Source organism: Haliotis cracherodii, unplaced genomic scaffold (genome assembly GCF_022045235.1).
Source record: "Haliotis cracherodii isolate W230 unplaced genomic scaffold, xgHalCrac1.p SCAF_10, whole genome shotgun sequence".
Lineage (NCBI taxonomy): Eukaryota > Metazoa > Mollusca > Gastropoda > Lepetellida > Haliotidae > Haliotis > Haliotis cracherodii.
In genome coordinates, this window is record NW_027266265.1 from 51416854 (window position 1) to 51561032 (window position 144179).

The 144179-nt window shown below is 40.5% G+C and overlaps 7 protein-coding genes across 8 annotated transcripts; 3 read left to right on the forward strand and 4 right to left on the reverse strand.

The window, feature by feature from the left end:
* Positions 1-4098: 4098 nt before the first annotated feature.
* LOC139454506 (tubulin beta-4B chain-like) lies at positions 4099-16251 on the reverse strand. The gene is made up of 4 exons (XM_071236258.1): positions 16079-16251; positions 13797-13905; positions 5727-6082; positions 4099-5446 (listed from the first exon to the last, which is right to left on the reverse strand). The coding sequence occupies exons 1-4, from the start codon at positions 16133-16135 to the stop codon at positions 4628-4630; spliced, it is 1341 nt and encodes a 446-aa protein (XP_071092359.1). The 5' UTR covers positions 16136-16251; the 3' UTR covers positions 4099-4627.
* A 14109-nt stretch (positions 16252-30360) lies between these two features.
* LOC139454507 (tubulin beta-4B chain-like) lies at positions 30361-36455 on the reverse strand. The gene is made up of 4 exons (XM_071236259.1): positions 36336-36455; positions 33259-33367; positions 32456-32811; positions 30361-31443 (listed from the first exon to the last, which is right to left on the reverse strand). The coding sequence occupies exons 1-4, from the start codon at positions 36390-36392 to the stop codon at positions 30628-30630; spliced, it is 1338 nt and encodes a 445-aa protein (XP_071092360.1). The 5' UTR covers positions 36393-36455; the 3' UTR covers positions 30361-30627.
* Positions 36456-37222: 767 nt separating this feature from the next.
* On the forward strand, positions 37223-51632 carry LOC139452223 (proteasome assembly chaperone 4-like). Its single transcript, XM_071233619.1, has 4 exons — positions 37223-37473; positions 40870-40945; positions 50023-50175; positions 51358-51632. Exons 1-3 carry the CDS (start codon positions 37297-37299, stop codon positions 50139-50141), a joined length of 372 nt encoding a protein of 123 aa, XP_071089720.1. The 5' UTR covers positions 37223-37296; the 3' UTR covers positions 50142-50175; positions 51358-51632.
* A 1726-nt stretch (positions 51633-53358) lies between these two features.
* Positions 53359-63135, reverse strand: LOC139452230 (FAST kinase domain-containing protein 1, mitochondrial-like). The gene is made up of 7 exons (XM_071233632.1): positions 63077-63135; positions 58989-61311; positions 57314-57430; positions 56687-56791; positions 55872-55953; positions 55288-55402; positions 53359-54114 (listed from the first exon to the last, which is right to left on the reverse strand). The coding sequence occupies exons 2-7, from the start codon at positions 61171-61173 to the stop codon at positions 54046-54048; spliced, it is 2673 nt and encodes an 890-aa protein (XP_071089733.1). The 5' UTR covers positions 61174-61311; positions 63077-63135; the 3' UTR covers positions 53359-54045.
* Positions 63136-63550: 415 nt separating this feature from the next.
* LOC139452240 (large ribosomal subunit protein mL38-like) lies at positions 63551-72838 on the forward strand. Its single transcript, XM_071233643.1, has 8 exons — positions 63551-63710; positions 65333-65476; positions 66569-66777; positions 67239-67357; positions 68078-68236; positions 69972-70108; positions 70834-70921; positions 72580-72838. Exons 1-8 carry the CDS (start codon positions 63554-63556, stop codon positions 72788-72790), a joined length of 1224 nt encoding a protein of 407 aa, XP_071089744.1. The 5' UTR covers positions 63551-63553; the 3' UTR covers positions 72791-72838.
* Positions 72839-85440: 12602 nt separating this feature from the next.
* LOC139454508 (CCAAT/enhancer-binding protein gamma-like) lies at positions 85441-89002 on the reverse strand. Of its 2 annotated transcripts, none has more exons than XM_071236261.1 (2): positions 88907-89002; positions 85441-86150 (listed from the first exon to the last, which is right to left on the reverse strand). In XM_071236261.1, the coding sequence occupies exon 2, from the start codon at positions 86073-86075 to the stop codon at positions 85695-85697; it is 381 nt and encodes a 126-aa protein (XP_071092362.1). In that variant the 5' UTR covers positions 86076-86150; positions 88907-89002; the 3' UTR covers positions 85441-85694. The 2 variants fall into 2 exon arrangements, with proteins under 2 accessions (XP_071092362.1, XP_071092361.1); XM_071236260.1 differs by having other exon boundaries at positions 88868-89000.
* Positions 89003-89596: 594 nt separating this feature from the next.
* LOC139454510 (CCAAT/enhancer-binding protein beta-like) lies at positions 89597-90902 on the forward strand. The gene is made up of 2 exons (XM_071236262.1): positions 89597-89837; positions 89979-90902. The coding sequence occupies exons 1-2, from the start codon at positions 89789-89791 to the stop codon at positions 90569-90571; spliced, it is 642 nt and encodes a 213-aa protein (XP_071092363.1). The 5' UTR covers positions 89597-89788; the 3' UTR covers positions 90572-90902.
* The last annotated feature ends 53277 nt before the right edge of the window (positions 90903-144179 follow it).

Consider the following 144179-nt stretch of genomic DNA (forward strand, 5'->3'; position numbering starts at 1 on the left):
ATATGACCAGCAGAGGTTGTTTGAGACCAATCCTAACCCGGATTCACCATGGAGAGCCGAAGTTTCTGAGAAAGGCGCACCATTACAATGGCTACCATTGTGTCATCCTGATTTGTATGCTATTCTGATCTGAACCAAAGAGCTTCCTTCCACAGGAACTCGTTATTGGTCAGTAAATAAAAATATTTATCATTTAACTAAAGCATTTATCCATGACATAAGCTTATGACATAAAAACATGTATGTCATACCCCAATGACATAAGTATGCAAATTCGATATGCAAATTAGATAACCGGAAGTGGGACTCTTTTCGCCGGTGCACGTGAGTAGGTGTTTACTAACAACATGGATACCTTCGATGTTGGAGACAATGTTTTTATAGATCAAAGGGGAAGTGCTACAGTGGTATCCGTGTTGACAAATGGATGTTACACGTTACAGGTTGATGGTACCGAATATGAATTTGACTGTGATGAAGGCAGATTATCAAAACTTCCCTGTGGCCAAAGTTTCAGGTGTGTGTGTCGAAGGTTTTAGTCTGAAGTTTATGTACATGCGAGTTGAAACGTGGCATTCTGCGACCAATCCAAGCACCAGACAGGGCAACAACAAGTACCATCTTTAAGGTATTTTGGTATGACGCGGCCGGGGATCGAACCACCATTCTTCAGTTCCATCCACTAGACAACGGAGACGGTCCCAGTTTATAACAGACAACAGGAGAGATAAATGGATCGATAATAAACCTTTACTGTCCAGAAATACAAGTTTTACCTATATTATGACTAGGAATAGCATACTTGCTTAAAAATAGTTGTTAAATGTGAAACGTTTTGCAAAAAATGTATGAGCACCTCTTATCAATTAGTGAATCTGACAAATATCATATAAAACATTTATATCAAAATAACACATATAACATGAATACGGGTTCGTATCATATAACATGATTTGTATTTGTTTGGTCACCCTTTACACAACTTGACATGATCTCGAAATTATCTCCTTAATTATCATTTAAAATTCCACACACAACCACAACAATTAATTCATCGAAAACCCACGTAAACACAAGGCTTTTGGCATTACGAGGAAATTTCAACAAGAGGTACAGTTACTTCCCTTTAACATTGATTGACACAGCGATCCGCGTGTCTGCAAACAATTAAATCAACTCTAAACAATTTCAGTTTCTAAACAAAACACTATGTGATGTTCGTGAAACATAGCTAGGCTTATTTACAATGCAATTAACAGTAATAATCTGTTGGAATAATGCATGGCATATATGGGTATTTATAAAGGATAGGTATTCTTTTGACACATATGTTTCTTGTCCGATATTTTTGACTTCGTAACCGATAACCGCACTGAAGGTTTATAGAACATATAGTATCAATCGACACAATATTTCTTGATATATCTGTCTGTGGTGGGGTTAACTAGTGGTTAAAGTGTTTGCTCGTAACGCCGAAGACCCGGGTTCGATTTCCGACATGGGTGCAATGTGTGAAGCCCATTTCTGGTGGCCCCGCCGTGATATCGCTGGAATATTGCTAAAAGCGGCGTAAAACAATACTCACTCTTGATAGTCATCAGACTTGTCATATATCTCAGTCTTCTCGATTATCTAGGGCATTGTGTATACATTTTGTGATGACATATACCCTGGACCCTTTCGCCACAGCTTTACTATCAGCCCGTTTCGTAAGCCACGACGCAAAATGGGACGTCCAATAAAATTACTAACCTGATGGAGACGAATTCTGTGCTCTAGGAGCGATAAAGATGGGTACGTCACATCCGAAACGAAACCATGGTGACGACTGGACCCAGGATAATTATCATAATATAATGGATATTAAAGGCCTGGATAGTCGAGGATGTGTCTTCGTAAGCGATTACAATAGTTTCTATTTAAAGGGCAAAAGGATGTTGGGTGTCTGACCCTTCATCAACAGTACTGGGTGTAAAACAACCAAACAATCCAAAACCGTATCACCTGGGGAACAAACATCTAAACAATACTACACTGAACAACAAAATGTTTAACAACAGGTCTCAACAACTGTATGTTCACTATCTTCCCGACGCAAGAGAGTCAACTGACTTTAAAAGTCCAGTTTCCACCCTTGCCGAAATAGGCTAGTGGCTATTACGAGTGATGTCCCCTCTAAGCCTCTCCTATGGACCAATGAGATTCCACCACTTGTATCACGTGCATTTGCTTCAAACAAAATGGCGCTGTCAAGTCAAGAAGATCTGATCGATAATCAAGATCCATATTGTGATAAAATTGATCTTACATCGCGAAGTGCATCAAATTACATGAGCACATTGACTAAAAACATGAAAAGATTTGGAAAATATCGGTTGACTAAGAGTTGGCGATTCACATGCTTTGCAAATCCTGAAATCGACCAAAATCTGCATGACAGTTTACGAGCCGGATTTCGATTTCGTTGCGCGATTTTGATTGGACTATGCATAAATTCGTCAGTCCAGCCAAAATTAACTCCATAATACCAGCCTAGTTCGGCAAGGGTGGAAACTGGACTTTGATAGTCAGTTAACTCCCTTGCCTCGGGAAGATGTCTGTTCACATGTACTAAACAAAACATTAATACTTCCCAGGCTTAACAATACATTACAGTTTTGTTCCAACAACGAAAACAAATCATAGAAAAATGTGATGTTGAGCAATATACTGACTCATCATTAAATAGAAACATGTTTCATGGTAACAACATTAATGTTAAAATTAACACACCTCAACCTTACGTATTCATGAGATAGTACACATGCGACTGGACCGCCTCCGTGGTCTAGTGGTAGAGCGTCCGCCCGGAGAGCGGAAGGTCCGAGGTTCGACCCCCTGCCGCGTATTACCAAAAGACGTTAAAAGATGGAACTTGTTGTTACCCTGTCTGGCGCTCGGCATTTAGGGGCTAAAACAAGGACTGGTCGGCTCGGTGTCAGCATACTGTGTCTGAGTGGGGTATTCATGTTAAACTGAGGCATGGTATCTCAGTGGGCTAGCACTATAAATCGGCATCAGTCCGTACTAGTACAAGCAGCCACACACGTGCATGCACGTCACTATATAAGTGCAATAATCTTGGACGCGACGTTAAACCCCATTTTACATCGCCTCACCTAAACCTCACCTAAAGCAATAAAAATTGTATCTATTCGTGTTTGAGTTGAAACAAAACTGGAACCTGTAAACAACAATCAACCATTTAACAGTGTAAGTTGTACGTGATGTGATCTAAATGAATTGCCAATATAGCATAAATTGTATACATTCTTGCTTTTAGTTGAAACTAAACGGTTAGGTTTTTACAAGCTAAATGTGTGGTGTTAAGATTTATACGAGAGTAAGCTTAGTCAGTTAGATACAGTGCAACCTCGTTAATCTGGACACCACGCCTCATGGACGATCACTGGTAGGAACGTCTTATTATTATCGAATTACATTGCTCTGTAACAGTGATTCATTATTCCGGGCGTCTGTCTGGATAAATGAGATTTCACTGTACAATGATGGAAAAAGTAAGGAACGGCTCTTACGGGAAGCATCGAAGTGTTTCGATTAATATTCCGGAAGTACCCGAACATTAGATGGCAATGGAGAAGAATCATCACTTCTATTTCTCACAGACACAAATTTACATTTGAAACATTTGAGAATAAGTTTAGAATAATTATTCGCCATAATTATGTGTTCCCATATTTGGGTCCTTGAGTATATATCGCAAGAGCGTCGTATATAGATTCCTTAAAACGTGCAGTGTACATATCGGAGCATGCGTCATGGATGTATAGGAGCATGGGTCAAGGATGTGAATACACAACTATTGTATGCCCACGTGTAGTCATATGAACGTGTATTCATGTCCAAACCACCTACAGGGGCGGTGGGTTAGTCTAGTGGTTAAAGCGTTCGCTCGTTACGCCGAAGACCTAGGTTCGATTCCCCACAAGGGTACAATGTGTGAAGCCCATTTCTGGTGTCCCCCGCCATGATATTGCTGGAATATTGCTTAAAGCGACGGTAAAACCATACCCACTCACTCACATATATTACCCGCTGCGATCACTCTGTTGGTTGACCGCAGGGCTCGTTCCACAAAGCGATCTTAACGCTAAGTCGGTCGTAACTCCCATACTTTAACAAAGACTTACGACAATCGTAGCGCTAAGATCGCTTTATGGAAGGGGGCCCTAGACTTAGGGAAAGATGGACAAGTATACAGTAAGAACAAGCGTCTAAAGTGAACGACCGTATGCTCGAAGAATTAAGGGATTAACATTTTAGTTTCTCTAAGTCTTAATGCAACAACAGTACGCCCTTACATTTAAATAATTCACAAATCACATCATGAAACGTGTACAAATAGGATTGCACGTAGTTCATGTACACTTGAATTGTCTCTCCATTAATACCAGAATGTGAAGAAGAATGAGTGTTGTACAGTCAAGTCCCGTTAATCCGACATGTTTGGTTGCATATGATTATGTCGGATTAACGAGAATGTCGGATAAACGAAGTTAAGTTGTATCAACGTTCGTGATCGAAAATGGGACATTTGTACTTAGAATTATCGTGGAAGTCTTGTAGATCAAGCATATTCTTGGGTCTCCCCCTCTTCCTCGAGGTATAGTTCTTCTTCAACAGAAGCATCCTGGTACTGCTGGTACTCGGACACCAAGTCGTTCATGTTGGACTCGGCCTCAGTGAACTCCATCTCGTCCATGCCCTCGCCAGTGTACCAATGGAGGAAAGCCTTTCTCCTGAACATGGCTGTGAACTGCTCGGAGATGCGCTTGAACAGCTCCTGGATGGCGGTGCTGTTTCCCACAAAGGTTCCCGACATCTTCAGTCCTCTTGGTGGAATGTCACAAACGGAAGTCTTGACATTATTGGGGATCCATTCAACGAAGTAGCTGCTGTTCTTGTTCTGGATGTTGAGCATCTGCTCATCAACCTCCTTCATGGACATGCGGCCACGGAACATGGCAGCCACTGTCAGGTAGCGACCGTGACGGGGATCACAGGCAGCCATCATGTTCTTGGCATCGAACATCTGCTGGGTGAGCTCGGGCACTGAAACGGCGCGGTAACTTTGGCTTCCTCTGGAGGTGAGGGGGGCGAACCCTGGCATGAAGAAGTGAAGGCGGGGGAAGGGCACCATGTTGACTGCAAGTTTACGGAGATCAGCGTTCAGTTGACCGGGGAACCGTAGGGATGTGGTCACTCCGGACATGGTGGCGGAAACCAGATGGTTGAGGTCACCGTAGGTAGGTGTGGTCAGTTTTAGGGTCCTGAAGCAGATGTCGTACAGAGCCTCGTTGTCGATGCAGAAAGTCTCGTCGGTGTTCTCAACCAACTGATGGACTGACAGGGTGGCGTTGTATGGCTCCACAACTGTGTCGGACACCTGTAGGAGTAGGCATGATACATGATTTATCCAAGTCAGGACATGGCTTCTTTGGTTTTACAAATCTATCATATACGACTGTTTAACATCCAAGTATGGTCAAAACATACATCTGGCAACAGAAACTAAATTTACCGGTATTCAATGTTCATATTCAGATTAATGTGACGAATATTATCTTTTGCATAGCCGAGATGAAAATCCCATTATTGCTGTCACCATCGTTATATGACTGGAATATAGAAACGGATAAGTTGCACTCAATGTGTCTGTCCCTTACCTTTGGGGATGGCACGACCGAGAATGTTGACATGATTCTGTCCGGGTACTCCTCCCTAATCTTGTTGATGAGGAGGGTGCCCATCCCAGACCCAGTGCCCCCTCCCAAGGAATGTGCCAATTGGAATCCCTGAAGACAGTCACAGCTCTCCGCCTCCTTGCGGACAACATCTAGAACAGCGTCCACGAGTTCAGCGCCCTCTGTGTAGTGTCCCTTGGCCCAGTTGTTGCCGGCTCCCGTCTGTCCAAACACATAGTTGTCTGGTCGGAAAAGCTGGCCGAACGCGCCGGACCGGACTGCGTCCATGGTGCCGGGCTCAAGGTCAACAAGAACTGCTCTGGGGACATATTTCGCACCTGTGGAAAGTAGACAGAACATATATACGGGTGGTTTAATTCAAGTTAACGGCGTGGCCCGATGCTCATGCTATCAATCACTGGTCTGCCTGGCACTTATTCGTAAACATATACAAGTTGGGACCCCGTTTGTCCGGAAACGATTCGTTATGCCGAACATTTGTGAATGAGGACGAGTTTCCTGGGAACACTAATGTCCAAATTATCCGGGTTCAATATGTACGGCTGAAAGGGGAGATAACCTAGAACTATATACCGCAAACTCTATAGAAGCTAGTTCCTAAAGTAAGCTCGAGGCTGATGCGTGGGTATGCTATACTGAACATAATCGAAACAATCTTATCCTCTTTGCACTGACACACAGACACGCACGCACGCACGCACGCACGCACGCACACACATGCACGTCACTGTATTAGTGCAACAATCTTGAAGGCAACGTTAAACACTTTTTCACCTCACCTCATAGTCTGTCTTACAACCCTGATACAAATATATCAACTACAGCCCATGCAAGTCTATAATGTTTGGCAAGTCTAGATTACTGCAGTATCTGAAAATGAAGAGAATCACTGGGCTCCCTTTTTATTATATTTTTATTAAGATAACTGAGCAACTGTTTTTTCTGTACGATATGTTCATTTCAGAGACTATATGTTAGTCTACTCACCTCACAATAATAGAACTACAGTGAGTGAGTCTGGTTTTACGAAGCTTTGAGCAATGTTCCAGCAATATTATGGCTGGGGACACCATGATTCGTTAATCCTGAAGATTTCACTGGAAAAGCGACCCGTGAAGATCCGGGGTAGAATAGGTCTTCAGCAACCCATGCTTGCCAGAAAGGGTATACTTGTCGTTAGGGGATCGGGTGGTCAGGTTCGCTGACTTGGTTGATGCATGTCATCGTACCCAAATTGCGTGGATCGACGCTCAAGATGTCAATCACTGAATTGTCTGGTCCAGACTCGATTATTTACAGACCGCCGTCACATAGCCAGAATATTGCTGAGTGCGGCGTAAAACAACAAACCAACAAACACTGGAAACGCTATCGCTATCGATATCAAAATAATTTCACAGTACAGGTCATGTCGTATTGGGTAATACACATTTTTCACACACTGTTTCATTGATAAATATGCCTCGTCAGCATGTTTCATTTACTGGCGTCCCTCATCGCTTGATATCGCCTTTGGGTTTATAATTAAACATTCTTGTTTCACGACAGTCGACCTGTCAAACGAGTTTCACCCCCTTACAAGTGAGCGCTGCCACTCTCGACAACCATGAGTGACAAATATGCCCGATTCCCACGGATAAACCACAAAAACAGGGGAATGTAGCGTGGGATGACATGATGCGATCCAGGGACGTGTAGCGTTCGCCTTGGAATGCGATAAAACTCCCCGAACTGACCTTACGTGTTCCGCTTCATGCTCTACTGTATACGTGAATGCTAGATTACTGTATCACTATAATCAAGATAATGACGCCCATCTTGTCAGTCGGCGTACAATGTTGCTGTACTCGAATATAAGTTCACAAGGAGATATAGTTAACAGGGCGTGAATGATTGACGAACACTGTTGGGTTGTGAGTACCGTAAATCCTCGAATAATCGTCATTTGTTATTTCTTCATGATTGCCCCAATTGTGACTACAGTTGGGGCAATTGTACGTATTTATTTCAGAGAATCGATTGTGCATATTTCTTTGTAATTTTGTTCTATGTCACAAGTTTTGGGGCACGCATTTTCAAAATATTCAGTTTATTCTAGCCAAGCGGTACGGCAGCTTGGAGAAATGAACGAGTCTAGAGCTAGGGCATAGATTTCCCATGTAATATAACAATTTAACCAGGGAATATGATACAAGTCTTGGTTTAGATATTAAATTCATCTAACAGATGTCTTAGTGTAGAATTTATTTACGAGGATCAGACTATCGTTGTCGGTATTCAGCATACATGTAAAAATCTCGTTGTCTCGAACCCTGTTAACTCGATAATGTATATCGTTTGTGTAGGCTGGTCCCCTGCTCCTGCTGCGCACGTTACACAATAATTTGTGCAGCCAGCTACCTCAGGCTTAGCACTGGGCAGCCGACAAGCAATAGTTCATGACCACGTAACTGTATGTTCCCTGCACAATTAATAATGGCATTGAACCAGTGATCTAATGTCGACGCTACAGTTAAAATAAGGGGAACGCGATACAGTTCCGCTGGTCGAAAGGACTGAAGTCTTCAAATTAACAATATTTAACTGCAGGATATATAGATCTACGACACAGTACTTCCAATGTATGACAGCAAAGTTGACGATGTGGCATGGTCACTAATCTAACAATACATGTTTTTATCCAAAGGATCAACACGGCGCAAAGAAATTTTGTAGCATACCTACCCATTGATGCAAGTACCTGTACTGCCACTAAGCGTACACGTGTATCCCAGAAGATAAAACAAATCGTAATTTGCATGTGGTACCTTCAGAATCAGGAATGAGAATAGGGCACATTTCAGATTAAATGTGTATATAATATAAAATATAATATAAAATTACCAGCATTATGTTTTCACAACAATGACTCTCTGAAACATTTGTTATTGTTTTCAAAGAACAAGAGGTATGAAGTTGACACATTCATAGTGGTGTACATTATACTGTTGACATTGATCTACAGTGGTAAAGTTATTAATATTTTTTTCATAATGAATCTTTCCAAAGTAATAGCTACATCGTTGTAATATTATTCTATATTGAAGTATATCTGTGGAGAAATGCAGATATTATCAAAATTGAAACTCACAACGATGTGACTGCGTTTGTTATTTTTAACCAAGAACCATACTTCTCTATGAGAGTTACCTCCCTGATGGTAATATGTTTACTCCTGTAGCCTGACACGTCAGTTATTCACAGTGTCCAAAAGTGCTAATATCTCGCTACACGGAAATTAGGTCAACGTGTCCCACATAGCGATATGCTGTAGGCCTGTCCCCACCCCTCTCGACAGACAGACCCGCTCCACGGAAATGGGTCAACGTTTAACAGCAGCGCAATGCTGTATGGGGAAATAGGTCGGATAGAGCGAAAAGGGAACCCTGCCCTTCGCCGTCTAGTAGCTGCAGGCGAGGAGCGCATGCACTCTAGGGCAGATAAACCAGTCTAGGACAGGTCGTGTTTCCCTCTTATGATTGTTTCCAAATAACAAAAATGTTTAGTGTAATAATTTACAGTAAGGAATTTTTTAACAATATTTTCATTATTATTTATGTATTTCATATGTACGCATATCATTATACAAATGTGAGAGAAAAATGAAGTTTCTTTCAAAGGTTTGGTCACATTCGTCCTCACCATGTGTCTTTCTCAAAACGAAAACAAATAAGGCACCTCACCCCAACATATGTTCTAAATAGGCAACGTTAACACCGAAAACGGGTGTTGGATCGTAAAGACGTGTACGTTTCCCTAAGACCGAAAAACGGGTGTTGGATCGTAAAGACGTGTAAGTTTCCCTAAGACCGAGAACGGGTGTTTGATCGTAAAGATGTGTAGGTTTCCCTAAGACCGAGAATGGGTGTTTGATTGTAAGGATGTGTAAGTTTCCCTAAGACCGAAAACGGGTGTTGGATCGTGAAGCGAGAGTCACCAGAGCGTGAGGCACGGTAACGGTATAACGAGACAGCGGTAGCGCTGTAATTGAGCGGATGGTAAAGCTCGGGCTGCGCCCGGTAAACTGCATTGTTGCCAAAAAATCGCCTTGGATACCAATAACGAGTTCCTGTGGTCGGTCGGTATTATTCAGTGTGTGAATATTGCTTATATTACCCATTACCGATTTTTTTATTATACGCTTATTGACATTTAGAAACTGTAAACCATTTCTACACATGTACAAGTCATCGACATTCGATTAATGCCCCTTACTTACCGAAATATCGACAGTTTATTTCGCGAGCTGGGAAAATGTTACCAACCCCGAGCGGAAGTAGATTTCAAACGCGGGTAGAATCGAGCGAGCCACCTGATTGGCTGAAAATACGCAGCGCTCTAATTAAAGAAATTAGCGCGATATTTGAAGACAGTTATCTGGAGTGACAGCAGCATCTAAAAAATGACATCAGATAATTTCTTCAAATGGTAAATATTTATTATGAATATGTTTTTCATTTTATAATATACTTGTCATCTAAAGCTAATCTATTATGAGCTGGTGAATTTTATACAATACATCACTATATTAATATAATAGGCACATTTTCATGTATATTGCCTGTGCCTGATCACATTATGAATACTGGTCATGCTAAATGAAAATGAATAAAGTGAACATTTCAAGCTAATATTTATCATTAATGCAAAAGTAATAAATCTATTTGAGATTAATAAGCAAATTACAACATTACATGATCATATGAATATCACAAACACACCCAAATCTCATGATGTGCCATTATTATAACAATATGAAATTCTGAATTTTTACCAATGGCAGCTATATTGCAATGTTACAATAATTCAATTTTCAGTTATGTAAAGTTCTTGAAACATTCTTACAGGTTACATGAAAAGTATGTTGAAGATAGCAAAAGCACTATACCAGTTGAAGAGATTTTCCAGAAATTTTGTAACAACTTTGGTCACAGATCAAAAGTGTTTGTCGGAAAATATATAAAAAATGTTTTTCCAAATATCACCACAACCAGGCACCGAAAACCTTGTGATTGGACAAAAAATAAATCATGATTTACCGTGGCATCAATGTGAGATCTGAACAGACACAAAACATTGAATTTGCTGCAATATCTGATAACATTCCCAAAGACTATTTTGTACTGCAGCAAACTAAAGACTCTATAACTGTTGGAAGGCAGACAGGATTATCCTGTAATGGGAACATGATATATTTACAAGTGAGATTTTCTACTGATGGGTATGCATGTACATCTTGGTACAAGTCATTGGCTTATTGGGGAACTTGAAAGAAATCCCCAACACACACAACCTGCAATCCTCCAAAATTCAAACTTGGGTCCCTTTTACTCCTGCATATGAATTCAAGCTGAAATTAAACAGTATAAATTGTGTACATGGAGCATATGTTAACAAGAAAAAAAAAGGAAATGTGGGAATAGGCATGTATTAAATATTCCAAAAGAATATAACTCTTTGGGCATGGGTCTTGAGGAGATAAGTAAAAATAAGTAACAGTATTTAAAGTGTAATGACACATTTGAATAAAACATTGTCTTAGCTACTATAATAATTATATTAATATTGTGACTTGCCATATTCATGAGAATATTTCTTCATTTTAACATGTTAAAAAATACCCTTCTTATGGTATGTTGAGGATTACATGTCTAGTTTTAAACTCAATTAATATTATGATTTGTTGTGGAACTGTGAAGATGGTTAAGTTTGGAGTATATACATATAATACATGTCATATTTACCTGCTCAAATATTTTTCTACTGATCATGCTTATCTCATCAATGATCAGCACATGAGTCTGCTTAATCCTCCTCTTCTTTTCATCACTAAGAAGTATCTTATATAAGTCAGGATTTCTGTGTCTTCTCTTCAACCACTCAGCCCAACCTAATCATTAAGAGGTCTCCCCTCAAGCTGTTTAGAAGCCATACCAGTGCTAGCAGTAACAGGCACCAATTTTCCATTTCTCCTCAATCTCTCCGTAATTTCCTTGATAAGAACCGTTTTTTTTCCTTTGCCAGCCTGGCCAATGATTAGAGTGTTGTGTCCATCTTTAATCAAATTCCATGCAAACACTTGTTCTTCAGTCAAAGCTATCATTTTGAACCCACGTGGGTTGCACATGTGTTGTTGCTTTCACGCTGACTTGACATGAGGGTCAGCCAATCAGGTGGCTCGCTCGATTCAGCCCGCGTTTGAAATCTACTTCCGCTCGGGGTTGGTAACATTTTCCCAGCTCGCGAAATAAACTGTAGAAACTGAAACTAATAAAAAAAATCGCCTTGGATATCGAATGTAAACAAACCGGCAAAATGGCAAATGATGCTCCTTTTCTCTACTTACATATAGGGGGTATATATTTTTATTTACCGACTAATAACGAGTTTAACTAATGTTATATTTGGGATAACACTTTCTTAGTAAAGTACAGATTCTAGTACTTTTATGGGTTGAGTCCCGTCCGGGATTCGAACCCACATCTGCCAGGGTGAGGCACCTAATCGCCAGCACTCAAAGTCAGCGATCTAACCCACTCAGCCACCGAGGCTTCCACAAAAATAAAAGTCCGACAACTGGTAGTCTAGATCACGTACTTTGAGTACCCCCCTGACAAGTGTAAATTGGCACGGCTCCCATGGCCGAAAGCTATGAAAACACAATGCCATTTAGAAAGTGGTCAAATGTAACTAATGTTTTATTTAGGATAACACTTTCTTAGTAAAGTACAGATTCTAGTACTTTTATGGGTTGAGTCCCGTCCGGGATTCGAACCCACACCTGCCAGGGTGAGGCACCTAATCGCCAGCACACAAAGTCAGCGATCTACATTTGACCACTTTCTAAATGGCATTGTGAATTCATAATAACGACTTCCTGAGCGACCGACCCCAACAGATGGCAGGCAGAAACACGTGACCGGCATTGTTTCCGTCAGAGGTGGAACAGTGGGACTTTATTTCAGACATTTGAGGTTTGTATATTTGTCTTGATATAGAGAAATACACCTCAAAAAGTAACTTGTTGACTCTGGTATAAACGTTTGAACTTTTACATTATATGCTTACGATTATCCCCTCAAAACGCTCTAAACATGCTTTAAACGTCTGCGAATGCCATCACGTAGTCAAAGCCAGACAATGCCCCATTCATCAACTAAGGGTCATGTCAAAGGTCTGTGGTAGAAACTCAAAATTGTTCACTAACAGAACAATCCATCAGCACCTTAGCCTTGCTCCAAGGCTGTACTGAAAGAATACTCCATGGATGTGTAGTGATTCTTTCCTCCTAATAGGCAAGTCTAGATATGTGGACAGTCAATGGACTCCAGTCTCTTATAGGGACAACTTGTTCTTATTATTTACATAATCTAATACTTATTATTAAAACTAATAAGTATTGCCTTAGAGACTTGTGCAAGTCTATCAGCTCCTGTACGAGGATGAATACATGCATGTCAGCATTTTTAAAAGAATACACAATGACATAAATAATACATACGGAACTTGATAATTGTAACTACGCAAAATCATTACACACATTTTTGCGTTCTCTGGGGCCACAACGAAAATAAATATTGTTTAATTAACTCTGAAAAGCATGTATGCACAGACGCCAACAACTGCGTGGATGTGTGGCTACTGAAACGCACCATCTCCCAACATCTGCATGCCGGGAATTACAGTCAGCGGTTTGTGACAATACCTCAAAGAGAGGAGCGGCTCCGGAGAGAGAGCCAACATTTTGGTTATACTTGACGGTTGCCCCAGGCTTAAAGTCCTGCACCATGGCTGTGGATTTATAAATAACAAACCCATTCTAGATTTATGTAAAAGCAAGACTATTCAGCTCCAGCTTCCACATGAAATCAGCATCAGGAAAATAAATTGTTTTAATCTTAGAATCAGCATTAATTGTTTTAACTTTAGAGGAGAGATATGTTATGTGTAATAAGAGATTTCCTAGACTTTGTGTTTGTCTTCAGGCTTTACCTTGAGCCTCTGTGAAGTAGACGCTGATCCTCTCCAACTGGTTGTCGGCATCGCCGTGGTAGGAGCCAGTCGGGTCGATACCATGCTCGTCAGCGATCACTTCCCAGAACTATAATAATAATAATGATAATGATAATGAGCAATCACTTCCCAGAACTATAATAATAATAATGATAATGATAATGAGCAATCACTTCCCAGAACTATAATAATAATAATAATGATAATGAGCAATCACTTCCCAGAACTATAATAATAATGATAATGATAATGAGCAATCACTTCCCAGAACTATAATAATAATGATAATGATAATGATAATGAGCAATCACTTCCCAGAACTATAATAATAATAATAATAATGATAATGAGCAATCACTTCCCAGAACTATAATAATAATAATAATGATAATGAGCAATCACTTCCCAGAACTATAATAATAATAATGATAATGAGCAATCACTTCCCAGAACTATAATAATAATAATGATAATGAGCAATCACTTCCCAGAACTATAATAATAATAATAATAATAATAATAATGATGGTGATGGTGATGATGATAATAACTAAAAGACTGCAGCTCCACATGACGCAATGGGTATAATTAAGACATTATTTATGCCTAGGGAATGTCCGCTGGGAGATGTGCCGATAATAATGATATACGTTATCATAATAAACAATGACAACCATCCTCCTCCTCCTCATTATCATCATAAACTTCGTCACTTCCATCACTCAAAGTGTAGACTACACCTGGAAACTAATAATCTAATCACTGCATAAACTGTAGTAGTCCATTATCAAACTATGGACATGTACCTTTCCAAGTCCATACGTCTACTTGGCTAATTCTGTTCTGGCTTAAACGAAGTAAGATGACCACAGTAAGTGCTTTTTACTTATCCTTATCCGGTAGCTGTACAGGTGCATGATTCAGTGGTATAAAATATACGCATATACGCATAAACCACGATTTCTTGTGGTTGGTAATTTGGTTGTTGTTTAATGCCGCACTCAGCAATATTCCAGCTATATGACGTCGGTCTGTAAATAATCGAGCCTGGACCAGACAATCCAGTGATTGATATCATGAGCATCGATCTACGCAATTGGGATACGATGACATGCATCAACAATGTCAGCGAGCCTGACCACCCGATCCCGTTAGTCGCCTCTTACAACAAGCATAGTCGCCTTTTACAGCAAGCATGGGTTGCTGAAGACCCCACTCTACCCCGGGTCTTCACGGGAATGATAGACTCATGAGATGTAATTTTTTCTCTATCATAAAAATACATCAAGCGCGAGTATTTAAGTGAGAGAGTTGGAGTGACAGATGGGACGCCTACTGGTCAAAGCATTCGCTGTTCACGGCTCGGGTTTGATTCTGCACATTGGTACGATGTGTGAAATCTATTCTCGGTGTCCCTGATCGCCGTACAATTGCCAGACTATTGCTAAATGCGGCGTAAACCACTTGTCACTCACAGATGCTCCATATCAGACAGGGCTAGCCATGTATTCGTGTTCCAGCAATGCATATCACGTTATCATATTCAGGACAGTATGTATGGGTAGTGCTGAAATACGTTTGCCAGTTAAAAAAATACAATGGCCCTTTCCAACAAAAGCAATCTGCGTCGCTGACAGGAAACACCAGCCCACCACGAATGTGTGAGGTTGTATATATGTAGGTCAACGGTATATATATTAGATACATATTCCAAGCACTTTGTTATAAAACAGGGTTTGTCCTGTATCACTGACATGCGCTATGTCAATATACCGAGTAATGCATATGCATTAAATATGACACCAATGTATGCTATAAATCCACGTGCCACAATTCGACCAGGATATCATATATCTTATATTAGAATTGATGTCCACGTGCATACGTGTAATCATATTTTCGGCTGACGCATCATGTTTTATGAACGAGAAACGTGCATGGTTTCAGTGTTAATACTAAATTTTGACTTTTTGAAGTAATAAGAAAATGCAAAATGCTGGCAAGTTATAGTGATATAGGTCCTTAATACTCAGATGGGTATTTAATTAGAGGATGTGATTAAAACAGATGAAATACGATGATGCACTGGTCGTTCGGAAACATCTGATGCGACACAGTGGCAGTAAGAGTTTAGCATTCCTGAATGACGCCCCCTTATCAGCCATCATGACGTCGTAGGAATGGGGTAACATAAGATAGCATATCCCTATCCATAAAACAGTCAGAAAACATTAAACGTACGACAAAAGAACATGTTTTACCTTTGATCCGATCTGGTTCCCACACTGGCCCGCTTGTAAGTGCACTATTTCTCGCATATTGTGGGGTGCTGTATTTTCCTAGGTAAGCCACACTAACTTTCCCCCATCAACTTTGACAAATGCGTTTCTGCTGTAGACAGCAACCTCATCCCCGTGACGTCAGAAGTAGGGACCGAGGGCTGTACGCGATTGGTTGAAAGCTGAGTGCGTGCGATGATGACTGACAGAGTTGTTTCCCCTCCACTACACGGGGCACCTGGCGCAGCGACTGACAATCCTGCATTTCCACGTGCCGGCAGGCTAGTGATAAGATCTAGAGGGAAACGGCGCACAACAGCCAGGAACTGTGAAAGAGGGTTATAATTAGATGTCTCACCCTTCAGCAAGTTGTGAAGTCAGTTACAAGACGTCTATTCCACTCCAGCTGCTGTTGTAGTTTCCTCTGCAACTGCTGCTACTACTACTACTACTACTACTACTCGACACTACTACTACTACAACAACAACTACTACTACTACTACTCGACACTACTACTACAACTACTACTACTAAATGTTATTACTACTCATCGATACTACTACTCGACACCTCTGCTACTACTCCTACTACAACTACTACTCGACACAACTACTACTCGACAACTCTGCTACTACTACTACTACTACAACTACTACTCGACACAACTACTACTCGACAACTCTGCTACTACTACTACTACTACTACTATTATTACTACTACTCGACACCTCTTCTTCTACTACTACTACTCGACACCTCTGCTGCTGCTACTACTACTACTATAACTACTACTCGACACCTCTGCTACTACTACTACTACTATTACTACTCGACACCTCTGCTACTATTGCTACTACTCGACACTACTACTTCTCGACACCTCTGCTACTACTACTACTACTACTACTCGACACCTCTTCTACTTCTACTATTACTACTACTCGACACTACTACTTCTCGACACCTCTGCTACTACTACTACTACTACTACTACTACTACTACTCGACACTACTACTTCTCGCCACCTCTGCTACTACTACTACTACTACTACTACTACTACAACTCGACACTACTACTACTCGACACCTCTGCTACTACTACTACTACTACTCGACACTACTACTTCTCGACACCTCTGCTACTACTACTATTACTACTCGACACCTCTGCTACTACTACTTCTATTACTACTACTCGACACTACTACTTCTCGACACCTCTGCTACTACTACTATTACTACTCGACACCTCTGCTACTACTACTTCTATAACTACTACTCGACACTACTACTTCTCGACACCTCTGCTACTACTACTACGACTACTATTACTACTCGACACTACTACTACTACTACTCGACACTAATACAACTACTGCTGCTACTACTAACCTTCTACTGCTGCCGGGTTCGATTCCCGACATTTCTGGTGTCCCCCGCCGTGATATTGCTGGAATATTGCTAAAAGCGGCGTAAATCCATACTCACTCACTCACATATATAACTACTACTACAACATATACATGTATATTACTACTGTTACTACTACAGTCTCTCACAACCATCAGAACCAAGATGGCCGATCTGTCTCTGCCACTTGTCACATCGCACAACAAATGTCACCTGGCACTTCCTCCACCAATATTACTCTGCCAATATTGTGACAGCCATGATTCATTCACAAAGCTGCTTTGGTCTCCATTCACGAGTCGCAACATTAATCAGCGCCCCATTTGGCCCAGCCCGTCACGACCACAGCCACATCAAAGTCGGGGCTGTCAGACAGGCAGAACATGTCAGGGTCTCTCGCACAATCACTAAATAACACAGACAGAGACACGGCTGTCGCAGCTGGGTCACACATCATTATCACAGCATATAAACTGCCTGGCAAATGAAGGTATACACCTATGTTTGATGGCGGTTCAAAATGAAACTAAAAAGAGTGAGTGAGTTTGGTTTAACGGCGCTTTTAACAGTATTCCAGTCATATCACGGCGTGTCAGCTTAATGCCCGAAGTGATACAGGTCTCAGACGTTTACCACTTCGGTGACACCCACGAGCACGGGTATGGTGCTGACAAACCTAGAAACATAATCGGGGCGAACCGGGATTCGAACCCACAATCATAGGTTTCTGGCGTGCCCAAGGGACGCAACGCTGCACATCGAATCGCGGCGCCTTAGACGACTTGGCCACCCGTGCCCCCGAAAATAAAAAGAAATGATTATTCGATGGTGATATATTTGATAGGGGGAATCATAGTTGTGTTTTGGACCTTATGTTCGAAGTCTTTCGGCGACTGGTTTTGGATAATGTTTGTAATTTTGTTGTTGTGAAATCCAATTTTCAAGTGTTTACTTTCTTTTTCCGGTAGTTTATATAAACGGGGTCAGCAATTACAGTGAATTGTTTCTCGATATCTTACAATCAGATTTTGTACTCCGCCCCTTCTGAAGGCGAGAGGTATCGAGTAATTAATCCGATAAGTATGCAAGTGATTTATATAATTGTTTTGTTGACACTTCGCCATCTAGTTGCATCTTGAATGAATTTTAAATAGGTTTCGTGTTTGAAAACAAATATAATCAAAGGAAGATTAAGTTCTAGAATTAATCCAAATACCTTCAAACTAAGGGAGAGCATTTATGGATGTCAACTTCTTTATTATGAGGAACACAACGTGTCGGAGTATATACGTACTAGTTGTTTGAAGGCTATGTTAAACTGTCTTCACATTTTATATCGTCAAAACATTCCAAATATTTCAGAAAATATGTATGTCATTTAAGGACGTATAAGCACTGGTAATTGTATCACTGTAATGAACTAGAAATGGGAGTGTGTTGTTAACCTGTACGCAGAGTAAAGGGTTGTTTTGTTTGTTTGTTGTTAAACGCCGCACTCAGCAATATTTCAGCTATATGACGGCGGTCTGTAAATAATCGAGTCTCAACCAGACAATCGAGTGATTGACATCATGAACATCGATCCACGCAATTGGAATACATTCATCAACTATCAGCATGACCAACCGATCTCGTTGGTCGTCTCTTACAACAAGCATAGTAGCCTTCTCGACAAGTATGGGTTGATGAAGACCTGTTCTACCCGGGATCGTCACGGGCCCGGCGTGAACGTAGATATACCGTGATAATAATTGTTTAATCTTTGTAAGTTTTGCAATCCTTATGCACACAGTCAAGCATGATATTGATGAAACACGTGAGTGGGATAATGATTATAGGGACGTGTCGGCGACTAATAAACATACCGTGGAATGTGATACCATTCGGAGACAACACCTGTAGCGGCTATAAATAACCTAATCAATGTCCTGTTTAAGCATCGCGCACGGGGAATATTTCATATTAGACCAACGCGTATATGTATCTGAAATGCGAAAAATTAAGAAGATTATTATGTTAAACGTTTAACATAAATAGAAAAAGAATACTGAGATTCTCTTCATGAAATCTATGTACAGACTTAGTAAAATATTGTAGACTTGCTTGGGAATTTCCGACGTTTATATGTCAGGATCTGCTCGAGGGTCAGTTGCAGTAGTATGAGTGAGTGAGTGAGTGATGTCAGTTAGTGAGTGAGTGAGTGAGTGAGCGAGCGAGTGATGTCAGTGAGTGAATAGTGAGTGAGCGAGCGAGTAGTGATGTCAGTGAGTAGTGAGTGAGTGAGTGAGTGAGTGAGCGAGCGAGTGGTGATGTCAGTGAGTGAGTTGTGATGTCAGTGAGTGAGTGTTGTCAGTGAGTGAGTGAGTTTTTGAATGAGTGAGTGGGTGTGAATTGGGTTTAACGCCGCTTTTGACAGTGTTCAAGTTATATCACGGCGCGGCTGCTCAGTGTAGCAGGGGAAACTCGAAGTGATGCAGGTCTCAGACGTTTACCACTTTAGCGAAACCCACGAACACGGGTATGGTGCTGACAAACCGAGAAATATAATTGGGGCAAACCGGGATTCGAACCCACAATCATCGATTATCAGGTGTGTCCAAAGGACGAAACTCTGCAGAGCGAAATGGGGGGGGCCCTTGACAATTGGGTCACCAGCTCCCCTGGTGTTCTGAAGAGATTAAATGTTTGCTTGTTTGTGTCATCAACGCGTGCTATGTGACTAATGTCTGATCGGCAGATGTCGGCATCGGGTGAATGTACCTGTCGAGTGACACGTGGGCCCGGATAGCATCATGCGGCTGACGCGTGTATACCGTATTCCCTCTTGTAAAGTCAGTGTTTCTTTGTCAGCAGTTTGGTCTGGGAACATACGAGAAAAGAACATATACTATCATATAGTAGAATAGGTGGTGGTAGTGGAACTTATATAGTAGCCGTATTTCTGTTAATAGTAGTTATATGAACAGACTCTTTAGTAGCAGTATATCAGACCAGCTTTAATAGTAGTATCAGAGGCAAAAAAAGTATAAAGTGTTCTAATAGCAGTAAACGTAATTACGTAGTTATAAGTGGCAGTAGTATTAGTCGTAGTTGTGGCAGTAGTAGTGGCCGTAGTAGTAGTAGTACTAGTGGTAGTTGTAGTAGTAGTACTAGTTGTAGTGGCAGTAGTAGTAGTCGTAGTTGTAATAGTAGTAGTGGTCGTAGTTGTGGCAATAGTAGTGGTCGTAGTAGTAGTACTAGTGGTAGTTGTAGTGGCAGTAGTAGTAGTGGTGGTCGTAGTAGTAGTAGTGGTCGTAGTAGTAGTAGTGGTAGTTGTAGTGGCAGTAGTAGTAGTAGTAGTAGTAGTGGTCGTAGTAGCGGCAGAAGTAGTAGTAGTAGTGGTAGTGGTAGTAGTAGTAGTAGTGGTCGTAGTAGTTGTAGTGATATCCCTATTGGTAGTAGTGGCAGTAGTTGTAGTAGTGGTCGTAGTAGTTGTAGGTTGTAGTGATATCACTATTGGTAGTAGTGGCAGTAGTAGTGGTAGTGATATTAGTATAGGTAGTAGCAGTAGTCGTCGTAGTGTTCGTAGTATATTAGTAGTTGTAGTGGCGATGGTGGTGGTGGTCGTAGAATATATGTCTCAATTCCGCGTTGAACAACATTCACTCGCTCATAAAACAATAAGCGTTGAATGTCTGTTCCTGGCTTGTACGTGGATTATGTTCTTATACAGGCGCTTCATAAGCTTGCTCACCTGTGTATTCTATCAAAACGCTACCACATACGATTGACAACACCTGCTTGTCTTCACATATACTTAGTGCAATTCAGAAAACAAACAGTGGGTTTCCTTTCCATCTTTCTTTATGTAGGTTACATATTGTCAAAGATGACATGTCTTCAACTTCAGATGTCCAATAGTCAACTTTCCCTTTATGTCAAGCAATATTCCTACAGCTCCAGCCTTTGTGTCTACATTTCACATAGTCTTTCTACCGAGATTTCAAAGATTTCATTCGACTTTTGCTCAGGAGTATTTTGATCAAGGTTGCAATGTTACAAAAGTTTTATACGTGGACCAGATTTTACACATCAGTGACAAAAATGACGCCTATGCCTATGCCAAACGGAAACAATCCAATTACACGCGCAGCAGGAGAATACCGCTGACAGTTCCGCCATATTGAAATATATAAATGTCTTGTTTCTCATTCCCATAAAATTGTCCCTACTCCTAATATGTTCTTGCACAGTCGAGAAACGACTTTTCCGGTACCATTTTCGTTTTTGCACCTGATTCCACCTTTTTGTACATGCCCTTAATAAAGTGCGTGTCGGATTCGCAGGGGAACCAACTCGTGGCCACAACGTCTCTTCATACTTCAAGTCGCAGTGCCCCCTAATGTCTTCATACATCAAGTCGCAGTGCCCCCTAATGTCTTCATACATCAAGTCGCAGTGCCCCCTAATGTCTTCATACTTCAAGTTGCAGTGCCCCATAATGTCTTCATACTTCAAGTCGCAGTGCCCCCATAATATCTTCGTACTTCAAGTCGCAGTGCCCATTATAATATCTTCATACTTCAAGTCGCAGTGCCCCCATAATATCTTCATATTTCAAGTTGCAGTGCCCCATAATGTCTTCATACTTCAAGTTGCAGTGCCCCATAATGTCTTCATACTTCAAGTCGCAGTGCCCCCATAATATCTTCGTACTTCAAGTCGCAGTGCCCCATAATATCTTCATACTTCAAGTCGCAGTGCCCCCTAATGTCTTCATACATCAAGTCGCAGTGCCCCCTATAATATCTTCATACATCAAGTCGCAGTGCCCCCTAATGTTTCATACTTCAAGTCGCAGTGCCCCCCATAAAATCTTTATACTTCCAAGTCGTAGTGCCTCCTTATGTCTTCATACTTGAAGTCGCAGTGCCCCCTATAATGTCTTCATATCTCAAGTCACAGTGTCACCTAATGTCTTCATACTTCAAGTCGCAGTGCCCCTTTTAATGTCGTCATACTTCAAGTCGCAGTGCCCCCTAATGTCTTCATACTTCAAGTCGCAGTGCCCTCTAATGTCTTCATACTTCAAGTCGCAGTGTCACCTAATGTCTTCATACTTCAAGTCGCAGTTCCCCATAATATCTTCATACTTCGAGTCGTAGTGCCCCCTAATGTCTTCATACTTCAAGTCGCAGTGCCCCCTAATGTCTTCATACTTCAAGTCGCAGTGCCCTTTTATGTCTTCATACTTCAAGTCGCAGTGCTCCTTTTAATGGCTTCATACTTCAAGTCGCAGTGCCCTATAATGTCTTCATACTTCAAGTCGCAGTGTCACCTAATGTCTTCATACTTCAAGTCGCAGTGCCCCCATAATATCTTCATACTTCAAGTCGCAGTGCCCCCTATGATATCTTCATACTTCAAGTCGCAGTGCCCCCATAATGTCTTCATACTTCAAGTCGCAGTGCCCCTAATGTCTTCATACTTCAAGTCGCAGTACCCTCTAATGTCTTCATACTTCAAGTCGCAGTGTCACCTAATGTCTTCATACTTCAAGTCGCAGTTCCCCATAATATCTTCATACTTCAAGTCGTAGTGCCCACTAATGTCTTCATACTTCAAGTCGCAGTGTCCCCTAATGTCTTCATACTTCAAGCCGCAGTGCCCCTTTATGTCTTCATACTTCAAGTCGCAGTTCTCCTTTTAATGGCTTCATACTTCAAGTCGCAGTGCCCTCTAATGCCTTCATACTTCAAGTCGCAGTGTCACCTAATGTCTTCATACTTCAAGTTGCAGTGCCCCCCATAATATCTTCATACTTCAAGTCGCAGTGCCCCCTATAATATCTTCATACTTCAAGTCGCAGTGCCCCCATAATATCTTCATACTTCAAGTTACAGTGCCCCATAATATCTTCATACTTCAAGTCGCAGTGCCCCCTATAATATCTTCATACTTCAAGTCGCAGTGCCCCCATAATATCTTCATACTTCAAGTCGCAGTGCCCCATAATATCTTCATACTTCAAGTTGCAGTGCCCCATAATGTCTTCATACTTCAAGTCGCAGTGCCCCCCATGATATCATCATACTTCAAGTCGCAGTGCCCCCTAATGTCTTCATATTTCAAGTCGCAGTGCCCCCTAACTTTTACGGTGTATATTTGAGTCCATTTTACTTTCACAGATTTGTAACCTACCAGCTAAATACAATGCAAAATTATCAGGTCAGTGATTTGTCAGTCGGACGGTGACAACAGTCAATATAGTTCCAAATGAAGCCTGTTTCTTAGACAGTGGCGTAAATATGTACATCAATCTCACTAAAATCAGATTAGGATCTGAGGACATCCCATTAGGGGTCACGTCAGAACGACCTTTCATCCGACCAATCAGAGCATCGTTTACCAGATTATGAAAGTGACAGTCGGAATGTGATTTCTAACCATGCAACCTCGACAACTTCAACTCCGAACGATAGTTACGGGTTTAATATTACAAACACAAACAGACAGACATTATACCAACTTCTAAATGCCACTTAAAGAAGGTTGTTATATTAACTTTGTGTCCACCTTTGTGCCGACCTTGTGACGTGAAGTTAACGCACTAATCAACGGCTCCCTGAGAATGACAAAATGTTATATATAATTATATTGCTAGAAGCGGCGTAGAACCCACGACTTCGTATTTTTTTGCCATGACAGCAGAGGGCGAGTGCCCTGAAGTTTCAACCTAAAATAATAATAGCTACAGAGTTAAGCACAGGGTACGGCTGTACAAGAGCGAGCTTCCGAAGATCCACGTGTAATAATAGACGGGGGAGCATGAGTCATGGCCGGTAAGAATGTTCACAGCTCGCTTCGACATGCAGTCTGGGACCAGCAACAGCGTTCTTCCCGAAATATGTTAAAATAACCACAAGGATTAAAAACTTTCATAGGGAGAGAAACATTTACCTGATATATACGAGTACATAGCGAGTTGAACTGATAAAACCCAGTCACATACATTCACCAGCCTATGCTCGTCGTAAGCAACGACTGAATGGATTTGGAGGTCAGGTGCCGTGACTTGATTGATGGTGTGTCATCGTACCCCGTCACTGGATTGTCTGGTCCAGACTCAGGCTGCGGTCATACAGCTGGAATATTGCCGATTGCCACATTAAACAAACAAACAAACAAGCAAACAAACAAACAAGCTTCATGATAGGGGATAGTGCTGAGTTGTGTTCAGGGGAGTAGTTGTCAGCCCCACTACAGGAACGCTCCTGGCTTCTGATTGGTCGGTGGGGTCACGTGACCTCGGATGACGTCACTTCCGGTTTGGTTTGCGCAGGGCACATCCGTTTCCGGTGGTGCGCGCATCCAAGATGGCGGCACATCCGTTTCCGGTGGCGTGCGCACCTCCAGGAGGGCGGCACATCCGTTTCCGGGAAGGAGGGGAAAAACTCAGAGAAGCGCTCGTAAAAGATGAAAAAGATCGACATTGAAAGAAGCGTATAAAATCCTGCATGTGTACCGTTTTTTGTTTGTTTTTTCTTTCTAAAAATAGAAGTGGCGGTGGTGGTGGTGGCGGCGGCGGTGGAGGGGGAGGAGGAAGTGGATGTGAGTTCTTTGTTTGGGTTTGAGGGTCGTCAAAGCATGAGGATGAAAAGCGTTCTTTCGGGAGACATGGGTGGCCCTGAAAAGGGCTGTTGGAAAACAAACTGGAAACAAGCTGGACAAGAGTTGTCTCCTTGATTACATTACTTTCCATACCCACGACGTCCCCACCAACCAGAAGACTTCAGCTTGATACCTCATCCATTCTACCCTAACTCACGTCATCATGGCTGCCACCTTTTTTTCGAAACAAGACTTTTACATGACCCTGCCCAGTGATGCCTCCATGGACATCTATCCAAACAACACTGTCAATGCGTATGAAATCAGTTCATGGTACAACGTCGCCCCACCCTTTGACTGTTTTGCGCTGAACCTTTCACTGAAAAAAGACACCCATGTGTATGAAAGTGCATTGCCCACTGTACCCCAGACACAGCATGGTGTCATCCATTACGAAAGCAAGAAGATTCCTATCGAGAAAGGAGTCTATTCATCTGAAGATTTGGTGAAAACCCTCAACCGTTTGATTCAGGAGCATATTACGGGTGTCTTGAAAGAACAGTCCTCAGACAAAATCCAAAGTGATGGCAGACGATTTGACATTGATGTCAAGTATCCCCAAGATAGTCTTTGATTTGACATGCTTGAAGATGGAAAGGTGCGATTCCAAACCCCTCTAGTCTATGCCACAGTACTCTATGCAACGGAAGTGATCTTACCAAGTCCACTCTCGAGAACTATCGATCCACGATGATGAGGAATACAAAAGCTACACAGAGACTGCTGTTCCCTTGAGTGTATTATCCCAGCGCCAAGTGGGGGCTCAACCCATGACAGTGGGGGGAGGTAGATTTAAACAAATCACAGGTGATACAAAAGCGAAATCGCCTGTCAGGATTTGATACCGTGTACATTTACACCAACCTGGTCGAAGATCAAATTGTGGGCAATACGATGGCCCCATTGCTGATCCATGTGCCTGTGTCAAAGAAGATGATGCAAGACAGTGTGGTGATTAAAAGCCCTCAGCACATTCGCTACCTCGGACTGCGTCATAGATCCTTTGACGGTATTAAACTCTATATCATGGACGACACGGGGCGACCCGTGCCATTTCAAATGGGGAAAGCCATCGTGACACTTCACTTCAGACGCCGCTGCTAACGCAGAAAGCAACATGTTGGGACACGCATTGGCACACCAGATGAATCGAGGACAGTTCGGCCAGCGTGGGAGTGGCATCAAAGTATACAAAGGTCGATATCATCAACGTGGCAGTGGTCTCGGAGGTATCTTGAAGATGGCGTTGCCTTTCCTTAAATCTGCCGGAACATCAAGATGGGTGAAAAGATCCTGCCTGGATTGGTGAGTGATGTGGTTGCAGGCAAACGCAAATGGTCAGAGAGAGAAACATCATGGCACAGCAGCCCTGATGGATATTTGGAGGAACGTGAGGAACCGAGACCCCCTAAAAGACGTAAAGTCGTCCCAACCACCATCACCCACCAGAAACAGCGTTAAAGGAAAAGAAAAATGGTTTAAAGGCCAGTCCTCATCAGACTTTCAACCTGACCAGACGTCCTTCAAGGCAGGGACATCCATCATCATGATGCGCCGAGATGCTTGCGAATGTTCACAGGCCCAGTTGGATCTCTTTACTGTACCTCCTGTGTCCACCTCTGTGCAAGAGGGTCAGTGGATTCGCTATAGTCCCTTGGCACCACCCTATGTGGCAGGACCACTCCAGTTTAACATTTCCAATCCCGTGAACGCTTACATTAATTTGAAACAGTGCTACCTGAGAGTATGTCTACGTGTGACGAAAGATGATGGCACGGATACCGTTCTAGCGGATAACCCCGTATCGACAGTCAACAACGTGATGCATTCCCTGTTTCGCGAAGTGCGGCTGCAAGTGGGACACAATCAGATCACGCCCTCCATGGGCACTTACCCTTACAGAGCCTACTTGGAAACCCTTCTGAGTTATGGGACAAGAGCCAAAACATCTCACCTTCAATGTCCTGGATGGTTCACCGATAGTGCTGGTAAAATGGACGCCTTCAATCCTGATGCAGAGGCGAACGCAAGAAACACATGTGTTAGAAAGCGACGCAATCTTATCGTGCCCACCAAAGAAGTGGAACAGACAGGACGTCTACACTGTGACCTGTTTCTTCAAGAACGCTATCTGCTGGATGGTGTCCCTATGAAACTGGAATTGCTACGAAGTCCCGATGAGTTCTTCTTCATGTGTGCTGCTGATGGTGTCTACAAACTAGCCCTGACCAAAGCCGAATATTATGTCCGTCAACTCAACATCAATCCTGCTGTCCGAGAAACACACGTGTCCAGTCTGAACGCTGGGGTGACTGCCAAGTATCCCCTTTCCCGTGTGCATGTGACTGCCCATGACATCCTGAGAGGCGGTAGAGACTTTCACAAGGATCACCTCATCGGTGGCCAATTACCAAAACGTGTGGTCCTGGGACTGGTGGACAATAGTGCCTATGTAGGAAGCAAAGAGAAGAATCCATACAACTTCAACAACAATCATGTCACCATGATGAAGCTCAAAGTCAACGGCCAGGAAGTCCATGGCACGGAAATGAAAAGCGACTTCTGCAACAACAGTGCCAATTTGAAACAAGTCTACATGAATCTGTTCCAAAACACGGGGCAGCTATGGCGACCTGAGACCTGCGAACTGACTCCCAATGCCTTTACTCAAGGTTACACCTTGTGGGTGGTGGATCTCACCCCAGACCTTGGCGCTGATGAAGCATCAACTACCCTCGACACACTGGCAAGTTGGGTTTGGAAATCCAGTTTGGACAAGCTCTCGATAACCCAGTCACCCTCATCTGCTATGAGGAATACGAAAATGTTCTGGAAATAGATCGTTTCCGGAATGCGATGATGGTATAAAAAGAGCGTCACAGACGGTCATGGCACACTTTTCCCCCTCCTACAAGGACCATGGATGAACCACTCGAATTGAGCACCTTGGATTTAGAAGCCCTCGTGGCTGATGACGAACCACTTCATGCCATCTACCGGGGCACCCTGGCCAGAGATGACTTTGCCAGACTGGGATGGCAACAGGATGACCCCTTTTACCCCAAAGCCTACGTGGTCAACACAGATTTAAGTGATCAACCTGGCACACACTGGATGAGCATCTATCGTCCAGCTCCTGGATCCGTGGAGATGATGGATAGCTATGGACTGTATTCATTACCCCTGTCTAAAGAGACTTTGAATCGCATGGGTCAGATTCAACAACGATGGAATACACACCCCTTACAACATGGATACAGCACGTTGTGTGGTGTGTACTGTCTCTACATGCTGACCTATCGCGTGCGTGGGTAGACTTTTAATCAAGTGTTAGATACGTTGGACTGGAAGGACACCGCCAAGAAGGATGCCACGGTATTAGCGTGGTTTCATACCAAAGTGTCTTCCTCCGTTCCTGTGGATGAGATGCCTGCCTTTCGACTGAGTGCCCAGACGCGTACCCTACATCAAAAGAACCAACCTTTCTGCCCTTATTGACCTGACACTTGTTCACTTAACCTACGATCACCTGACTGTCAACGTTCCTGTTTGAGGAGTGTACATACGTTCACTGCGTTTTAGGAATGTACATACGTTCAGTATCAAAGTGGCAAAAGTTCCTGTTCACTGCATTTTAGGAGTGTACATACGTTCACATACATGTAGATACGTTCATGTTCACAAAAGTCACAGGGACCTCCCACCACCACCACCACCACCGCCACTTCTATTTTCAGAAAGTAAAAACAAACAAAAAAAGCAGTACACATGCAGGATTTTATACGCTCTTTTATGTCGATCTTTTTCACCTTTTACGAGCGCTTCTCTGGGTTTCCCCCCCTCCTCCCCGAGAAACGGATGTGCCGCCCTCTTGGAGGTGCGCACGCCACCGGAAACGGATGTACTGCCATCTTGGATGCGCGCACCACCGGAAACGGATGTGCCGCCATCTTGGATGCGCACGCATGACAATGCCCTGCGCAAACCAAACCGGAAGTGACGTCATCAGAGGTCACGTGACCCCACCAACCAATCAGAAGCCAGGAGCGGTCCTGTAGTGGGGCTGACAACTACTCAGCGGATAAACCTCACTGTTACAACCATTGTGGACAATAGAATCACATCGAACACGCTATCCACTGGGCTATTACAGCTTCCTTACGGTCACGCGGTAATGTTAGTAGGCTAGTGAGTGAATTATGTTTTACGCCGCTTTCAACAGTTTCCATTGATGTAAATGTGTCAGTAGAATTAGGAAGGAAGGGGATGGCGGTCTGTTAAAAATCGAGTCTGGACCACATAGCCCAGTGATTGACATCATGAGCAACGACCTACGCAATTGGGATACAATGACATGCATCAACCAAGTCAGCAAGCCTGACCACCCATTCACCTCTTACCCGTTAGTAGCCTCTTACCACAAGCATGGGTTCCTGAACGGATCTTCACGGGTGGATCCAGTAGTTGTTGACGTTGACTTCGTAACCCACAGAAACAGGCATGGTGCTGACATATCAAAGATCAATATGTGTGCGGATATGGGATTCGAACCCATGGGAAGCGGATTCTTGTAATAACTGTAACCGCTTTATCACAGGCTGAAACAAGTGTGGTTTTCATTACTTGCCTTCTCAATCACATGGTCTGTGGTAAGCAATTAAAATCTCAAAGAGACCACAGGTGACCCAGTGGTCAGCTGAATTGCCTCCCTTAACCGAGTCAGGTCCGTTCATGAACCTGTGTGACCATTCACCTGAAATGATTAATTTTCAGCTCTAGAAAGTATGAAACCCCAAACTGCATCCCAGTAATAGATATAGCATTCTCATCCTATACCATATCCATTATATGCTTGGTTAACGAATCGAATGTATTTCATGTGCCCTATGAGTGAGTTGGTACACCACCACTAAAAACAGTATTTCAGTTATATCATGATGTGTCAGCTTGATGTCGTAGGAAGCCGACGTTATTTAGGCATTGAACTTTGGTGAAACTTGGGTATGGCACTGAAAAACCTGGAAACAAAATCGGGTGGACCAGAATTCGTACACACTATTTTAGATTTCTGGCATGTCAAAGAGAAGCAACTCTGCACAGCGAACTGCAGCGCCTTAAGCGACTTGGCCCAAAAGGAACACCCTGGATCTGACTTATTACACCAGGACGCAAGTCGTATGCAAATACAACAGATAGAATAACTTGCAATACTGACAGCTTTATTCAAATTAGTTTCAACTTAACATTTCACGGAGACGGAAGACAAAAGATCTTCAAAGACTGTGTTCTTTACACAAAAAATGTAAACTGACACACACATATAGTAAAATGTGACCAAGGGGTACAGGAAGAATAATAGAACAAGAAATGTCAAGAAGAAAGCAAGTGGTTCTTAATACTGTCACATGAAGCTTGGATAGCCTTGTAAGTTTGGTCGTGGAACTGGAGGACTGAAAGCAAGAGCTTTGTTTATTCAGCTTCTTCTTCTCCCTCCTCCTCAAATTCTGCATCTTCCTCAGCAGTAGCCTCCTGGTACTGCTGGTACTCCGACACCAAGTCGTTCATGTTGGACTCGGCCTCGGTGAACTCCATCTCGTCCATGCCCTCGCCAGTGTACCAATGGAGGAAAGCCTTTCTTCTGAACATGGCTGTGAACTGCTCGGAGATGCGCTTGAACAGCTCCTGGATGGCGGTGCTGTTGCCGATGAAGGTAGCCGACATCTTGAGGCCTCTTGGTGGAATGTCACAGACAGCGGTCTTCACGTTATTGGGGATCCATTCAACGAAGTAGCTGCTGTTCTTGTTCTGGACGTTGAGCATCTGCTCATCAACCTCCTTCATGGACATACGTCCACGGAACATGGCAGCCACAGTCAGGTAGCGACCGTGACGGGGATCACAGGCAGCCATCATGTTCTTGGCATCGAACATCTGCTGGGTGAGCTCGGGCACGGTGAGTGCACGGTACTGTAGGCTTCCTCTGGAAGTAAGGGGAGCGAACCCTGGCATGAAGAAGTGAAGGCGGGGGAAGGGCACCATGTTGACTGCAAGTTTACGGAGATCAGCGTTCAGTTGACCGGGGAATCTGAGGCAGGTTGTCACCCCTGACATTGTTGCGGAGACAAGATGGTTGAGATCTCCGTATGTAGGCGTAGTGAGCTTTAATGTTCGGAAGCAGATGTCATAGAGGGCCTCATTGTCAATGCAGTATGTTTCGTCAGTATTCTCAACCAGCTGATGTACAGAGAGGGTGGCGTTGTAAGGCTCCACCACTGTATCGGAAACCTGCAGTGAAAAACAAACAAATTATAACACGTTTTACTATGCTTCGAGAAACTAGTCTGTCACCGATATATTCCTCAAAGGTTAATGCTTTTATTGGTGATCTTAAAGCGGACCCTACAATGCTACACTGTCTGGGGTCATTTCAAACTTAACATTGTAATAAGCGTCACATGTGTTACCTAGACACTGTCTGTGTAACATTGGGTACATCATAAAATGCTGATAGGTAATTTCGAAAAACTTGAATTATGCTCTGACTGCCAGCAGGCCAAGCTTCTCTTCAACAATTGAACCATTGTCACCACAAAGGGCTGATAGGCACTCCGGATCTAGCGTTTTTAGACTGCACATAATGTGTTTTATTATGTGAAATTATCAACCACTCTGTAGTCAATAGGTGGGTAACTTTGTTGATATGAATTTGTTTATAACTGAACGTTTTTGATACTATTGATGAAAAACATTGGGTAATGTGTCTTGTGATCTACAGATAGAGCAAGGTACCTTGATGATGTTTTAATATATACTACTCAAAATCGCGCAATGAAATCAAAATCCGGTTTGTGAACTGTCGTGCAGATTTCGTTCGATTGCAAAATTTGCAAAACATGTGCTTCGCAAAACTTGTTGTCAACAGATATGTTCCAAATCTTTTCATGTTTTTAATCAAGATGCTTACATGATTTGATGCACTTCACGATGTAAGACCCATTTTATAACAATATAGATCTTGATTATCGATCATATGGTCTTGACTGGGCGCCTCCATTTTGTTTGAAGCAAATGCAAGTGAAACGAGAGGTGGAATCTGATTAGTCCATAGGTGAACCTTAGTTGGGACATAACTCATAATAGCCACTGGTAGCACGACGATCGAGCCCAAGAATTCCAGCATAGTTCAGCAAGGGTGGAAACTGGACTTTTAAAAGTCAGTTAACTCTCTTGCCTCGGGAAGATGAATACTAACATGCACAATCAGCCTTTCAGTATATGACTTTTAGAGGACACTTGCCTTTGGTGATGGTACAACAGAGAATGTGTTCATGATTCTGTCAGGGTACTCCTCCCTGATTTTACTGATGAGGAGGGTGCCCATGCCAGACCCAGTGCCACCACCCAGAGAATGGGTCAGTTGGAAGCCCTGTAAACAGTCACAGCTCTCTGCCTCTTTGCGGACCACGTCCAGCACGGAGTCTACCAGCTCAGCACCTTCTGTGTAGTGACCCTTGGCCCAGTTGTTGCCAGCACCGCTCTGACCGAAGACGAAGTTGTCTGGACGGAAGATCTGTCCGAAGGGACCAGATCGGACAGAGTCCATGGTGCCTGGCTCCAGGTCGACCAGCACGGCACGGGGCACATACTTGCCTCCTGCAAAAACATATGTTTAACAAATAACTTATCCCCAATATAACATACATTCGTATTCACCTAGTGTTAACACTGTTTATAGTATAATGACCATAACCCCTTTCATATGTAAATGATTAACTGTTTGGACAAAGGTAAATCAATCTGAGCAATAAAAGCAACATTAAGACTTAACCAGTCTTTATTGAAATTAAAACATAACTAGAATTTATCAAAATCAAAATTAAGACTTTACAATATTAAGACTGACAATATATTGAGTTACCTGTAGCTGGAGACCATAACATTACTACATGGTCTTCCAAGGATATACAAGTGTAAAAGGAGTTACCATTTGCACTGACAATTATTTCTGAATATGTCATAAAGAAAACTTTTCATATTTATCTCAACAATTCCACATTGGTGACACATTAACCATATGTATTTCTTGCCCTGTGTACAGACCTGTGGCTTCATTGTAGTACACGTTGATTCTCTCTAGCTGAAGATCAGAGTCCCCATGGTAGGTGCCGGTGGGGTCAATGCCATGCTCATCAGATATCACTTCCCAGAACTGGAAAATAGCAGTAATAACTTAGTGAAAAAAATCAAAATGAAAATCATTCCGAGGACATTAGTGTATCCCAACTGACTAATAATCGTTTTATACTTTCTATATGACAATGTTGTTTTAAAATTTGTTTGTTTTCATGTATTGTGCCATGTATTATTACACTATGCCAAAAAAGTAGTGCCAGGTCCAGTTTTAAAAGTAACCAGGAATTGCTGATCATCTATTAAATTGCCATATGAAGATAAACCGGAAGTAATTTAAAAAATAATAATATAACAATAAATGAATCTTCTTCATATCGTTGACATTTTCTGTGCGTTTATATTCTTATTTGTTGGAATTTACATATACATGTATTTTTCTCATGTTAGGCAGTTTTATATTAATCTTATTCCTCGTAATGTTGTTTTAAGAGCATTCCAGACATCTGCTTGTTTACGTTACATTTTTTTCTAGATAATTCCTTTAATCTTATTCGTTGGCTTTTTCTTGCATTTAATTAAGAAGCTTGCGTTAATTTTTGGTTATTCTCTGCAGCTTGGTGCCGATAAAAAACAAATTGTTTTCAGTTTGGTAGTATCCAAATACAACTTTTTACTGTGTAGTGTTTAATTTGGCATGGATCTACAATCAAAAACAACGCAAGCGGTGTGTTTCGGTTGTATGGCTACCTGTGAGATCCATTGTATCATTGACTCCGAAATGTAAGCCGTTCGTCGTCAGTGAGCAGGTCACACTCCGGTGCACTGGTGACAGCATTACACCGCTACCACAGGCTAATTTACATATCACGTGGCCGGACTTTTCTCTTTATAAACAAACACGCTTATTCCGAAATCAGAACCAACTGGGCTTATGCAAGCCTTTCTGTGCACTTCACATAGTGTTTTGCATAGTTACATAGATATGCTACTACAACTGCGACAGTGAGGTGCATGACAATATATCATTATACATCAAAGTGCCCGCATCGCTAGCTCTCAGTGTGGCTTCGATGAAGGCCGTACAACCATTGTAAAGCGCTGATAACTACGCATGTAGAAATAGTTTTTCACGTTTTAGGACATTTTCTCAGTGAAAGCAAACCATTCTAAGACATAATTATGTTTATCTAAATGTGTAGATTTGTCAAACATGATACTGATTAAACATATATGCAATATCAGGGATGTGAGTAGGTTTCCGAAAACAGGAGAAGTCTAGGGGGGTCTGGGGACAAGCAACTTACCTTTTGTTGAAAACAAAACAAAACAAAACTCCATAGCAAATATAAGACATCAATACAACATATATCCCCATGTTATGGGTTTTCGGACGCTGACGAAACATTCATAGTTTTCTCGCTAATCACACGAACAACGGTAAAACATCTCATTCACTAACGTTCACTTAAAAAGACTAAAAGACAACTTTATCTTAAAAACAAGCCATCATCAGACTCTTTACAATTTCTGTGTGACACCACACCCCACGTTATAGAGCAAGTATTCGTGATAGAAAACGTTTGATGTCCGAAAACCTATACTGCTGAAAGCTTTGATCGAAAACAGGACAATCCGCGACGGTTTTCCGGTTTTCGATCATTTTTTACGGGAACTACTGTTTTAAAAAGGCGATTTCCACGTTTTCCGCGGAGATTTCACATCCCTGCAATATCTTGAATGGATTGAGTAAAATGTGACGAATCGTCATATGGCGCTGGTCTGTGGCAGAGGTATTATGCTAGTCGCATGGAACTCTGGGAAGGAGAGTGTGAGCAGGTGCGTGTTGTGATTGGCTAATCTTGATGACATTTGCCCTGTCTACAAACGGTGCTAGAATGACGTCAGTTTTGTGGCGTCACAATGGGTTTATGGACCACACGGAGTATTGTGATGTCATAATAGCCACGCAGTTCTCACACTAAGGGTATCCCACGTTACAGGTAGAGAGAGAGAGAGAGAGAGAGAGAGAGAGAGAGAGAGAGAGAGAGAGAGAGAGAGAGAGAGAGAGAGAGAGAGAGAGAGAGAGAGAGAGAGAGAGAGAGAGAGATATCTGTGATAATGCATTTTAAAATTACAATTTTAGAGTTGTACACTATCTACCAGTTGTCGGACTTTCATTTTTGTAAAAGCCTAAAGTAAAAGAATCTGTACTTTACTACTACGTAGGTTAGAAACTTGCGTAAATAATGATGATATATTTCCTAGTAATTAGTACTTCAAACTATGTAATGTATTTTCAACCTTCTGGAGGTAATCAGTTGACTAACAAGGCCATCCTTCACAAACAACTGACACAGCGCGATGATTCAGCCCCAGATCTACATTGGTGCAGTCGACCTAACTGCGAACATCACAACATCACCTAATGCGCAAACTCCAAATTATTGTTTCTTAATTATTCACTACTGGTCTGAATCACGAAACTTGAGCTGCTTAAGTAACAAGTATGATAAACAGCCATCTTATGATTACAATCACTCCCATCAAAATGTCGTACATGTTGACTAAACTGTACCAGTTATGAGGATAAGCAAGATAGCACGCCTAGGACTGACTCAGTATTGAATGATCGCATAAATGTTGATATATATTTAACATGATTATTCGGTGAATCTAATCTCTAATTCGGGGATTGATAATTAATGTCAGACAGCATCACATTAATATTAATATCATCCTCAATATGGGTTACAGAATGAACGAACACATGAAAATAGGTCACAGGCGATGGGTGTTTAAATGGACCACTAGAACCGTATTTCATACCTTTTAGCTATATGAAACACGTTTACTTATTTCTGGCCAGATTAAACAAACGAATAAGGTGGAAGGCACTTGGTCTTTTAATTTCAATGTTGTCATCTACCGATATTTGAGCTACACCGCACCCATCTGGCATGTCAAAGTGGGAGGGAGCATCTCCTATTCCATGGAATTGTATAATGGTAAATCCTTAAAACTTGCAATATTTGTCCATGGCTTACCTTAGCACCGATCTGGTTGCCGCATTGTCCGGCCTGGATATGAACGATTTCACGCATATTGTTGTAATTAGGCGATAACAGTTTAATGTGTATTGCACACCGTGCTTCCCGACGGATTAACCGTTGATACTGGCCTCGAAAGTTCGGGACGAGTATTTATATGCAAAGTGGAATTCCTCCGCAATTTTCTCGCTTTTCATTGGTTGAAAAGGATTGAGGGACTAATTCGCCAGCCAAAATGTTACTTATGGTATTTGTATCCGTGGTTACTCATCTTTATTAATCTTAAGTTAAGAGTTATGTTGTTTCATGGAGATGATATGCACTGATGTATTTATATATATCGGCATTTTTATTGCATAATTATTATGTCTGACCGAACTAAGCGTAATAATACTTCTTCGTTGAGCGTGACGTCATGAGAATTTGAACTCGCTGACGATTGGTTGGTACGCTCCTGCCAACCTTTGTGTTGTGTGATTATGGCTCATATACTACTATCATACGAACGCTCTATGAATGATGTCTTAAAATATCCCTCTGTCGACTATTTATTAATGTTATTATCTGTGCGACTGATCGTATGGTTTATATATTTGTAGATAGCATGTTGAATGCATATACATTTTTTTAATTCACACAAATGTATACTGACAAATGTATGGCTAGTTTTGAGGAAAAGAATCAATTTCTAAAAATTACTTTACACATCTCTTTGTATTTATAAACAGTTCGAACCGTGTCTGTATGTCTGTCGGTAGTATTAAATTGTTGCAAATAGACAGCGTTTCCTTTTCCCTTGGGCCTAACACAACAACACGACTTTACATTTCTACACATGACATGGAACTAGTTGTACAGACAACCATTTCTGTGAACATGTGTTTTCATTGAGGCGGAAGAGGGACGAGTCGACGGTTGTTAGAATTTTGTGTAGAACATCCTCTTCGTTACTAAAACGATGACAGATTCAGACATTAAAGCAGAACAGCCCCAAGTGACAGTGCACACATTTACTGAAAGCGTCACGGATACCACCGTGTTTTATCAAGTTATCAAAATGAGCGATAGTTTCCATCTTTGGGTTGGAGCGAAACCGTCCCTCGAAAATATGGCACTTGCAATGAACAGCCGATTTGTAAGTGAACGTTCCAATATAAAAAAGGAAAACTGTTACGATACAGGCAACATCATATGTGTTAATTACTATTATGAGTTACTACTGATTCATGTGTTCGGGAGACATATTTTGGGAGGTGTATAAATAATGTTATTCTGTACACACTGCACAGTAATGTTTGTACTTGAAGTGAAAATTGACATTTTAGGATATTGTATGGTAAGACTTCCGCCCGTATCCCCCCCAAAACAACCAACAAACAAAAGCAAAACAACAACAAACAAAAAAACCCAAAAAAACAAACAAACCCCAAAACAACAAACAATTATTTTGTTGGAAAACACTCTATCTGTAAATATATATAACTTTTGGAAGGTGGGGTTGTGTGTATGGGCGGAAGTGTTCCTGATTGATGCTCATGATGTCAATCACAGGATTGTCTGGTCCAGACTCGATTATTTACAGAGATTGCTGTCATATAGCTGTAATATTGCTAAGTGCGGCGTTAAACAACAAACAAACAAATAATATACATTTATTAAGTTAGCTTGTCAGCATATAATGCTTCATTGTGTATATTATTCCTGTTATTCAACAGCTTACATAACACAATCACCTGACGCAAGTCAATTGTCCATGTAGTTAGCTGTGGGGGATACATTGTAAACAGTTCTAGCCAAAGGGCTAATGGTCAGCAACCTCCTCACTTCAGTTACCATGGTTACTAGGGAAACTAAGGCCAAAGTTTGCTTACCCTACTATTTTTGTAGATAAAAAAGAAAACGATACAAATAACATTTGTTGAGCTTAATATTTTTTATATTTTGAATAAATATTGATAAATGAGTATAAGTGTGTTGGTGAAGAGCGAAGAAATATATGCTGAATCTGTGCAGGATGTTTGCCGTTTTTAAAGTAAATATCCGTATGCAGTACCTTCGTCAGAGACATGACTCCTTTCTCTTTAAGTGTTAGCAGTGTCCAGTCTATGAACAGAATACATGTGTTAAATGTTATATATGAAATTAGGTTGAGAATCTATAAATGAAATGTGTATGTTAAATATTATGAAATTAACTTATATTGGGGTCAGACACATAGAAGTAATACAACATGTATTCCTTTCTTGCTTGTCTGCTATGAATGAGAGGTATAAAAGAGGAGTAAAACATCTAAGATTGTTGTCATTTTTGCTCAGGTCTGTCAAGTCTATAAATTAAAAATGACGAGTGTTGCCTGTGTGCTACTAATATCAGGAATTTTTATAGGATTTCAAACAAAGCATAAATTGATATTTAGTTAATATTGAGATTTTTGCAAGGATCTTATTTTCTTAATTTCCAAGGTAATTTGAGATTGCATTCAATGCACTACTGGTCCTGTTATCAGTAAAATACAAATCACCTTGAGCAAGCTGACACATTAGTTATAACAATATTAACATGATTTGGGAATTTCTGTCTTTCTGTTTGGAGGGGGCACGGGTGGCCCAGTCGTCTAAGGCGCAGCGGTTCTCTGTGCAGAGTTGCGTCCGTTGGGCACGCCACAAACCTATGATTGTGGGTTCGAATCCCGGTTCGCCCCGATTATGTTTCTAGGTTTGTCCGCACAATACCCGTGCTCGTGGGTTTCACAGAAGTGGTAAACGTCTGAGACCTGCATCACTTTGGCCTTTCCTCCCACATTAAGCTGACGCGCCGCGATATAACTGGAATACTGTTAAAAGCGGCGTTAAACCTAACTCATTCACTCTTTCTGTTTGGGAATTTTTACTGACAGTTGCTGCAGATTTTGGGTCGAATATTGGCCTCTGAACAGGTATATGTTCCTTTGCAGGTTTCATTGAGCGAGATTAATGTTGTCTATCTAATCTACAGGTAATATAGCTCTGGGCCAAGTTCACTGGAATGTGTAGATTTGCATAAACATGATAAGAGATCTAAACTGATCTACCTTACAAGTCGGCAGTTAGTATCTGTAATTAGTTTTATATACACTTAGGTAATTAGTTTTATATACACTTTGACATATTCCTTTAATGACACCCGAGTGCAAGGATCAAATAAAAAGTACCAATACCTAAATTTATAATTCTAAAATGCTTGATGCCAAGATGAAGGTGCCACTTTGTGCAATGATGTACAATGTTATTGTTAGATTATTGCCATGACACACGCCAAGATCAAAGGCAGTGAAACAAGATGGTGTTATTTCCTACAGGACTCGATATAGTGATTGCAACCTATTTTTGAAAAATGCTACCTACTATTCATTTCTACAAACTATTTCAAATTTGTCGCTTACCCTTACCCTTACCCTAATTTGTCGCTTACTTGTCCACACAACATCAATCATTGAACACCCTCAATACCTCAACTTTATTTACCATACATCGCTAGTCCCTGTGTTATTTGTCATGGTATTTTTGGCTTGACGTCCGACTTTGTACTTCGAAATTATGTGCATGTTTTTACTTTGATAATTTTATGGTACCAGGGTGCAACCTGGTTTTGTCCAGTGCAACTAGGTTTTCATGTCAACATGCACCTGGTGCAAGTTAAATCAAGTTTCGTAAATCAAGCCCTGGGTTGTCAAGGATCTGTATTTCACAGTGCATGGTTGCTTCCCTTGGGCTGCCAGGATCTGATAATAGGTGGTTTTAATCACTGATTCATCCTGAATAGGAAAGCAGAAGGTCGTTGGTTTGATCCCAATGTCTCATCATAACAAAAGATGTCAAGAGATGGTACTTGTTGTTACCCTGTCCGATGGTTGACATTAAAGGGTTGAAACACGCCTGCTCTACTCGGGAGTCAGTATTCTGTGTCCGAGTGAGGTATCCATGTTAAACTGCGGCATGGTATGTCAGTGGCTAGCTCTATAAACTGGCATAAGTCCTGACTAGTACAAGCCGCCACACACACCCATCACTATAAACGGAGTAAGAGCAATATTCTTGAATACTTTGATCAACCCATTTTCAACTCAGCCTCCATGTGATATACAGTCAAGTCTCATTAATCCGACAATCCGTCTCATCTGACAATCGGCTTTATCCGACACTAACGATGGGAACTGATTAAATCAGTCTCGTACTCCGACTCCGACACACCAAATTATGAATTACCGAAATCACTTATTAATCAGTCTCGTTTATCCGACACAGTGATCAGCGTACTCTGTTGTCATCTGCCCGGGAGTACACCGTCCTGTGTTTTGATGCGAGACCAGTCGACTGGTAGCTACATATTACAACGGCTGCAGAGATAAACTTGCCTAACAATAAACAATTAATGCTTTAAATAAACACATTAGGATTAATCACATGCTTGGATTACCTCAATATCACTAAAATCAGATACAAGTTCTCACTACAGCTGACAATGTTAACATGGTTTATTTCCTTGTTTCTAGGAATCTCTGCCACTTGCAACCCACTTGTTTGGAGACAGTTCCAACCCCATTGCAGCGAGTCTGGCGCAGAGGCTGGGTGAGACTGACATTTGGCTGTGTTGCTTGCTAATTGCTTCATTTGTCATGACTGTGGCTAATGGTTTGATTGGTCATTTAGAATTAACACACAGAATTATCACATATGGGAACATTCCTGGAATTCCTTATTCCTGATGGATCATTTGTGTCATGCTTTTCTCAACACTCTGATCACACTTGAAATCGGATTGTGTGTGATATGAAATATCACTTTCTACAGACATGATAGATGATATACAATCTCTTGTTTTATTGCTCTTTGAGAGTGTTAACATGATTGTGGAAGCTATTGGCACAAACACATTACAGAAAATGTTACCAGTTACATTGCTACCTGTTTGGAATGCCTTTGTAATTGCCTATTTGAGATTTATAATAACCAGACCCGTGAAGATCCAGGTATAGAATAGGTCTTCAGCAAGGTCAGTTTGAAGGTCATACTCTCATGCAATGTCTTTTAAGCAGTTTCATTCAGAAGGTTTTGGCAATTTGATATGGAAATTTCATATCTGTATGACCACTAGGTGAATGAGTGAGTGAGTTGGGTTTAACGCTGCTGTTAACAGTATTCCAGTTATATCACAGCTTAATGTGGGAGGAAACCCTGAAGTGATGCAGGTCTCGGACGTTTACCACTTCGGTGAAACCCACGAGCAGGGGTATGGTGCTGACAAACCTAGAAACATAATAGGGGCGAACCCTTAATTCGAACCCACAATCATAGGTTTCTGGTGTGACCAAGGCACGCGGTGCCTAAGACTGAGCCACTTGTACCTCCTTATGACCACAAAGTTTATATAAAGTATTGTTCTTGCATTTCATTGGATGACCTTGAAGGTCGAAGTCACTCAGTATGAACTGGGCATTAAAAGATCTTGTGCTCACAATAACTGTAGTATTTATGAAGGGAACTTGATGAAACCAGTATTGATGATCTCTGTGCCAGAGTCTTCATGTTATCAACATTTTGGTTTAGCTCAGCATGAGGTCAAGGTCAATAGAGGTCAAATATGAAACATGTTGCAAATTTCACAAAATTGGGCATGATTGAGTTCAACTGTTACCAGATGTGGTAATGTCAAATTGGTTCATGATACATGTTTCTTGGATCTGTGAAGATCTGGGTTAGAACATGTCTTTAGCTAAAAATGCTTTTAAGAGGCGAATATGCTTGTTGTAAAAGGAAACTAACAGGGTCAGGTGGCCAGGCTCACTGACTTGGCTGATGCATGTCATCATATCCCAATTGCGTAGATCGATGCTCATGATCCAGACTTGATTATCTTTGAGTGCGGCGTACAACAAAGAAACCAACATGTTTCATGTGGGACGGTTATAGGACATTCAGGAATTGGTTGGGACGGGGCTGCTACTGTTTTTTGCATGCAAACAATTTTACCAGGTATTTACTTGATTATTTACAGGCCACTGTGGATTTAATTCTGTCAGCCGTCTTGGCCAGGTCCATATTGAATTATATTGAGGTCACTATGACCATTGTGATACTTCACAGATGGGACCCGTGAAGATCCAGGGTAGAATAGGTCTTCAGCAACCCATGCTTGCAGTCAAAGGCGACTATGCTTGTCGTAAGAGGCGGCTAACAGGATTGGGTGGTCAGGCACGCTGACTTGGTTCATGAATGTCATTGATCCCAATTGTGTGGATCTATGCTCATGATATTAATCACTGAATTGTCTGGTCCAGACTCGATTATTTACAGACCGCCGTCATTTAGCTGAAATTTTACTGAGTGCTTCGTTAAACAACAAACCAACCAACTTCACATATGGCCACAATGCAAGCAAGGCCTGTCATGAAACTATATGTCACAGATGATAGTGTGACTGACAAAAAAAATTGTTTACACAAGCAAAGTAAACTTTACTGTCATCTTATCCAACTTGGGTAGATCGATGTTCATTATGTCAATCACTGGATTGTCTGGTCCAGATTTGATTATTTACTGACCATGTATGGCTGGAATATTACTGAGTGAGGCGTTAATAAATGACAAACAAAAACAAATAAATGAAATTTCTTGATCGTGTCTGCTCTGATGTGATGGTGCATAGAATTAGATATCTAGGTCAAAAAGATATACATTGTACTTGGGTGTGAGGTGTTTGGATGAATATCAAGCCACTCACCACAGTGATAACTATGTGGTACATATGACTAATACACTGGTAGGGACTATCTCAAAACCACTCCTTGTGATTTGATAATAGAATGCTTATGTACTGTGGTGTACTTGGTGCATGACACTATCAGCATAATCAACATCACATTGATGTGATCAACTAAGATGTCTAACAACAATTTGATTATTCAGTCAAGTTTGGCTTTAACCTTTAGCCTGCTGAATTGTTTCACTCCTCTGCCTGCTGGGTTTATTTTGGCATTGGGCGCTGTAAAGAGGCTGGGTGATTTCAAACAGCTAAGACTTCATTAAGAAAGAGACGATTGAACCAACTTTGCACATTTAAATACTTGATAGAAAAATACACATTATTATCCCAAAACATATCCTGACATTTTCAAACATCCAGAGGTTAAAATAAAATGAAATCAAACGTGACATTTGTAAATTTTCTTGGTCTCACCTGAATTAAATAACTGAAGGTGGAATGCTTTTCATATTAGGAACGTTCTAAGTGCAACTGATTTTATGAGTCACGTCTCCGATATCATGAATTTAACTGAGTTTGTTTAAATCCTTTTTCCATTGACAGACAACAGCAAAATAGTAAATTATGAACCATTTCTGGAAATTAATAATTACAAATGTGTTAAATAATTTATTATTAAAAAAAAATATTGGTTTATTCTTGTGTATCCAATCTTTAAAGATGCAGGATACAATGAAAGACACTCTTCACAACTCTAAATACAAGTGTTTTGGTTCATTAAACAGTTAAAGTCCACAATAATAAGCTACTGAAAGTTATGAAATTTACTAAGCTGAGATATATGCATATCATATGCCAGTTAGATGATCATATGCAAAGCCTATTTGGTGAATAGTTAATGCGATTTGTGGCGTGTCCTTAAGCTGTTAGCCTTCCAAATGGGTTTGACAGTAGCATTGAGAGCTTGAGTCAGGCATAGCGTATGACATGCTTTGACCAGTGGAATTGTTATTACCGGTAATCATATAATTTGTTTGTTTGTTGTTTAACGCTGCATTCAGCAATATTCCCGCTAAATGGCAGCTGTCTGAAAATAATCAAGTCTGGACCAGACACTCCAGTGATTGACATCATGAACATTGATCCACGCAATTAGGATACAATGACATGCATCAACCAAGTCAGCGAGTCTGACCACCTGATCCCGTTAGTCGCCTTTTACAAGCATAATCGCCTCTTACATGTATGGGTCACTGAAGACCTATTCTTCCTACTCTTCACAGGTCCCATTCCTCAGTAGTTGCCCACTCCTATTTTATTACTGAAATTTAGTACATGTTGAGCCTCTAGATTTGGAATGAAATAATACCATTTATAACCTTTTTTGGTCGGCACCATTGTGTCTAGTGGAGATCCATCAGGACCTGTAGACTTTCTATGTGCTGGTCCTTTGAACCACTGACAAATATTGGTCAAAAACTGATGATGAGGTAACTAAACAGAGAGTTAAAGAAATCTCCGAATACCTGTTGTGGGGCATTAGTTGTGTTCCTGATGCTGAAAACATGCATGTCAACAACATTCTATAAATGGAGGATATTTTCAGACTGAAGGTCTGGGAAATTCTAAAAATAAACTGGTAAGTATTCCTGCCTGCAGCAGGCAGAGTGTGTGTTGGGAAATAGCCTTGAATACCCCCTCCTGACATGCAGACAGACTCTTCGCTAACATGTATGTTGTCGGTACACTTGGCTATTATTATATCAAGCTTGGTTATCTCATTTGAATTGTTATCTCTCAATACTGGACGTCAATGTACAGGATATGTAGGGCTCCGGGCTGTGAAGGTAGTGTGAGGTATTGACTCTGTGGGCTGTATTTGTTGTGTTGGGATGGAGTCTGTTGTGTGTTGGGTCTGTAGTTTGTTGGGGTCTGTAGTGTTGGGTCTGTAGTGTGTTGGGTCTGTAGTGTGTTGGGTCTGTAGTTTGTTGGGTCTGTAGTGTGTTGGGTCTGTAGTGTGTTGGGGTCTGTGTTGGGGTCTGTAGTATGTTGGGGTCTGTAGTGTTGGGTCTGTAGTGTGTTGGGTCTGTAGTGTGTTGGGTCTGTAGTTTGTTGGGTCTGTAGTGTGTTGGGTCTGTAGTGTGTTGGGGTCTGTGTTGGGGTCTGTAGTGTGTTGGGGTCTGTAGTGTTGGGTCTGTAGTGTGTTGGGTCTGTAGTGTGTTGGGACTGTAGTGTGGTGGGACTGTAGTGTGTTGGGTCTGTAGTGTGTTGGGTCTGTAGTGTGTTGGGACTGTAGTGTGGTGGGACTGTAGTGTGGTGGGACTGTAGTGTGGTGGGGACTGTAGTGTGGTGGGGACTGTAGTGTGGTGGGACTGTAGTGTGGTGGGACTGTAGTGTGGTGGGGACTGTAGTGTGGTGGGGACTGTAGTGTGGTGGGACTGTAGTGTGGTGGGACTGTAGTGTGGTGGGACTATAGTGTGGTGGGACTGTAGTGTGGTGGGGACTGTAGTGTGGTGGGGACTGTAGTGTGGTGGGGACTGTTGTGTGGTGGGGACTGTAGTGTGGTGGGGACTGTAGTGTGGTGGGACTGTAGTGTGTTGGGTCTGTAGTGTGTTGGGGTCTGTAGTGTGGTGGGTCTGTAGTGTGGTGGGGACTGTTGTGTGGTGGGGACTGTAGTGTGGTGGGGACTGTAGTGTGGTGGGACTGTAGTGTGGTGGGACTGTAGTGTGTTGGGACTGTAGTGTGGTGGGACTGTAGTGTGGTGGGGACTGTAGTGTGGTGGGGACTGTAGTGTGGTGGGACTGTAGTGTGGTGGGGACTGTAGTGTGCAGGGATCTGTTGTATGGTGGGGACTGTAGTGTGCAGGGATCTGTAGTGTGGTGGGACTGTAGTGTGGTGGGACTGTAGTGTGGTGGGACTGTAGTGTGGTGGGACTGTAGTGTGGTGGGGACTGTAGTGTGGTGGGGACTGTAGTGTGGTGGGACTGTAGTGTGGTGGGGACTGTAGTGTGGTGGGGACTGTAGTGTGGTGGGACTGTAGTGTGGTGGGACTGTAGTGTGGTGGGTCTGTTGTGTGGTGGGGACTGTAGTGTGCAGGGATCTGTAGTGTGGTGGGACTGTAGTGTGGTGGGACTGTAGTGTGGTGGGACTGTAGTGTGGTGGGACTGTAGTATGGTGGGACTGTAGTGTGGTGGGACTGTAGTGTGGTGGGACTGTAGTGTGCAGGGATCTGTAGTGTGGTGGGGACTGTAGTATGGTGGGACTGTAGTGTGGTGGGACTGTAGTGTGGTGGGGACTGTAGTGTGCAGGGATCTGTAGTGTGGTGGGGTCTGTTGTGTGGTGGGGACTGTAGTATGGTGGGACTGTAGTGTGGTGGGACTGTAGTGTGGTGGGACTGTAGTGTGGTGGGGACTGTAGTGTGGTGGGGACTGTTGTATGGTGGGGACTGTAGTGTGTTGGGGACTGTAGTGTGGTGGGGACTGTAGTGTGGTGGGGACTGTTGTATGGTGGGACTGTAGTGTGGTGGGGACTGTAGTGTGGTGGGACTGTAGTGTGGTGGGGACTGTTGTGTGGTGGGACTGTAGTGTGGTGGGGACTGTAGTGTGGTGGGGACTGTAGTGTGGTGGGGACTGTAGTGTGGTGGGACTGTAGTGTGGTGGGGACTGTAGTGTGGTGGGACTGTAGTGTGGTGGGACTGTAGTGTGGTGGGACTGTAGTGTGGTGGGACTGTAGTGTGGTGGGGACTGTAGTGTGGTGGGACTGTAGTGTGTTGGGACTGTAGTGTGGTGGGGACTGTAGTGTGGTGGGACTGTAGTGTGTTGGGTCTGTAGTATGGTGGGGACTGTAGTGTGCAGGGATCTGTAGTGTGGTGGGACTGTAGTGTGGTGGGACTGTAGTGTGGTGGGATCTGTAGTGTGGTGGGACTGTAGTGTGGTGGGACTGTAGTGTGGTGGGACTGTAGTGTGGTGGGGACTGTAGTGTGGTGGGACTGTAGTGTGCAGGGATCTGTAGTGTGGTGGGACTGTAGTGTGGTGGGGACTGTAGTGTGGTGGGACTGTAGTGTGCAGGGATCTGTTGTGTGGTGGGGACTGTAGTGTGCAGGGATCTGTAGTGTGGTGGGACTGTAGTATGCAGGGATCTGTAGTGTGGTGGGACTGTAGTGTGCAGGGATCTGTAGTGTGCAGGGATCTGTAGTATGGTGGGGACTGTAGTGTGCAGGGATCTGTAGTGTGGTGGGACTGTAGTGTGGTGGGACTGTAGTGTGGTGGGACTGTAGTGTGGTGGGGACTGTAGTGTGCAGGGATCTGTTGTATGGTGGGGACTGTAGTGTGCAGGGATCTGTAGTGTGGTGGGACTGTAGTGTGGTGGGACTGTAGTGTGGTGGGACTGTAGTGTGGTGGGACTGTAGTGTGGTGGGGACTGTAGTGTGGTGGGGACTGTAGTGTGGTGGGACTGTAGTGTGGTGGGGACTGTAGTGTGGTGGGACTGTAGTGTGTTGGGGACTGTAGTGTGTTGGGGACTGTAGTGTGGTGGGACTGTAGTGTGGTGGGGACTGTAGTGTGGTGGGATCTGTAGTGTGTTGGGGACTGTAGTGTGGTGGGACTGTAGTGTGGTGGGACTGTAGTGTGGTGGGACTGTAGTGTGCAGGGATCTGTAGTGTGCAGGGATCTGTAGTGTGGTGGGACTGTAGTGTGCAGGGATCTGTAGTGTGGTGGGACTGTAGTATGCAGGGATCTGTAGTGTGGTGGGACTGTAGTGTGCAGGGATCTGTAGTGTGCAGGGATCTGTAGTATGGTGGGGACTGTAGTGTGCAGGGATCTGTAGTGTGGTGGGACTGTAGTGTGGTGGGACTGTAGTGTGGTGGGGACTGTAGTGTGCAGGGATCTGTTGTATGGTGGGGACTGTAGTGTGCAGGGATCTGTAGTGTGGTGGGACTGTAGTGTGGTGGGACTGTAGTGTGGTGGGACTGTAGTGTGGTGGGACTGTAGTGTGGTGGGGACTGTAGTGTGGTGGGGACTGTAGTGTGGTGGGACTGTAGTGTGGTGGGGACTGTAGTGTGGTGGGACTGTAGTGTGTTGGGGACTGTAGTGTGTTGGGGACTGTAGTGTGGTGGGACTGTAGTGTGGTGGGGACTGTAGTGTGGTGGGATCTGTAGTGTGTTGGGGACTGTAGTGTGGTGGGACTGTAGTGTGGTGGGACTGTAGTGTGGTGGGACTGTAGTGTGCAGGGATCTGTAGTGTGCAGGGATCTGTAGTGTGGTGGGACTGTAGTGTGCAGGGATCTGTAGTGTGCAGGGATCTGTAGTGTGGTGGGACTGTAGTGTGCAGGGATCTGTAGTGTGGTGGGACTGTAGTGTGGTGGGGACTGTAGTGTGGTGGGACTGTAGTGTGGTGGGGACTGTAGTGTGGTGGGGACTGTAGTGTGGTGGGATCTGTTGTATGGTGGGGACTGTAGTGTGCAGGGATCTGTTGTGTGGTGGGGACTGTAGTGTGGTGGGACTGTAGTGTGGTGGGACTGTAGTGTGCAGGGATCTGTTGTGTGGTGGGGACTGTAGTGTGCAGGGATCTGTTGTGTGGTGGGGACTGTAGTGTGCAGGGATCTGTTGTGTGGTGGGGACTGTAGTGTGGTGGGACTGTAGTGTGGTGGGACTGTAGTATGGTGGGACTGTAGTGTGGTGGGGACTGTAGTGTGGTGGGATCTGTTGTATGGTGGGGACTGTAGTGTGCAGGGATCTGTTGTGTGGTGGGGACTGTAGTGTGGTGGGATCTGTTGTATGGTGGGGACTGTAGTGTGCAGGGATCTGTTGTGTGGTGGGGACTGTAGTGTGGTGGGATCTGTTGTATGGTGGGGACTGTAGTGTGCAGGGATCTGTAGTGTGGTGGGGACTGTAGTGTGGTGGGACTGTAGTGTGGTGGGACTGTAGTGTGGTGGGATCTGTAGTGTGTTGGGTCTGTAGTATGGTGGGGACTGTAGTGTGCAGGGATCTGTTGTGTGGTGGGGACTGTAGTGTGGTGGGACTGTAGTGTGGTGGGACTGTAGTGTGGTGGGATCTGTAGTGTGGTGGGACTGTAGTGTGGTGGGATCTGTAGTGTGTTGGGTCTGTAGTATGGTGGGAACTGTAGTGTGCAGGGATCTGTTGTGTGGTGGGGACTGTAGTGTGGTGGGACTGTAGTGTGGTGGGACTGTAGTGTGGTGGGACTGTAGTGTGGTGGGGACTGTAGTGTGGTGGGACTGTAGTGTGGTGGGACTGTAGTGTGGTGGGGACTGTAGTGTGGTGGGACTGTAGTGTGTTGGGTCTGTAGTATGGTGGGGACTGTAGTGTGCAGGGATCTGTAGTGTGGTGGGACTGTAGTGTGGTGGGACTGTAGTGTGGTGGGATCTGTAGTGTGGTGGGACTGTAGTGTGGTGGGACTGTAGTGTGCAGGGATCTGTAGTGTGGTGGGACTGTAGTATGGTGGGGACTGTAGTGTGGTGGGGACTGTAGTGTGGTGGGGACTGTTGTGTGGTGGGGACTGTAGTGTGGTGGGACTGTAGTGTCTGTAGTGGGGACTGTAGTGTGGGTGGGACTGTAGTGTGTTGGGGTCTGTTGTGTGGTGGGGACTGTAGTATGGTGGGGACTGTAGTGTGGTGGGGTCTGTAGTGTGTTGGGACTGTAGTGTGGTGGGGTCTGTAGTGTGGTGGGGACTGTAGTGTGGTGGGGACTGTAGTGTGGTGGGGTCTGTAGTGTGGTGGGGACTGTAGTGTGTTGGGACTGTAGTGTGGTGGGACTGTAGTGTGGGTGGGACTGTAGTGTGGTGGGATCTGTAGTGTGCAGGGATCTGTAGTGTGGTGGGGACTGTTGTGTGGTGGGGACTGTAGTGTGGTGGGACTGTAGTGTCTGTAGTGGGGACTGTAGTGGGGTCTGTAGTGTGGTGGGACTAATGATTTGTTCGTTCCTCTTGCAGCTAAGAAGACTGGGAAGCAGGTGTTTGTGAGCTGTAACCTGGCGTACGATCAGCTGACCATGCCCGTCGTGGAGAAGCGCATTACAGAGGAGATGAAGAAGAGGCCAGAGATGTTCTGAACCTTCCCAGAGACATCTGATGGTCTAAGTTCAGGTAACTTTTGTACAGAAAACTAGTTTTCCACTATTGGAGAAACCTTAAGAACAATTGGATGATGTCACTCTGGGTTTATAAGACTGTGAAAAAAAAAGATTGCTGGATTTGCAAAGCATGTGTACTGGTACAGCCAGCTCGGCTTTTAAGGGATACATTTCAAATCTTTTCATGTATTTAATCAAGGTGCTCACATGATTTGATGCACATTGCGAAGTAAGACTCGTTTTATTACAATATCGATCTTGATCATCGATCAAATCGTCTTGACTGTGCAACGCCATTTTGTTTGAAGCAAATGTGAGTGATATGAGAGGTGGAATCGGTCAATAAGAGGGCCATAGAAGGGACATAACTCCTAATAGCCACTGGTGACGCTACAATTGCGCCCAGAAATTCCTGCCAAGATCGACAATGGTGGAAACTGGAATTTTATAATCAGTTATCTCCCTTGCCTCGGGAAGATGGCGTGCAGGATGTGCATGGTGCACCCATCTTTTTCCAGACCCTACTTTGTGTTACCCTAATTGTCGACAGATCATAGGTTTTCGTTCACTCCTTGATCTGCTGCGCATGTGCAGCGTTCCCGCTGGCTTTTGAAACTGCCAGTGGACTGGCAACTCTAAAAAGTACCAGGCCCACCCAATTTTTGTCAGTTCCAACTTTGAACAAGTGAAAATTGTATGAAGTTACCTAGTTTTAATTCTTTCAACATCAGTTTCAGTGCAATGTACTTTCATCATGTTCATGGCTGACAAGTTCAGTGACGTCATTTTTGAAGTAACTTTTTTAGATTCACACAAAGTTCAATCACAATTTTATCATTTATTCTAAATATTTCACTTTCACTGATTGAAGACTAAGTCACTCCGAATAGATATTTAATCTCTAAGCAAAGGGAAATTATATTTCCTTGGACTAAAAATAGGCAGTGGCAAGCCCTGATGATAACAGACAAGCTGACTTCTTTCTAAAGATTTACTTTTTGACTATCAACAATGTTTTGTTCAACAGCAAAGATTTACACAGAGACTGACTGTCACATGAATTACCAGTCCAAGCCTAATTTTACTGGTCAAAAACTGGTAACTACCGGTAAACAGGAACACTGTATTTACTAATATCATGATTGTCAGATCCTGCCCACTCACTAACTCACTCATCCTGAGATCTGTTTTGTAGGTTGTGGAGCACATGGTAATTCGTCGGAGATCTCCCAGACTGGTCAAGTGTGCCAGCATGCTTCCGACCCCTATGGATCTCAAGTAGACTGGGATGGACAAGAGAGGAGGACAGCCCATTCACACAAACAGGGGTGTTTTTGCAGTCACTTGCGTTTGGTCCAGCAGATGATGAAAATGTGTAAATGTAGAACCTGTGCATTGGTACCATGGTAATGTTGCACCCTCAAGACTAATTATGATTGTTGACGAACATGAATATGTGAATAAAGTTTATTTTGTAGAGATATACATTGTTTAGTTTTTTGAGGCAATCATCAATACCAATACCCAAAAGGCAATCTCATTAAAGTCTGAGGACATCCCATTATGGGTCATGTCAGACCGACCTTTTGCGAACTTTGACAGACCAATGGAGTGACTGACAAGAGTTGACATTAGTGTAATTAAAAGGCAGCACTCGTGTGCTTTACGGCATTAGTTTAAAACTGGTGACTACTCTACGGAACATTTTTGATTGCAAATTTATAAACTGATCAAAAGAAAATTCTGGAATAGTTAATAGATGGCCTTCATTGTATGGATTCATGATGGCAATCACTGGATTGTCTGGTCCAGACTTGATTATTTACAGACTGTCATCATATAGCTCGAATATTCCTGAGTGCGGCGTTAAACAACAAACAAACAAATTAATGCCTCACTCAGCAATAGCTACATATGACACTACCAGTGAATGCCACCATGAACAATGATCTAGGCAATTGGGATGTGATGACATACATCAACCATGTCAGCCGAATCCTGTTAGTCGCCTCTATGACAAGCATGGGTTGCTGAAGACCAGTTCTAACTCTGATCTTCATGGGGGTGTACATGTTTTCAGTGATCGGTTTGCCTGGCCCAGGGACACAGTTATAACAGACCAAGATGGTAGAGCTGGAATAGTGCGGGCATAGTGTTATGGGATGCAGGGTGTGGATGTCAATCTTCCTGAGGCAAGAGAGTTAACTGACTTTAAATGTACAGTTCCCACCCTTGCCAAACTAGGCTGGAATTGCTGGGCTCGATCGTAGCGCCACCAACTAGCATGTAAACAATTAAACACTTGTGTTCCATCAACCTGGGAAATAGGCTCTCTACATAAACAAGCATCCAAACTCCTATTGCCGCCAGGACCATAACACGAGATGTACAGTGTAGCCGTGCCCATGTCAAGGGAAGTAACTGCGTGCTATATTGGATCGCATTGTGTTAAGTATTTGTTTTTTTAAGAAAATTGAAAATGGAAATAAAGATAAAACATGTGGCAGACTTTGTAATGAAGCAGCGGCGCCTGAGAACCAAGACTATTATTTTTTTGGCCTTAGAAATGACTCCATCTGAAAGATCATCTTTTTTGTGCAATAATGAAACAAAGTTGTACAGAAATAAAATGGTATTTATTTCTAAAACTTCACATGGCATTTGTACTTGACAGTATATATAAAATAGCAATTGCAAGTTGTGTAAATCCAGGCATCATTATTCTGATCAAATTATTGATATGCTGGGAAAACAACAGTAGATTTATCACGTTTTATCACATTGTGATTTTTTAGAAGCACACATCATCGAAATTCCCCGTCATCCCCCAAATCTCCGTTCTATTACGATAAATACAGTGGACCCATTTGCCACTAAATTTCTCTTGCTCAAGGGGGCGGTCAGGTAGCCTAGTGGTTAAAGTGTTTGCTCGTCACCCCGAAGGCCCCAGGTTGGATTCCCAACATGGGTACAATGTGTGAAGCCCATTTCTGGTGTCCCCTACCGTGATATTGCTGGAATATTGCTAAAAGCGCTGTAAAACGATACTCACTCACTCACTCTCTTGCTCAAGAGCTTAAAATCAATAACCAATCAAATGCCTCTTATAAATGTGAAGTTGGCTAAAATTTACTCTGAAACTTCCAAGCGAGTCCTTGATGTATTTGATCAAATCAGACTTTCATAAATATGACTGAGTTCCGTTTAACGCTGCTTTTAACGTTATTCCAGTTATATCACTGCGTGACAGCTTAATGCGGGAGGAAAGCCCGAAGTGATGCAGGTCTCTGGCGTTTACCACTTCGGTGAAACCCATGAACATGTGTATGGTGCTGACAAACCTAGAAACCTAATCATAAATATGAACTTTAAGCTGGAAAAGAGGTTTGCCCGAGTACTAAGATAGGAGGGAAGTCATATGGCAAGATGGTTGTTTTGAGATGGCACACAAAAGTTCACTCCGGTACTGATGATATCGCGGTTTGTTTAAATCATAAAAGATGGATTGGACGGCTGGTTTTAGTGTTGTGTTATTTGAATCAGACTCTAAACAAAAGTATGGGTACAGAGTGGCCTAGCGCCAGGCAGGGTAACAACAAGTACCGAGGTACCATCTTTTATTGTCTTTTAATATGATGAGGCCGGGGTCTCAAACCCCGGACCTTTCACTCTCTGGGCGGATGCTCTAGCAATAGACCATGGAGGCAGTCAGACATGAACAGGCCATTGACTAGACACTCATATTCATATGAACACAATTGTATATAAATACATGCAGAAAAGGATGTCATCTTCAGGCCATTTTCTACAATTTTGCTTTGAATCTGATCATCTGACATGATGTAGAGTTGTTTGAATCCACAGATGCAGGAACACGACATGTCTACTTCTGTATCTTCCTGGTGAGGTATTCTCTGTTGTCTCCCATCGACTGCCATTCATAATAGGGCACCTGTGAACAAACACGAGCAAAAACATTACACTCAACCAACGGTTATCTCTCATTACACTCAACAAACACAACCAGCTATACATAATGGACAAGGTTCTCACTCCATTAGACTCTATATCTTTCAGGGGGCATGGGTGGCGCAGTCATCTGAGGTGCCATGATTCAATGTGCAGAGTTGCATCCCTTGGGCACACCAGAAACCTATGATTGTGGATTCGAATCCCATTTCAGCCCAAATATGTTTCTAGGTTTATCAGCACCATACCCCTGCTTGTGGGTTTCACCGAAGTAGTAAACGTCTGCGACCTGCATCACTTCGGGCTTTCATCCCACATTAAGCTGACACGCCGCGATATAACTGGAACACTGTTAAAAGTTGCGTTAAACCCAACTCACTCACTCACCATATCTTTCATACAGAGTACTCCTCATCAAAGGGGAACCACACTCACTATCTATCTAAATTAACTGCCCTTGACCTGACAAGAAAAGGTCACATGGTCATTGCAATAGTGAGTGAGTGAATATGGTTTTACGCTGCTTTTAGCAATATTCCAGCAATGTCACGGCGGGGGGACACCAGAAATGGGCTTCACGTATTGTACCCATGTCGGGAATCGAACCCGGGTCTTCGGCGTGACGAGCAAACGCTTTAACCACTAGGCTACCCGACCGCCCCTCATTGCAATAGCATGCAAACACGCTGCTTGTGTTTCAACCGAAATAAACGTAAATGGTGCGTTGTTTTATGTAACATTATGTATGGAATAATTGCTAACCTATCATCTTTTATTGACACTGTTAGGCACAAGTCATAATCGGTAAAACAATGTTTCAGACATGTATGCTAGTATCTGTTGTTTGTGTTTGGAAAATACAAGTGGAGAGTAAGATTTTTTTCAGGACGACACCTTAATGACAATTTTAGAGCTAAGACATCTTCGTGAAGAGGCCACCAGTTTGGTCTCCTGTCTTTATATCATCAGATCTTGCATTTTGTCTGGAGATCAGGTACAAGTAACTCCACCCCAACTGACAGGATGGGTTGTTGCAAGACTTTGTCAATATTACTTTGTCATACAGAATTACATATCTACCAGAACATGGAAAGGCATATCGTGTTGTGGGGTAATTTCATGATGCATCGTTACACACTCTTGATACAACACATACAGGGATAACTTTGTAGCCAAGGATTTCCAGGTGGCGCTGTTTGCTGGTCTTGTCGTGGCCCAACGTGTAGCTGTTCAGAGGATAGCTGTCCTTCCCATACCACAGTATAGCAACTCTGAAGTCAGTGGACAGTAATAATATACAACAACCTTGAAAAAACAACATATACTTGAGATGATACTGTCAAAAATTTACTTTGGGTTTTGACGGTGGAGTCAATTTCGAGATAAACATACAATGTTTCTAATGTAGAGCTATGCTACCTGTAGATTTAATGGAACTAAATTGAATTTGGAAATGAAAACAACTTGAAAAACGACCTTAGATTGATAACTCCATTACCGTGATCACTGATATTCTGATGAGTGATTATTAAATATGATGAAATGAAAAAATTTTGCTATTTCATATAAACCACAAAAATTCTTTTAAAGTACTTTGTAGTATAAAAAATGACTGGAAAAAAATTGATTCAAATTGATTGAATCTCTTAAATAACCAATGCCTTCAGAACTAAACTAAAGTCACAACAGACTTCACATGACTTAAAAAATTGAAAAGACTTGATGAGTTGTCCTGTATACCTCTGATATTCTCGGTCTTCACCATCTTCAGGGGATGAGTGTCTCACAGGCTGACCACTGGAGTCTAGCAACACCTCAAAATCTGAAATACAAAAACTGGCATATTACTTGATGTCTAAACATGACGACTCATGTCCGAGTGAGGTTTGTTTTACACAATGGGCTTCACTTATTGTGGAGAATCAAACCTGAAAGTTAAGTATGACAAGTATACACTTTAACCACTAGGCTACCCTACCAACCCTACCAACCCTACCAACGGTTTTGAAACAAACATATCACATGTCTTCAGTCTTGCAAAAAATGCTGAGAGTTGAAGGTTCTTGTTTGGAGTTTTATGAAACTGTAATACAGCGGTCTGTAAATATTCGAGTCTGGACCAGACAATTTAGTGATTGATAGCATGAGCATCGATCAACGCAATTGGGATACGATGACATGTATCAACCAAGTCACCCAGCCTGACCACCCGATCCTGTTAGTCGCCTCTTACGATAAGTGTAGATGTCTCTTACGAAAACCATGGGTTGCTGAAGACCTATTCTAACCCGGATCTTCAAGGGTGTGCAGGCCTGGTGATTAATGCTTTGGTGAAACATAAGCAACGCAAATGTGGGATTCAAACCCATGATCATAGGTTTCTGGCACGCCTAAGGGACGCAACTCTGCACATATAACTGCAGTGCCTTCCGCAACTTGTTGACCAATACCTCCTGATGAAGACGTGAGAAAAACAAAATGGTTACCGTAACGCGAAAAACAGATTGGTTTCTTAATTGGAAACAAAAACACGTTTGTGTCTAAGGTGTCCATACCGAGGCAGTGATGGTAGGGCGTGTAGACCTTGGTGTTGTAGTACTCCCTCCCTCCCACGGTACCTTTAACCATGGACTCCAGTCTCCGCGGATGCCGGTTGTAGTCTACAACACATACACATGATTGACAGAAATCAGAAGTATTCGTCCTGTTCATGAATTCATCATCTTCCATCTTTATTAATGAGCAGTAAGTAATCTGTTTTTTCCAATGTATTGTCTTGTATCAATAGAGAAAAAACGTATCGTCGCATCAAAACTCATCCCCCCCACCCTAAAGTCAGCTCTATTCCAGCTGTATCATGCCAATCTGTACACAACTGGAGCAACACATCCACACTCTCAGGCCTAGATGACACACCATCAACCAGTCCACATTGTGTCAGCTGCTGTACAATTCCAACTTTATGAAATAAAAGCAATGTATCAGGATACAAATTGTATCGCCCCCATAGTATTAGGATACATATTGTTTCGCGACCCCACCATATCGTTACACATCTACAAGCCTGACCAACCAATTGGTCAAGTCCCCGATTATGACCAGCATGCCTTAAAGGGGATCACTTCTCACTCAGAATCTCCATGGGGATGTCCCGTATCTGTAGCGTGTACTTTGCTACTCACGCTTTTCATACTGGACGTAGAAGTCCTCGTGGAACCAGGGGATGTCAAGGTGTGGGCAGTCAAGCACCAGGTGTCGGTTCAGCAGCATCATGGAAGACTCGAGACTTTTCTTTGCACCTGAAGGGGTCAAACAAAGTTTTGTTTGTTTGTTTAACTCCCTTGAGAGTTTTAATGAAGTCAGGCATTGCATATAACATGCTTTGATGAGTGGAATTGCTATTAATCATGTGATTTTTTGTTTTTTTGTTTTTTAACACTGCATTCAGCAATAATCCACCTATATGACAGTGGTCTGTATATAATCAAGTTTGGACCACACAATCCCATGAATGACATCATGAGCATGAATCCATGCACTTGGGATACGATGACATGCATCAACCAAGTCAGCAAGCCTGACCACCTGATCCTGTTAGTCTTACGGCAAGCATAGTCGCCTTTTACTGCAAGAATGAGTTGCTGAAGACCTATTCTGACCTGGATCTTCATGGGTCACTCAGACAAAGTGATGGACGTTTAACATTTCTAATGCTGCTTATAACATTACCCTGTCACTCATACCACGACCATGTCTAGAGCCACTGGGAACAGAAAGCGGTTGTTTCTTAATTACCATGAGGCCATCATTAAAAGTACCCTTGGGAAATGTAGATATGCTGATTTCAATTCAAGGTGAAAATTCATGATGAGAGACTCATCAATCTCCAGAGGCAATCTGGCCCATGTTCACAATTTTTTCAGGCATTGACCACATCATGTACTGTCAAGCATGATATCAATACGTCAACAAGTTAATGCGAGTGTGACCCCTCGTCTAGAAAGTATCATGAAATTAATGCCAGTGGCCCTGCCTTTGAACTTATAAAACAAATCAGCCAATGACAACATCATGACTGCAGACTGAAAACTTCCATTTATGTCCCTGACAAGGTAGACCATGGTAGACTGTCCAGATTAATTCTACCCGTGATCATGATGATGCTAGGAACTAGACTAGCCTGATTTGTCGATTGTAATAATCAATAATAATTATCATCTTAAATGATTTCTGGGAATAGTAATCAATGGTAAAAAATGTTGAACAATAAATGTCAATCATGTGTCCAAGATGGATGGAGCACATTGCCAGTGTAACCATGGTAACCAGTGTGCCAAATAAGGAGGTCCTGGGGTCCTTGATGTCTGCTGCTTCAGTGAATCTAAGGATCCCTAAATCATTAAATTTTAAGACTAAAGCTATGACAAGGACTCTTAGCTTACTCTTGAACACAGGTAAACTAGGACTGGCTGAGAAGATCGATAATCAGAATTATCGTCGGTGGGAAGAAATATTAACGATTATCGACATGAAACTGTTGGCGTTGATAATAACTTACATAAAACTTGTGATAAAATAAAGTTTAGAGTTAGTGAAACAGACTTGTTATTGTCAGTAAAAGGCAATTGTCGAAGACGGAAAGCAGGTGTTTTTGTAAGATCTCAAATGTCCACAAAGTAATCTATGCATAAATGTCTCACTGCTCTCCAGTGGTGTGAAAACTGTTGATTTCCTTCAGGACTTTCTTGCATATTGTTTAAAGTTCCTTCTCCAATATTTATTGATAATTGATCAATATTTAGTTAGTGATTATCAATCTCTATGATCTATACCAATAGCAACCTTGGTAACACTTACCCTCTCGCATCTTATCAAACATGTGCAGATAGTCCAGAGTGAACATTTGGCAGAGATGCACCTCGGGGTAGATCTGGTACCGACAGAGGTTCAGAGCCAGAGACACCTGCACATGAACATCATTCTTCCGGAGAGCAGTATCCATCATCTCGCAGCACACTCCACTGAAAGCCTCTATGTTCTTTGGGTTATACCCAACGACAACAAACCAGTCCAGTATCCTGCTAGCAATACTAGGGCTAATCTTCCACCCATAGTCAAGGAAATACATTTCCAGATTCTCCGACACCTGGGGATCGTAGTACAGAACTTGTTCAAGGGTGTCCAGAAGCGGGGAGACCTGCGTCGAGGTCAGGTACTTGGTCACCTGACCGAAGTGTGGCATCAGTACCTGGAGAGGCGTCATATCTTTGGTAGAGCTGTCAAGGTACAATCCCTGAATGACTCGGTTGATCATATCAAACTCTCTCACAGTCTCCAACTTTTCCGATAATTGTTTCTGAAGACTCAGGTGGAGTTGCAGCACCAGGTTTGGATTTTGTTTCACAAATGGTTGACTTTTTATCCGGATCATTATTGAACATATCTGTTCTGGATGTAGCCAAGAAATATTGGCTTGTAAATTTCTGACAAACTTTTCCGGCAATTCATCCCTGAGATTTGAAAGGATAATTAGCGTGCTGGAGTACATCAGTGCCCGTCTAAAGAGAACTTCATCTCCCTGAAGCTGAATAAGTTTCTCCACAAGCTCTGTTCGAATAGTTTCACTTTCAGCTTCCCTCCTTACTAGGAGTCGGAGAACTTTAAGAAACCTTGACTTGAAAGTAGCCAGATTGTCAAACAGAAGCAAAGATTGTTTTTGAAAGGCCATCATTACATTCTTGTCATCTATCTCCGCGTAAAGGAATATTTCTGCTAGAGAAGAGAGAGCATAGACATCTGCATCATCCATTTTACTCAACAGCAGAGGATATATGCGAGTTTTCACTCGATGAGGTGTATGAGCGGTGAAAGACTGACACACTTGCACGATATCCCGGATTTCTATCGTGGCTGATGATGATTCAAAGAGCTCCATGCTCCTTTTCTGCAATTCGCTGGCTATTGCTCCATCAAACCTATGAACTGACTTTAAACATCTGCAACAAGATGCAATATCACCAGAGTCAAGTCTATCAATATGATCTGGAAGTTGACAAATAACATAGTCCACCAACTGAAATATCGTCTTTTTGGGCATGGAATGCATTAGGAAAAGACGCTTCCCATATCTAAGCAGATCTCCTAAAATGTCAGAGTTGGACACATTTGGTAACTTTTGAAGCATATCGACCACACTGAACAGCAGTCTGCTGGACAGTTGTGAGCTCAACCAAGGAGTCTGAGAGATGTGAAACAAACACATATTCCTCACAAGCTGTTCATCAACCTTTTCGAAGCCTTCGTCGAGCAGTTCTTGTATTCTGGACATCATTTTTTTAAGTATTTCCTCATCCACATCATTCACACTCCTCAAGCCCGCAGCAAGTGTGGCTAAACTTTCAATGTCCATTTGTCCTATCCTGGTTTGAATCCTATCAAGAAGCTTGGTCACAACCTCGTTTTTCTCCATGCCCAAATACTTCAGATGCAACAACAAACTTAGGCAGTCCTCATGCGGAATCTCACACGATCGTAGAGTCAATTCCCTCAGAAACTCTTGCATAGTCATATGATCACGCACAGGGCCGAGGAACGCTTTCACTTCTTTATTTAAAACTATCTGCATCAGTGTTACATCCGGGGAGTGGGAGTAAAGCCAAGGAACACTATACAACTCTCTGTATCGGGCTTTTTGTATGGCTTCAATGATACTGGAAAAGTCCTTCCCTGTAAGCCTACCTGCTTTCAGTTCTCTTTGAACATAATGAAAGATTCTTTCTATTTCAAAATTAGGATCAGTTGTTACTGCATCACTTGTAGTTTCTCTGAAAACATGTTGTTTCTGAAACACAGAGGCCTGGTTAGCTGTCACCTTTTGCCTTTTCTGTAGTGTTGATACATTTGCTGTTCGATTTGTGTTGATTCCAAAGGGAGACAATTCTTTTGTAATATTAATGTGACATTGTGACAGTCTGTATCTTCCACACATCCTTATCAGAGCTTTGATATCGGAACTCCGATGAAGGCGACACAGGCAGTTCATGTCACCTGAGTAGAGGAGTTGACCCTTCAGGCAGTGGGTGGGGCTAGCTTTTGTTTTGGGTGGGGGGAGCAGGACCCTTGTATGGAACTCTGCATTAATGCCTCTTACACACCCCAGCACAAACCCCTCACACTGTACCTGCAAAATAAGATGACATATATTAGGGCTGCAACGGATACACTATGAGGCGAATACCATTCGTATCATTATTATAGGGTTACAAATACGAATATTAATTCACGAATACAATAACAAGTCAGCAGTTGATGTATTACTTGTTAAATTAAGTGAAACAATAATAACATAAATTACTTGACATGGTTTCTTAATTATTAATATATTATATAGAGAATCTCACCCGAGTGTCTTTTGATATCAAATATATCAACACAAGTTGATAAAAGTGGAAAAATTCCGAGGCTTGCTAAGGATTTTTGCCACTTTTACCAACGAGTGTTGATATATTTGATATCAAAAGACATGAGGGTGAGATTTTATTCATCATCCAAAATCATTCATCCAACTTTTTCAATTTGTAAACAATAATTAGCAGTGTCTTCAGTGTAAAAAGTACTGCTAACAGCTTCAGTAGCAGAGCCATTAGTGATGTCATTTGATTGTGACATCATGGTAACCAGTGATGTCACAATGGTCTGCAAAGCATTGTGATGTAATTTCATTGCAGCGATATCTACAGTGTAGATATCGCTTGATCTCATCCAAGCGATATCTCCTAAGGGAGCCAGTTTTGGATGATAAACATTTATATACTGCACTTAACCAGGTACAAGTATCTGCTCAAATGCGACAATGACCAGTGACCACAATACTATCAAATTAAATATTATAAGAGTGTTGTCTTTGAAGAAATCTATGCATATAATATCTTCTTTTGAATATTTGTAGGCACATGATTGCACATTCATAAATATTCGAATCTAGTGGCTGCGAATAATGAATTCAATTCATGAATGGATATGGTTCGATTCACCAAAAATGCGAGTGAATCGTAACAGACCTGACAGTGACATATATAGTAAAACCTTTGGGAAAATGTTTTCCACTATAAAATTCTCAATCACTAAACACATGATAAATATGTACCTTCATTTACATAATATGAAATTAGTCAGTGAGTGGGTTGGGTTTAACACAGCTTTAAACAGTATTCTACTAAGCTTAATATGGGACAAAAGCCTGAAGTATGATGCCTACAAAACCTGAAACATAATCAGGGCAAACTGGGATTTGAACCCATAATCATAGGTTTCTGGAGTGCCCAAGGGACGCAACTCTGTACAGCACATGGAACGAAAATTGAAGCTGGTGATGAAACTGTGAGAGTTTATCAAACTAATACATCGGGTGAGAAGACAGATACCAACTGGAATGGTTTGTCCTTGTTTTTTGCACAGGCAAGTTTGCGAACATGAATGTAATGCAGGGAATCATCATGTTAAGTATTGTATACAATTTCATTGCAATTTGTTCATCATAATCATATTAAATTGTGTAGTTACTGTGATAAGATTTAATACCAGTAACTTTAAAAGTTACAATTTACCATGTCTGCAGATCTGTACTTTTAAATTCGCTCTTTGCCTTTTGAACAGACATCTTTCCCATACCATCAGTGGTATGGCAGTTATGATACACTGTATGAAAGACATTCTGAATTGATTTAGAGAGAGAAAGGCACCAGAAATAGATGCACATTTTGTGCACTTATGGAGAATTGGAACTTTGGTTCTCCGGATTGCCGAGCTTGGTCTTAAACCACTAGGCTACCCTAATGCCCCTCAACTCGTTAGATCAACACGTCCCGTTATACAAATATGAGATCGGGGACCGAGGCCATGGTTTGATCACCATGGCTACGAAAATGCTAATTTCCACCACTTACATTTTGAGAAGTGCTACTCTACAGTCCTTATCACTGCTCGAAGTGACATTCAAAACACGTGATGGTGTTTATGTAATATGACGAGTTTATCGACTGGTAAATAATGTTCAAAGGGAGACAATTTGAAAGCTGTCTCGCGTATAATGCTAACTGAGCCAAAACGACAAGGAAACAGTGTCTCCTCACAGATGATTCAAACCATCGTGATTAGTTCACTTTTTCCATACCGAACGAAGTATTAATTAAATGTTTCGTGTTCCAAGTGTTCATTGCATCCTCATCATAACTGCATTTTAAATGTAGCATTAAGCGTGAGTACCGAGTTATTGGAGTAGTAGTCGATAAAATCATTGCCGTCAAAAGAGCTCCAACTTGCGCGTGCTACCACCCGCCGTTTTCTTGAACCTTTAGGAACGCTGTTTGGAGCAAGCACACTTCCCAAACAGGAAGTATTTTAGAGTGACATCCCTTGGAAATATGGCGACGTCCTTGGTGTCACTCGTGCGAAGTAATGCAGTAAAATTACTTGCAAACAGGGCCAGCATTACCTACCAAACTGTACGATTCCGTCGTGCGAAGAGGGCCTATGGAAAAAGTTTCGAAAATGCAAGAAGTTACGAAGACAGGATTGCAGGTAGCCTATAACATAGGAGATCCAGAGCGCACCCCCCCCCCCCCCCCCTTTTTCGATACCAAATGTAGTATGTTGTAGACAATTTCAAGTCACAATCCCCCACAATATGGCTGGAATACAGTTCAAAGCAGCATTATACCTAGCTCACCCTCTCACTCATCGCGTCTAAGGCCAAGATTCGATCTCCAGCATGGGCATGATTGGTCTGTTTGCAGCGTGATATAGTCTACATGGTGCGATCCATCGATATCAGTGCATTGCAAATTTACACATGACGATGAGATACACGTACAGCATGCACTTTCAGTTCTATATCTATTTAGAAGGGGAGTAGTGCCCTTTACCGGTCACACTTTTTCAGATCCAATTAGGGCTTTTGGGGCTTGAACGTGCTTCGCTGGTAAAATGTGCTTGGCGACATAATGTATTAATTAGCTGACTACCACTGGACCACTAGCTCTACATGTGTAACCAGTGCTCGTTTAATGGGTCATTAGCACCCCATTAACCCGCATGCCTAATTAAGTAGACAATGAATTGCACATGAGTGTTACGTCACAGACCCCTCCCATTCATCTTTTCTTGAAACTTCTTGACCTTTATGTCAACATGACCGACCAATCGGATTAACCAGATTAACACTTGAAAAGGTATGAATTTATGGCTAACCCTTGCCCAAAGCAAGCTAACCCTAAGGACTGAAAAGGGATGTTGGATTGTAAAGACATGTAAGTTTCTCTAAGACCGTAAAGGGGTGTTGGATCGTGAAGTGAGAGTCACTGGAGCGTGAGCCACGGTAATGGTATAGTGAGACAGTGGGTGCTATAGCACGGTAATTGAGTGAATGGTAGAGTTTTGGCTGTGCCCGGTAAACTGCATTGTTGCCTTTACAAATGATATCAATCAATTTCATTAAAATCAGACCTTAGTTCTTGCTACTGCTAAACAAATATCTTAAGACATCCCATTAGGGGTCACGTCAGAATGACCTTTCATCTGACCAATCAGAGCGTCGCTTACCAGATCATGAAAGTGACAGTCGGAATGTGAGTTCTAATCATGCAACCTCGAAAACTTTAACACGGGATATTCCGAACGATAGTTACGGGTTTAATAACTGATTCCTTACAATCTAGACCATCTATTAGCCATTCCAGAATGTTCTTTTCTGCAGGTTTCAAATTTGTAATTGAGATTTTGCCAAAATATGTTTCGAAGCGTAGTCATCAATTCGAAATTAGTGACGTAAAGCACGAGAAAGCTGCCTTCTGATTGGTCACTCCATTGGTCGGTCAAAATTCGTGCAAGGTCGGTCTGACATGACCCGTTATGGGATGTCCTCAGATCTTTGTTTAGCAGTAGCGAGAACTAAGATCTGATTGTAATTAGATGTGATATCAATGTCATTACTTGAACTGGCTTTACCTTACCACCTATCGCTTAACAGTAAGATTTGAATAAGACTATGTTCACAAATTAAGCAAGAACTGGTTGATAGCAACATCCTCATGTCAGCCTTGATGCATGGAGAATGTCAAGCACAATAGAAGGCTCAATGTAAAATCAATTTGCTTTGAAAATAAGTACAATATCAATGAAAAACATGAAACCTATTGTTTCAGAGCTGAAAAGTCAAGAACCAATATTGAATCAAGGTATAAACATTGGGTTTCCTCAAAGAACAGCCAGTTTCAACCCTGACCAACTGCACAAGGACTGGCTGAAGAAGAGACAAGGAAAAGAACAGCAAGCTCGGAAAAGAGAATGTAAGAATACACATTTTCAGCTGACCTGACTGAAAGTCAACAGTAGAGGATGTAACGTGTACGTGAGATGGCTCTCCCGTCTCGCGTACAAGTGACCACCTTAGAGGGGGTCACTCGTATGCGTGACGGCCTGTCAGTGGACCATGGATTTCTGCATGTTGCACAAAAATGTCTCTACAAGCGTTATTTGTGAAAATAATAAAACAAAATTAAGTACAGTTATTGATCATTCTACTAGTTATCGAATGACATGAAAAAAATGTCATAAGAAAAATAATAAACGGTCAACTAGGGAGAAAAATGTGCAAAAATCGAGCAAAATGTTGTTTTTGACAGCGATTTTCTCCTATGTACATATTTTTCAGAAACTAACACATAGTATTTTCTAAAAGCTTATTCATCGTAGAGTTACAAAATATATAAGGTCATATATAAGGTGATTGAATTAATTAGTATCAAGCGCTTCACTGAGTACTGCGGACCGCTCCCGTCTCGCGTACAAGAGACGGCAGAGCCGTCACGCGCACACGTTACGTCTGCGACTGGTCAAGTGAGCTTACATCATGGCATGTTGTCCATCCGTCATTATCTTGTGCATTTTGGACATACATCTGAAACTACAGGTCCTAAGGAACTGAAACTGTGTATAAATGATGCCAGCCATGGTGTCTCGAACTTTTGCTCCTAAAAATTCCGATCCGATTTTAAACATGGTTTTAAACATATTGATAATGTCATTTTTGACCATAACTCATTTCTGCAGATATCATTATGAAGTTTGAAATGCAGCAAATGTGTGGCTTTTGGAAAAACATATAACTACATTTTTTGGCATATTTTGATTATTTTCCCAGTTACTTTCTTTCACTTTCTCTTATTCATATTTTAATAGTGTAACTGCATTTTCAACATCTCCTCTGAAACTACAAGGCCTAAGGAGCTTTATCTTGCCCTTGCCTTTTCAAGACTTTTCTGTGCTGAAACAGACTTGCTTGGGAGAGGACTATCGCACCTATTGATAAAACAAAATCAACATCTGGGTTCGGAAAACGGTTGAGTACTTGCATTAATATGTTGTTTGTTCTGTGACAGTGATTATATCCTTGGAGGATGTGAAAGCTAAATGGCAGGAAGAACAAGGGAGCAAGCATGTCCACCAGATAGCGACACACTACGGCATTTACCAGGACATGTTTGACCATGCTTTCTTCCACCCAACGACAGACCTCGACATCAGCTACGACTACGACGACAACTTTGTCACAGTGGTCTGCACAGGGAACAAGATACCACCATCAGATGTAAGATGTCCGATTATTTCATTATTTCATAATATTATGTCAATGATGATGATAATGTTGAGGGAACGGATGGTCCAGTCATCTGAGACTCCACAATTCGCTGTGGAGAATTGAGTTCCTTGTCCCCCAAACCATGGGTTTGAATCACATGTTTTCCCTGCAGGAAAAGTGATGCAGGACTCAGACGTTTACCACTTTGGTGAAACCCACAAACACGGGTATAGTGCTGACAAACCTAGAAACATAAACAGGCAGAACTGGGATTTGAACTCATCATCAGTTTCTGGTGTGTCCAAGGGACGCAACTCTACATAGTGATTTGATATTGTGTTATAACATATGGATTGATTTTTTTTGTATGATATTTTTACTATTACAATTTACATATGTATCGTGATGAGTACATTTGACCTGCTTGCACAAAAGTGTTTTGAAGCTGAATTGTTTGTGGTGTTGTCTAGGCTGCAGTGTGCCCTCATGTGACCTACCGAGCTGATGACAAGTCCTTGTGGACTCTGGTGATGTCCAGCCCTGACGGTCATCTTCAGGACGACAACAAGGAGTGTCTGCACTGGATGGTGTGAGTATCGCACCCTGGATAATAATAATGATAATAGGCAATTTATATTGCACATATTTCCACACCATGCTCAAAGCGCTATTATTACCCCGGGCTCTGGATCAGTGTGTACTTAAGAATCATTCTCAGCTCCCTGGGGAGTATACTACACAAGAAGGCGCTAGAAGGTTAACAACCACATTGCCATCTCATCCTACCGGGTACAGATGCACTGCTGGGTGAACAGAGGCACATTTCGAATAAAGACACTTGCCCAAGGAGACGCCACAAGTGTTCAATGTGCTTCAGTGTGGGACAGGACCGAAGCACTAGAAACTCCCAGGAGCCAAGCTCCTGAAACGCGGTCACCGATCCAAGGACTCTCCGCGACCAACTATGCTTAACTTCATCTGATTTACGACATGTGTGCTGTGCACAGGACCACATGCCACGGTCTGCCATCAACAGCCCTCAATAGTTAGACTTGTTGACTTGCGTTTGATCGTACCTTGACGGTGTGGAATGCTCATGTTATCAATCCCTGTTTTTTCAAATCAAGACTACTATTTCCTACTTTGTGATATAACTTTAGTGTTAATGACTGGGGTCTTAAACAACACACAAAACAAAGACAGACTTGCAACCAATCTCACAACTGTCTTAAGTTGTCAAGCATAATCAGCTGATTATGCTTGATATGTTGTTTGTATAAATGTACATCACTTGCATTTATTTTTACAGTGCTAACATCCCAGGTAATGATGTAGAGAAAGGGGAGGTAATCTGCGACTACATGCAGCCCTTCCCTCCTAAGGGCACCGGACATCTCCGCTATGTATTCATCCTCTACAAACAAACAGAAAGACTTGACCTGAGTCATATACAGAAGCCACCAAGATGGTAAGAATTAGGCTTTCAAGTGCTGATACAGCTTGTAGGAAAATCAGGGATACAGATTTGGCTTTGTAAATTCTTGTGTAGTAATAATGTTATTGTTTGGAAAACATGTAACTAGGTTACATATGGGGTTTTAATACTTTATATTAAGGGGCTGATCATTTGTTGTTCTAAGGGGACTGGATAAAAGGGGCTGTATTTAGACAATATTCATGATCCGCTGTGTAAGTTGTCTTAGATTGACAAGCCTGGGTGAGAATAAGTCCCCAGCAGACGTTTCTTGTCAAAATTGATTTGCTGGGAAAACAACAGTTGATGTATCATGTTTCTATCTATCATGGGATTGTTTTGAAGCACACAACCTCGAACTTCCCCATCATCCTGGATTGCCCAGTGTCCTTAATCTCCATTCTATTACGATAAATACAGTAGACCCACTTGCCACAAAATTTCTGTTGCTCAAGGGGGCGGTCGGGTAGCCTAGAGGTTAAAGCGTTCGCTCGTCACCCCGAAGACCCGGGTTCGATTCCTGACATGGGTACAACGTGTGAAGCCCATTTCTGGTGTCCCCTACCGTGATATTGCTGGAATATTGCTAAACGCGCCATAAAACTATACTCACTCACTCTCTTGCTCAAGAGCTTGAAATCAATAACCAATCGAATGCCTCTTCTAAATGTAAGGTCGGCATAAATCTACTCTAAGTCTTCCAAGCGAGTCCTTGATGTATTTGATCAAATCAGACTTTCATAAATATGAACTTTTAGCTGGAAAAGAGGTTTTTCCGAGCACTAAGATGGGAGGGAAGTCATGTGACAAGATGTCTGGTTGTTTTGAGACGGCACACAAAAGTTGACTCCAGTACTGATGATATCACGGTTTGTTTAAATCATGAAAGACAGTGCAAGTGGATTGGACGGCTGGTTCTAGTGTTGTGTTATTTGAATCGGACTCAAAACAAAAGTTTGGTACAGAGTGGGTCAGTGCCCTGCTCATGATGTCAATCACTGGATTGTCTGGTCTAACAGACCGCTGTTTGGAATATTGCTGAATGCAGTGTAAACAACAATCAAACAAACAATGATAGGAAGTAGGTACCAGACCATGGAGTAGTCTCCCTGTAAGGAATATGATTCAAGCTTCTTCCCAGCGTGTGACACCTTCGTTACACTCTCGGTAACATGGCTGCCACCAGTGTGGGCGCGGCCATAACAAGAATCTTGAAATTTGCCCTCTTACCCCAAATGTAGTAACGTTTATACTTTTGTTTATGTCTTTGGGAATGCCATGATATTTCATTTTGAAAAGGTTTACGACTGATCATGTTTTCCAAATGAATTGCAGACTAACGGAAAATCAACCAACTTCTCCCTTACATTCTTACTATATCAATAACACGATAGTTTTAATGAAACAGAAATTCAAATTGACAAATGAAGAAAGTAATTTAGCAGCGATAAGTGTATTGGGCGTCACGACAGTCGTAACTTGTTTGTAAACATAACGGTCATTCGGTTGCGAGTTCAATGCCAAGCATGGTTGTGGCCACCTATTCACAGTGGGGAGTTTTGACTGGTGGCAGCGATAGTATAGAGAGCTCAGCGAACGGGCTATCGCTGGGAGGAGCTTGAATATGATTCTCACTTTCTCAGTTTTGCAACCAGCAAGGATGATCATCTGTGAGTTGATTTACTGTGTGGATGTCAGGAGGAAACTGTGCAGTCTGTTTCTGTTTCAGCCTCTCTCTTCAGGAGAGGACATTCAGCACTCTCAGCTTCTACTCGGAGAGACAGGACATTCTGACACCTGCAGGGCTGGCATTCTTCCAGTCGGAGTGGGACCCGTCCGTCCAGGACTTCTTCCGAAATAAACTAGGTAGCTGACAACTCAGATATTCTCTATACTTCTGTCAATAGCTGGTGACCCTCTGTGGGGATTCTGGGTTCCAATCTGTCCCTGGGCAACCAGTGTTTAACCATGCGGGGATTCCGGGTTAGAATAGGGCCCCAGCAACCTGTGCTGAACCTCGTACTGATTGTGGGTTAGAATAGGTCCAAACAATCTGTGCTGAAGTGCATGGGGATTCATGAGTTAGAAAAGGTCCCCAGCAACCAATGCTAGCTGTGCAAGGATTAAATGTATTCAGGTGTCCTAAATTCATGTTTTACAAATTTATCGCCCTTGCTCCGTGCTTTTCAACTTTGTGCCTACTGTGTGAAATGGAGACTTGTTTCTTGAAATTACTGAAGTTACATGAATGAAACTTTGCAAGCATATCTGAGAGATACTTTTTAAGACTGAGTTGGAAAATTGGTGACATGAATTATTTTGTTCTAGAATTACATGACTTACGACACATTTGTAGTTTTTGTGCATCATGACTTACAGGTTGTTGTGATATGGCTGGAGTACTGTAACCGTTTTTGATAAAACATGTCATACCGTATTCGACGTAATAAGAGCCATGCTCTAATAAAAAATTTTCACCAAAATAATATTCTAATTTTGAGAGCGCCCTGGGCGCTTATTACGTTGAATACGGTAATTATGTTATTCCTTTGTTCTTCTGCAAGTCCCTCATTGATTGATGTTTCTTGCAGAAATGACAGAACCAGTATTTGAGTTCATGAACCCACCGCCATACCATCCGAAACAAGTGAAATACCCACACAAAGAACCTTTTAACTTGTGAGTATGCCCCCGTACCATGGATTGAAATATGCTTGTGTTCATCATAGCAATCCTTAGAACATCACAATGATGCAGCAGTTAATCGCTCTCCATCCATTTTCAATATATGCTTTGTCAAAGCTGAAACTTTGTGGTCCAAACTCCTGGCTGTGCCATACCATCTTCACGAATCAAGGGAGTTAACTGACTGGAAAAGTCCAGATTCCACCCTTGCCGAACTAAGCTGGAATTTCTGGGCTCGATTGTAGCGCCACCTGTGGTGATTACGGGTTATGTCCCTTCTGTGTCCCTCCTATTGACCAATAAGATTGCACCTCTCATATCAATTGCACCTGCGCCTAGTCAAGATGATCAGATTGATAATCAAGGTGTATATTGTAATGAAACAGGTCTTACTTCGCAAAGTTCTTCAAATCATGTGAGCACCTGATTAAAAGGATTGGGAAAATATACACTGAGTCATCTTCCCGAGGCAAAAGAGTTAACTGACTTTAAAAGTCCAGTTTCTACCCTTGCCGAACTAGGCTGGAATTACTGGGCTCCATCGTAGCCATCGTGGCTATTACCAGTTATGTTCCTTCAAAGCCTCTCCTATGGACCAATCAGATTCCACCTCTCGTATCACTTGCGTTTGCTTCACACAAAATGGTGGCGCCCAGTCAGGATGATCGGATCAATGATCAAGATCTATATTGTGATAAAAAGGGTCTAAAAACGTGAAATACATCAAATCACGTGATCACCTTGATTTAAAACATGAAAAGATTTGGAAAATATCTGCTGACAACGAGTTGGCGGATGCACATGCTTTGCAAATCTTCCCATCGACTGAAATCTGCACGACAGTTTACAAACCGGATTTCGATTTCGGTGCGCGATTTTGATTGGACTATGCATAGACTCGTTGGTCCAGCCACAATGTAACTCCATAATTCCAGCCTAGTTTGACAAGGGTGGAAACTGGACTTTTATAGTCAGTTAACTCCCTTGCCCCCAGAAGATGGTGTCATACCAAATGAAGGTATGGTATCTCAAGTGGCTGGCGCTATAAAACCAGCCTATTACAATCAGCCATGCCCGTTGCTGTGTAAAAAAAAAAGTGCAGTACTGTTGAACATGACCCATTTCACCTCATTCCCTGCTACCATTCTGACGACCTGGTGCTCCTCCCAGTCCTGTACGGTAAGCGGGGATGGGAACATTCTCTGCCCCTGGATCCTTCTCAGACCACGTAATAAATACTGTCATATGTCTTTCAGCAGCATGCAACAATAGATGTGCATGTGTTTTGGGCACACATGTTTAAACTGTGAATCCTTAAAATTCTCTACTTACTACCAGTTGTCAGTCGTTCATTTTGTGGAAGCCTCGGTGGCTGAGAGGGTTAGATTGCGAAATTGTGTCCTGGCGATTCGGTGCCTCACTCTAAGAGTGTGGGTTTGAATCCCGGATGGAACTCAACCCCAAAAAGTATAAGAATTACTTAACCAAGAAAGTGTTATCCCTAATGTCACATTTGTTATGTTATACATTGTTGACTACAGGTACTAGTAATAGTAGCCTCTAAGTATTATAGAAACGATCCTTAAAATTCTGTATTTACCCCTATCTGTATTATAAAGTATGAACTAAGGTATCCTGTTGTTTGGTTTCAGATATTTAGACCGGTATAGACATGTGAAGGATATCAATGAAGAAGTCTTGAAAGAGAAATTGAAAAGAATATCCCCTTTCAGGCCAAACAAACCAAAACCCTTGTACCCGGGAATTGTTCCTTTGCCAAAGTCGATGCCAAGTTGGTTGAAAACTCGGGCCAGGAATATTCGGTTAGGTCGGCACCAGTGGAAGGAACTCCCAGGACAGTAGAGCTGTGGTCTGCCATGGTTACATACTTATAAACAAGTGAAGAACAATTTGCCAACAATTTGTCAGAGTTTCAGGTGGACTAGAAGGAAATGGTACCTGCACAGCAGAGGTTGATGAATGGATGAGTAGACGAGGTTGTTGATTGTGGCACAGCTGGTAATCAAACATAGTAATTCACTGTAGTGCAGAAACTGGCACTAGTCCTATAGTCCTGGCCAAACTGCCAAATAGTTAAGGTATCATAAGGAATATTAGAAATTGCCACTTTTAAGAGTTTTGCTATAGTGTATGTTATTATTATTAGGACCAGCGGATTAAAAATGTTAGTTTCTACTGCTGATCCTAGAATCAGGAAGTAGTTTATGATATATATTTCATCATACTGTAAGCATGGTAAGGGACAGATGGTTAGCCTTGAGGTTAAAACATTCTCTCATCACACGTAGGCCCGGGTTCTTTCCCTGCATGAATACAATGAGTGAAGCCTATTTCTGGTGTCCCCCCACCCTGTTATATTGCTGGAATATTGTTAAAACGGTGTGAAACCATACCCACTGATTATAATGTTAAAGTTGACTCACAAATAGAGAGAGAGATGTGTTAGAACTGAAAGACATATTTATGAAAGAGGGACTATGTATTTTCGTTTATAATGATCCTTGGGCATGCCAGAAAATCATGAAACCTATGATTGTGGGTTTGAATCCAGGTTCACCCTGATTTTGTTTGTAGGTATGTCAGCACCATATCCAAGCCCAACTGAGTCTGTTCAGGTTTTTATCACACACCAAGCTGAAACTTAGATATTTAACTGAAATACTGTTCAAAACGGTGTTATACCCAACTCACTCACTCACTCATTGAGAGTGGTAGTTTGCCACTTCCAGTGTGACTCTGTAGGGTCACTGTAGAAAGAACTCACTAATAATCATGACAAGTGATGAAGGGATGAAGACCAGTTGTTGAACACTTGACAGGTACAATACACAGTGCTTTGAGGAGAGGGAGAAGACTGTTCTCTCCCTGTCTTAAACTAAGTCTTAGATTATAGGCAAGACCCATGCTGTGTTCGTCAGTGGCATTTGACCAGGTGTAGACGAGAAACTGAGACACATGGGTACAGCAATGTGCCAGGACATTCACACCATACATCCTGTTGTCCTGAAATCCCTGAATGGAATTGTGTGGACAATGAATAACATGAATAAAGTGCTGATGTGTTTGTTGACATGTGTTTACTCATATTTGTTTCCTCATGTACATATATGTCTTTCTGTTCTATAGCCAAGTTACATGTGTGAAGCCTATTTCTGGTGTTCTTCACCGTGATATTGCTAAAAGCAGTGTAAAACCATACTCGTTCACTCTTTAGCCAAGTTACAATGCGTAAAGCCTATTTTTTGGTGTCTTTCACTGTGATATTGCTAAAAGCAGTGTAAAACTGCACAAGTTACAATGTGTGAAGCCTATTTCTGGTGTCCCTAGCTGTGATATTGCTGGAATATTACTAAAATGGGGTAAAACCAAACTCATCCACTCTATAGCCAAGTTACAATGCGTAAAGCCTATTTTTTGGTGTCTTTCACTGTGATATTGCTAAAAGCAGTGTAAAACTGCACAAGTTACAATGTGTGAAGCCTATTTCTGGTGTCCCTTGCTGTGATATTGCTGGAATATTACTAAAATGGGGTAAAACCAAACTCATCCACTCTATAGCCAAATGGGATTTTGGGGAAGAATTTGCCTCCATATCCAATGCTTGTCATAAAACTGCAGTAATGAGCTTTGAATGATCTTACTCTGACAATGTGGATCGTTGCTAATGGTTTCAATCACTGGTTTGCCTGGTCCAGGATTATTGAACGGCCACCATGTTGTAGGTTGTGCATTGCTGACTGTTGCCTTCAACAACATCAGCCAACTCTTTTGGGATGGGCGGTCAGGCTCGCTGACTTGATGCATGTCATAGTATCCCTAGTGCATGGAGCGATGCTCATGATGTCAATCACTGGATTGTCTGGTCCAGACTCCATTATTTACAGACTGCCGTCATATAGCTGGAATATTGCTGACTGCAGCATTAAACAACAAACTGAAATTGGGTTGCTGAAGACCAATTCCAACCTGGATCTTCACAGGGATTCTCAGTTGTCCACTCTCCTATATATATATATATTCCCCATATGTATATAGATATATAACTCACCAAAAAAACTCTGTGATTGGTCTGTGGGAAGACAGACCGAAATTCATGTTTGATGATGCAATACACATTAAAAGGAAAATATTTCTTCTGACAAAAGTCAAAATGAGGGTGTTATGACAATAACAATTCTTGGAACGCAGGTCAAGAGTTGTCTCCCTTTGACCAATGTCTTTTCTTTTTCAAATCATTTTCTTTGTACGTACTGACATAAAAATATATTTCTCGTTGGAAATTATTTACGTTATACCACATCTACCAGTATACTTGTGTTGTAAAAGTGAGAACTTATTGAGGAAACTATAGTGTTTGAATGAAAACGTCGAATGTTAAAATGAGGCTAAATTTATTTCACGGTTATATTTTACTGACTTCGCCAACTGCACCGTATTGCCAAAGGCTAACTAGTATTTAATTAGTTTAGAAGCTTTGTTACTTAATATCTAAAATTTATTATTTCAAATGTCTGTTATCAATGGTTATAATTAATACATATATAAGCTAAACCAGATAAGACCTCACTACAGCATGATGCAATAACGCTTAGAAATTGCACAATCCTTATCTGTGATGCCAACTACCTATAGAGCACACAATTATTGCATTTTCATCTGTCGTGAATGTGAAATTACAAAATACAAACAGAAACTCGTTCTTAATTAGAATACTAATTAAATGGGTTTTGTAAAGCATCATGGCCATGTTTGGTTGTGACTGTGGCGACTTTGGTGAAACCTCCCGCCCAGTAGAAACCCGCGTCAAAGAACATTGGACTTCAACAGCCAAAGCAGACAGAAAGTCAGCCCCCTCGGGCCACCAACAAAATGTCCAAATCAGTTTGACAGTCCAAATCCTCTCAACCCAACATCAGTACTTCACACAAAGAAAACTCACAGAAGCTACAGAAATCCGTCGTCACGACCTTAGATAATCTATTACCTATTGTTAATGTTAACCTGTTGCCTATAACGACATGTCATGTTTATATGTATCTGTCATCACTTGGTTGTTGTCACTCCAGCTTCATCACTTGGTAAGAAAGTATAGAGGGAAGAGGATCCGTCCGTGGACCACAAATGTGTGTGTGTGTGTGTCCACACGACCTCTGAAATGAAGCGCCCGTAAAATACCCCCACACTGTATCCTGTCCGATACCAGTGCACCACCTGGTATAGTCCTGCGCCATGACTGTGGAATATATATATATTATTTTTTTATTAAAAGCCTAGGCAAGGCTAGATCAAACTAAACCAAGTCTAGTTTCCTTGATGAAAACAGCATTTTCAATGACTAAGTATTTGTCTACACCTGGTATAATTCTTAATGTCCAGTGTTAATTGTGTCTGAAGGACTATATTAATAGCTACAACTGCTTGTAAAACGTACTCGATTCGATTCCCCACATGTGTACAATGTGTGAAGCCCATTTCTAATATCCCCCGCTGTGATATTGCTGGAAGTTTGCTAACCGTGAGTAGCGTAAAACCATACTCACTCACTCATTCATGTACGTCACGTCAATCGCACATCGTATTGTCAATATAGTGAATATAAAATAAACGTAATCTAACAGTGAGTGAGTGAGTATGGTTTTACGCCGCGTTAAGCAATATTCCAGCATTATCACGGCGGGGGACACCAGAAATAGGAATCGAACCCGGGTCTACGGCGTGACGAGCGAACGCTTTAACCACAAGGCTACCCGGCCGCCGCGTATTGTCAAAAAATTAGATGACGGGACCACATAGCTTAATGACTCCTTATTGTAGAAGGAATCCCAACAGTAAAGCTATTCACTGCCAACTATATCTACAACTACTAGTACGTGATAAAACAATTTAAAGCGAAGCACATATTTCTATATTTACAACACCAACTCGCTTATCAAAAATCTTGAATTCACTGGGATCGGCGATTTTTTAAAAGTACATGTTTGGCTGGATTATGCAATGATCTGCATTTTTGCGGTTTCATCTGGGTGTGAGTGTGGTTTGTATGTGTTTGGGTGCAGCAGTACGCTCGTACTGAGCTTAGTACAGAAACATAAGCCCTCTGACCTGTTGGCTCAGTGAGGCGTGAAGTCAGGTGTTGGGTATATTAATGGGTCTTGACTCAGAAACGTGACCTTACGACTGAGCTCATATTGTCAATTAGGCTGGGAGGGGTTGTTGCTACGATCTGATTTCAGAAACGTATGTGATCTCATGGAACAAATTCACGGGCATTGAGTGAGTGTGTATGGTTTTACGCTGCTAAAAGCAATATTCCACTAATATCACGGCGGGGGTCAACAGAAATGGGCTTCACACATTATACCCATGAGGGGAATCGAACCCGGGTTTTCGGCGTGAGAAGCGAACGCTTTAACCACAAGGCTACCCCACCGCCCCTCAAGGGGTCGTTGTCGGAACGGGTACTACATATGTACCCCAGGTACGTTTCTGTATACAGAAATGTACTCTAGCAAAAATAAAAATACAGGAATTTGTGTGTGTGTGTGTGTGTGTGTCTGTGTTTGGATATGGATGTGTGGATGTGTGGATGTGTGTTGATGGACCCGTGAAGATCAGGGGTACAATAGGAGTCTTCAGCAACCCATGTTTGCTGTGAAAGGTGACTATGTTTGTCGTAAGAGGCGACTAACAGGATCGAATGGTTAGGCTGGCAGACTTGTTTGATGCTTGTCATCGTATCTCAGTTGCGTGGATTGATGCTCATGATGTCAATCTCTGGATTGCCTTGTCCAAACTCGATTATTTACAGACCGCCGTCAAATAGCGGGAATATTGTCGAGTCCGGCGTTAAACAACAAACAAATAAACAACAACAACCCCTTCTGCCGCATTGAGTGTGGCGCCATGATCCAGGGTGATATCAAAGCATCCCATTAAACATCCGCATCAGCAACAACAAAGTTGAGATTGCGGAAATATAATTATGGTGGCCTTGGAGTAATCGTTTCTCACACCATTTAATTTATTGTAAAAGACATTAAATTTACACGTTACAGGATCAAGAAAAGTACACACGAGTCTCTTTAAACACCGGGAACCAAAATTGAACAAGACGGCTCTCCTATTCTGTAGAGTGATCCTTCTAACTGTGAAGCCGTTACTTGTGATCGAGTATACCACTGCCTCCCCTCTAGAGAATGATTGTTGTGTCATGTTCTTCAAACTTCCAATATCGAGAGCCTCCACTTGAACCTTTATTATCTGAAGTGAGGAACTTCCAATGATAATCAGTTCTCTCCGAAACTAGGTCGCATAGCTTCCCGCCAGTGGTGTCGAGTTACTTCCTCAGCATACTTGGAGTGTCGGCCGTACAACTGGCGATAATCTCGTGAAGCACGGGGCATAAAGGACGTTACCATGGCATTGAGTGACTGACACCGTACCAGTCACGTGACACGATAGACGCGCAAATACCTGATCACACATCTTAATGAACCAATGTAATTATTTTCGACGTTTATCCCGTGATATGCTGTATGTTTTATTGTTCATGGTGGAATGGTAGTACACATAATCAAACAGAAAGTACCATCATTATATTCTTTGATTTTCTATGGTCGATATCACGTGACATCGTGGTAACGACAAGAACAACGATAAAGACCTTAACACCTCACACACACACACACACGACCCGTGAAGAACCGAGGTAGAACTGTCTTCAGCAACCCATGATTGCCGTAAAAGTCAACTGTGGTTGTAAGAGGCGACTCACAGGATCGGGTTGTCAGGCTCGCTGACTTGGTTCATGCATGTCATCGTATCCCATTTGTGTGGATCGATGCTTATAATATCAACCACTGGATTGTCTGTTCCAGACTCAATTATTTACAGACCGCCATCATATAGCTCGAATATTGCGGAGTGCCGCGTTAAACAATAAACAAAGAAAACATACATACATACATACATACATACATACATAACGCTATGGACCAAACCACCTTCGAAATAAAACTTCGTAAAACCTTTACGGTAGCTCGCCTGTTGTTTTAACAGTCGCGATAATTAGTGTTGTCTGCTGCTTAACATGTGATAATTATATTTTTGTAGAATGGTTCACGTCATCAGCGAATCCATGCCTCGCCCACACACATTCACTTATTGTTGATTATTGAACATAACGTGTTCGTGAGGATAAGCTCCGGGATGAGAAATATAAACATAACATTATTGACCATTCTATACTTAGAGGTGAGGTGAAATGGGGTTTAACGTCGCGTCCGAGATTATTGCACTTACATAGCGACGTGCATGTACGTGTTTGTGTTTGTGTGGCTGCTTGAACTAGTCCAGACTGATGCCGATTTATAGTGCTAGCTCACTGAGATACCATGCCGCAGTTTAACATGAATACCCACTCAGACACAGTATACTGACTCCGAGCCGACTAGTCCTTGTTTTAGTCCCTTAATGCCGAGCGCCAGACAGGGTAACAACAAGTACCATCTTTAAACGTCTTTTGGTATGACGCGGTCGGGGATCGAACCCCGGACCTTCCGCTCTCCGGGCGGACGCTCTACCAGAATTTCAGCGACTGAACGCCTGACGGTGACAAATATTATATGGTGGTTGGGTCCACGAAAACGCACAAATTTCGCTATAAGGTCCTGTGTTTCAAGGTATGTCATTATGCAGCTTTCAAAGAACGCGAACTCGCTCTGGGTTATATATAAGACTTTTTCAGTTCGGGAAGTAAGAAAATGTGGGGTAATTTTTGAGTTAAATGAATACACCACGGCATCCTACATGTGATTACACGATATACAGCTACATTCATTAAATCAAATAGCTACTCGTTTATCTGATATTACAGTTTAGGCAAGACCAAGCCTCTACTTGCCTACGGAATCTTCAACACTATATGATGCGGATGACGATCAACAATCACGTAAGCGGGTCAGACAGACGAGAGGAAAGTTACATCACCACCTATACAAACTAATGTAATAAGAACAGAATGCCGGAAGTTATTAATAACCCCACATGGTGCCTTTATTGATTATATGGACATGTATTTATTTCCGCGAAGAAAGGTCATCAAATAACTAATCGGGAAATATGTTCTTATTTTTAATTTTAAGTTTTTTGTTTTCAACATAACTTCAAGACCCTTCTTACTTTAGCAAAGTTGAAGAAGGTGTATATACAAGAACGTTAAGTGTCCGAGCTCCCCTTTCTCTCTGTGGGAAATACGCTGAAATATCTAAGGCGTTTTTTTTCATTTTATATCCGACAAGGTATACCTTACGCAAACACATTTGATAAATCCATTGAAATGTCAATTAGTTTTAGCCGATAAGTGCATGAATCATTTTCTAAGCATGTCTGCCAACCAAAGGGTGCAGCTGGGGGATCGTGTATCGATATCCTTCACCCGCAAACCACACATCTCGGAGACGAGCCTTAGCAAGCGCTTAATACCGAGACATAATACGCTAAATGGACATTCCAAAACTATCAACGACAAAGAAACTAAATCCGTAAACAATCCATGTTCCGAATGTTAATGTAAAAGAACCGAGCTCACATCACAGGAAACAATCTATCGATTTAGTTCAGCGAACTTTTCCAATATCCTTGACCTTGTAGGTCAAGGCCACGGGTTGAAACCCCCACACATCCGGCCTATCAGGGCTACGAGACGAGGGCCGCTCCCACTACAGCCGAATTCATTCATGCAAACATTGATTGTAAAGCCAGAGTCATGTGGTTTTGAGTCAGTGCTTGAAATGGAATGTTACACTTGTGTTTGGGTGTAAGTCAACAACTCTGGGTAGTCTATACAGACAGTGTCGTCCTACTTACTAACCCCAGCAAGTCGAAACATGATGCAAACCGCCCCGATCATGATTAAATACTACTCAGTAGTATATGCTGGTGAAGGGATCGTGTGAATGCGTATACAAATTCCACTCCATACACATAATGGCATTGTTGTGAATATTCTGGGCCCACATGCGAGTTATGAAAATCATTTCAATACTACATATATATGACGTTTATATCCACTTATATCAATATGACCCATATATAGTACCCAACATAGGTGAATGAATGAATTTGTATGGATAGGGTGGAGTGAGTGAGTATGGTTTTACGCCGCTTTTAGCAACATTCCAGCAATATCACGGCGGGGGACATCAGAAATGGACTTCACACATTGTACCCATGTCGGGAATCGATCCCGGGTCTCCGGCGTGACGAGCGAACACTTTAACCACTAGGCTACCCGACCGCCCAAGAATGGGGTGGAAGGGTATGTGGAGAAGATGTCATTTTAGATTTTAACCACTTGACAATATGCACGTGTATTTCAATAAAACAAGAAGGTATTTCTGGATTTTCTTTGGTCAATAGGGTGAATTCCTCCGCCCCAGCCCTCCCTATCCCGCCTAACTGTTTTATTACAAATTCATTAACAGAATACCGGAAGTTAATAACCCCACGTGATGCATTATTGAACATAAGGATACGTGTCAATTTCCACCAAGGAAGGTCATCAGATAACTAATCGCATCCTCCCGAGGCAAGGGCGTTACCAGACTCTAGGAAGATGAACTAATCTTGACATTAGCCTATATATTTTCATTTAATCAATTCGAAACTATGCTCACACACAGAAAATCAATTAATTCACAGCTAGGTCTCCGTGATATAAGACTGTGCAGTAAAACAAACTTACGCTCGTTATTTTTGGAATACACATGATGTAGTAAAACTTGGTGCCGTTGTACAAAGCGATCTTAGTGCTAAGGTGGTCGTAACTCCAATAGATTAACATAGACTTACGACAGTCGTAGTGCTAAGGTTGTTTTGTACGTCATCCAGGTCTCTTACGTGGGATCTGCAGTAATTTATCAAATCTAAGAAACAAGACGAGTTTGGTGGAACTACACATATAGATCAGTAGGTACCTTTTCTCAGAACTACGTTCTGAGTTTATGGAGTAGAAAACACCATTGGTCATATTCGCAACTTGGATTTTAGTTGTCGAAGGTATATGGCGGGGATATTAGTCAATGTTATAGATTGTGAGGATAGCATGGTGTGTGTGTGTGTGTGTGTGTGTGTGTGTGTGTGTGTGTTCAAATACAAAGTATGCCATGGCTGTTTAAAATCAGGATGACCGCATCAAAAGAGTTTTCACTGGAGATGTTGGTAGAGGCGACCAATCGGATCGGGTGGTCAGGCTCGGTGACGTGCATGATTGCGTGTCATCGTACCGCGACGGCGTGGATCGTTGCTCACAGTATCAATCACTGGATTGTCTGGTCCAGCCCGTTATTTAACTGCAATATTCCCAAGTGCGGAGTTAAACAACAAACAAAGCTGGCTGTCAAGGTCAAGATCTTAACGGAGTAGAACAAAAATCAATCATGTGTGTATTGACCATAATACTATGCCGAAATCCACAAATGATCAAACGCAATCGACACATTGCCTTGGCCCGCCGCCAGTCCAGAATCAATTGGGATATGTTTGGCACATTCTTGGACGTCGGTTACAGGCAAAGGATCCACTAGAGCAAATTCTGGCATCTTTACCGGCAGCATTGGACCAGTAGTGGCAGCAATTACCCTTTGGCCGTATCGGAAGAGGCTGTCATCCGGGCAATATTGAACATTGTCATCATTATCTGTTTTCTTTCGTTTGGCAAGAGCTTCATTTTCAGGATGGCATTTATAGTTCCATCTTATCTATTTCCATGTGTACTCGCGTGGGCTTAAACATGAAGCGGCTGTATTATTTCATGATGCGGTATTTCATTACATGTGAATGACAGTTGTTTTCTGACGTAGATCTGGCCGGTACCATAAAAAATATGTCATGGCATTTTTGCAGTGGGACATTTACCTGAGTTGAACGGAAATAAAATGGGACGGTGGGGTTGCCTAGTGGTTGAAGTGTTGGCTCGTCACGCCGAATGGGTACAATGTGTGAAGCCCATTTCTGGTGTCCCATGCCCTGATATTTTTGGAATATTGCTAAAAGCGTCGTAAAACCATACTCAATCAATCAACTGAACGGAAAATTCAAGTGAGTGAAAAACGTATAAATACATCAACCCTTTGCATAAATATAAATACCAGTATCTGTGTACTAAAATGTTTTCATGACAAAAACTCTCTAAACTTATTGCAATTGTAAATCGTACCTTTAGAACTAAATGTAAAATGTAACCGTCATTGCCATCATGTTATGTATTGTTTTGTAATTGTTATAAACACATGCTCTTGTACCACCGTCGGTGGCGATTTGAGAAAAAAAAGAACTGAATTCAATTGAGAATTGACATTGACTTGTCGTTGCAAAGAGCTAAGGGCTGTTCCATAATGTTTTCCTAATAGATGTCCGACCCAAATCCAAATTAGCTCCAGCAAAGTGCATGCGTCGTGATCTGACGACAAAGGCAAAGTGATTCACTGCAGAGGACACTTGACTTCAAATACGAGTACATTTACACAGTATATTTACTTATCGTGTTGAAAACTGGACCGGTAAAGGTATTTTAACCGCCATTGCGTGCAGCGTGGACGGGCAAACATCCATACCCTCTCGATGATTACAACCCGATACGTACATGGAAAAGAGCATGATCGAAAATATAAGGACGCATATTTGAACGCGAGCGATTTAAGATGCGACTCGTATTGCAGTTTTCGTGGGATTACGATGCATGTGTACATTATGGTCGGGCTGTTAGTGCGGCATGTAGCGAATCGGGAATATACTAGTATTAGGAAAAGACCAGGGAACAGCCCGTAGCTTTGTGTAGCGACAAGTCATTATCAAAATCGTTTATAGCCAGGAGCACGGAGATACAGTTACTGCAGCTACCTGGTGCTCCTCCCAGTCGAGACCGCCTCCGTGGTCTAGTGGTAGAGCGTCCGCCCGGAGAGCGGAAGGTCCGGGGTTCGATCCCCAGCCGCGTCATACCAAAAGACGTTAATAAATGGTACTTGTTGTTACCCTGTCTGGCGCTCGGCATTAAGGGGCTAAAACAAGGACTGGTCGGCTCGGAGTCAGTATACTGTGTCTGAGTGGGGTATTCATGTTAAACTGCAGCATGGTATCTCAGTGTGCTAGCACAATAAATCGGCATCAGTCCGGACTAGTACAAGCAGCCACACAAACACACACACGTACAAGCACGCCGCTATATAAGTGCAATAATCTTGGACGCGACGTTAAACCCCATTTCATCTCACCTCACCTCCTCCCAGTCGTTTACGGTAAGCGGGGATGGAGACATTCTCTGCCCCTGGATCCTTCTAAGACCCATCTAATAAATACGCTTATGTGTGCAAAAACAGATGTCTTGTCTTGTCCACGCATATTTAAACTTGTCACAAATAATCGATGATCTATTTACCAATAATTTGTCACTAAGTAACAATACATCGTGACCGAGTTCGATTTGTCTGGTTCCGGAACATAGTTTTAGCATAACCATTAACTATATTTGTTTGTTGTTTAACGCCGCACCTCAGCAAAAGTCCAGCTATATGGCGGCGGTCTGTAAATAATCGAATCTGGACCAGACAATCCAGTATTTGACATCACGAGCATCGATCTACGTAATCTATGATTTTTCAAAACGTTTTGAAAACGTAACAAAAACTCCACTCATTTAGTTGTTTTAAAGGTTTTTTGGAACGTTTTTGTAACCATATTCAAAAACATTTTCAAAACTTCTTAAGAATGTTTCTGTTAGCTTGACAGTGATTGGCCTCATGAGCATAGATCTACGCTATTGGGACACGGCGACATGCACCAACCAAGTCAGCGAGCCTGACCACCCGATCCCGTTAGTCGACTCTTATGACAGGCATCGGTTGTCATCGGTTGTCATAACTCCCATATTTTAAAAAAGACTTACAACAGTCTTAGCGCTAAGATCGCTTTGTGCAAGTGGGCCCTGGATGTTCACGGGGATGAATCATTAAATAATCCATACTTCCTGAGTCACCACTCAACAAACTGAAGATGAACAGATTTAAATAAGAAAATGATTTATTTCACCGAATGATACACGATGATCATCATGACATTTCCATATGATACAAGGCAACAAGAAGTGTCGTGTTTCCGGGAACCCATCATTCCACTGTCACCATCAGCAACTTGTGGTTAAAGAACAGCTTTCATAACTTGTTTTTGTTTCTTTGATGATATCTGATCGTGATACACGAAACATGGGAAACACGTTTGGGGTGGGGGCAAAATTACAGATGAACAATCTGAATTATGATCTGAATCTAAAACAAGATGGGGATGTCTACCGTAAAGGCCCATGAACTGTTTAATACATAAATAAAATAACAAGTATAAACAATAATTCAGTGAATCCTTAATGTTGTCCATGTGACAACATTCCTTACTTTCATTAAATCAAATTCATACCCTATATTTTTAATGCAACTATTAATGCAACTATCAGAGTAGTACCGAGACAATGAAAAGTTGCTATTACATCTCAAGGGTAATACAATACAATACAACGCACGACACAGTGTACAAATACCAGTAGAAGAATATCAGAAAACAGTGGTCCTTCCAAGTCATTCAATCATATGTACACATTCAACCAAAACTACACCCTATATTCTTCACAATGGACTCTCCCACCACCATGATCTAGTACTGTGGGAGCTTCCTTGTTCAAGGAATAGGTGTGTCCATCTTATTCTTGCTTCACATCCATTGAATACTTATGATCGTTCTGAACTGCGTGGTTGCTAGCAACGTTGCAGTTCCCTTCGGCAACTGTACCCGCATGGGCTAAGAAAAGATCTTTGAGCACGCTGAGCTCCTTCGTGAGAATCTTGACTTTCTGTTCCAACTGCTCGTTCTCGTTTCTGAGGCGGGATACTTTCTCCATCGTCTCTTTCGCCTTGAACCGGCTCTTGTCACGGCTCTTCCTGACCGCAACGTTGTTGCGGTCACGTCGCTTGCGGTACTCCTCCGGCTTCTTCTCGGACTTCCTAGGGCGCTTGGTCTCATATTCCTCGTCATCTGTGCCCTCCATATCAGACGAGTTGAGCATTGAACGTTTGGGAGCCATTGTTGCCTGTTCTGAGTTCGCTGTTCTACTACTGCAGAGGTGGGGTACTATACTGATTGTAATGGAGGGCACAACCTGCAAATGAAAAAAAATGAAATATATTTAATTACTAAATTACATTCTATTACAATGGAATAATTTGAAAACATATTAATTCGCTGCGTTTGCAGTTGTTAGAATATTACCTTTGTGTATACTGTGTGTACTGTAATTGGTTCGTTATCAGCAGAAAATATACATGGTTGTATCAAAATTTATTGATCAACAGTAAAACACCGCAACAGCCATGGCCACCAGCGTTTTACGGTTGTGATATGTCATGATTACGATGCTAATATATACTTGTTGAATTCCAGTGAAAACATGGAATAGCATTAGATTGTGCCACCTTTTCTGCACCATAAGACCAAATAGCTGAGGAAATCAAGAGTTAGCACAAATTCTTGTATCCTCAGTACAAATATAGGTACCGATAGAACAAAGTCTCATTGTGTCTCGCGTTATCATCCCTTTGTGAATCTTATGTTATAGTTGTGTGTTGGGGTTGGCTATCTCAACATATTTGTATCACGTATCTCACACTTTATGACCAGACTACTTATACACCAAGAAACATTGACATAATGGAATGTGGGTTGAGCTTAAGTTACGATTTTATACCTTAGCCCTTATATTTTTTATTAGTCCTAGTTGGTTTACAAACATCATCATAGATGAAGTACGATTGCGAAAAAGATAACAAAAGATATGTGTTGTTTTGCGTTAGAAAACCTTGATCTAATTATAAAACAGAGTGGCCCACAAAAAACTGTCAAAAGCTACTTCTTTTAAATTTCAGGATTTAGTTGTTGGTCGGTACATTAAAAATATATATAGATCTAAGGTTATATTTTTATATCCTCTATATGCCTATAGCCAAAAGATATGTAGTTATATTCACAACCAGACTGTTATACTGCATTTTAGACCTTACAACGCTGTTATCATTCTGTCTTAGTGTGCGAATAAACTGCACAATCAAATGAAAAAAATAAAATAAGATATGATAGTTCGGTGAGCGTTAACAAATATTGGGTTCGCGGACCGAGAGCAGTCTGCGAAAAGTAGGCCAAGGGAGGCCTCTGAATGGAGTTATTTCCCTTGGACTATAATACTATCGATCGAGGTTAACCACACAGCGAGCAATCGACATCTCTGCTCTATGCTTCGTGACCTGCCAATTTGATACATAGCCTAGATTACACTGTAACATAACTGTTCTGATGTTCAAATCCATTATTTTGGGTTATACTCAACCCCACCCACATTCACGATATGAATTCTGATCATAGTTCTTTCCTGTTCTAAAAAATATGTGGATAAAGTCCGGAGGACAGTTATTAATATGATCACATATAATATAAAATAAGTAATTCTGTACTCATTATTTCGCGATTTGTGCTTTTTTGTTGATAATTGTGTCTTAATTTATAAATATTATGAAATTTTATTTGTGGATTGTTTTCCTTGTCACTTACATCACGTGAATTGGTAATAAATAACAAAGAAAAATATCATTTTATATAATCATGGATCCTTTGAAGAAAATTGATATTTACATTTTTGTGCATAGCAACGGATTCCTAAGTCTTATATATAGTAGGTCATCCCTTTTCATATATATATATATATATATATATATATATATATGAAAAGGGAGAGAGAGAGAGAGAGAGAGAGAGAGAGAGAGAGAGAGAGAGAGAGAGAGAGAGAGAGAACATTAATATATTAAAATTGTATCTAAATGCTATTGTTCAAAAATACATAAAGGCAATATAATAATCAATGTTCATCACCCTGTCCATTGAGAAAAATGTTAAAGGTTAAACATAAAATATGTCACTGTTCCTAACGAATTAATATTTACAATTAACCACAATAACATACTCCATAATACCTCTTATTATAGTCTTAACATCTATCATTGTTTTAAACATGATCAAACTTACACTGACAATCTTAATAAACATGAACAACGAAAACATCAAAATATGAATGATTATATATCATGAGAGGTGACTTATGGCATTAGATGGTCAGGCTCGCTGACTTGGTAAAGTGGTTGATGCATGTCATCATCCCCCATTTGTATAGATCTATGCTCATCATGTCAATCACAGGATTATCTGGTCCTGACATTAATGATAATAATCATCATTACAATTACAGCTACTTATTTTATGAAATTACCACGAAAACAAAACGATGGCAATAATGAAAACAAAATACTTCATAATACTATATTCATGTACGATACCTTCATTGTTTACCATTTGAAATAAGAGTTACTCATGTTTATGTTTTTTTTACGATAATGATTTGGAAATTACTCTTACATGTATGTTGATAATAAGCAATTCATGTTAACATATGAAGCAATGAAGTCGGTCAGTGAAATTGCTGGCAATAAATGACACCGGCCGGTTTCCTTCCTTATCAGCTGGTGAATACACTCCAATATATCACGGTCAACGGACATGGCAAAATGACCTGCATTCATAACACATCACACACATCGCTACAAGCAACACAATTTTGTCCCCGATCCCACGAAACGTGTTACAAAACCTACAGCATCACAGCTGACGACGTCGCAAGCTATATTCGTAGCATAGCGTAGTCTATACTGACGTGATCAATGCTTGACACAAACTCTGACATTTCGACAATGATGTGTGAGCAAGGGAGGAACGCTACGGGCTAGATAATGAACATTACAACATTAAAAACGATAAAATTGCTAGAATTCACACCTGTGCTAAACAAGCACTGCTTGAAAACGTCTGACCTACGGTAGATTGTCTAATTACTCCATTTCTTCGTCTTCTTCAACACAAACTGGTAAAATGTCGGAGGAGCTATCTAAATTTAGAAACCTGATGCAATCGTTTAGCTGGCCAATCAGATTCGAGAACCGCCTTTCTCCCGGTGTAGCTATGGGAATTGTCCACCGTTCAATGGTTTCACTGGTAAAAAATTCAATCGAAAACAACTGTTTAAAAAATACATGTTTCAATCAGATTATCTACAAATAAAATATGCAGTGCAAATCAAGTATGGTTTAATTTAATAAACACCTGTAGAATTAAATTGCCACCCTATTGCGCAAGACTGAGGCGAGGGTTCCCTATGCACGTCACTGCTTGCTGCGAGCTCGCGTCATTTCTATTTTTAGGCTCACTGGGTAAAATTGGAAATTGACGTAAAGGGCTAAACTTAGCAAAACGCGCACGGCTGGGGAATACTGTAACCTAGCGCGCAAAATATAGTTCGAAAGCCGGTAAGGGTAATTAATAAAATTTCAACCATGAAGTATACAAATAAGCGATCGTGTTATACTAATTAGATGTTTTTACTCATGCGTGTTGGTATACAACGAACTGTCAACAGCGTGAAATGTTTATGTGTTTTAACGGCGTATGGATTTGCATTCTTGGTGAAGTGGCTGCCGCTGTGTATAAAAGGCCCGTCAGGCAAACGTCACATCATTCAACGAATCTTACTCGCAGAGCAAATCTGACATCAAGGCTTAAGCTGATACTAAGAAGCTATAGTTGACCACACGTGTTGTGTTGTCATTAACCGCCAAGATAGATTCCTTACACTCTGCCTTCCCGATTCCGTCTTTTACAGACGCATTCCCTGGATCACCATGTCCGAGCGTAGGAGAAATTATGGATACCCTCCAGATGTACGACACGCCTCTTATCGAAGCCAGTAAAGGTGAGGTTTCGAAAAACTGTGCAAGTGGTTTGACATTTGACGAAAAACTGTTGTTTGAGCTAGATCCAGCTCACGAACTATCTTTCGATATCTCAGCGTATCTGAATAATTCAACTGCAAATATTAACGTACTATCCTCAGATTCCGCCCTGGCTTCACAGCAACACGCCCAGGTCGTGAAAACAGAACTGACAAGTCCGGTACAAACGGACTTCGTGGCACTTGGACCAGCGTCTTCTACCGCATATCCAACAACTGTCTGTATGCCTGAGTTCGAGCAGCTAGCATCCGGATCGGAGGATTCCCAGAGCGTATGGGACCAGGCAATCAAGGGCGAGGACTCGGCATACAGTGCCTGCAGTGAGGCAACCACGTTCACATCCCTCACTAACTTGGCCTCACCAACTGTGTCATCCTCCAGTCAGATCGGAAGCCCCGGTCCGGTTCGATCCCCAAGTGGGAAAGGGAACTCCAGGAAACGTCAGTTACCTAAAGGCACTGAAGAGTATATAGAGAAGCGAGCAAGGAACAATATTGCTGTGAGGAAGTCCCGTGCTAAGGCGAAGGAGAAGCAGAAGCAGACAGAAGGCCGGGTAAGCAACCTTGTTGGAGAGAACGAGAGACTGCAGAAGAAAGTTGATCTTTTGACCAAAGAACTGAACGTTTTGAAAGGCTTATTTATTAATGTTGGAGCTGCACTACCATCTAGCTTCGCCAAGCTTTTGGAGTCGTGACCCGAACCCCCGACATAGTGTTCTCGAACAAGGACTTGAGTATCGTTTCTGTGAATGTGACATTGCCGACTCCAAATCATCCTGTTGTGATCTAGGAACCCTTGTCTGTACTCCTGTGTGCTCATCTTGGCAACTTGACAACTTTGACAATGACATTTTTAGTTTCAAGTGTTCATTTCATTTTAGTGGATGTCGGATCTGTCCACATGACAAACCCATCGCCTGGATTTCTCATTTCATAGTGTATATTGTGCATTCTGAATTCATATATCATGTTGTCATTTTTACAATGTTATCACTATTAAATGTCAAATATTTAACAATCTCAAAATTTTGTCTGTTTTCAGTATTTGCTTGTTTGTGTATATTGGTACAATGTATTGCAGTATTTGGTCTGAAGAGTTTCAATGGGAAATATCTATGCGTACACAACGAAAAATATATGAGTTTTCATATATTATCCGAATCTGCATTATGGCGATTTATTTTCTGTCCTATCTATCTTAATGTTAGCTTCAAGGCAGTACAATAATGGGGACCGAGGCTCACACGCCCCTCATGAGAGGTATTCTGTATATCCAGGTATATCAGATATCACTTACCTGCGACCACTGCACGGAGAATTCGCGGTATTTACACAGCCTTCTCTCAAGATACCTGGGTCTCTCGATCGCCATGACACCCGCCACCTGCGTTAGTTTCAGTGTTTGATTTGCTATCCGTGTTTTGGAACGAATGATTGGTGGGAAAAGATGCACACAACCTAGCAACACGTAAACTGTATCTAGTTAGATGACCTGACGTCCCCCTTCCAGCAAATATCCCCCTTGGTAACATACAAGACCGGAACATGCACATATATTCGATCGACACTTGCACGACCACAGCTTTTATCCCAGAAATCTATTCGACAAGGCCACCATAGTGCTCCCAGAACGAGTACTGTGTCGCTATCGCTAATACAGCACTCGAGAGCGATATATGGTTTAGAAACATCAACACATACAATATGGCTAACATAGTGAGTACATGGTTAACGAGGATGCGAAAAAGAGAGGAAATTGATGTGACATGGACTGCTGCACACCGAACATCCTCTCACACCACCCCACCCTTCCTAACCCACCCCCAAAACCCCCCCAGCCCATCCTACCAACATGCTTCAACTAAGAACTCTGCAATACGTATAGAGAATCTGTTCGGACGTTTATACAACGATAATTCAATAACCACTGCATCACAATCAATAAGGAGACTGATCAGTACGGAATTCTTGCCATTTGAGCAGCAATGAATTCCATTTGATCGTCCATTTGTATGCGAATCCTTTCCTGCTGCAATTTGAGCGAATGTAGCTGTGAATTAAACATGTATGTGTACATTCCAACAACTAGATTTAAACAGAATAGACTGGGATATACTTGTTAAAGCATCGTGTGTACATATATATATAATATATAGATGAATATAGTATAATACATTATGTGTACACTATGGGAAAATGTACTTCTGTCACTCGAGCAATTAAACTAAGTGACTTGTTTTAAATATGTCATTCATAATATACAGTTTTAGAACACGTCTCTATAAAAAAAGATACTCCTGAAATATTCCACTAGAATTCCACTCCAGTAAAGAACACTGCCGATCAATACACAATGCTGCTTAAAAAAATATTCATTAATATAAACAATATGAAACAGAACCCAAACCACGTGACGTGCCCCTTGGATCATTGTTGATGGGACAGGCCATAGTAACGGCATATACACCACTCTTTATAAACGAGCTTAGGAAATTTCCTAAAGCTAGTATTGCTTCATCGTGAAGTTCGACTTTGGGAGGTTGAATTGAGTAAAAGAATGAATCACCTCTTTCACAACCCTTTACACCGCCTCCTACACCATTGAGGAAATTTCTACCACCATCATCAGAATATGCGCGTTCCGTTTCCAAGGGAACGCAATTGTCACCATAATACACATCTTATTTTAAAATAATATTTATTTTATTCTACGGAAACTAAAACGACGAAAATAAACTACATTAATAAATAAACAGTGTCTGCTGTACATGTCTACATTAAAATCATTTGATCACCATTGAAGATAATTTTATCTGTATACACATGGTAAATATATTTGTACTTTTTATTTTGATAACCCTTATCTTTAAATATATCCAAATGCTTCTTTTTTATCACATAAGTGGGTTGAAATAATAATTATTATAAAATAGCAATGAAATATATTTTTGAGAACCTGACAAAATATCAACAGATATTATAGTGGATGTTTTCTTACCACAGATAGGGATTGAAGCAAATTTAGGGTTTAATACAGAATACATCAATTATTTTAAAAAGATATACACAAACGTTGAATATCTTTTACACAGTAGGATTAACGGTATACTGGTGCTGGTTTGAAAAGAATAATAGTATTAAAATTTAATATCAAATAAGAAAGTAAACTACAAAAACAAAAACGAATGAAAAACATTTAGAATATTTAACATTGTAACCCCACCCCCACCCCAACATAAAATAAAAAAATACGAGTAAAGTTCGACATAATATAAGGTGACATTTAATTTTGAAATTGTAAGAAGATGCTAACAGAGTTAAATTTTATAACATTTAAAATTAAAAAATGGGAATTTTAGATTTTGAGTGGAAACAGTTCGACCTTGACCCCCTTTAAAGAATGTCCACACCCAGACCCTACCCCGTGCACCCTTCCCTTGTTTCGCAATAGTGTTTTAAAGTCCCTATCGTCTTCAGTTCTGGTATGTACTTTCCCACAGTGATTCATTATCATGCTGCATCCCTCATTGAGATTTGCTAATATTTCGTAATAAAGATATTGTGAAACTGAATGAAAATTCGAAAGATATCCTACGTCGGAAAATAACTCACTACTGCTCGCACCCCGAGAGGGACACACGTGAGTTAATAGTTATGATATTGTTGGACCAGTAATTGGATTATATACCTGTAAGGTAAGGCAAACTAAGCATACTTTCAATACACAATGACGTCATTGTCCTAACGGGATCCTATTTCATGGGCATCCTTATACAGTGAAACCTCGTTATTCCGGACCCCCCTCTTTCCGGTCGATGTTTTGGAGAACACAATATTTGGTTACAAGGGACATTTATCCACACCATGATTCGTTAATTCCGATTGTTTACAGTACAATATTTCTGGAAACGGCTCTGTTCGTATTAACGGGATTCACTGAATACAAAAACCTTGGTAAACAAACATCTGAATTTCTAAATATGAATTTCTAAAAACTGGTATGACGATAATACAACCTTCAAGTTTCAATCACAAGTTTCATTTTGAAATGTACAGTACTTTTATGACATTTAAAACGTTTTACCGGATTGGAATGTTAAAGCATGTCAAGTGTGTTTGAAATTTTGTTAATCAATTTGTTCAGTACAAGAGGAATGCACTCAGTTCTTATGTTAACGTATACGTTTGCGTATGTATGTTAGTTAAAGCATATATCAGTTATGATTATTCTTCTGCATGTACTTGTGGTTTAGTAGGTTTATCAAAACATTATTAATTTATATCTAAAATGTCAACATTTGTTTAAGATGTTCAAAATGTTAAACCTAACGATCTCGGCAAAGTAAATATATGAGAAGGGACCCTTTTAGTCTACTAGAACTAGTAAACTACTAATATGATGAACACTTTTAAGTTTTAATCTGAGAAGTATTTAAAGAATTCATAATAGTGCCAAATATGACCTTTCCTTTCTTGAACTTTCATATTTTAGATAGAGGCACCGAGTCAAGAGGTGCACAGAAAATGTGTGAAGAGAGACGGTTTAGAGATTTTCAATGTGCACTAGTTTAATTTTGGTAACATGAACAAATCCAGAGTTCATTTTACTGGGATATTTTCAAGTTTATACTCATGGTTGTCAGACATTTGAACAGTTCAAAGTCATTAAATTTTTTTTCTTTCTTTCCCCAACTTTAAAATGTATTAATATGAGTTGGCCAAAAGTCACACGACTGCATGATGTGTATGTTGTCAAAGACACTAATATTAAAGCAAACCTTTATCAGTAAGAACAACGCTGTCGGAGGTCTGGGTTACAATTAATGTATGCAATCACTGGTTTGTCTGGTCCAGACTCAACTATCTACAGTCCACCACCCACGCAGTTGGAATATTGCTGAATGCGGCATTAAAACAACACACACACAAAAACAGCAAGAACAATTTATTTGTTACTGAACACCCAGTGCGCCGCCATATTGAAACCCGAGGTGACAAATTTCAACGCGCGGCCGAACAATGTATACCGATAGTTTCACCATCCGCTACGCCCTCCCACACCAACTGTAACGTTGCCTACTCCATGGAATCAATCCTGTCTGTGGAATACCATGTACACAGATAGAGAAAAGGTCAAGTGCAGAATTACTACATTTCTCGCCTAATACACCTTCATTGAAACACGCTTGGATCTGTGGCCGATGTAAAGGTCACGCAATGGAATCTTCACCAATTCACAATGTCACACTATGTTACACTATGTCACAACAGTCGTAGTCTCACATATGTGTAGCATGTATATGTTCGAAAAACAAACATAAGCTAACTATATATATTAGATATTCTTCCACATTACCCGAAACATTGAATTATAACCGTATTTTTATGTACATGTAGTGGAATTCTCATAATACAGGTTTTAGTTTTCTAAGTTTAGCATAAGATTAGTGATTCCAAGTTGGAACACGTACATCAGTTGAAGCTTAAACATAAACGTTAACTATATTCCATAACAGAATGTAAATGAGACACCTGCTTCAGTGTATATTTGTAAGCTACCCTGATCTATACTCAAGAAGTATCCGGGTGGGCACACCCTGATTGAGCTTCACAGTCTGGAAAATCGAACTCGGAACTCTGGCGATAATGAGTGAGTGAGTGTGGTTTTACGTTTTAGCAATATTCCAGCAATATCACGGAAATGGGCTTCACACATTGTACCCATGCCTGGAACACGGGTCTTCGGCGTGACGAGCGAACGCTTTAACTACTTGGCTACCAGACCGCCCCGGCGATAATGATGATGATGATGATGATGATGATGATGATGATGTTAATGTCGCACCCGCTGGGATATGGCTGGGATATTAATGAAAGCAGGCGCAAAACCTCACTCACTCACTCACTGTGGACTTCGACATCCCTATCTCCGCTTACTCGACATCGACAAGTAAGACAGTTCAACCACTGACAGTTCAACCACCATCAAGTGAATTTGGACCAGACAAACCAATCATTGCTATTACCAAAAAAATTGAGACGCCGCAGGAGTATGATGACTGTGAATAAACTAAACAGCTGCCCAAAAGAAAGTATACACTTGAAAATTAATTATTAAATAATTACAAGCATTAACAAAACATCACCAGGCTGAAAACAGTCGCCGACACACTACCAACATAAGGCACAAGAAACTATAATACCCGAATCAAACACATCATCATCAAATAACCATTTCTTATTTGTTTCATTAGTAGCTACCATCAAGTATGGGCGTGTACTTTCTTTTACCCGATAGTTTACATGTATGTCGGGGTGGTCGGGTAGCCTAGTGGTTAAAGCGTTCGCTCGTCACGCCGAAGACCCGGGTTCGATTCCCGACATGGGTACAATGAGTGAAGCCCATTTCTGGTGTCCCCCGCCGTGATATTGCTGGAATATTGCTAAAAGCGGCGTAAAACCATACTCACTCACTCACTCACATGTATGTCACCAAGACTTACCCGCTGAGATATTTATAAATGGAAGAATTAGTATAATGATAGGGAGCCAAAAAAATTCTCTACTCGATTGAAAATAAGGACATTCCAAGAAAAAAATGAAACTCATCATCAGTAGAACGTGTATTACAGTTTGGACACATCATCATCATGTTAAATTGCCTTTCATAACTCGCTGACTTATAGTTGATGCACATCACCGTGTCCAAATAGCTAAGACCGTGACGCATGATGTCAATCACTGGATTGTCTGGTCCTGACTCGATTATTTACAGACAGCAGTCAGGGTGCTGGAATACTGCTGAGTGCAGCGTTAAAAAACAAACAAACTACAATTACGACGGTACCATCAAGGTTAACATAATAATGAACATATTCAAGCTTTTTTCCCCCTTGAAATCTTATTATCAACACATTTGGTCACATAGCACGCCAAACACATAACATGTTCAAACATGCAATTTCATGCCATGTCATAATCTTGATGGGATAGTCTTATCTGCATGGTAATTTACAAAGTTACGACAACATAACATTTATTCCTTACACATAATCAATACATTTATAGCAGACTAGGGAACAAACCACATGTATATTACATTGAATATTTGTTAGTAGTCGACGTATTACGCCCCCATGCGCCAATAAGAGCTTCACATCGTTTGAAAAACAAAATTAATTTATAGTAATAATTATGAAACGTCAACGCCAGAAAATAAACAGTCTCAAACACGAATTAGTTTTTATTATATTGATATTTATCCTATGTGTATCATATTCGGAAGCTTAACCTCGTTCAAACGAAGTGGAATTATAGCCCAGTCGTTGAAAGTCTTAATGCGTCGATATTAACTCCATGGATAATGTGTAAAAACCATTTTCTCCAACCAAGATATTGCCAAATTATTGTTAAAACACAACTCTCTCACCATTACCTTGACCATTATTTTAAATAACAATCATTTATTTAAAAGAAATAACATTCCTTAATATGTTTAACGCGCAATGACATTAAATCGACTGTTCATTTCTTAACATTTCTAAGGCTCCTATGACATCAGCGTTAACGTCAGTATGTCAGTGCAGAAAATTCATGCGTTTTTCACGACTTCAATTTCCTCCAGAACAAATGTCACAATAGGATATATTTTATCTGCCGCATCATTTCATTGTATACAGATAAAATACGAGAGCAGGATAAAAACACGTTTCATTAGCGACGACGACATGTAGATGCTTGTGGAATGGATGCAAAACACATCGCATAGCAAAAATACATTATATAGTCTTATGCTGGCCCTGACCCAATATAACCATTCAATAAATGTGAGATGTAAACGAACACGTTGAAAAGTGTCAATGTTTGTTTGTTTGTTCGTATTTTAACATCGCACTCAGCAATAACCCGGCTACAAGACGGCGGTCTGTAAATTATCGAGTCTGGACCAGACAATCCAGTGATTCAGATCATGAGCAACGATCTACGCATACGATGACATGCATCAACCAAGTCAGCGAGCCTGACCACCCGATCTCGTTACTCGCCTCTTACCACAAACATAGTCGCCTTTTAGGACAAGCACGGGTTGCTGAAGACCTGTTCCACCCCGGATCTTCAATGTCTGGAAAGTTTAAAAAATAAGCAGGCCACTAAATGAATTTAAATTAATTTGTCGTCGGCGGTTTAGAAACATAACTTGAAATGGTAATTTAATTTAATTAGGAATTTCGTTAGCAACTAAGTCAATGAGTCTACGCATGTTGAAAATCAGCTTACCAGTAGTTCGCTATGTTATATGTATACCCGTACAACCAGCACACGTGTTGTAACTATAGCCTGTTTCAAATGCCATTGGATGTCATCGTACATGAACCTTACAAAATTAAAATATATGGAAAGCACAGATTCACGTAACTTCGCTCATCAAGTTATGCGATTACAGCGACAGTAACAACATGAGGTATACGGGAATACCCAGTGCATGTTAAGTGACGACCAACTCGTTCCAATGTTGAACAAATAGTGAACTTTGAGCATCTTTGGTTAATATACCATATTCGGATGTGAAAAAATAAATAAATAGAAGAAATGTTTCTTATATCCATTGACATTAATGAGACATAAATACATTTCAACTTACGCCAAGTTCAGTACCAGTATAAAAAAACCCGTCAGGGATCATTAATATATTTTGGGATATTTTTATGCAAATTTGTGTTCTGTCTTCATTACATAAATATGTCCCAAAATATACAGGACCCTAACCTTTTGGGTCAGTATTAATAACATATTCTACTTTACAAAGTACGCTCGCGAATTCCCTCCTACGCCTCAAATTATCGTATTAGGATTTGCCACAACTATGTAAAGGCCCATTAAATGCTATTACCAGTCATCTCCCGTCTGTGACGGGCATGGAACATTTTACAAGCAGCATATATAATCACTGGCGCTTGTTAAGTGTACTCAATAGCACATGCATCATAAATAAACGCGACAACAGAATTTCCATTTTTATGAGAAATATGTGCTAAAAGCAGAGTTCGTCGTTCGATTCCGACTACGTGTTTGTGAATAACTATGAAATAGTGATGATACCAGATGTTCGCGAAAATGTGAGCGTATCCTGCCCCACCAGAGACACCCCTTACAAATCTCATCAGGATTAAGTAGAGAGACATGTTTATGGCTGTCATGGATCTTTTTACAAGGGAAATATATAGCCATGGGCCCTTATTAGGTGTAGGCAATAGCACCTACATCGCACGTAACATTAGGATAATATGCAGAGATTTCGCCTTTTTTGGTCTTGTTTTTTTTATGTGAACATTTGACTTGTCTTTGCATGTGTTTGTGACGAGTGCCACCGGTGAGCAGGATACGCGCCGCTTTTTGCGAACACCTGGTATCATTACTATTTGAGAGTGATTCATAAACACATGCTCATGACATAGTCGGAAGAGTACAATCGACTCTGCTTTATGCAGAGATTTTTTATTAGATATGGAAAGGGTTTTGTCGCTTTATTTAGGTAGTCATGTGGAAATGAACCATAAAACTAATAAAATGCACTTAAATCTAATTCCTTCAATGAACTCTTCCAACAACAATGTCAGTGTTAGGTTAAATGTACAGACAGTTAGGTGTTACACACTCCTCATTAAGCGACTCTATATTCATTATAAGTGAGTGAGTGAGTATGGTTTTACGTCGCTAAAAGCAATATTCCAGCAATATCACGACAGGGGACACCAGAAATGGGCTCCACACATTGTACCCATGTCGGGAATCGAACCCGGGTCTTCGGCGTGACTAGCGAACGCTTTAACCACTGGGCTACCCGACCGCCCCATATTCATTATAAATTAACATTAAAACATTACATTCCTCAACCTTAGAACACAAATCATATCGTATGATTTGTTTGTCTGTTTGTTTGTTGTTTAACACTGCCCACAGCAATACACCAGCTATATGACGGCAGTCTGTAAATAATCGAAGCTGGACCAGTCAATCCAGTGATTGACATCATGAGTATCGATCCACGCAATTGGGATCGATGACATGCATCAACCATGTCAGCGAGCCTGGCCATCCAGTCCCATTAGTCGCCTCTTACGACAAGCATAGTCGCCTTTTACGACAAGCATGGGTTGATGAAGACCTATTCTACCCCGGATCTTCACGGGTCGTATCGTATGACATGCATATTTATATGAATTCGTTTGTCCTTGAGGCCATATATATACTTTTTTAACCGTAGTTCGTGTTAAACGGAGTACGCAGTCAGATCAAATACAGTGCCTAAACCAGACCAAGAACTTAATCGTATTATACTGTTAAATAAAACACCAAGACCAGAGAATAACCTGTCTCGATTATCTGCCCAAACAGATTCCATTGAGCGTAAAAGCAAAATAGCGGTGAAAGTTATATGAATTGATCACTGTAATTCAGTGATGACACCAGGTGTATATATCGAATCAAAGGAGTTCTAGTCATTATACTACGCTAAAGTGTCTTCAGTATTCAGTGCCGTCTATTTCCAGTAGTGGTCATTGTGGCAATTCGTACCATAGGGAAAAGTGAATGGTCATTGTTAAATTGCGATCAAATCTATCGGTATTATGACGAGCATAGCCATTCATAATTGGCAGTATATATCATTCAATGGTAGGCGTAACATTGTGCAGCGAGGTGTAAAAAGTGAATGCGTCTTTCAATAACAATGTCTAACTGAATGTCACAGAAACATGTGCGCATTGACGGAGGGTCTTGGAGACTGTGTACGTGTTGGCCTTACAGTGCAAAACGCCGACGACAGCGTTGCAAAATTCAATGACAATATAATCAAATGAAATTAAAAAAAAGATATAAATAGTTCCCTAACATGTATTTGGCGACACATTTATCTGTGCCTAAGTGAGTGAGTGTGGTTTTATGTCGCTATTAGCCATTTTCCAGCCATGCATCCATTTAATGCCGATCGCCAGGCAGGCTAAACGCTTTTTTGTATGACACGGGCGGGTATCTAATCTGTCATACAGACCCTGAAACATAAATTCATTACAGCCAATGCAAGTCTAAAATGTTTGGCAAGTCTAGGTTACTGCAGTATGAAAATGAATAAAGTCTCTTTTTGTTAAGATAAGTAACTACATTATATTAACTATAATTTAACAACTGTTATTTTATGTAAAATATGTTAATTTCAGAGACTAGATGTTAGTCTAGCGGGGATCGAACGTCCGACATTCATTTCTACAGGCAGACGCTATATCCACTAGGCCATGGAGTCGGTCATATACATGTAGTTGTAGATGGTACAGAATCATTTGAAAATGGGGTTTCCGTACTAACGAGGTGTCACTGTATTTATTGGTGTGCGTGTATGAAAGTGTGATCTGTCGCGATGAAATAGATTTAATTCACTGTTACTTTAGTACCGTATTCAGGACCCTCGTTAAAAGAACTTGTTTTTGCAGCATTGGGAATATGTCAAACATTGAGAATGTTAAATCCGATAAAATACATATGTCTCCTGTCTTTCGTAGGATGATACAATCTGACCCCCAGACCGCATTCCACCCCACACACCCCCTTCAAGCCCTTGAATACATTACCAGTTCTTTAATGTCAGAAAATGACTTCTTCTTTTGACTGACCTACAATTATGAATGTGTTAGAATATGAGGTCACTTTGTGTTTTGTATCCTACTAAACGACCGGGCAAAAGAAGGTATATACTTCAAAATTGGATTTGACCAAACCGTTACAAACGTTATTAAAACGTTACTATGCTACACTGCAAACTTAAGGTCCAAAAAACAACTATGATACCCTTAACAGATACGTCACCATCGAATAACCATTCCTTGTTTACGTTTCATTTTAACAACCATCCAACATAGGTGTGTACTTTCTTTTGCCCAAGAGTTTATATCATATGGTGTGTCGTCTTTTTTGTCATTGAATTGAGTGTCCATGTACTATGATGTGACATGACGCGACATGATGTGATATACCGTGATATGACGTGATAAGCCGTGGTATGACGTGATATGACGTGATATGATATGATGTGATATGACGTGATATGATGTGACATGACGTGATATGATGTGATATGACGTGATATGATGTGATATGACGTGATGTGACGTGATATGATGTGATATGACGTGATATGATGTGATATGGCGTGGTGTGACGTGATATGATGTGATATGACGTGATATGATGTGCTATGATGTGACATGACGTGATATGACGTGACATGACGTGATATAACGTGATGTACATGCACAGGGAATGTTTTGCTTGTGTTGTGAATCATATCCTTCGCCTCCTTCACGATCTCATTCTTTTTTCATTTTAGTATTATTCCTCACCAGCATGATTTTATTTCATTTCAGATATATTTATAGTATTTTTAAAACGTTATTCATGAATCAATATTGATTTTCAGAAATATTTATAGTATTGTTAAAACGTTGTTCATGAATCAATATTGATTTTCAGAAATATTTATAGTATTGTGAAAACGCTACTCGTGAATCAAAATTGATTTTCAGAAATATTTATAGTATTGTTAAAACGTTATTCATGAATCAATATTGATTTTCAGACATATTTATAGTATTGTTAAAACGTTATTCATGAATCAATATTGATTTTCAGACATATTTATAGTATTGTTAAAACGTTGTTCATGAATCAATATTGATTTTCAGATATATTTATAGTATTGTTAAGACGTTATTCTTGAATCAATATTGATTTTCAGACATATTTATAGTATTGTTAAAACATTATTCATGAATCAGTATTGCTTTTCAGATATTTTTATAGTATTGTTTAAACGTTATTCATGAATCAATATTGATTTTCAGAAATATTCATATTATTGTTAAAACGTTATTTATGATTCGATGTTGATTTTCAGAATTATTTGATATTATTGTTACAAAATATATATGTATTTGATCAGTTTCGATTTTTGTATATCGTGACATATATTTGGTAAGTGCAGCGTCGTCCGTTATAACCATGATATATTCTATCAGTTTAGTATCGTTCACATGTTGCATTATGTTTTTGATGAATTGAGTGTTGTTCGTGTATATCAGGATGAATTTCACCAGTTTGTTGTCTTTCATATTTTCATTAGTTTAGTGTCACGTATGAATATCGAAATGCATTTGCTCAGTTTAGTGTTGTCTCTTTATATCATGCTATATTGGATCAGTTTAGTGTTGTCTCTTTATATCATGCTATATTGGATCAGTTTAGTGTTGTCTCTTTATATCATGCTATATTGGATCAGTTTAGTGTTGTCTCTTTATATCATGCTATATTGGATCAGTTTAGTGTTGTCTCTTTATATCATGCTATATTGGATCAGTTTAGTGTTGTCTCTTTATATCATGCTATATTGGATCAGTTTTGTCTCGTTAATGTATATCATGATTTATTTGGTCAGTTGTGGTCGGCCATGTATATTATGATATATTTGATCAGTTTTGTATCGTTATTTGAACACGTATATATGATGCTATTTTGTATCAGTTTTAGTGTCGTATCATGCTGTTATGTATCCACTTTCAGAACATTTGCTACTTAATGCGATTAGATTATATTGTTGGCGTTATTTTAAAAAAAAAAAAAAAAAAATTGTTCTGGAATTACTTTCTGCCATTCTCCATGTATCATGACTGTTTTGTTTTCAGATGCACTAATTTATTAATGTATGCCATAGTTATATAAAACTATATATTATATATACATTTGTGTATATGTTCGCATATGATTTTATTCCTAAGCAAAGTTAGATTCAAGTTTTGATTAGTATGAAATCGTGCAACTGTCCATTTGTGGGACAACTTATATATTTTAGATTAACGATAACTCTGTTCTTTTCAGCATATAAATATCTGTCAGTAATTTCAATGTATCAACTGACGTATTATTGTTTTATACATTGCATTATCAGTGTTTGATGACGTTAAACTAATGAGACATATACTCCCGGGCAAAAGAAACTATAGACCTATATTTCATGTCAAGGTAGACACAATTTTATGAATAACAACTTCTTTAATACTGTAAAATGCGACGTTTCGGTATAGATCCTTATACCGTTGTCAAGCAGGACTGAATGAGGGACTTAGTACAGTAGGTGGAGGATTAACTGTAGAGGATTGACAGTAACAAAAATTGCCTACATGAGTGGGATAACATAGATAGGGATGATACTGGATGATACTGTCACAACACGATGGACAGAGAACACATAGGTGGAAGCCAATGGGACATGAAGCCAAATAACCAGGGTCTTGAGGGAGTTGGAGCTGGTGAAGTGGGTGTCGATGTAGGCTTGCTGTTTAAGAAAGTGCTGATGATGTGGGAGGCGTTTCCTAAGAACGGGAGGGCGCTGATTCGGGTTTAAGGGTCGCAGGTCTTTGGCTAAAAAGGAAACAAACCAGAAAGGTTATTCGACGCTGATGTATTTGGTATTATAGTCGTGTTTTGGACCTTAAGGTTGTTGTGTTTTCAGCCTAGAAACTGATAAGAATTGATAACGTTTGTAATGTTTTATCAAATCAAAATTTCAAGTATATTCTTTTTTTTGCTCGATAGTTTATATGTGTTTATAGCCTAGTGATTAATAACACCGAAAACACTTTGTCTGACAATGTGACAATATGGGAAACATGCTTCAAGCAAAGTAGATCCTTACTACCTCACTCACTTTGGAAAATAACTACACACTGAACTAACTTCGTTCTGTGTTCATGACTGACGTGACCGTGCTGTACGTACGTGTGCTGCCAACTATAGTATTTCATGAATGGCCTTTAGAGCCTACTTATTGTATTCCCACAACAATGCCTTGCATGTGTTGATGTCCTTACTGGGAAGATTCCTTTCTTCAAACGTCCAGTGTCCTCGTCATGTTATATATAATGTGTCTGTGCGCGCACAGTGACACACCCACACATGCATTCACATATGCAGGCAGACACGAATGCATATATATGCACGCATAAACAAAATGAAACCAAACGAGTTTTAAATGAGGTTCTTACAATAATTTGCTTGAATGAAATTAAAAGTTCAATCTGGTTTACATCAGCGTGCTACAGGAACGCTCTTGTGTCCATTGCCCATGGGTCCTGGAGTCGAATCCTCACAGAGGTTGCATTCAGTGCATAACTTCATCATTATAATGAGATTCAATGTTTGGGAAATAAAATAAACGTAATCTAACAGTGAGTGAGTGAGTTTGGTTTTACGCCGCGTTAAGCAATATTCCAGCAATATCACGGCGGGGGACACCACAAATGGGCTTCACACATTGTACCCATGTCGGGAATCGAACCCAGGTCTTCGGTGTGACGAGCGAACGCTTTAACCACTAGGCTACCCGACCGACCTTCGTAATTTAACAATGTATGATACAGGCAGTATTTGTATGAACGGTTATAGAAATTATGAATGGGAACTTTGACAGACATGATGCAATGTGACTAAAAGAACCTAACTCGACAAAGAGTAAGTTAATTTTGCTGTAGTATTCGGACAGGAAATGATTCAACGCAGAATTCGTAAACTAAAGTTGCATTCGACAAATTGTAATAATGTTTGTATTTTTCATATTTTGTCATGACGAATAGTTAAATCGCTGGTAGAATGCATGGCCATTGTTAAAAGGAGCCTGTATGAACTGCTAAATGGAGTGTACCTTTCAAATAATTCCCTATTAATGTAATACCATTTTATGTTTTGCAGAAAAAGTCAACTTGTAGAGTATGAAGTGTGGAATGTTTAGAAAAATAAATAAGGTATGAACCATGCGAGAAACTGACAAGTATAGTGCTGATACGTGTTTGTACGCTGACTGTGACTATATGATAGTGATTCAAAAACACCTGCTTATGATATCGTTTGAATTGTACAATGGACTTGTATCATTATTGTGTAAAAAGGTCGCCATGCAAATGTAATTATCTAAAATTACCACTTTTGCAAGGTTAATCAGGGTTCTTGAATTTACCATGTTGAATTTGTTGGAGTTTCACAAATTGTTCAAACCAAGGCCAAACATGACATGATTGAGTTTATCATCTGAACATTTACAAATATATTATAGAGATAATATTTCAAAGACGATAAGTAAAAAAACAAACCTCTGTAAGTAGAGCTCTGGTAAAAAAAATGACCATCTATCGCTAAAGCACAGATGTTTACTGTTAGCTTGTGGTGATATTTTAAAAACTAGATCACACATTATTGATTTAATTCAATTGTGTATCAAGAGGACTTTTGTAATTGTTGTTGTTATAACTACAAATTACAGTATAAATTAATCGTTTATGGAATGATGCGTAATAGCAATAGCTATACAATTATTACCTAAAAACAATCCTACTTTGAACAACAGATGACCCACTTAAAACGGGGCATATAGCTCAGCCGTGTTATACTAATGCCATACTTTAAATGATTACTTGTCGCATGCTATTCTATATCTACATGGTGAATTTTTGAATAAATATAGGGGTATTTATTTATATAAGAGCATGGAGCTACACACTGACATTTGTGATCGTGTCGTTTTGATAGTATTCAATATTTATATTTCTCATCCGCCATGTCCCTGTAAGGACGGACTCAATTATAGGGAAGAAAATAAAAAACTAGATTTATTTTTTGTCCATTCAGTGTAAAACGACCTCCGCACCAGATTTGCTTTGCTTACTTCCGGATAAAACCAAAATGGCGGATAAATGTTGTCAGGCATCTTACCAGCAAACCTTGTCTGTAGGCGTGTCACCGATATATTATTTTGACATATTACGAATATAAAGAAGTATGTGCATAATATAATTCAGTTTTGGATATTAGGTCACATTCTCTACAGCTGACACAAGGACCGCCATCGTTATGACGATACGAGTATTTAGAGTTGTCATGCGCCTGATAGCATCTGTACATCTAGGTGGAGCGAGTCGAGCTTCTCAGATATATACAATATGTAATAATATTATAACAAGCACGAGCTAACTTTTTTAAGTTCTGACGTTCAATACAGTATAAATATAGACTTTGAATACTGAATGTGGAAACGTGTTTTTTCAGGATGGAAGATGCATATTTTTAAGTGAAAGTGACGATTTCTTAAAATTATCATGTGACATTTCTTACAAAAATAGTTCGTGGTGTCACGTTATCTGCGGTAGGAAATGTGGGTAGCTAGTAAATGAAACCTGAAGCCATTGCTCTTGGAAAAGCCATTGAATCAAGTGTAAATGGAAACATTTAGTTGCAGGGACGAATCATCAAACATCGGAATGAAGGCATGTTGAGTGAAGATCCTAGTTTCAATAGGAGGTGTTCTCGGAACATAGAAATTCAGTCGATATAGACCTTGGTCTTCAAACGTTCGACATAACGTTCCTTATGTAAATATACCTCCATTTCTTAAGGTACTGGCTCATAAACTTTTTAGGTACACCAAATGAATTAATTATAATTCCATGGAAGTATGTTTTGTTTAACATTTGTGTCACAGTTACAATTTTGGATGAATATAATACAACCAGTCTGATAGGTCGAAACTTTGCATTAAACGAATTCGAATTACCCGGAAATTTACATAATTATTAATTTCCACTGTAACGAAGTGAATAAACGGTTCTGGTGATAGTTATTACATCCGGAATGCTTGGGTGCATTTCAGAGACTGACTCAGTGACGTGTCTATTTCCCTGACGTAAATACTCCCCTTCCGTTATTCTTGTCGTCTGTCGCCGTACCCTTGACCTTACGATGTTATGTTGTAAATGGGGAGTTTTGAACAATGGCAGAATTCAATATGTTGTTAATGGGGAGATATTTCAATGGCAGAATTCACTATTTTATGCAATGGCAGAATTCACTATGTTGTAAATGGCGAGTTTTCTACAATGGCGGATTCACTAAGTTGTACAATGTCAGAATTGGCTATGCTGCTAATGGGGAGATTAATACAATGTCAGTAATCACTATGCTGTAGATGCTGTATGCTGGCGATTTGTGCAATGGCAGAATTCACTGTTGTTGTGAGGGGTTTTGTACATTGTACAATGTCAGAATTCATTATGTTGTCATGAGGAATATGTACAATGGTATAATGCTTTATGTTGTAAATAAGGAGTATTATACAATGTCAGAATTCATTATGTTGTTAGAAGAGTCAAGCCAAGTCTTATATTCGTATGAAGGCCATTGGCCCATATACAGAGAAAATGTACATATACATGTTACAATGATGCACGAATTCAGTCGTAACTTACATCATAGCAATCGAGTATTTGCAAAACTTTGTCTCATTTCACAATTTTGACATAGATATTTACATAAGTGTCTCAGTAACCTTGTATCGTTCGAAGACAGAAGCGTTCTAATTGTATGCACATTTGGATTACAAAAATACATTTCAGGCAAATCGAGGTGTCTTATGTTCGTATGGAATTACATATTAAGGTAAAATGACATTCATTTTCTATCCTAGATAGAATATCTAAAGAGGGTATAAACGTAAATCCCCAACAATCTCCCTTCATTAACGTTCAATCTTAACAACTCCGATCTCAATCTTATCAACATATTACGTTGTTTCCTATCTGTTGAAAGGGTGAGGTACTTCTCAGGTTCGGTTAAATTTGTAAACTCTTTATATATGTTATATCTTAAATATGTTCTATATTAATATTCCAAGATTTGTGGTGCATATCAATTGCAACTTTTATACAGACTAAGAAAAGCAGATTTATCCCCAACACAATGAGCAAGCAATAGAAATCCAAATCCATGTGAAGACAATAAAGTGCGGACAGTAGGTGCATGGGTTTTGTATCCACAGTAATGATAGTAAATACACACCTCATAGGTTTTCTTAAGAATTCTATCATTGTGCATTTTCTTAACTTTAGGCCAGTATTTTATATATCAATAGAGTGCATTTATGCCACATTCACCATATACAATCACATAAGGTGTCTGGGGACCAACCTTGAGACATTTCTTTCAAGCAATTAAAAGGACAGTTTTGAAATGCTGAACAATGGTAGGATTAATTACAGGTGTACGATTACTTCTGTTGAGGAAATGTTTGAATAGTTTAATCTTCCCTGTGACTAGTTTTGTACAGTGATCGTGTGTCACACAGTGAACTTGAGATGTAAAGGAAGTGAATAATTAATACAATCTGGTAAATGTTTGTGTCTCAATCGAAACCTACGATACTCCACATAGAACACTTTCCATATTTCGAGTTAAAGGCATGCATCGTTTTCGTTCACATATATAATTTATGAATTACGGTAAAAAAGAAACGTTCAGGCATATGTTGTTGCATTGACACAGTAAAATTACTTTCAATTATACTAATAAAGTTTTCCCAGCAGAGAATGTTTAACATAGAGACGAATATTTTGAAGTTGTTTCTCATTTCCTTTAGACAGTATACAACAACCGTCGGGATGGATTGTCTTTACATCTCCTGGGATCATACATTTTTCTTCATTCACAATTATTTTTACGTATTATGTTAAATAATGCCACTCAAAGATATTATAAGCATAAAATGAAATTCTCTTTTAAATTCTTTATAGTATAAAGTATACAGATGTTAGTCGCTCGAAGAAATTTACTTCTAAATTTTAAACTCATCGTATCCAAATCGGACTTGAGCTAGGAACAAAGGGAGTTCTCCACTTCCATATACTGCGCAGAGGTAACACTCACATTGGCGTTAAACCCAACTCACTCACTCACTCACGTAGTAGGTATTAATACAAGGGTCTATTGGTGATGTGAATGGATCGTTGTCATGGTATACATATTGAACAGCAAAGAATTTTTTCAGTGATCAATTCATTTAAATGTCATCATTATTTTGCCTTTAACGTCCAATGGAGTCTGTTTAGATGGATAATTGAGACTGGTTATTCTCAAGCGTAGACTTTTTTATGTTTATATTGAAACATTCTGATCGTATGTTCAAACTAACCACTTTATTGAGACTGGATATTATCATTGCTTATACGGTACATGTATCATACTGTTTGCGAGAGCTTCAAAAGTGCGAATTCGTCTTCACGTTTCGGGATTGGTGTCATCACTGATTTTTAGTGATCCATTAATTTCCATCACTATTTTGGTATTTACGCCAAATGAATTATTTTTCGGCAGAAAATAGAGACGGTTTATTCTCTGACATTGACGTTTTATATTTCTTTGTTTTCAACTGAGGGCGTATGGTCGAAGTCCCCCCAATACAATAGGGAGAGGAGACAGGTCATACGTGTCCTGACAACGCGAGGGGGGATAATCAATCCTGAGTCTATTGTTGTAAACGTTACACCCTACACATATGGTGTGTGACTGCCTCATATCAACTTCCACGTAATGAAGATGCTCAATAGTGCACATAGAGCAGGTTGTACAGGGCTTTCATGTTTGAAAATCGCAAGTAAATAAATCAGCGGGAGATTCAACTAAATGAACGAGTGAGTGAGTTGGGTTTAACGATGCTTTGAACATTATTGCAGTTGTTTGTTTTGTATTGCGTTTAACGCAGCACTCAGCAATATTTCAGCTATATGACGGCGGTCTGTAAATAATCGAGTCTGGACCAGACAATCCAGTGATTGACATTATGAGCATCGATCCATGCAATTGGGAAAAAATATTAATCATCAACCAAGTCAGCGAGTCTGACCTACCGATCCCGTTAGCCGCTTCTTACGACAAGCATAGTCGCCTTATACGGCAAGCATGGGTTGCTGAAGACCTATTCTACCCCGGATCTTCACGGGTCTATTTCAGTTGTATCACAGCGGACTTTAATCACTGTATGATAGAAGATCATACTTGTATTAATATAGCGAAAGTATATATGTAAATAATGCGTGAAAGAGCGACAGAGTGTATATGAAAGTATATAAGTAATGAAGAAAGAGCGATATATATAAGACTCTTGAAAGTCACATTCGTGAAACCGGTTGAGTAAATTGTACAGCTCATCTTCGGACTTTTGTATTTTACCTATCAGACGATGGTTAAATGAATAAATTATCGGGGACTTTCACCAGACCACACAAATGGCTTGATAAGTAATTGATGGAGTTTTTCTTCGTGTGACGTAGCGATCGAGAGAACGAATAGGGCTTTAAACACACACTTACTCAAGAGGCTTGCTAGATGGTGTTTGATCAATACGACCTTGTGTTTTCTGTGCGTGTCCTTGTAGATTTATTCTGTACTTGCACGTAGTTACGTTGTCAAAAAGAACGCCAGGCGTTCATGTGGCATTGATAAGGTCCAAACAGGGTGAATGGACACTATGCTGTATTTTGCGTGGTCTCGTTAAACTGGGTCAAATAATGATTGCAACTTTTGATATTGGCACGTATAGGATTTCATAAAAAAATCATCTGTCATGAGTGAAGATGGTTACAGTGTAGTGTGTTGTCTTATCGTCATGTACATATTTATTACTTATTTGCCATGAATAACTATAGTAAGATGAACGAATCGGTGGGCCTTAACTTATTTTGAGCAGTATAATTTTGAATTCAAGTTTCCGAGATGCATTGCAATTGTTCGCACTGATGTTCTTGTTATATTTGAATACATTTTGCAAGAAAAACATGTTCCATCGATGCTGTTATTATGGACAAGATTATCTTATGGTCAGGTCCCATTGATTGAATTCGAAATCTTCATTGTCGGCTTAATTAACCAGAAGCATATAATAGTAATACCTCTTGTACATTTCTTTATTTTAACAATTTATGTTATATTTTTTTCTTGTGGTTTGTGAAAGCAAGGGTTTGATTACAACCAAAGAATATGAATATATGGTGAACACGTCTTTTCTAAACATACAGCTGTATTTTCTAAACGTATCTCTACATACACAAGATGGATGCTTCACCATTATTTGTTTCTTTACGGTAAACATAACATATGTTTACACATCCTGCTGATACTGTTTCTCTATATGGCCCTACATGGATCATACACCGAGCCACTTAGGTACCATCTTTAACGTATATATAGTGTATAATTTGGCATAGTATTTTGCATGGTATTTACGGCAATTATACATAATATCCTACATTATGTGAGGTGAGGTGAGGTGAGGTGAAATGAGGTGAGGTGAGGTGAGGTGCGATGATGTGATGTGATGTGATAGGAGGTGATGTGAGGTGAGGTGAGGTGAGGTGAGGTGCGATGATGTGATGTGATGTGATGTGATGAGAGGTGATGTGATGTGATGTGATGTGATGTGATGTGAGGTGAGGTGAGGTGAGGTGAGGTGAGGTGAGGTGAGGTGAGGTGAGGCAGTGTTAGAAATCGGCACTAGTCCTGTAGTCCTTGACAAACTGTCCCAGTAGTTAAGGTATCGCAAGGACTGGTAGAATTTTGCCATTTTTAAGGGTTTTGCTATATGTTGTCATTATAAGGACTAGTGGTCTAAAATTGTTAGTTTGTACCGCTGTGAAGTGTGCTGAGGTGAGGTGAGATAATTTGATGTGATGTGATGTGAACTGATTCTCGCGTAGAGTGTAATACATGTCCCCTGTAGGCAATGATAACATCCAGTCTCAATGACAGCTCGAGAATCGAGTCGAAAGTTCAAAGTTCAAAGTTTTAACGCAAAAATAAGAGGAAAATAAATCTCATCGCATGAAATATGATCTGCTTTGTGTACTAACGTGTCAGTGGAGTCTGTTTCTGCAGATAATCGTCATTGGTGTCTTATATTATCATTATTTTTCGTCTTAAACGTCTTCTACGAAAACCGATTTTAAACATTTATGAGGAAATAAATATGTAAATGACTCTATTGTACATTGTCAATGAAACAAGCACATGCACCGCTAGTCTGTCCAGCCCTACCTCGTGACGTCACAGTTGATCCCATGTTTAGGCAACCGCAGCATTAACCCCTTAAGTGCCACGTGGAGATTAGTAAGAAAATATTATCAATTTATCTATATACCTTGTAACATTATGAGGGCATCTATATATAATAATTGATGATAAATAATAAGATATATATTTAAATAATAAGACAATAGGTTGCTGAATATTGTTCGTAATACCAAGTCTATGTCAGATTATAGAATACTTCCTGCAAATGGGCACATCACTTAAAGGGTTATACTGCGTCTTTCGTGCTAATTCACAGAAACGGCCGTGACATCACACGGGCTTCCGTCGTTCTGGAGCCAGTGGAGGCTGTCCATATCTCGGGCGCGCCGGGGTCGACACGTGGCCGACCTGCTTGTACTGTGTCATGTAAACTCGTCGCTGAGTGTACTATTGTTCCAGGATACACGTTTAGCGTTCACGTTTTATTTGATTTTTTATTATATTAAAGTGTTGAAACATATTTTGGAGTATTTTGATACTGCGGATAGTAATAAACAGGACAGCTTCAATGTCATCGCACCTTCAAGCAGAAGAAAAAAAATGAAAACGCTTTGTGAAAACTCTATTTCCCAACCTAACATTCTTCTCGTTTGTGTCAAATGACTGTAAGGTAACGGCGCAATATTTATATATTCTAGAAACGTGTTTTTGTCAGTGATTTTTTTTAACCTGAGAAGGATACTATAATTTGCCTCTTGAGTCAATACCTCACTTCAACAGGACTGGAATCTTGTGTGGAGCGAGTCATGTGTTGAGTCATGCAAACTTACTTCTGTAATAATTCATAATTGATAGACCATTAGTTTATGAAATAATAATAATTGGAAACGGAAAGTATCAAATTCAACTTAGCCCAGGTACCTTGATATAAAAATGCTGTAATCTCAACATTAAAAACTTTATATCTAATCTCTTAAATTACTTAAATAGATAAGATATAACCTATACGATAACATTACAAATATGGATCCTTTGAACCGTCATTATAAATCCAATAAATATTGTGAATATTAAACTCAACTTCTTGTAAGTAATGTTTGAGGACTATGAATAAAAAATGAATATGTTTTTACCATGTTTATTTTTTTACATAAACAGAAGGACAAAAGAAAGTATACCGAGTTTGTAGTCTTATGTAATTGAAAATGGAAAGACCTGTTGCTAGATTTGATTATGTGCAATGAACCATCACCATCACGAGTATTCTGTGGTTGGCCAAATTTGTGTAATAGCAAATTGGTTCAATGAAGACTGGGGTAAAATATAAATTGTCAATGCAAGAGAATAACCAGTTTAGATTATCCACCGAAACATATTCCATGTGGCGTAAAGGGCAAATAGCGGTGAAAAGTTTATGAATGGACCACTGTAAGTCAGTGATGACGCCAGGTGTTCACGAAAAGGATACGATTGTAAGAAATGAATTTGCAACCACATGACCATGCACAAAAGCACATTTATTATTTTCCAAAGGTAAGATTGTCTAAGATATCCATCTGCAGTTGTGTATAAAGCAATCTTTTTTTTTAATTTTCAAAAGTTTGATAAAAAATATCTTTAAGAAAACACATGTAGAAGTATTCTTAGAGTATGAGCGCCGGTACAATTAATGTTTTTATATAGTACCGGTAACAGGGGCATGGGTGTGGCCCAGTCGTTTAAGGCGCCGCTGTGCAGAGTTACGTCCCTTGGGCACGCCAGAAACCTATGATCGTGCGTTCGAATCTCGGTTCGCCTCGATTATGTTTCTATGTTTGTCAGCACCATACCCCTGCTCGTGGGTTTCACCGAAGTGGTAAACGTCTGAGACCTGCATCACTTCGGGCTTTCCTCCCACATTAAGCTGACACGCCGCGATATAACTGTAATACTGTTAAAAGCGGCGTTAAACCCAAATCACTCACTCACTCACTAGTACCGGTAACTAATGCCATATGCACTAATCAACAAAGAATTTGTCGCTTTCATGATTAGTTTTTGACGTTTTGATTAAGTGAACACAAAAGTAAATTAATTGTGAAATAGTTAAAAGAAAACTAGTGTATTATATTTGTAAACTGAATTTAAATGTCGGTGCAAGAGAAAAAACAGTCTGGATTTTCTGCCGAATCAGATTACAATTTGGCTTAGAAGGGTAAAATAGCTTTGAAAATCATACGGATAGATCACTGAAAATCAGTGATGACACCAGGTGTTCGCGAAAAGGGTAAGCATAGCCTGCCCTACCGGTAGCAAGCGCTTTTCATTCAATTTGCATAAAAACGGTATTACTTGCCTGCCTGATGGGCTTCATACATTGTACCCATGTGGGGAGTCGAACCAGGGTCTTCGGCGTGACGAGCAAACCCTTTAACCACTAGGCTACCCCAAAGCCCCTTAACATAAGTAGTAAAACCAAATTAAGTAATTCAGAATATTGTTGCCCATATATAGAAATCCTGGCAAAGGATTAACACAACGATATGACAGATAAATGCTGATGATAAAATAAGTTAGGAGATAAAACAAGATGAGGCAACGTTCCAGCATGGCATTCTCAGCAGAATTGTTTTGGTTAGAGTTGGGAAGATGATACAGGGCCACGTGTATGAAGAAGAACCCGTATGTTGAGAGCCGTAAACACAGGTAATCATGGAGTCACATGCCCACACATGGACGTGGGTTGCAGGCCCTTCATTGAGGAACTAAAGTAGGACCTTACCCTACTGTGGGGTGTTCATTGGCAGTTTGACCGCCTCCGTGGTCTAGTGGTAGAGCGTCCGCCCGGAGAGCGGAAGGTCCGGGGTTCGATCCCCGACCGCGTCATACTAAAAGACGTTAAAAGATGGTACTTGTTGTTACCCTGTCCTGCGCTCGGCATTAAGGGACTAAAACAAGGACTAGTCGGCTCGGAGTCAGTATACTGTGTCTGAGTTGGATATTCATGTTAAACTGCGGCATGGTATCTCAGTGAGCTAGCACTATAAATTGGCATCAGTCCGGACTAGTACAAGCAGCCACACAAACACACACACACGTACATGCACGTCGCTCTATAAGTGCAATAATCTTGGACGCGACGTTTAACCCCATTTCACCTCACCTCATTGGCAGTCAAGCTCAAACAGTAACTAATGTGCGCCCGAGCATAAACGCATCCTCATAATATGCTCATTATCGTTCACTGGACTCTTCTCTTAACAGATTTTTTTTATGAATACGGAAAAAAATGTCGCTTACATCTGTGCTGAACTTTGCCATTATCTCTGTGTAATTAGTTTGTTACTAACTCTTACCTTTATATTCAACATAAAATTTGTTGGAAGGAAAAATCCATTTTACATCACTTAAATGAAACTTGACTAAATATTCTAGCGTCTAGTGCCCCTTTACAAAATACAACAGAATTAACAGCTTTTAGGAGCAAACCAACTGCTAGATAAATTTTAGTAATTAAATGTAAGAAATGAATGGAAATGTGATTACCTGTAATGGAAAAAATACTAGTATGAATGTTTTGGTGTCGGAACTAATGTAGTGCAGCAGTGTCATGAAACTAAACGCCAGAGAATAACCAGTCTCTCTTATCCGAAGAAGCGGATTTTATTGAGCGTAAAAAGCAAATCAGCGATGAAAATATATGAATTGATGACTGAAAATCAGTGATGACACCAGGTGTTCACGAAAAGGGTCAGAATGTCCTACTCTACCGGTAGCACCCGCCACTCACACAATTTGCCAAAACACGTAAGAGTTAGTTGCCTGACATGGAAAAGTTATTCAAAACCAAACTCATATGATGACGTTTTCCAATTGAACTGTAAACCACAATACAAGGTATGTCTACAAGGATTCACAATCAATAGGGCATTTCATGTAAACGCGTATTTGTGTTTTTGATTTAAAATGCTGCAGTTATTCAAAGCATTTCGCGCTTTGATTACACAGTTTAGCATTGCAAAATACATACTGATTGTATGGTGAATTGTTCTCACGACCTTTCTACGAATAAACTGTCTGTCTATATAGGGAATATTAAATATTGACATAAAACAGTTTATTAAGAAATACATTTTTCACTTATCAAACAGTGTCGTTGTAAAATACCAATTGAAAATATGAGTGAGTAAGTGTTATATAATAATTAAAACATATACCGGTTTTTCACACAATGTCAAATAAACATTCTCTGTCACACGTGTCAAATAAACATTTTTTCTTTTATTTGTAAAAGAAGTAAGGCATCTAATATTTTAAACCACTGGTCTCATTAACAGAGACGATCTGAGTGTTATCTATGATCGAACCTGTCATTGATTACTTGTGTGCTTTGAGTAAACACGACTCTGTCCATTGATTATATTATCGACCGGTCCAAGGTATAGAACGACAACCACAGTGACAGTGACCTACTTGTCATGTTATCTGGAGAGGTCTCCTTTTTAATCTTCCGACCTATTTCTTGGCTGAGATATATCTTGGTTCATGGAGTTCGCTATCGGCAAGGTCATTCAGAACCGTATATCACGTGTGCTTGGTAACAATATCAAGACCGAACTATTTCCATAATCAGAAGAAATTTCATCAAGAGCATCCAGGATCACACAGAGCATAAAAAGCAGGAACATTCAGAATCACATATTAATAGTGTTTAGTAACGACAGCAACGACATAATTTTCTCCATAACCATAAGAAATCTCACCAAGAGCACCCAGGATCACACAGTGCATAATAAGTAAGGACATTCAGAACCACATATTTAGAGTGTTTAGTAACGACAGCAACGACATAATTCTCTCCATAACCATAAGAAATCTCACCAAGAGCACCCAGGATCACACAGTGCATAATAAGTAAGGACATTCAGAACCACATATTTAGAGTGTGTAGTAATGACAGCAATGACATAATTCTTTCCATAATCATAAGAAATCTCATTAAGAGCATCCAGGATTACACAGTTTGCTTTCGCGAACACCTACCATCACTGTTTGACGGTCATTCATGGACGCATGCTCACGATATGGTCGGAATTGTACAATCGACAGACATCTCTTATTGGTGTGAAAAGGGTTTTGTCCCTTTTATTAATAAGCAAGAGCGTTCAGAATAACACAGTGCTTTATGAGAAATGAAACTGATAATCATACAATGCTTGATAAGAAAATGGCTTCCAGAACCCACGACTGCTTTATAACCAAGGCCCGAAGTGATGCAGGTCTCAGAAGTTTACCACTTCGGTGAAACCCACGAGCTCGCTATGGTGCTCACAAACCTAGAAACATAATCGGGGAAAACCGGGATTCGAATCCACAATCAAAGGTTTCTGGCGTGCCCAAGGGACGCAACTCTGCACAGCGAATCGCGGCGCCTTAGACGACCGGGCCACCCGTGCCCCCCAAGGCCGTCAGAGTAAGTGCTGAATGAACAAAAGCACTTGAATTTAGAGTGATTATAAAGCTTATGAATATGGGTGGAGTGTATAAAAGCAAGGGCATTAAGAATCACAAATGCTTGATGAGAAAGAACATTTAGAATCGCAAATGCTTAATAAGCAAGGACATTCATAATCAGATTTTCGACAGATTGGTATCCCTCGATTATCCGGTTTATAATATCCATTTTACGTTGATAACTACCCTGGACCTATTCGCCAACATCGCGTCGATTCGGAAGTGACGTCACTACCCCAACGCTCCTGTCTCAAACTAAGGACGGCAGTTCTCTTGCTTGCGAGAATAATTTAAATGGACGGCTGCTTTTAGAGTCGTGCTACTCGAATTGGGTTGAAAATGTCGCTATGGTAACGAATGGCTGCAGGGTATTATAATAAAAGAATGGATTTATAATAGTCTGGATAAAATGTGAGGTATTTGTTTCCTGAAATGTAGACAATAAAACATGTACTTGTTGAACTTGACCGTACAAAAAATGTGTTTCGAATGTAAATACATACAAGACATGTTTAGACATGTTTAGGTGGCGTGTGTGTGTGTGGGTGCGTGCGTGCGTGCGTGCGTGCGTGCGTGCGTGCGTGCGTGTTTCCCACATTTAGACCATAAAAACGTTTAGCTGTTAAACACAATCCTAAACAAGTTTAGACCTAAACATGTCAATATATGGAACAAGGAACGTGTTTAGAATGTAAACATTTTTATACAGTGTATTACTCGTCAAGTAAAAAACATTTTTTTATTTTTATTTTATTTTACAAAAGTACACACGGTCGTCACACATCTATCCTCAAAGCACACACATACCAACACGCACATATCACACTGACATAGTCCTATTCACCCTCCGTGGTCTAGTGGTAGAGCGTCCGCCTGGAGAGCGGAAGGTCAGGGGTTCAATCCCCGGCCGCGTCACACCAAAAGACATTAAAAGATGGTACTTCTTGTAACTCTGTCTGGCGCTCGGCATTAAGGGGCTAGCTGGTCAGCTCGGAGTCAGTATACTGTGTTTGAGTGGGGTATTCATGTTAAACTGCGGCATGGTATCGCAGTGAACTATCTCTATAAATCGGCATCACTCCGAACTAGTACAAGCAGCCACACACTCACACATATACACGCGCATGCACGTCGCTATGTAAGTGAAAATAATCTTGAACGAGACGTTAAACCCCATTTCACCTCACCTCACCTCACCTAATCACAGATATAAGATAAACGAATCGATCTGACCTTCATCTAACTGTTATAAAAAATATTCCCCATATATTCTAGAATTCCCGTGTCGTCTTCAACTACCATTTAAATGAATCATAAAGTCAAATCAACAACGTGTTGATACAACTTCACTGACAGTTCTACATCCTGTTTACTTGCAAATCTACACACGGTGCACACACAAACATACAGGCCGAGCATTCCTCAAGCTCTCTGGACAATTAACAACGCCATGATAAACCCATCTTCAATATGTACAAACAAAAAATGAAAAAATGAAATTTCAACATCGGTATTAAACGAAAATAACATCAGTACAAGAGATGTGCGTACACCATTTCATTGAGAATATGAGGGGAAACAGGTCACAGTGTATATCGGGTTGGTAGTGGGAGTCTCGGCCTCAGACACATGGGACATTATCTAGGGTAACGCGATAGAAAGTCAACAAAGTATTGGACATTGAAGTTTGTTCGCTAGCTCACTGCACAAAGGAGTCCCAAACCTGTAGTTAGAGAGCATTCCGAAGAATGTCACTGATAATACGGAGAGGAGTTAAACACTGTCCGTTTATATAGAGCGTCGTGGCGTGAAGCGGGGGGCTTGTGTCGTGTTTGTAATATACTGACACACATTTTCTGCTGATTCATTTTTGTAGTAAGCATGCCAGCAATATTATAAAGAGGAGACGCCCACTGGGTGGAAGAATGATGTCAGAATCATTCTGAACTCTCATGTTTGTCAAACGGTCATCCTTAATGTGTCACAATCTGTCACATATTTTAACATATCTGAGTGCACAAGGGAAGTGAGGGGTGTGGTTAAAGCGTTCGCTCGTAATGCCGGTTCGACCCCCCATGGGTACAATGTGTGAAGCCCATTTCTGGTGTCCTCCGCCGTGATATTGCTGGAATATCGCTAAAAGCGGCGTAAAACCACACTCACTCACTCACAAAGGAAGTGAAGCGATTACTAAGATTCATCTCGAGTCGATGTCAATGAAGCAAAAGCGTTTCATATATCTTCCTTTGTTAATCCATTAATCAAAAACAGAAGGATAAATATATGACAGTGAATTATACCTGTGGTAGGTGTTCCCGAAAGAACACTAAAGTCGTATTATCTGCATCCACTTGGGAAAATGCATGCTGGGAATACTTCTATGCATGGTTAATGGCCCATGACGTGCTACAGGGTGTTTACAGAGTGTTTGTGTTTATGTTATGTTTATATCCTTGTTTATGGTTTAACGCCGCACTCAGCAATATTCCAGCTATATGACGGCGGTCTGTACATAATCGAGTCTGGACCAGACTCTTCAGTGATTGACATCATGAGCATTAATCCACGCAATTGGGATACGATGACATGCATCAACCGAGTCAGAGAGCCTGACCACCCGATCCATCTTACGACAAGCATAGTCGCCTGTTAGGACAAGCATAGGGTCCTCTTACGACAAGCATAGTCGCCTGTTAGGACAAGCATAGTCGCCTCTTAGGACAAGCATAGTTGCCTCTTACGACAAGCATAGTCGCCTCTTAGGACAAGCATAGTCGCCTCTTACGACAAGCATAGTCGCCTCTTAGGACAAGCATAGTCGCCTCTTAGGACAAGCATAGTCGCCTCTTACGACAAGCATAGTTGCCTCTTACGACAAGCAAAGTCGCCTCTGACGACAAGCATAGTCGCCTCTTACGACAAGCATAGTCGCCTCTTACGACAAGCATAGTCGCCTCTGACGACAAGCATAGTCGCCTCTTTAGACAAGAATGTGTTGATGAAGTGTTCACCCGGCCATGCAATGGATCAATAGTATGAATAGGGTCATTATCTGCAGCTCCTGGTACCAGGTCCCTCGATCAGAATAAATAATAATTCATACTTCCACACCTAACGTCTGTCAACAGAGGGCTCGCATGTGCTGACATGTCTTAAAATGACATGAACGTCCCGGCAAAAGTAGATACTTGAAACCAAACACGTCATCACACCGTTACTAGGCTGAAAACAGTTCCCGAGACCCGTATAAAGTACATCACCATCGAATAACCATTTCTTGTTTGTTTCAATTTAGCCAGCATCAAACACGGATGTTTAGTTTCTTTGGTCCTGCAGTTTATATATATTAATATATATATATATATAATATATCCAAAATCATTCTCGATGTAAGTTTTCAAACTCATATTTACTTTGTAACCCATTTCTGTTCAGGTAAATATTATTTCAGAGGAATTTTACATTCGTCCTTATTCTAAAGTCTGACTATAATGGCATAATACTCATGGAACCAAATATATTTAGGGCAACTTTCAAAAAGGAAAACAAAATTTAGTTTCTTGTATTCATGTATGGAGTTTTGTTGTACTATACAAACATTCTTTTGTACAGATTCTCTCCCACAAATGTGCACGATAGTCTCCGAGATCTAAGACTTTCTTGTAGCTTTCTCCTCTTCCCCACTCACTCACTCACTTAAGCATGTCAACAAGGACACTTTGCAATACAACTCATACTAAACTGCGGACAAGAGGAAGTAAACATTTAAACAAAAGTGACAAAAGTTGCAAACGTCATCAAAAGGTTACAAGGCTGAAAACAGTTGCGATACACTAAAAACTTAAAATCCAAAACAGGGGTACGGGTGGCCCAGTCGTCTAAGGCGCCGCGATTCGCTGTGCAGAGTTCCGTCCCTTGGGCACCCCAGAAACCTATGATTGTTGGTTCGAATCCAGGTTGGCCTCGATTTGTTTCATGGTTTGTCAGCACCATACCCTTGGTAAACGTTTAAGACTTGCGTCACTTCGGGGTTTCCTTCCACATCAAGCTGACACGCCGTGATATAACTGCAATGTTAAAAGCGGCGTTAAACCCAACTCACTCACTCACTCACCCTCTATAGCCGAAAACACAACCGTGATACCTGTATCAAATACATCATCGTCGAATAACTACTTCTTGTTTGTTTTATTTTTGCCACCATCAAACACGGTTGTGTACTTTCTTTTTCCGGCAGTGTATAGACGAAATCTAGCCCTCCTTCCTCAGTCAAGGTCGATCAGCCTTCTACAGAATAGTCCCGTGCATATTCCGGGTTAGAACAGGTCTTCAACAACCCATGCTTGTCGTAAGGGGCGACTAACGGGATCGGGTGGTCAGGCTCGGTGACTTGGTTGATGCATGTCATTGTATCCCAATTGCGAGGATCGATGCTCATGATGCCAATCACTGGATTGTCTAGTCCAGGCTCGATTATTTACAGACCGCCGTCATATAGCTGGAATATTTCTGAGTGCGGCGTTAAACAACAGACAAACAAATCGACATGACTTACATCCTTATATACCTAAGGTTGTTAACCATTCATTACATGGAATAGATATACACACCGATCGCAAGAGATTATATTCTCTACAACTCTTCAATTAGCGTTGTTTGTAATAATCTCTGGTCTAATGTATTATTTGTTTCGATAAGCATATTCAACATTTTCGTCAGTACTTGCCTCTCTGAAATCGATAATCCATGTAGAGAAATCTGTGATGTTATGTAAATATGTATGTGTATTTCTCATTTGTACTTTCTAAATGTGATTAAAATAGTTTTATATCTCTTGGAATAGCCATATCCTTGTACAGATTTAGAAATAATGCATTCGGTTTACAAATAACACTGATCGGCGTATATATAGTGTAACCACGCTCTTAAGTACAAGCTATGACGCTGATAGCATGGCGTTCTACTACAGCGTGCCAATGATTCACAGACAGCATGTGCTGATTCGTCACTATGTACGCTGACGATAAATGATCTTTGTAAATACTATTGACGTTTACAACAGATTCGATGTCACAATATAAATAGATAGTGCGTCTATTCCCATCGACATGAGAGGCTTGAAATAGCGTGATCGGATATAAATACGTCGATCGTCTATTTTTACATCAACACATTATGATAATAAGTGGTAATGATCTATGTTTAAGCGATGTGACGTCAAACAACACAAAGTGCTGACGTATAACGCACGAATGGGGAGATTCCATCTACGTCATATATCACGTGAGTCAACAGATATCTATTGATAGCCCTCGTGACAGGGGATGTCGCCTAGCGCGGCAGAATGTGAGGTCATCACAACGTGCAATATCGATTCAAGCGCTACTCAATGAGGTCCACAGCGAACGTCACGAGTATTCGAGTAACTAATGTCAGACTAGCGATCTATTTAGGCCATTGAAATACAACAACAAAGCCACACAAATAGAGGAGAGCTTGGAGGATCGATGCGAACCGGGGGAGTAGGTCATCTCGTCTTCAGAGGGTTCACGCAGGGGCGTGGTTGTGGTTGTGGTCTTAGGTATGTGTAGGTATGTGTGAGGGGTAGGGGGTTAGGGGCCGGAGAGGGGTTGTTGTCGCGGGGTGGTATTGGATTCAGACCTGGAGTGGCGGGTGTCGATAATAGGGCGTCGTTGTGGTGGATATGGCTTGTGTGTGGGTGGGGGTTTGGAGTTTGGGGGGTTGGGATAACAGCCTGGGCCACACCGGTGTATTTATTGTTTTGATATCTCCATGGTATCGCGTGCTGGAAATCAAGATAGTAGCTCAGCAGCCATGGGAATGTAAATGACTGATACGGTCGAGAGGAATGCTGTGTTTATAAAACCATTGCTGATTTAAAGACTCGTTAATAGGGGGCATATTATTACTCTTAACCTGGATTCCTTCTGTTTGATTGTCAAATAGGGTTAAATATGTCATCTGAAATAAATAGGTACCGATTAAGTGAAATAAATCGTAATTCGAAACAAAATGAATATTTTTCATTATTATGTATTTATTAACCGAAATGTCCCCTATTTTTCTTTGAATATTTAACATGTAATTGTTTTTTATTATCTGGATATGGACCCCATATATTCCTAAAGATTTTATTTTTTTAGAATCAATACAGATTCAGAATTGGTGAAGTGTCTCGTTATGTTCACACACAGAGCTGCATCGCAATTTGAAAGGGGATCCAAATTTGAGGCGTGCCTTTTTTCGACCCAATATGTCATCACACTACCTTTGTTGCGTAAACAGTTAATAATCATATTCAGAAAACATATAAACATCATTATTAAAATTAATTTCATATAACATGCACAGTTGTTTTTGCCTCTGACTATTTTAGAACATATAAAATTATGCCAACACTAATATCATCATTTTTTTTAAAACTACCCTTAAGAAACTTGATTCTGGAAATTGTAGCGATAGTAATACCGTTGTACAGAATACAACATAATTATTAAGTCTTTATTCAAGGCAATTCTACGGTATATGTAACTATAAAACGCCAAGGCTACAGAATACCCAGTCTCGATTGTCCGACGAAACAGATTCCATTGGTCCTAAAAGGCAATACGGCAGTGAGAATTATATGAATAGATCACTGAAAATCAGTGATGACACCAGGTGTTCTCGAAAAGGATAAGTCCTGCCCTACAGGTAGAACCTGTCATACACCTGTAACACAGCCACCCTCACAATTTACATACAAAAGTATGTGTTTGTGGCCTGATACCACACACCAGTGTCCCTGCTATGTTACGGCGTCAGAAACCAGACAATCACGTGATGGACCGTACACATTATTTATATGAATGGATCACTGAAATTCATTATATTTTAAAAAAATGGAAAACTAAATAGGCAAATAGGATTTTTTTTCTTTCTGTTTTTGTTTGTTTGTTTGATGCTTAACGCCGCATTCAGCAATATTCAGCAATGACTGCGGTCTGTAAATAATCGAGTCTGAATCAGACAATCCAGTAATTGACATCATGAGCATCGTTCTATGCATTTGGTAAACGATGACATGTATCAAGCATGTCAGCGAGACTGACCACCCGATCCCGTTAGTCGCCTCTTACGACAAGCATAGTCGCCTTTTATGGCAAGCATGGGTTGCTGAAGACCTATTCTACCCCAGATCTTCACGGATCTCTGAATGAAATACTGATACCTATACTTGCCAGTTGATATTGTGAAACAAACACACAACAGATGTGTTCCTGATTAATAGTCTACGTGTAAAAAAACCCTAATTAAACCTGAATGATATCGACAAAATATTGAATATGCTGATTTTGATATTTATAAATTAGAACGTCAAAACCTTAGGTTTGTTGATTTCATATTTGTATTGATATAACCAACAAGGAATACAGTCGAAATATAACGGAAGCATAACCACATCTCTGTTGCTTTGACCACCGTCAGCAACTAGCCATAGGGGAATGGTGTAAAAAGACTTTCACAGATACATTCGCTCATATGCACGTTGAAACGTGTGATGCACGTCACATCAGATTGGTGCGGCGATATAAGATCGTTATTCACCAACGCAATCACTTGATAACATATCTCTAGCAATCTACTGCTTGTAAAATGCGACCTATTTTTACCTGTCAAACTCGGTGACTAGGTTTGATTGCGCCTCAATGAGTCCCATGATGGACGTTGTTCATGTAGGCTAACGCTTAGTCTTAAAAATATATAATTTTCATAGAAACAAACAAATCCATTCAAACTGAAATGATGACCCAGTGAGCCGGAACCTGTGGAAAATCTAGACTTGCTTCATTTAGGTCTACATTATTACAGTAAGGGCTAGGCGTAAGGGAAATAGTATAGATCAGTGACTGTAAGAATGACAACTCCTAATGGTGCCATCACTAGTTTGTCCGGCCCTGACTCGATCACAAATGGACCGCTGTCATTTAGTTGAAATATTTCGACGTAAAACAAAAAACAAACAAATCTCTCAAAACATGGGCTAACCAGATATATTTTGCAGTGAAGACTGGGCACACAAAAAACCCATAAAAATCATCTTCCCTAATTTTGTTTGTTCAGTATATACAACAGTCAAAGACAGAGAATAAACAGTCTTGATTATCCGAGGAAACAGATTCCATTGGATGAAACAGGCGAAACAGCGGCGAAAATTATACGAATGGATCACCGAAACCATCCTTAGTACTACACTACCCATTTACACGGACAGAGCAGTCGCCTTTGTGGAGCTGAGAAAGGTGGGATGGGCATGTAGATGGCGGGTTTACAAGTAACAAGCAAACTCAAGACGTTCTCGTCCCCTCATAACTCTGCTGCTAGGTACCCAGTCAACATAGGCTCAGCAACAGCGGGGTAATCCGCCCGTATTATCCTTTGCCTCACTGCTAACTTGATTCACGTTCCCTCGCTGGTTTCAGCTCTTACTTTAGTTCATGGTAGTGATGCGTTTGTTATGTCACCATTTGGTGTTGTTATGAAGCAGGTTTGGTCGGTCTTAGTTTTCGGGATTAGAAATTCCGTTCGTATTTTTCATTACTACTAATCCTGTTTCTAGTTTCATAACTAGAAATCTTTTTCCTGTTATTTTCAGGTGAAGAATTGACTTGCTTTTGCATGTGTTTGTGACGGGTGGCGCTTGATACGCTCGCCTTTTTACGAACCCCCGGTATTTGATAGTGATTTATGTACTTACGCACATGATATAGTTGGAATTGTACAATTCTCATGTATAAGGCATAAGGAAAGGATCATGTCGCTTTTATCTTCTAGGTTTCGATACAATTATTTACATTCCTTGTGTGCATGACCAATAATTATGTTCCATGTGTCCGCAGTCCATATCAACATCATTATTGGATATTTTTTTCCAGATGTTTACATAATAACATGCACAGTTGTGTTTGCCAGTTGTGAATTTATTAGAACATATAAAATCATGCCAACATTTATATCATTCCTGTGTTCATGACTAGTAATTCTGTTCCTTGTGTTCATGACTAGTAATTCTGTTCCTTGTGTTCAGGACCAGTAATTCTGTTCCTTGTGTTCAGTACCAGTAATTCCGTTCCTAGGATCATAACCAGTAATTCTGTTCCTTGTGTTCAGGACCAGTAATTCTGTTCCTTGTGTTCATGACCAGTAATTCTGTTCCTGTGTTCAGGACTAGTACTTCTGTTCCTTGTGTTCAGGACCAGTAATTCTGTTCCTTGTGTTCAGGACCAGTAATTCTGTTCCTTGTGTTCAGGACCAGTAATTCCGTTCCTTGTGTTCAGGACCAGTAATTCTGTTCCTTGTGTTCAGGACCAGTAATTCCGTTCCTATGTTTCTGGGTGTTGCCATATCCCCTCATGTGTCCACGCAGTACGACAACACTCGGAAAAAACGCATTTATGTTTTTTCACGTCAAAAATATCGAATGTGCCGTGACTGTTGGTGGATGTCGTTACTTAGCGATCCATTGTAACAATAACGTCGTGTTCAATACCATTCAGACGGTGCAAGTAGAAATTAGGTATAATAAATAAAAAGCGACAAAAAAATCTTTTCTCATTGTACGATTCCGACTGTATCATAAGCATGTGTTTAAGAATGACTATGAAACAGCGATGATCGCGTTCGCGAAAAGGTAAACACATACCCCACCACCGGTGGCCCAAGTCACAAACACATGCAAAGGCAAGTCAATAATTCACCTGAAAATTACCTACAGGAACATATGGTTCAAGTCAAATTATTTTTCTCACTTTGCAAATCTAAAAATGTCCTTCACGTGTCCACCCACGGATGCATATGTCATAATATGTAACTTCAGAACAAACACTGTTTGCTTGTTTAGTTTTCCTTGTTTCTGACCGCGGATACATTTGTATTATATCGTTGAATAATTTGACGTGAAACGGATATGAATCAGAAGATAACAGAAATGATTGAGATCAAAGGTATAATTTATATTCATAAACATTGCATTATTGTCACAACATATTTTATGACCGTACATGGCAGAGCTATTCCAGCTCGGCTGTCAGTTGCCAGGTCGTGAACGCCAGTGTATTGTGTAGCCTGTTGTGTAGCCAGTATTTTGTGAAACACCTTACATCAGATCCTTCAATTTGATTCCAGGTAAACATAATACCTATAAAGTTTTCCGTTCACCTGTGGAGGAATTCCGTCCAAAAAAAGCGAATCAGACATTGAAGGTTTCGCAACGCTATATACGACATATGGTGTATGAATAAATATTTTTTTTAACCAATTGCTCGTTGCTTTATGTCCCATTAAGCAATCATGAATGCTGAATAGCTACCTCGTTTTTGTATATTGTACAAAAAGGTTAGTGACCATGAATATTTTGGGGATATTTTGTTGTTGAAATCCTGGGCTGTGTTCACTACAAAATATATCGCCCAAGCTAGTCATGACTTTTTTTGTTCAGTATATATTGATAATCGTATGTCTGTAAATAATAAACTAGGATAACCATGAATGATATCAATAAATTATTTAGGACCTGTATACAGTGAAACCCCGTTAATCCGAACATGACCGATTCCAGTGCAACCGTCCGGATTAATAGTTTCCAAGATTAATGAGTTTCGGTTACGAGTAATGTCCTAACAAGGTCATCTAGAAAGTGGGGGTTCCGGAGTATTGAGGTTTCAATGTTATCGGTTTTATACAAAATGTGTATTTTTAATACAGAATGATATGTTTGACAAAATCATCTGTCTATATACATTACAACCGCAAAGGTTTGTTCATAACACGTGACCCTGTGTTGTGAGTGAGTGAGTGAGTTTGAACAGCATGTCGGTTATATCACGGCGCGTCAGGGGGAAAGCCTGAAGTGATATGGGTGTTTAACGTTATCACTTTGATGAGACCACGAGCACGGGTACGGTGCTGACAAACCAAGGATTATAATCAGTGCGAATCTGGGATTCGAACCCAGAGAGCGAATTCCGGTACCTTAGACAAACTGCACCATCCGTGACCCCTGCATGGAAGTAACGTTTACAGTTACGCGATTTCCAGGGCCTTAGATCAAACGTCCGTAGATCAAGGTGTTTCAAATTTCTAAAGAAAATCATTTTACAATTCAGTGATGACACCAGGGCTGGTCAAAGCGGGTGCCCCACCCTTCTGTGATCTACCCTTGTATAAAGGTCGAGGTCACGTCTTCATTTTACACGGAGTACCAGATAACATCGGAGGGGCGGGACATGCTGCCCCTTTCGCGAATCCCCGGTTTTTTTCACTGATTTTTAGAGATTATGCCCTTTGCGCAAAATGGAATCTGTTTCGATTGATAATCTTAAATAATATATAAAAACATTAATTGTACTGGTGCTTAGACAGTACTCTAAAACTACTTCTACGTTTTTAAAGGTTTTTTAAATCAAACTTTTGAAAATTAAAAAAAGGTTGCATAATACACATCTGTTGATGGATATCTTACACAATTTGACCTTTGAAAATAGATAAATGTACATTTTGCACAAATTTACATTTCAAACATGGTAGGAGTCATGTGGTTGCAAATTCATTTCTTACAATCTTATCCTTTTTGCGAAATCCTAGTGTCACCACTGATTTACAGTGGTACATTTATATTTTGCCCTTTACGCCAAATGGAATATGTTTCGGTTGATAATCTAGACTGGTTATTCTCAGGCATTGACAATTTTATATTTGTTGGCTAAAAGGGGGATCGGATGGCTACATTGTGTGACTGATTGTGTGTTATCCTGCGTCATAGACAAATGCTCAGGGTATCGATCACTGGTTTGTCGCACTCAGGCTTTGGTTTATCTTTACCGGCCATCGTTATCTAGATGTCATAGTGCTGGCTGAGTCTACCACACCGGCGCGTATATTAAAAACACGTAACATTCATCCATCATAATGACTCAGCCAACCTCTTTGCTATAATCTAATAAAATACGTTTTGGTTCAGTGACTTTAGGTTATAAACACACTCGGAAATGATAGGGTATTCCCCTCATATTTTGCGCCTGAATCGTTTCCAAGAAGTGTTCAGCCAAATGGAACATACTTGACGCCTTGACCTTTTGACCTGACTCGCGCTCTATAAATTATTCACGAGCCTCACGTTCACAGTACTTTCCACGATATGACGTTAACCTATAGAAGGGTTCATGCTTTAGTGCATGGTAAATAAAATAAAATAAAATGAAATAAAATAAAATAAAATAAAATAAAATAAAATAAAATAAAATAAAAATAAATAAAATAAAATAAAATAAAATAAAATAAAATAAAATTAAATTAAATTTAAAAACATAATAATAAATAAATAAAAATGATGATGATGATGATGATGATGATGATGATGATGATGATGATGATGACTTATGTTGAGACAAGCAATGACATTATATGGCATCATCGAAACATACCTGGCACGGCAGTGTATGATATAAAGTAAGTAATTGTAAATACCTAAAAATCCAAATGCATTCATACGATTGAGCACCATCCGACCCTTGGTATCATCACTATTTGATAGTGATTCATAAACACATTCTTATAATTTAATCGTATCAGGACAATGGAGATGATCAAATTTCGTATGGTCATGAGAATGATTTTGTCTTATTTATTAATATGAAGGCAACTTTACTAAATACCCATAGTCGTTAATGCGAACGCATGAGACAGGCTCTGTCTGGATTAACACGGTTTTGCTATGTCAGCGGGGTGGGTCACTCTCAAAGACGAAAGGTTATTTCGGACCTCAGCAATTCACACTGAGCATGTGGATGGCATATAAGGTCATGTAAATCATATAGATATAGGTCCATATATGTAGGTATGAACTGTTTGCTCTATGCCCTACTTTTCCTTATAGAGATAAATGAGAGCACTTTTAGGGCACTTATGTTCAGTAAACATCCACACACGGCTTGGGAACCACCTGAAGTATAGCACTAAACGTTTTTACTTGCCATGTATGTCCACGTAAACGGGAAGACTCAACACTTGTAAACATAAATGGATATTTGATTATATTTGAACGTTGTACATGTTGATATTGTTGCACAGCCTTGATCCATCTGTGCTGTTGGTATTACGTGCATCAAACATTTCCAGGGAAACATAAGTTAACATTAATATTATTTCTTATATATTTGGATTTGGTGTATGTGTTTGTGGATTTCTAAGTGTGTGTGCGTGTGTGTGTGTTTGCGTGCGTGTTTACGAGTGTGCGTGTGCGTGTGTGTGAGCGTGCGTGCGTGTGTGTATGTGTGTGTGAGCGTGCGTGTGTATGTGTGTGAGTGTGTGTATATCTATACAGTTATGTGTGTGTATAAGTGTGTGTGTATATATGTGTATATATATATATATATGTGTGTGAGTGTGTATGTGTGAGTGTGTGTGTATATGTGTATATATATATGTGTGTCAGTGTGTGTGTATATGTGAGTGTGTATATGAGTGAGTGTATACATGTATATGTGTGTGTGAGAGCGTGTGTGTGTGAGCGTGTGTGTGTGAGCGTGTGTGTGTGTGTGTGTGTGTGTGTGCCTCTGTATGTGTCCTGGCTTATGTCGGTGTTACAGCGCCAGGTCCTATGATATACCATGCTGCATTTTTCTTAACATGGATTTAAACACAGCATGGTGGCTCCGGGCCGACCAGTCCTCGTCTTATCCCCTTACCGTCAACCGTAACAACAAGTTCCATCTTTTAACGTCTTTTGGTATGACTCGGCGGGGGGTCGGACCTCCGACAGTCCACTCTTCGGACAGACGCTTTGTCCAATAGAGCACTGAGGCGGTCTTTGATCTGAATATACCGTCACATGGATCAGTGACGAGACAGTTCTCCGTCAAATGTTCTTGTCAGTGTTGAAGGTTCTAAATCCGTGTGAGACAATACCACAACACCTCTATCGTTGCGCGGTTATACGATTAAAAAAACTCTTCACAGGTCATCTGGTTAAACAGGGATTTTATTATGTGAAAATATGCAAGCTGTAAATAAATGTAACTACAAAATCGCTAACGGACGAATTGTTTATCCTTATCTTTAATTTATTGTAACAATATTTTTTCCCACAACATTACGCAAAAATATTGCTTGAATATTGCATTCTTTTATCGTATAGTTATGGAGAACATTATTATTATAGAAAATTTCGAAATCTAACTTATGGAATAATGAAAACGATTTAACAAATACATTATCTGTAAGGAAACTGTATATTTAATATATAATATATTTAATATCAGCCCTCTCTCGTATGCAATAGGATATCATACATACGTAGTATATATAACACGTCATATAGTATCTGTTGCTCAACACTTACCAGGATAAAACCGTTACGTGTAAGCCGCGCGCTATGACATCAGATGTGTCAGCTTAGCAGTGACTATATTGTAGTAATTGAATAGGACAAAGCAGACAGCCCTGACGTGGTACCACCGCGGCGTTTTTCAATTCATAAAACGTAAACACCAAAGAATAATCAGTCTGGATTATCAGATTATCTATGCATGAATTCATATCTGACCATAAGTATATCAATAGGCAGTTCACGTGACAAGGAATTCATTGTGCCTAGTGACGTCAATGGGATATATTTGAGACAGACACTGTTGGTGTTTCGAAACACTATTAAACAGGCATTGAATCGAAATGTATTTTTAGAAAACTCTGCTTTATTATGATAAATCGCGTGTCCTTGGCGTAGTGGTTTGACCATTGACGTTTGACTGAACCATTTGACTCCATAGGTAACAGGTACAACTAATTACAGGTGCACGCCCACCTTACAGGTACATGCCTACCTTACAGGTACAGGCCTACTTAAGTACGTGTTCATAAACACCATACAGGCTTTTTTCTGTTTTCATATTTATGATAAATATATATATCTTAAACAATTCCATATTGTGTCAAAAAGTATTCTATTCATTATTTGTGATACATGTTTATTCTGCTGTTGTGTATACTCAACTGTCAAAGTTAAAGATATAGTCACATATCAAACAAACATGACCCGTATCGGTTTTCGTATGTGGACTATAACGGTCAAGCGTTTATTACTATAGAAACAGATTGTAGCTTTCTGACATTGCATAAAGCAGGTGGAAATCTTAACTGAAAAAAATGAACAAGTTTTGCTATTTAATGGATAACGGACAATGATGTACACTTTTAACAGTTTATCGCCACAAAACGCAACAGCCTTCCTTTTCGAGTCATTGAAGACTCATTCAAATCGGGGATAAACCCAACTCACTCACTCACTCACTATTAAAATGACGTATTCCAATATCAAAATATAAATAAACCTCTATTCCTTTCCCAATATTGGTACACTCACAAGTCAATTTGGGCTGGACGCACTTATTTTATAGTGTACGTCGTCATATGGATCGGCATCTGGAACTACACTGCCAGATAACTAGAAATGCACTTTTTATAACATATAACATGTCAGTACTTAATAATCGCTTTACAGACAGACAGTTAATTAGTAGAAAGGGCAATTAAGGCAAACAGGCAGTCAGAACAGCTAAAATGTTACACCTCTTTACAGTGAACCCCTGTCAACCCGGACTGTACCACAACAGCGAAATAGTACAGATTACACAAGTTAATGAATTTTGGGTACGCAGTAATGTTTTTTCATTATATATAAACGTTCGTAACAGTAACAGTCTAGTCCGGATTGTGGAGTAACGGGGTCCGGGTTAACGAGGTTTCGTCTTATTTGGAAAAAAACGATTATATATTTTTTGCAGAGACCACCGTCTACGTGACGACATGTGCATATTCCTGTTTAATTGTAATTAAATCTGTCTTCGAGATGTAAACACGGTTTGTTATGTACACTCTCCTCACCACAAATATACCATTGCGTCATATAACTGTGTAACATACAGGTCATATGTAGGGTTGTTAAACCCCCGACTTATTCCCCTAGCGCTGTGGAATAATTAAAACGTACATAGGAAAAATACCACTACAACAGCGTCCATTCAACCGCTTGTTAACTCATATCCGGGTTTACTACTATCCATGTTTACGGGTATCGGGTATTTTCCCTTGAGTGGAATTAATTGTGTTGAAATATCTATTACTTGACGGTCTTATTCATTGTGTTACTGTAGTCAATATAAATATTTAATCTATCCTTACCACAACCGGGTCAACAAGAGGGCGTAACATTTGTCCTAACATTTATATCTGATGATCCGAAGGACTTTGACATGGGTTTATTATGGAATGTGACAAAAGATTGAAATATCAGTGGCCTGATCCCTTGGGTGTCGGGTTAGAATAGGTCCCCATTTACCTATGCTTGTCGTAGATTGCATGGTTCGGGGATTGTGTGTCATCGTGACACGACCGATGAGGGACGATGCTCATAATATCAACCATTGGTTTGTTAAGCCCATACTCGATTATTTACAGAACGCCGTCCTGTCGCTGGAATATTGCTGACTTCGGCGTAAAACAAACAAACAAATAAACAAACAAACAGTGGTTTGCCTACGTACGGAAATATATAACAGTTGTAGAAATGAACATTTAAAAATATATCTCCGGGTAATTATCAATGTTTTCTATTCATTGAAACTCCTATACTCTGGACCCTGTTACTTCGGAAACCTTGTCTTTCCGGCAATTACTGTCGGCAATGTCTGAACACTTGCATAATTAAAGGGACATTGACCATGGCTCTTTAATCTGAAATCGTGTTAACCAGGACGATTTCAAGAGGAACCCAACCGTCCGTATTACCGGGGTTTCGCTTTACATGTGGACGAATATAAGTACAAGACTACCATTATGTAGTCAGTCGTACGTGTATGTAACTGCCTGTCGAACCGATCGCTCATCGATATATCGATCTGTTGTCTCAGGTTGTGGTGATATCTTCTTACAATGAGGTCAGGGAGAGAATAGGTCTTCCCAGCAACGGTCAACAGCCGTGATCATCAGTGACCAATACAATATCCACTATACCCTCGTACTGGTGATCAGGTAGCCAACAGCTAATACAAAGATAACACTCTATTGAATCACATTCTCTGACACACCGAGACACCTGTCTGTATATGTTCGCCTTGAATTACTAACTCATTTCAAGTTACTCAGTGCTGCGTTTTTTAGGTAACATCCGTAAGATCGTTCTGGATGTATAATTTAAAATATATCGTGGGGATGTGGCGTATTTTGTATAAAACAGGACCATCCGTGACTTCGCAAATATCCATCGATTTATCTTTGTGAAAATCAATGATCAGTAGTGAGAAAAGCCCTGGATCGAATGAAGGCGGATATGTCAGCTAGGATCCAGTAGTGTTCAGCCCGCGGCGTTTCCTAATTTGGCGATGTGTCCCAAATGTGTTTACGTCTTAAGTGAAAGGGAATTCCCCAAGTTGTGAAGTATTGCGCGTGGAAAATGTTGGAGGGTACGACTGACAGCATCACGGTATAAACGCACATGATGTAATGTAACTGAGTAGACAGACATGAGTGATGATGCCACAGTTATTGAATAAAAAAATCATTCCATTATGTAATAATCCAGATTAGGGTCCGGTTGTTTATTACAGGGGGTGGGTTGGGGTTGGGTGAGGGTGGGGTTGGGGTGTTTTTGACACTCTAATGAATTGAATGTAATGTCCCGTCTCTTATGCTTGTCATATTTTTGGATGTCCTAGTATATTTGTTAATGACCATCTCTGAAAAAAACCAAATGCAAAAACACTTTGGATATTATATTAAAACGTCCATTTTTACATGACCCTCCCTAAATATGTGTAATTTCTTAATTTTAATGATCATGAAAAGAAGATACCCGCCTGTCGAATCCCTTTTAGCATCTTCCAGCATGTTACGTTTAGATCTGTATTTCGGACCTACCTGTCTCTCCTATCTCTAACCTTTTAGAAAACGCCTTGTCTTTACTATGCACCAAAACCACGTGTTCGCTCTGTATTTACAGGTGGCTCTGTGAACTAAGGTGACATTCGCAGTGCCTCGCGGGCTATGAGTATGTGTTCGAATCACAGACTTTTACCAATTGTGATTTTTGGTTTCTCGGCACCACATCTTTATTAGTGGGTTTCATCAGAAAGGTAGCCGCATCTAAAACCCGCATCATTTCGGAATTTCCTCCCACACCGGACTGCAACACTGGGGGGCAATTAAGACGCTGTTCAAAGCGATGTTTAATCCAACAAACACGCACAGTTATAACTACATATATTACCTGCAACTGCTGCTATTTAACCGATAAACATGAGCAATATCGACATTTAAGTTTACCTGTTTTTGAATTAAAGTTTATTCAAAAGTAAAAAAATTTGTGCTCAAAATGAAATGAAAAATCTGTAAAACGCTTCGCTGGAAAAAAATAATTAAATATTTAAATTTGAACATTTGGTAGTGCCATGTGATTGATAATATTGCAGATGTATTTAACAGTTGTTATCCAATAGTTATCGTGTACAAACTGTACGGGCTGGCCACGTTAAACAGCTCACAAACCGCTCTCAGTGTTGTTCTATTGTCATGGCCTTATTGATTTCTCTGGCTACACGTGTATTCCAGCTTTGTATTGTAGTGTTTACTATGTAATCTTAGATATTTGATATGCTGCACTTTGTCATGTGTCGCCTAGTTACCATACCTCTCCCCATTACCAGGATTATCCCCACAATGTGTTATGACGTACATGCTGACTGACCCACAACAGAAACGAAGCATCAAATTTAATGAGACTGAGACCTAGGTTTTATCAGCTTATGATCAATGTAACAAAAATATCTACTATCCGTAGTGTTCTCTTGTCCGATCTCTGCTTATGTGGATCCGGGGTGGAAGAGGTCTCAGAAACCCACGCTTGCCGTAAAAGACGGCTATGCTTGTCGTAAGAGGGGACTAACGGGATTAGGTAGTCAGCCTCGCTGATTTAGTTGATGCATGTCATCGTATCCCAATTGCGTGGATCAATGCTCATGATATTAATCACTGGATTGTCTGGTCCAGACTCGATTATTTAAAGGCCGCCGTATTGGCTGGATTATTGCTGTGTGCTGCGCTAAACAACAAATTAACAAACAAACAAATCATATATATGTTATGAAGGAGGCACTCGTGGTAAAAGGTGCCACTATTCGCTGAGGAGCTGTGTGTTCAGTTCCAAATCGTACAAATAGTTCTAACATTCCGTGTAATCAACAAAGGTCTTTATGAACAAGTATGACTTTGAATAATCATTTCCGTATCTTTGTTCACAATGGTGATCATTTCAGCTATCGCTTGTGGTCTACGGAGAGTTGAATGCATACAATATATTCATTTCTGTTCTGAAATACAAATCCCGCTGTTCAAGGACAATTGTATCACGTACGCATCTGGTTCACCTGTACTCAGCACAAGTTTGGGGGTAGACGAATCCCCTTTACATAACCACTGACGCGGAACACGCGAATGTATGTCGGACCCGCTATCACGAATCTCGTCACTCGGAGGAAATTTATGGTATGTGACGATTCACACCTGGTTAAGACTGTACACTGCTGATTGTTTAATTGGGTACCAAGGTAATGGCCTTAGCTTTATCAACAAACAAGCCGTAGTTGAAGCAAGAAAATATCAAGATAATCCAAATTACGAGATAAACATCAGATTAGTTCAATGTAGAGCTTGGTTACCTGAAGACGTAACAGTCAGTGAGGGAGTTGGGTTTAACGCCGCTTTTAACAGTATTACAGTTATATCACGGCGTGTCAGCTTCATGTAGGAGGAAAGCCCGAAGTGATTAAGATCTCAGACATTTACCACTTCGGTGGAACCCACGAGCATGGGTATGGTGCTGACAAACCTAGGAACATAATCGGGGCGAACCGGGATTTGAACCCACACTCATAGGTTTCTGCCATGGAGTTCCTTTTTGTGTGAAGAGGATTACGAACATGTATGACGTATCGTTCGTATCTTTGACGAGAAACACAAGCAAGTATGACGTATCGTTCGTATCTTTGGCGAGGAACATTATCACGCAAAACATATTGTTCGTACCATATAGTTCGACATTAGCAAGGATGATCTGGGACGAGGAACACGAGCAAGCATGACGTATAGTTCGTGTCTGTATTTGCGAACATGAGCAAGCATGACGTATAGTTCGTATCTGCATCGGCGAACATGAGCAAGCATGACGTATAGTTCGTGTCTGTATTTGCGAACATGAGCAAGCATGACATATAGTTCGTATCTGCATCGGTGAACATGAGCAAGCATGACATATAGTTTGTATCTGCATCGGCGAACATGACCAAGCATGACGTATAGTTCGTGTCTGTATTTGCGAACATGAGCAAGCATGACATATAGTTCGTATCTGCATCGGCGGACATGAGCAAGCATGACGTATAGTTTGTATCTGCATCGGCGAACATGAGCAAGCATGACGTATTGTTCATTTCTGTGACGAGAAACACGAGCAAGCATGATGTATAGTTTGTATCTGAATCGGCGACCATGAGCAAGCATAACGTATTGTTCATTTCTGTGACGAGAAACACGAGCAAGCATGACGTATAGTTCGTGTCTGTATTTGCGAACATGAGCAAGCATGACGTATTGTTCGTGTCTGTATTTGCGAACATGAGCAAGCATGACGTATTGTTCATTTCTGTGACGAGAAACACGAGCAAGCATGACGTATTGTTCGTGTCTGTATTTGCGAACATGAGCAAGCATGACGTATATTTCGTGTCTGTATTTGCGAACATGAGCAAGCATGACGTATTGTTCGTGTCTGTATTTGCGAACATGAGCAAGCATGACGTATATTTCGTGTCTGTATTTGCGAACATGAGCAAGCATGACGTATAGTTCGTGTCTGTATTTGCGAACATGAGCAAGCATGACGTATTGTTCGTGTCTATATTTGAGAACATGAGCAAGCATGACGTATTGTTCGTGTCTGTATTTGCGAACATGAGCAAGCATGACGTATTGTTCGTGTCTGTATTTGCGAACATGAGCAAGCATGACGTATTGTTCATTTCTGTGACGAGAAACACGAGCAAGCATGACGTATAGTTTGTATCTGAATCGGCGACCATGAGCAAGCATGACGTATTGTTCATTTCTGTGACGAGAAACACGAGCAGGCATGACGTATAGTTCGTGTCTGTATTTGCGAACATGAGCAAGCATGACGTATAGTTCGTGTCTGTATTTGCGAACATGAGCAAGCATGACGTATTGTTCGTGTCTGTATTTGCGAACATGAGCAATCATGACATATAGTTTGTATCTGCATCGGCGAACATGAGCAAGCATGACGTATTGTTCGTATCTGCATCGGCGAACATGAGCAAGCATGACATATTGTTCGTGTCTGTATTTACGAACACGAGCAAGCATGACATATAGTTCGTATCTGCATCGGCGAACATGAGCAAGCATGACGTATAGTTTGTATCTGCATCGGCGAACATGAGCAAGCATGACGTATTGTTCATTTCTGTGACGAGGAACACGAGCAAACATGACGTATAGTTTGTATCTGAATCGGCGACCATGAGCAAGCATGACGTATAGTTCGTGTCTGTATTTGCGAACATGAGCAATCATGACATATAGTTTGTATCTGCATCGGCGAACATGAGCAAGCATGACGTATTGTTCGTATCTGCATCGGCGAACATGAGCAAGCATGACATATTGTTCGTGTCTGTATTTACGAACACGAGCAAGCATGACATATAGTTCGTATCTGCATCGGCGAACATGAGCAAGCATGACGTATAGTTTGTATCTGCATCGGCGAACATGAGCAAGCATGACGTATTGTTCATTTCTGTGACGAGGAACACGAGCAAACATGACGTATAGTTTGTATCTGAATCGGCGACCATGAGCAAGCATGACGTATAGTTCGTGTCTGTATTTGCGAACATGAGCAATCATGGCATATAGTTTGTATCTGCATCAGCGAACATGAGCAAGCATGACGTATTGTTCATTTCTTTGACGAGAAACAAGAGCACGTATGACGCATAGTTCATATCCGTGACGCAGTGTTCCGGAGCTCTGTTTATGGACGCAAATTGTATTTTTAATAGTGTAAGAACTACAGAAATAGAGAGAAAAATATATTTTATTGATTTTATAAAGACCATCTAAATAATATTTCAATTTTATGTACTCATTTTTTATCCACGTAAACTGAGAGGCAACAGAAAGTATATCGAATTTGTTTTACGTGTTTGAAAATTGAAAGAACTGTTGTTAAATTTGATAATGTCTATTTAACCATCACTCATTCTGGCAACCGTTTGTAAAACGTAATCTCTGGTTGGGTAATTTTTAGTAAAAATAAATTGTTTCACTGAAGAATGGGGTAAAAAATGAATTTGCAACCACATAACACCTACCATGTTTGATATGTTGTAAATTTGTGCCGAAAATAGCAAATTTATTGATAAGATGTCTGAGATGTTTTTAAACCATGGAGAAGTATTCTTCGAGTGCTTTTTTATATAATATCGCTATTAGGGGAAATCACTCCTTGAAATAATAGGACCTATATAATGATGATAATAGTAGTAGACTTTCAGAAAAAATGACACAGTTTCGACTACGTTATGTTCAGAGATATTTGATACGCAAATACTACAAATGTGGTTCTGGTGTGGTGGGATTCCAGCAATATGTCAAAATGAAAAAAATTCATCTGTTAGCGTGTAAAAAGTTTCATAATGCTGGATTACAAACCCAAAACGCAATAGTATTTAGAGTAACAAGTCGTTTTCCATTGTATATAAGCTCTCTCCTTAGAACAATGAAATATTTGCTTGAAGTAGTCCATATACACGAAGACAGAATACCTAAAAAGACATATAATATGTTCGTGTATTTAGACAGCTGTCGTCGGCACACATGGGCCTTTACTACGTTACTTTTTTCTCATAGTTTTTGGATTTGTTTGGATATCTCACGGTTGGCAATAAACTGTCCTTTCTGCTCTTGTTTAAGGATATGTGTATCAATATTTCTTTAAAAAAAGTGGCATTCTCACCTTATTTCAGGTTCCCGTTACTATTTACTCGCAATCTCATTAAAATCAGATCTTAGTTCTCGCTTTCGTTAAACAAAGCGGCAGCGAGAACTTAGATCTCATTTTAATGAGATTGTATTCACTTGGAATTTAAGAGTCTTTTAGAACCAGAGACATATCTTCCAATCATGATTGGCAGAAAGTTTACCATTATTCTTTTAAGATTTGGAGCGGGTCTTTTGAAATTAAAAACAATGACATGAAAATGAAGAGAGATATTTGACTATTGATAAATCACTAAGAATATATCCTACTGGTAGGGCAGGACATGCTTTCCCTGTTCGCGGGCACCGGGTGTTATCGCTGATTTTCAGTGGTCCATTCAGATAATTTTCACCGCTATTTTGTCCTTTACTCCAAAAGGAATTTGTTTGGGCGGATAATCAAGACTGATTATTCTTGCGCTGGTAATTTGTATATTACACATGTATGTATATGGAAAGTTTTTTTCTCGGCTTCAAAAACTGGAGACATCATGCGATGGTAAAATTCATCACCAGTGTTAAGTGGCATATTTGTTCATAAGGTGTCGGGCACGGTAGGCCCCCATTGTGTGTTGAAGTCCCGGGAGTCATAGAACACGGTACGGGTGGCCCAGTCGTCTAAGGCGCCGCGATTCGCTGTGCAGAGTTGCGTCCCTTGGGCGCGCCAGAAACCTATGATTGTGGGTTCGAATCCCGGTTCGCCCCGATTATGTTTCTAGGTTTGTCAGCACCATACCCGTGCTCGTGGGTTTCACCGAAGTGGTAAATGTCTTGGACCTATATATCAGTACGGGCTTTCCTCCCACATTATAGACATATAACTGTAATAGTGTTAAAAGCGGCGTTAAACCCAACTCACACACTCACTCACTCCTAAAGATATTTGTCAATTACTGGGAATATCACTGACATTTGTAATTAATATATCTTTAAGCAACAAACACAGTATTAACACAGCAGGCCACTGTCGAATGCTTTTAGTCTGACAAAGTGGGGAACCCGGATATTGCGTCTACTGCGTAAAGGTACACCTAAAATACTTTTAATTAGATGGTTTCTTTAGCAGCTGTGAGCCGTAACTGACAGTATAGACAGACTGTATGTTCTCAATGACGTCATAGGAGTGACTCACGTACTTTCTCTGATGAGAATATCCCCAGGCAAATGGTTGGCACACTGAATAACGTGCGTGTTGATACTCGCACACGGCAAGTGTTGGGAGGGGGTTTGAAGAAGGTTTGGGTGGGGTCGGGCGGGGACGGGGGTAAGTATATATCTGCCACCATTGCCATTAGACACACAGACAGATAATGGAAGCGTTTGAAAATATGGAATGTTTAAGTCACAGTTTTGTTACTGATTTTAACCATCTTAACTAATATAATGTTTTAATGGGAAAAAACTCCCACGGGCCATTTTCACAATTTTGAAACATTTGTTTTTGTTTTTATTCCGGTCATTTTTAAAAACAATAATTCTGAATGAATTCATTAATCGAGATGAAAGTCTCGCACCTATCGCCTTACATTTTGGCTGCGATGTCGACGCTATGGATAAGTCCACAGACGTTTGTCAGCTGTAGATAAGATAAGTTAGTCTGACTATAATAAGAACTAAAGGTGAATTAGTGTTTACACAGATCATATTCCCGGCTTTATCAGATAGCAAATGCTAATCTACGTATACCGATCAGCGGCAGGTGTACCTACGTTGTTGATAGATGTAGACTTCGATGACGAAAGTGATATATTTCTAGATAAAGATAGGGCGATATGTGTACCCACAGTGACGCGGGTCTGTGCATGTAAGGGCAAAAACTGTACTTGCAATATGGTGCTGTAACTTGTAATACTCAGCGCGCCTTTTAAACCTACGTCAGCTATTATCGAACCTTGTTATTCAGGACACCGTTGATCCGGACAATCCCACGTACTTTGGTCTCATTTAATAATGTTCGAATTCTGACACGATTAATGATCAGTTGATTCTTTATATGGAAAGTAGCTTTCATTTTCTTTTTTATTGTATTTTTGTCTTTCATTTTTATTCTTTCTTTATTTTTGTATGTGAATTCCCATTATTATGAATGGATGACATTGAACGTTGTTGATATTTTCAATATATTTATGACCGTAGCCGCCATTTTTAATGTTTTATTGTTAGAATTTATTAAGAATTTTTGGATGCATTTTTGCCAATTAAGCACATGTAGTTGCACGCGGAGATATACCTACTTCATCAGCTGCTGCTGATGCAATGATGGAACAGGTGTACAAGGTAGCATACGTTTGACTTAGATATTCTCATCCCTAAATAGCCAGAGATTGTTCAGCAACATCCCCGATTGTAACATGTGTTATATCATATTCTGTCATGATACTAGTATTACCCTTTACCCATTCGCTACCATAGCTGTATTTTGAGCCTAATGTGAATTGCAAGACCCTGAAAAATCGCGAATTGGTTCAGGGTATTTATTGTAACAGAATGGAGATATAATACACTGGATGATGAAGGATGGTTGCCAGTATATAATTTGTTGATATGTCCTGCAAATATATTGAACACGGCTGTAAACACTCTTCTGTAATATTGCGACGCGGTCGTTTAATTTTTCTCCCTAAATATTTGTATCTGTCAATCTAGTTGGGCCTGGACTAAACCTCTGGATTAGATCAGTACGCAAAATGCTGAAATATGCAAAGTTTTTCA

Excerpts from the sequence above, each read along its gene's own strand:
- LOC139454506 (XM_071236258.1), bottom strand. The coding sequence starts at position 16,135 with ATGCGAGAAATAGTGCACTTACAAGCGGGCCAGTGTGGGAACCAGATC. Across the intron at positions 6,083-13,796 it reads CTACTTCACAGAGGCTCAAG|GTGCGAAATATGTCCCCAGA; the intron begins GTAAAGCCTGAA and ends TACTTTCCACAG. Across the intron at positions 5,447-5,726 it reads CGGTCGTGCCATCCCCAAAG|GTGTCCGACACAGTTGTGGA; the intron begins GTAAGGGACAGA and ends CTACTCCTACAG.
- LOC139452230 (XM_071233632.1), bottom strand. The coding sequence starts at position 61,173 with ATGAACTGCCTGTGTCGCCTTCATCGGAGTTCCGATATCAAAGCTCTG. Across the intron at positions 56,792-57,313 it reads CTACGTCCAGTATGAAAAGC|ACTACAACCGGCATCCGCGG; the intron begins GTGAGTAGCAAA and ends TATGTGTTGTAG. Across the intron at positions 55,403-55,871 it reads GAAGACCGAGAATATCAGAG|AGTTGCTATACTGTGGTATG; the intron begins GTATACAGGACA and ends CACTGACTTCAG.
- LOC139452240 (XM_071233643.1), top strand. The coding sequence starts at position 63,554 with ATGGCGACGTCCTTGGTGTCACTCGTGCGAAGTAATGCAGTAAAATTA. Across the intron at positions 68,237-69,971 it reads ATACAGAAGCCACCAAGATG|CCTCTCTCTTCAGGAGAGGA; the intron begins GTAAGAATTAGG and ends TTTCTGTTTCAG. Across the intron at positions 70,109-70,833 it reads CTTCTTCCGAAATAAACTAG|AAATGACAGAACCAGTATTT; the intron begins GTAGCTGACAAC and ends TGTTTCTTGCAG.
- LOC139454510 (XM_071236262.1), top strand. The coding sequence starts at position 89,789 with ATGGATACCCTCCAGATGTACGACACGCCTCTTATCGAAGCCAGTAAA. Across the intron at positions 89,838-89,978 it reads TCTTATCGAAGCCAGTAAAG|ATTCCGCCCTGGCTTCACAG; the intron begins GTGAGGTTTCGA and ends TACTATCCTCAG.
- LOC139452223 (XM_071233619.1), top strand. The coding sequence starts at position 37,297 with ATGACAGATTCAGACATTAAAGCAGAACAGCCCCAAGTGACAGTGCAC. Across the intron at positions 37,474-40,869 it reads TTGCAATGAACAGCCGATTT|GAATCTCTGCCACTTGCAAC; the intron begins GTAAGTGAACGT and ends CCTTGTTTCTAG. Across the intron at positions 40,946-50,022 it reads GAGTCTGGCGCAGAGGCTGG|CTAAGAAGACTGGGAAGCAG; the intron begins GTGAGACTGACA and ends TTCCTCTTGCAG.
- LOC139454508 (XM_071236261.1), bottom strand. The coding sequence starts at position 86,075 with ATGGCTCCCAAACGTTCAATGCTCAACTCGTCTGATATGGAGGGCACA.
- LOC139454507 (XM_071236259.1), bottom strand. The coding sequence starts at position 36,392 with ATGCGTGAAATCGTTCATATCCAGGCCGGACAATGCGGCAACCAGATC. Across the intron at positions 33,368-36,335 it reads GCAACCAGATCGGTGCTAAG|TTCTGGGAAGTGATATCTGA; the intron begins GTAAGCCATGGA and ends GCTATTTTCCAG. Across the intron at positions 31,444-32,455 it reads CTGTTGTACCATCACCAAAG|GTTTCCGATACAGTGGTGGA; the intron begins GCAAGTGTCCTC and ends TTTTCACTGCAG.